Genomic DNA, 133,989 nt, shown 5'->3' with positions numbered 1-133,989 from the left:
AATGTCACATTTCTGACAAATGTGTCCAGTGGTATTAACCACTGAATCTCAGAATGTCCATGTGTATACTGTTGCAAGTGGATATTTTCACCATTTATGGAGTTATTATTCTGAGATGTTTTCAGCAAAGCCACTATTGATAAAGCCAGAAGGCCAATAAAGTCTATGCATGGTCACAAATAAGAGTAGCATGTTGGGGTATGGGACTATTGCTTATCATCAATTTGTATGGCATGTTCAATATCCAATCTCCACTGCAACACACCTAGTGTAAGGTTGTGGTGTGTTATCTCAAGTTTACATGTGTGAAGTGTACTACATATATGGCATTCACATTCTTGTAAGACACACAGGTAAAACTTATTTACAATATTTTCTGAGCCTTGCATACATAAAGCATTGTGTGCACTGAATGCTCCAACCCCAAGATGACTACTTGTTCAGGAGGAAATTCTTGCAGGGGCTACTACACTCAATAATTAAGAGTATCTTTGATGCTTGCAGAATATCAGCTGAGCACTCAAAAATCAAGGAGATTCTTGAAGAGGTATGCTGCATGGAAATGATGCAGAAGACCATAAGCATGCATATGAGAATGAGCCATGTGGGTTTGGGGGGAAATCTCCCAGGGATGAAGTGGTTCACACCCACACAGCAAGAGGAGTGATCAACACTCTTCATCTAATGAAAACTTTAAATACATAAAGAAAGGGGATACCATTTATTGAGGAAAGTTAAATCTTTCAATGAGGAGCAACAGATTCCTGAGGAAGGATGGTGTGGACCATCAATCTTGTCAATGAGAACAGGATCACTTGGATGGTAAGTGGAAACAACCCCAGAGGTTCCTAGCAGGTATCATTTGCTTCAATTGCAACAGGGAGGGCCACATGGCTCCTGATTGCCCCCTTCCTCAAAAGGATAAATTCAAAAGTGCAGCAAAGATGTGACTATTCACAGTCAATGTCCAAGAGGACACACAGTCTGAGCATACTTGCAAGGAGGATAAGCTGGATGTAAAGATTTGAGATTATTTTCTTCTCAAGCTCACACACATGAAGTGAACCATCTGGTATTTGCATAGTAAGACATAGAAAAGAAAAGTTATTTACATGAGATTCCAAGACATATTTTATATATGAGCAGAGCATGTGATACTAAGGTATCACATACTGGTAATAACAGACACTGTTTTTTAGGGTGGACCCCTAACACCCTCCCCAGTAGAGCAGAAGTAAGCTTGGAAAGAAAAGAAAAAAGGAAAAAAATGGGAACAAAAGAGAAAGAGAAAACAAGAAAACATACATGAGGCTTGGGCCTTGCAATTCTCAACAATTGAGGGTGAAACCTCAGAATTTTATATGGAAGAAGAGGTGTTGAACCTCATACTTCCAAACTTAAGGGAGAGTTGAATCTCAAGAGGGAACATTCTGCTTTGGTCACCCCCCCAGGGGACCTATTAGGTTCATATATTCTTATAGATGTATCCACCTAATAGGTGTTGACCACCTGGGTTTTCCCAGCCACTGTGGGAGATTCCCCAGAGCAAGGTTTCAGAAATGGGGTCTCCCCAGGATTATCACATCTATAACAGAGTGCCTAGGGTCCAAATGAGGCTTTCCCCAGTGGGTTAATAGACCTATTTTTGGGGGTGTCCCCAGTGTAAATGGACCTGTTCTCTGGGCATCATGGGGGACTCTCCAACCTAAATGGACCTGTTCCCAGGTCATCATGGAGGTTTCCCCAGTGTAAATGGACCTGTTCTCCAGCCATCATGGGGGTTTCTCCAGCCCAAATGGACCTGTTCCCTGGGCATCCTGGGGGTTTCCCCAGCCCAAATGTACCTGCTCCCTGGGCATCCTGGGATTTCCCCAGCCCAAATGTACCTGCCCCCTGGGCATCCTGGGATTTCCCCAGCCAAAATGGGCCTGTTCCCAGGTCATCATGGGGGTTTCTCCTACTTCAGTCACCCCCCCAGGGGACCTATAAGGTTCATATATTCTTATAAATGTATCCACCTAATAGGTGTTGACCACCTGGGTATTCCCAGCAACTGCTGGAGATTTTCCAGGCACTGGAGATTCTCCAGAGCAAGGTGTCAGACTTGGACTTTCTCCAGGATTATTGCATCTATAACAGAGTGCCTGGGGTCCAAATGGGGCTTTCTCCAGTGGATTAATTGACCTATTTCCTGGCCATCCTGGGGGCTTCCCCAGCCTAAATGGACCTGTTCCCAGTGCATCCTGGGGATTTCCCCAGCCAAAATGGACCTGTGCCCAGGGCATCCTGACTCATCCTGTCCACTGTTGGATGTACTATATTGGCATCAGATCAGCACTGCCTCTCTGTCATCCCACCTTGGCCTAGGAGCATTCTCTTTGAGATGTGACATGCACAGCCTCCCCCTAATGTGATTCCAGTGTGCTTACCCAATTTCTGACCTTGCTTGACTCATATTTTGAAATTCTGACTGTCCTTAACTCACCTACTGCCAATACTTACCAATTTTTTGCCTTTGCTTACTAATTCTTCACTTTCTGGCTTACTTATCCTTACCAATGCTCACAAATGCTTTCTAAGTCAATTACCCACTGCTTACATTCCTTACTTATCAGTTACCAGTCACTTACCAAGTGTTTACACCTTGTTTTCCATAGGCAACACCCCTGTACTGTATATAAATCACTGTACTTAGATAGCTGAAAAAAGAAGACATCAGAGAGCCCCTCTTGCTTGCAATTCATTGTCCCTCAGTAATTCATTCATCAGCTTTGATAGTTGAGATGTTATTAAGGGTCTAGCTATTGTCTACTTCACCTATTGACATCTATCATCAAGTATCTTCACATCTAGACCTTCCTGGGCTCTAGTCATCCTCCATCCTTCTGTAGGCTGACAGCAGTCTACCCCATCACAATCTCTTGCATTCCTGCTCCCCCTTCATCAGGAGCACCCCCAACCCTCAGCACTCATCTTTGAGTGTTGTAGCTTTCAAAAACCCACCCAAATAAAAGGTTCCACCATCTAGGTACCATGTAGGCACACCACCACTCACTTTCATTGTCTTTTGCATTGGTTTTGGTTGGTTTACACCACTGAACCACACTTTGACTCTCACCACTTCCTCTTACCAATTGCCATACACCTCCACAGCATGGCTTAGTGTAACACCATAGCATATTGAGCTCCTTGGGCTCCCCTACACTCTTGTACCACATTTCAGTAGTGTGCTGCACTTTCCCCACTTTCCCCACATAGTACCAAACCCTCAGCTGCCCAATTCCCATCAGGTGCCATGCAATGCCAGGGCACTCCACTGTGTAACAACAGTGGCTGCCACATGATGCTGGAAAATGGCCCCCAAATGCTGTTCACTTCTACTCCAATTCAGAGATTTGCCACTTCCTGCTGGTGACTTCACTCCATGCCAGTGAATGCTCCCCTACAGTGACTCCAAAATCCCTTTCAATGTTTGCTCTAAATAGAGTGTGTGAAGTGTGGTGTGAAAAGGGGTGGGAATTTTGCTTCACATCTCTAGGACCAAATTTAGTACTTGCTCTTGGCTACAGAATGGTACCTTTGTCATGTGATTCAGGTGACAGGCAGTGGAGATATAATTGATTTAAAACTGCAATACCATTGAAAGGGTATTTGGAGAACCAGAAGCTGAGATCTCAGGAGGGATGGGAAAATATGATTACATAATAGACCACATGATCTTCCAGATGATTTGTCATTGTGTAAACAATGATAAACATTGCATTTATACTGATAAGCCTTCCTCATTTACCACAACTCAAGAAATCATCTCTCTGGCTCACATGGTCATTCTCTTGGGGAAATCTTATCAAATACTGGTTGCCACTACAGTACCATCTGTATAATATGCTCTTAGAACCATCAGTCCCATAAAACACCTGCTGACAGTCATTCACTGTACTGTTTCCCCACCCATGCCTGATGTATTCTGGGACTAATCAATGCTTGGAAGGCTGAAAATGTTATGGAGGTCAATCTGGCACTTCAGAACATGATGGTCAAACCAATGCCTTCTCAACCAATGCATTTCTGGTCCAGGGACACTGGTATGGAGGTTAAGGCAAGACAAAACCTCATTGTGCTCCAAGCACCCTAAGAGGGTTCACTAGATCTTGCTCTGATTGTTACACTGCACTCACATTGTCCCTTTTTTATGCTGTACCTTACTGCTTGTGCCTGTCACTGCCTTTATGCCCATGAGCTGCTGTCTATGCAGTTAGGCTTGCATCCTGTATGTTTCCTTTTATGGCCTGCCCCTGTTTACCCTGTGTTGTACTATAGCTGGACTGTGTCCACCCTTCCTTCTGTGATCTGCTGGTGGCTCTGATCCATGCAGTCATGTGACATGTGTACCCCCAGTACCTGTTTAACCCTGTACATCACATATGCAGCTGTTCCCCCTTTGTCATATGTCTACCCCTGAGTCTCTCCACTGTGGAGACCTGGTTGTACATGTAGTCCTGCTGCACAGTGACTCACTGTGGCTAGTGGAGCCATAGTGGGGCCTCAGGTGTATGTTTGGACATTTTTGAATGTTTGTTATGCAGTACTCTACATAGGTATATAAACACATCTTCATCCACCAACATATATCTTCCAACTTCTACCAACCTGATGGCAGAAGAACTCACCCACCAGGCCTCTGGACTCAATATCCAGGACCCCTTCACCAGACAGAGTAAGGTAACCCCTGAAATGGCCACTGAATTTCACAAGTCTCTTTTTGGAAAAGATGTGGTCAGGCCTAAAGGCCCCTCATGAGGTTCCAAGGAGAAAGGAAAGGAACATGACTCTAAGGGAGGAGGACTGAAAGAAATCTGCCTTAACAAACCCTTCCCATATACCAGAGTTCACCAAGATTTTTCCACTTGGCTGAGCAGTGTCAAACTCTACCTCACCACCAATGAGCACATTTACTATGAGGATCAGTCCAAGATTGTGTTTGCCCTCTCTTACATGGGGAGTGGCTTGGCCCATGCCTTTGCTGAGGACTACATCAATGAGAACACTACTGCACTTGGAGACCTCAAAATCTTTGATGGGTGGGATGAGTTCATCACCAAGCTAAAGGAAACTTCCAAGTAGGAGATGCCAGGTCCACAGCACTTATCTACCTCTCCACTATCCATCAAGGAGACTGCTCACTTGACAAATACATTGCCAACTTCCATAACTGCCTTAACAAGGCCCAGATATCCACTGAAGATTTGACCACAGCAGTCTTCTTTGGCAAAGGCCTCAATGAAGAAATAAACAAATGGATCCTTATGGCTGGCCCTAAACCAGACACTGTCAAAGACTGGATCCACCAAGCAATGGCAGCTCATGTGGCAATGGCTACTTTCAAGGTCTTCTCCAGAAAAGTGACTTACCAGGACCACTCCTATCTTTGGAAACAGGAACAAGCCTCCCACAGATCTCAATCCAGTCCATCTCTGAAAGTTCTGTACTGAGACCCTTATGCCATGGATGTTGATCAGAAGTCCAAGGTCCAATTGCAGAGTGAAGCTCCTACCTGTTATGGATGTGGTAAGACAGGGCACATGAAGTCTAAATGCCACTTGTCTGTGACAAACAGTAAGTCTTCCTTGGCCCAGAAGTTCCACACTCACATCCTGGCCATGCTTGAGGAACTTGACCAAGTCTCCAGAGACAAAGAAGACTGAGAACCTGAAGACAAGTATAGTGGGGAGAATGACAAACCCACAGATGACAGGGGACCAAAAGGAAACCCAGATTTTTGAAAGGCTCCCCTGGTGTAGCATCAGGAGGAGAGCCCATTGTGTCCCAAAAGATAGAGGTTAAGATAGGAACCAAAAAAGTGTGTGATTATGAACAGGATATGTCAATCACTTCTATTGCTGGTTTTGCTTGTTGATTGAGAAAACACTACTGTCCAAACTATCCTCACCTTGGGCACTGAAAGAAATATCATTGACCCAGCAGTAGTCCAGAAATATGACATCCCATTGTGCAAGATTGCAAGACCCTGGGAGTTGAGAAGCTACAAAGGCAGGACTGGAGATTGGGTAACCCACATCACTTCCTTCAGAGCCAAGATCTGGGGAAAAACTATGCACATCCATGCATATGTCCTTAAGCTCAGAAACTGGGAATCCCTCCTCCTTGGTATGCTGTGGCTCAAAGAGCATAACCCAATAATCAGCTGGAGCTCTCAAAAGCTGATTGGCTGGGGAGAGCTCAATCATGGTCTTGACAGGAAAAACTGTGTTTGTGGGACCTACTTCACCTGGACCATCAAGATAAATTGCACATACAGGCTGAGGTTGAGTTACCACCAGAGTATTGGGAGTTCTCGGTAGTCTTCTTTGAAGAAGAAAACCCTCTTCCACCCCACTGGGGGTTCCTCAACCATGAGATATAGTTGAAGCCAGGCTTCCAGCCAGAGAAAGGAGCTATCTATCCTCTCTCTCTCTTGATGAACTCAAAGCTCTTGATGAGTTCATTGATGAAAACCTCAAATGCAGGAAGATTCACCCCTCAAAGTCTTCACAAGTGGCCCCAGTGTTTTTTGTAGGAAAAAAGGACAGTAAAAGAAGACTCATCCAAGACTACTGGTACCTGAACTTGCACATGATCATTGATTCCTACCCCCTTCCCAATGTAAAGACACTTCTTGATGAACTTGCCAACTCAAAGTATTTCACTAAGTTCAATGTTCAGTGGGGTTTCACCAACATTAGGGTAAAGGAGGGCGATGAGTGGAAGGGGCATTCATAACCCCTAGAGGTCTTTTTGAACTGATGGTAATGTTCTTTGGACAGTGCAACTCACCACCTACCTTCCAAAGGTACACGGACCACACATTTGGAGAACTCAAGAGCAAGAGGAAGGCAGTCATCTTTGTGGATGATGTCACCATCCACTCAAAAACCAAAGAAGGCCTGTGCACTGGTGTTCAACAGTTCCTTCACATCACCACAAAGGAACACTTTCACTTGAAGCTCAAGAAGTGTACCTTCAAAGCTGAAGAAATAGAGTTCTTGGGATTTGTGATCCATCAGGGTCAGTATGAACCATTGGAAGTCAAGATCAAAGCCATCAAAACCTGGCCTGTGCTGATGACCCTGAAAGAACTCTGTTCCTTCCTTGGCTTCTGTAACTTCTACTGACAGTTCATTTCTGGCTTCTCACAAACCACATGCCCCCTTCATGACCTCTCAAAGAAGAATGCAAAATGGACTGGGGGCCCAAACAGACTTCCACCTTTGAGGCCCTGAAGAAGGCCTTGTCATCCAAGCCAGTTCTCCATCTGCCCAACCTCCAAAAACCATTTGTACTCCACACTGACACCTCAAAACTTGGCACTGGTGCAGTCCTGTCACAAGCCAACAACTTGGGGATGCTTCACCTGTGTGCTTATATGTTGCAGTCACTCACCAGAGCAGAGCAGAATTACCAAGTCTACAATTTGGAAATGCTAGCAGTAGTGCATGCCCTCAAGCAATGGTGCCCCTATCTGCTGTCTCCTCCAGAACTGACCCATGTCTATACTGACCATCAGAACATTACTTACTATGCACAACCACAGAAGCTGACTGCTCACCAAGCTTGCTGGCAGGCTACCCTGCAGGAATACCCATTTTGGTTTGTCCATATCAGAGGAGTAAAGAATGACACCCTCTCCTGCCACTCAGACTTCAATCCCAAGCCTGCTACTGTCTCTACCCTACTTCCAAAGGCCATCTGGTTTGAGGGGGGGGGTGAGACCCCCTGTTGTTTCCCTTTTTCAGGTTGATTGGACCACCTCCAGGGCCCCCAAGGCCCCTGTCCAGGTCCAGACAGTCTCCCTCAGAGAACCCAAAGCCCTTGAACACCTGCCTGAGGATAAGCCAAAGGTTCAGAAGGGAAAAAGATGTGTTTTCCAGCTAAATGCCAATCTATACCAGGAGGTGAAAAAGGCTTCCATGTCCCTCTTGGTCCCAGAAACAACAGAAGGGTCCGATGGAGTCAGAAGGAAAGGAAGAAGGATCTTCATCCTGGAACCTGTCCACCAAGACATCCTTTGGCAGTACCATGACACACCAGTGTTTGGACATCCAGGAGTAAAGGCAATGACAAAAAAAATGAATAGATACATCTGGTGGCCTGGAACGTACCAGTCCATCCACAGTTACCACAAGGGATGCCCCTCATGCCAGGCCAATAAGGTCAATACACCTCCAACAACACCACCAATCACCCCACATGATGTAGCCAAGAACCCTTTGCCTTTTAAGCAAGTCTTGATGGACCTTGTTACTGATCTACCTCTGTCCAGAGGAAGATATGACTCCATCCTTACCATTGTTGACCAGGGACTTACTAATGGCATGTTCTTCCTACTGACTGCCAAAACCATGGATAGCATAGGAGTGGCAGATCTCTACCATGCCTATGTCTACCCTCATTGGGGGGTGCTGGAAGCTGGTATATCAGACTGAGGACCTCAGTTCATCTCTGCTTTCACCCAGGATCTCTACTGCTGCCTTGGAATTGAGTTGAAGGCCTCCACCATGTATCACCCTCAGACCAATGGCAAGGCAGAACATGTCAACCAAGAGGTTGGCACCTACCTTCATATGTATGCTGATACAGACCCCCACAACTGGCACACAAGCTCCTGGATGCCCAAATGGCACACAACTCACATGTACACTCATCCCATGGCCAAACACCATATTTGCTCATGTATGGCTTTGACCCCACCCCCTATCCTACTGGGCAGGCCCCACAGGAGTCATTGGCAGGTGATCAACTCAAGCAGTTGGCCACCAGTTGGGACACCATGATTATTGCTCACAAAAAAGCACAGGAGTTGATGAAACAGCAGTCAGAAGGGACCTATACAGAGTTCTCCATAGGAGATGAAGTTTGGTTGGACACTTCTGACCTGAAAAGGGATGTTCTGTCAAAGAAGCTAGTGCCCTGATGTCATGGCCCATTTGTAATTTCCAAACAGATCAGCCTGGTGGCCTACAAGCTGCAGCTCCCCCCCAACTGGTGGATACACCCTGTTTTCCACATGTCCAAACTCACCCCTTTCATTGAAACAAAAGAGTATGGCCTGGCACAACCCTTGCCTCCACCAGAATTGGTAGGAGATGAGAACAAATGGGAGGTTGAAGCTATACTTAAACACAAATGTGTGCACAAGGTCAGGCCATCATCTAGAAAGCCTGGTGTAACCCCACAGCAAAAATACCTCTACCTCATCAAGTGGCTTGGGTGGGTACCTGCACTCCCAGAACAGTTGGGAGAGTGAGGATAACCTTATACATGCCCCAGAGGTTCTTGTGGAGTATAAGTGGGTCCACAACCTCTAAGTTTCCATGTCTTACACCCCCAACACTGAAAACCTGAGCTCTGATTACTTTGATAATGGTTTCCATGCTGATATTGGCAAGCCCTACAACCTGTCTTTCCCCTACTTCAATCACTATGCCAGCACCCCTCCTTGCCTCTCAGAACCACCAGTACACTCCCCCAGAGCACTATGCTCCTTATCCCCCCTGGTATCCCCCAACTCCTCACACAGCAGTGCCTATGAATGCCTTCACAACTCTGTCACCTCTGCCACATGCCCATACCCATACCCAGTCATCCACTCAGTTCCCTCCTCCCAGAGAGCTTGCAAGGATGCCTGTAAGGAGAGGTCCAGAGCTCATGGGGGGTCATCTGGACCTTGTCATGATGCCTCTTTCTGATCCTGTAATATGCCCCCTCTCTCCCAAGCCACCTACAGATCACCAACCCTGGCCTCTTGTCCTGGCTCATCCACTCCAGAGCCTTGTGTTGCACCAACCACACTCCAGGCCCCTGCAGTTTCCCCCTCCACTCCTGCCACCACAACAGACAGGTTGGCTCCCAAGGCAAGCCTCTTCCTTAGTTACATGTGGTTGCTTAACAACTTTGAGCACTGGGAATCACATGGCTGGAGAGCAGGAGAACACCACAAGCATTTATGGATGCTGTCTACAGTCTTCTGAAGCTCAGAAGTGATCAGGAAGCATGTCTATGACCAGGCTGGGACTGCTGACAGAAGCTTTTGAGGCACACACATATGAAAAACTTGATCACAGTAACAGTAACTTGTCTATCCTCCAGGAGGCCTTGAAAACTCAAGAGGCTGTCATCAAGATTGTTCACAAAGACTTTGGCCCCTCCCTCATGTCCTCCTTCCATTCCTTTCTCAACCAACTCCCCCTCAACATCATGGTCCATGGGCTCTTCTCTCCAGTGAGTCAAGCAGCACCTGGAGGACCAGGCCTTCCTTTGGGCCCTGACCAAAAAGAAGCATGGATGATTGTGGGAGAAGAAACCAGTCACCAAGGGGGTGTGGAATGTCAACCCAGAGGAGTATCAAAGGCTAGAGGAGATGTTGAACAGAGGTGTTGCAATTGCTGGGAGAAGGTTGTACTGGGCCAAGGCTGAAAACACTTCCAGGCCATTGCAGATGCCCTCATGGATGTCCCCTTCAACAGGACCCCCTGGGACTGGCTTGACTTTTTCACTCAGGCCCAAGGAGACTCTGCAGGAAAGGCCCTCTTCTATGCTCATAAGGCAACAAGGCCTCTTCCAGCTTCTCCCTTCATTCCAGTCCCTGTCAACTCCCTCAGCAAACACAAACTTGGTGAGCTCATACCCATCAATTGGCAGCATCCTCTCCACCCCTTCACCTGCTACCAATGCTCATGCCTTGGACATTGGTCAGCTGACTGCCCAACTTGCAGTGGCAACTAACTGTGAGATTTGCTCCTGGGTACTCAAAGGCCTTTACCCACCTTCAGAGGACTTCAGGCCTTTGGGGGGGGATGTTATGCTGCACTCACATTGTCCCTTTTTTATGCTGTACCTTACTGCTCATGCCTGTCACTGCCCTTATGCCCACAAGCTGCTGTCTATGCAGTTAGGCTTGCATCCCATATGTTTCCATTTATGGCCTGCCCCTGTTCACCCCACATTGTACTATAGCTGGACTGTGTCTGCTGTAGGGAATGTGAACCTTTTCCCTACAAGAAGTCATGCCTCTGTTGTGTCAAAGGGAAGGTTTGAGGGTGGAGAGTGCAGGTGAGGGTCAAAGAGGATTTGGACTTAGGAGTTGTGGCCAATAGAAATTGGTGTTGAAAGATGGAGAGCTGACTAAGCATGCAGGTAGTTATGGTGCATGCCATGTCACTTGGAGACTATGGTACAGCAGGGACAAGAATACTGTACAAGGCATCACTGTCTTCTCAGTGTCTTTGGAGAGAGAAAATCACCATTTCAGCTCTTTTTTTTCATCAAGTTCTTCTTTACAGTCTAGAATATTTTCCTCTCAGGCAAGTTCCCTTTTGTTCATCTAAAGTACTTATCCTGTCTCCAGACCAAAGCCCCTTTGGGGTCAACCCAACTCAAACAGAACCTACCTCTTCTGGAGTTGGAGTTCTTGGCTGTCAGAAAACAGTTACTTACACTGCCCACCCTTCCTTCCATGATCCACTGGTGTCTCTGATCCACACAGCCACATGACACATGTACCCCCAGTACCTGTTTACCCCTGAACACACATATGTGGCTGTTCCCCCTTCATCATATGTCTACCCCCAAGTCTCTGTGCTGTGGAGACCTGGTTGTGTGTGTAGTCCTGCTGTGCAGTGACTCGCTGCAACTAGCAGAGCCATAGTGGGGCCTCAGGTGTATGTTTGGGCATTTTCAAATGTTTGTTACACAGTACTCTACATAGGTATATAAACCCATGTGTATCATATTGTTACCTCATTTGAAAATCTACTTTGCAGCCACCCTTAGCTCTGCCCACTGTACCCATGAGGATTTGACACAGTGAAGTTAAATTATGCATCATTTCTCGCACAGTCATGTGCTTGTGCTACTTCACACTCAATTCATGACATGATATGAGTCATCAGCATAACACTAATCTGAACTTTGGATGACTGGGTAAGGGTTATTTGGGTGCATGTGACATGTCATCAGAAGGATATGCTACTGAGCAGCCATGGAGCAGAATCCCACACTTCCATCTGGCCTTGATTATTGCCATTGGTCACATGCACCCAAATAACCCTTACCCAGTCATCCAAAGTTCAGATCAGAGCAAGATCTAGTGAACCCTCTTAGGGTGCTTGGAGCACAATGAGGTTTTGTCTTGCCTTAACCTCCATACCAGTGTCCCTGGACCAGAAATGCATTGGTTGAGAAGGCATTGGTTTGACCATCATGTTCTGAAGTGCCAGATTGACCTCCATAACATTTTCAGCCTTCCAAGCATTGATTAGTCCCAGAATACATCAGGCATGGGTGGGGAAACAGTACAGTGAATGACTGTCAGCAGGTGTTTTATGGGACTGATGGTTCTAAGAGCATATTATACAGATGGTACTGTAGTGGCAACCAGTATTTGATAAGATTTCCCCAAGAGAATGACCATGTGAGCCAGAGAGATGATTTCTTGAGTTGTGGTAAATGAGGAAGGCTTACCAGTATAAATGCAATGTTTATCATTGTTTACACAATGACAAATCATCTGGAAGATCATGTGGTCTATTATGTAATCATATTTTCCCATCCCTCCTGAGATCTCAGCTTCTGGTTCTCCAAATACCCTTTCAATGGTATTGCAGTTTTAAATCAATTATATCTCCACTGCCTGTCACCTGAATCACATGACAAAGGTACCATTCTGTAGCCAAGAGCAAGTACTAAATTTGGTCCTAGAGATGTGAAGCAAAATTCCCACCCCTTTTCACACCACACTTCACACACTCTATTTAGAGCAAACATTGCAAGCCTAACTAGGTACATGGGCTCCAAAATTGACATTGCCAAAGATGCTTGGTCAGTTGCATCATTTGGTGCTGTGGAGATGGCCAAAGTCCTTGTCAAATGTGTACTGGCTTCTCTCACACTTGGTTGCTATTGCAGCAGATACTCTTGTCTTCTGCATCTTCTGTTTGCCCACTGTGATTCTGGCTCCACCACTGATCTATCCTAACAACCTTGCAAGAATTGTCAATGACCACATCTCACTTCCACACATCAGCAATGTTGATCTTGGTGGTGTATATGCACCTGCACATGCCATGGTTGTGACTTCATGGCCCTGGTTTGAGAAAGGAGTGGGCATGGATGCTTGGATGGAATGCCTTGCAGCCATATTTGGCATTTCTGTCCCTTGGAACATGAGTGTGAAACCAACTGTATTTGAGGATGCACTCTCTCACACAGGGTATTCAAGATGATTTGGTGTAGCCATGACATGTATCACGGTAGTCACATCATACAGGGAGGCACTTGGGAACTTTGGGCACAAGAAGAGGGTGATCTTCCTACATTCTACCTTCTGTTTGTTTTCCATGCCAATCTACACACACACTACCTATACACTTTCTTTCTTTTGACACACATGCTCCATTGGATTCATACCCTTTTGCCCTTTATAGCTTCTCAGTCACTGAATGCACAACAAGCCAAGAAAACCTGTCATTGAAAACCCTGAAACAACTTCATGACACTCATTACCATGCAGGTATTGAGACACTATTCTCCATTGAAGGTCCCAAGTAAGCCCTCAACACATTGGATGCACTTTCACATGTGTGCATGACCATGGTTGCCAGCTATGTTGGAAGAACTTAGGTGTGTGCAGAAAGTATACACTGCTGAAAGGGGTCAACATCAATGCAGCAGTAAGTGACAAAAAACTGATGAAGGGGAATAGATACCAGTAGCAGGATGTGCTAATGATGATGGTATGCTGCAGTCGAAGTGTCACTCACTAGCAGTTACTCATGTTTCCCATGTGTCCCCAACCTTCTCTATAGCCTCTCCCCCAATGCATATGTCCCTGACACTTAGAATCCAGGAGTCATATGGGTCAAGGTTGGGAAGCTGGGGTGGGATATTGCCTGGGAGTGCATGTGACACAGCCAAGGTGAGTGGCAAGGAGTAGCTCCCCAACACAAAGATGAAAGCAAGAGAAAGAAGTGCAAGAAGCAGCAATGGGAAAGGGAACAACAGGATCATTATATGCTAGGTTTGGATGACATCATCACTTCTGCTGTGTTGTGATGCCTATGTGATGTCCACACTCAATTGATACAAGTTGCAAGTGTGTCAATGCCTGTGAGGATGCTAGGCCAAAGTGACATATTAGGAAGCAATGATATTGAGGAGTTGCTGTGTGTCTTCAGGGACAAAGGTACATCTGCAGAATCAGTACTAGATATCATGCTTGAGGTCAACATCACTATCCCTTTGTCTATGCTAACTGATCCACACCTATATAGGTCAGGACACTCTTTGCACGACTTCCAACATGCTTGGGCTGGTGGCATTATCAAGACAAGCATTGATATTTTAATTGGCCACTTCTCCCCTCAAAGTTGATGGTGTGGCTCTTCAGCAGCACTTAAGTGGGAAAACTTAGGTGATGCCCTACTTTATGGCCTAGTTGATCAGTGGATAAGTGTCATCAACTGCATTCCTTTGATTGCTCCAGAACATGTCAAATCTGAAATGTTGCCCTGCTGTAATGTTCACTGCTGCCACTCCAGAAGAGGTGCCCCAGAGGCTCAACTGCCTTCTCTTGACCATTAATTAGAACTTTCATTTGGAACTACTAATGAACCAGACAGATGACTGCATTCATACCACAACATCTCACCCCACAACATTTTTTCCCTTGTTCTGACAAGTGCACATTCTTGGGAACTGCCAACCAATGACAATGTTGGCATTTGGTTTAAGGCAGAAGAACACCAAGTAATGAATATGTAGTCAGTCATGTAGATTTTGTTCATCTGTACCTGTGTGTTGAGTTTGCATGATACTTGCTCTCAGAATGAGCTAAGCACTTTAATAAGGGAAACACAATGATTCAAATTGGATGCAATGTTGAGATATCACTTCTAATGAATGTCAGATGTGTAAGAAGTGCATGGCCATGTCAGGTCAGAATGGTCCACCTCTGTGGGCTACCCAAATGCTATCATTATCTTCATCGCAATGTTCATCAGCATATTTTTGTCTCAAACAACACAGGTTAGAAAAATCTCTCACATGGAGATTTTCCAACTCCAAGCTGAAGAAATGACATGAAATGGTCTTTGCATGCAACTTGACTGACTGCTGAAACATCTGTAACTGTACACATCCAAAACAAGTTTCCCTCTCTTCAAAAAAAAACTGACTTAGAACCTGGGTCTTTGTTGAGGATCATCTCAATTGATCACTCCAAGGACACTTGGTTGGCTAGCACTGGAAGAAGTGTTGAGAGGTTGATAAAATGTCACATGTTTCCAATGCAACACTTTTTAGATCCCAAATTGACAGTAATTAATTCTGGAGTTGCAGAACCAGTTCAGAGAGCTCATGAACTGAAGGAGCATCCATGCGATGTCACAGAGACACAGAAGAGAATGAGAACTTGCAGCTGGCAAGCATCTTCCTCAAATAATGATAATGTGAAGCTGTCATATAAGGGAGAAACCTTGCATATGAAAAACTGGTTGTCTATTGGCCTGAGTCTGTTCTCAATATTGCAATGTGCCTGACAATGCCAATTAGTGATAGGGCAGAAGCATCATCAAGCAAGCCCTGGAATCTGTTGGTCCCAGGCACTGTGTTGTCAGTGACTTCAATGTATCCTGCCAAAGTAAAAGGTAGGTGATTTGGGGCATGTCATTTAAATGCTTGGTGGTACATAGTTCTGGTGCCAGTTGTTGTGGCAGTGGGATGTCAACATTAGGGGTTGGCTAGCTGGTGAGCTGACCATCATGTCTGAGTCTAACAGCAAGTTCACCCAAAATTCATCTGTACAAGTTTCCCTGCATTATCACCACAACTCTGCATCAAGTACAGTCATCCACTGCCACTTGCACCACTGAATTTGTACTGTCTGCCAAATTATAACAATGGCCTTTTTGTTCAATCAAATGTGAGGATCCATTAGTACTATAATCAACCCATGTAGTACACCAATGTATATTGTATTATAATCCATGGATATCTGTTATGTGCCATGGAGTACTTTCACACCTTATCATGTATGCACCAGCACTTGCACCAGCACCAAAAAAGGTATATCACAGGATCTTGATTATCTGATGTCATTGATAATATTCACTCCTCACTCCCACCATTGCTGTCCACTGCCTCATCATTGCTGTTGTTGCGATTTTTCTTGCCACTTGCAATGACTGGTCATGGGGCTGGTAACTCCAGCTTTCCTAGTTTAGGCTTTTGCCATCTAACCTGCTGCCCCTCCTGCTCCACGAGTGCATGCTCATCCTCCCATTGGTGCAGCTGATCATGGTAAGTATCTCTTCACACCTTATTTCATTGTTTCTGCTGATCCTCCACTTCTTTCCAAGCTGCCATAACACCTGCCTGTTTGTCCTTCTCCTTTCAGCGGTTTTCCCACACTGTCTTTTCTTCTTTGACTGCCTGATGATGCTCCACAACACACTCATAGAATTCACTGCCAGTAAGCAGCTTTGGGAGGCCATCACTATTGAGCTTTCCTTTTTTTTTTGCCTCTGGCTTTCTTCTTGACTTGCCAACTGCTGTGAGAGCCAGTTGCAAAACATTGATTGCAGGATTACTGTGGACTGCATGCTGACAAGTGCACTCTGGTAGGCTTTCTCTCTGTCATTTATTGGTTCTTCATACAATACGGGTGCTTCTGTTTGCATGTTGGTGTCAACACAAGAGGTTGATACTCCAAAAGCTGGTGAGAAGAGGCAAGTGGTGAACTGTCAACAAGGAATGATGCTGATGTTGATGCCAGTGCTACTATGGCATCTTTAGCTGCAGTATTCCACTGTGGTTGATCTTGGGGACCTTGTGTTGTTGTGGTACTTGAGTCATTGCTGGTCATGGACCAGGTATTGTTGCTCTGGTATTGACACATCAGAGATGATACCACACACACAGGACTGGGTTGTGGGAGAGGTAGACAACCTGCAGATGATGTCTTGAGGCTGGGAGCCATCATCTCTCTGGTTACTGTATTCCAATTGATAGGCCAGACTCCTGTCTTTTGGAATGCTGTGCAAATGGTTTCTGGGGTGAGTGCTTTATGGTGTGCCTTCTCATAGACTGACACAAAATTTTGCTTTGTTATCTTCTGCCAGTTTGTGCTTTCAAAGTGATCATGTTCTTCAGTCCAGTATCGTTTCAGTGGCCCAAAGATGATGACATCCAATCCTTGGTAGACATGTGTAGCACATGCTGGATAACACAACACATGAATGTTGTGTTCTTGTGCATAGTCGAGAAACTCCTTGGCATAATGGGAGTTATGGCCATCAACAAGAAGAAGTTGAGGTTGCCCATCTGCTTTGGTACATGTCTTCTTGTCAAAATCTTCAATCCAATGACATTCAATTATTCCATCAGTCCACCCTTTTGGAGAATGAGCAATGCTGGCAAGATATGTGTAAGTTTAGATGTTTCACCCAAGCTGTGTTGTAGGCTTATGAAGCATTCATTGTGCTATTCTGATGCCAGTTAGTTGAGGATGACTGGCCCTTGTAGATGATAGTTGGTGGGATCAAATCACCATCTGCACAGATAGTAACCATCACAGTTATATTTTCATGATTCCCATCTCACTGCTGATACTGCAGTTTCTGTTTTGTGGAACCAATGACACACTGTCTCTGTCCATTGCCAGGTTGGAAACCAGTTTCATTGGCAGCCCATATGCAACCCTCAGCAATGTTGTGTTCATCAATGGTGTTCTCCAGTAAGTCAAACCATGCCTTGTGAGTGTTCTCATTTACTGCTCATCCTCATGCAGTGTCCAGTGATGAACTCCAGAACCTCTTCAAATGATCTGCATGCTGGTTGATGAACCGATCTGTCCAATTTTGGCCAACACCAGACTCTGGGAAGGTGCTTCCAAGTCATGTGCACAAGAGACTGTCAACATGGAACTTTAGAGTCTTGTGTGTGAGGGGGAATCCTCATGCTGCAAGGTTGAGGCAATACATCATGACACAGTCTTCTTCTTCTGTGGTGAGCCATCCAAAGTTCTCCTTGTTTGCTTGCTGACAACTTCTTCCACCTTTGAGCCACCTCATGAGAGTTGTATGGACTATGGTGACATCCCTACCCTTCTTCTTCAGTTTGTCTTCTGCCTGCCTGCAAATGGTGTGCAAATCTCTCTGCCCCTCCTTTGGCTTCTCCTGATCTGCCCTGTAGAGATTTATGGCATATTCCAATGCTTCTTCCTGATCTTGGATTGCCTCTTGTTGTCTCTGAGCCTTGGACTTTGCATGGTCAGCCATACTATGGCAAGTTTAGACAATGAAATCAGTCCCTCCTCCACAGGAAAATTTCTATGACATAACGACACTCTCCATTTTGACCTTCCTTCTTTTGGTATATCTCTGCATGTAGATTGTAGATTATTAGTATCCTGGACATACACAACCGGCATTGTCCTGGCTTTTCCAGGACATCTCATCTTACTCTTGTAAGCTACAGAAATGAAGCCAGGACCTTTCTATATGTTTTGTACTAAGTAGCAGTTTCAGATGCAGTCAATTAAGTCCCTGAGATGCCAGACTCTAGAATTCCCAAGATATAATACAGTTATACTACTGATCATGCCTTCTGGAACAGCTTAGAAATGTGGCACAAGATGAGTACATGCAGTATGCTACTTCCTACACAGTTGTTTCGACTGACAAGGCCAGAGTTGTTGTGTTACCAATGTTTGGTGCAAGTGGCAGTTCTGGTGCAAGTGGTGGTGGATGACTGTACAGGTGTGCTTCTCACTCAGTGAGTGGAGGAGTGATGTGTACTTGTTGTAACAAGGTGTGCCCCTCCCTTTCATCAGGAATTAACACTTTATTATTTTTGACCTTTTTGTGACTTTTTTGGACTTTTTTGTGACTATTGTGACTATTTGTGACTTTTTGGGAAGGAACCTACTATCTGTACTTTTTTTTTTGACCATATACAGCATTTTGAAGAATGAAAAGAGAACAGAATGTATTGAGACAACTAAGTGATGATATATCAGAACAGTGCAGCCATGCCTGCAGGACATGGGTAATGATAGTAGATTCCTTCCCAAAAAGTCACATTAGTCACAAAAAGTCAAAAATAGTAAAGTGTTATTTCCTGATGTTCAATGTCTGCCTGTGTGTACACTGCATCTGTAGCCAATGCATGAAGTCATGATGGATGATGTTGTCAAGGTATGTCTGAGATTTTTTCCTGGCATGGTGCAAAAATCCTTGACCTTCCCCTAGATTTGGCCAGATACTGCCCAATACTGAAACACAGGCTTCAAATACTTTGATCGTATGCAAGACCTTGCCCTTCCTGAAAAGGCGAGGGGCACCAATGCACACCATGCTGCTGGTGCCCAACCCCCTACCCAAAGGTCCCAGGCTTCTACTTCCATGTCATCCAATTTTCCCAGCTCCATCATGCACCCTGTCATATTGCCTCAGCTTGCATCTATGCAGCTCCCCACACCACCATCATTCCTGCAACCTGCTGTGCAGCATCAGCTACTGTTCACACATCCTCATACACAGTATCAGCTACCACCTGTGCAACCTGCCACACAGTTTACCTTTGTGCAGGATCAATCTGGGTTTCCTAATCAACATCAAATCACAACATAAAGACAGGCCCATCAGTAATATCATTTATAGTGTCACAACACATGGATGGGCCCTTCCATAATATCATTTATACCATCACAACACATGGGCAGGCCCATCCATAGTAAGATGTACCTTTCACAACATAAAGATGGGCCCATCTAGTAAGATGCACCCATGTCACAACATAAAGACAGGCCAGTCAGTATTATCAATTACATTGTCACAACAGATGGATGGGCCTGTCCAGTAAGATATGCCCCTGTCACAACATAAGGATGGGCCCATCAGTAATATCAATTACATGGTCACAACATAAAGATAGGCCCCTCAGTAATATCATTTACAGTGTCACAACACATAGACGGGCCCATCTAGTAAGATGCACCCCTGTCACAACATAAAGATGGGCCCATTAGTAATATCATTTACAGCACTACAACAAATGGAAGGGCCCTTCAGCAGTATCATTTATGCAGTCACAACATAAGGACAGGCCCTTCAGCAGTATTATTTATATGGTCATAGCATATGGACAGGCCCTTCAGTAATATCTTTTATATTGCCATAAAACAAGGATGGGTCCATCTAGTAAGATCCACCCCTGTCACAACATAAGACAGGCCCAACACCAATAGCACATGTAGTGTTACAACATATTGATTGGATCACAGTAAAATGTTGAGGCAAGTGTCCTGACATGCCATAATTTTCCAACAAGCTGCAAGCAGCTCACACACTATACAACTCCAACCTCATCCACCCCAAGCATGAATACTACACAAGACATGTCTAAAACCCCCCATGGATGGCAAATGGAACTAACAGACTGCATTGTGTCATACATGAAAGCCAGATTTCAAGAGGAGGTATTCAGCAGACCTCATGCCCTTCCAGATATATTGATTCCATTTCTGGTGTTATGTGAAGCAGATCATATATCATCAGTAATGTCACAGGCCTATCATCACCCAAGTAAGTCCATCATAATGGTGTGATGGAAGTTTTCATCTTTCCACAGTCAACATCAGGAAAAATTGGGGTGGAAAAACCTGCAATGCAGAAGCTGCTGAGAGATACACAGAAGTGACTGAGCCATCCATTCTGGTGACCAACTCAAACACCATCTGCATATGGTATTTGCTGGATGCTCTCAGCCCAAAAAGAAGGGTAAGGAAATGCAGAATCTCATATTCTACTGACTTAAAGGAATGGCAGGCTGATGTATGGAACTGCCTTCATCTTCTGAGGGAACCACTGTGGGAGAGCATAAAGGCTTCCCCACAGTCATGGCAGACAGACAAGTCATATTTCCATGATAATGCTGAGTTGAAAGGCACCATCAACCTGTCACCTGCATGGTTTCAACAGGGTCATGGGGTGGGTGATCATTTCTTGCCTTGTGAATAAAGCAGTCATCCATCTTGAAGCCCCAAAATGGCTTCCCAGAAGCCTCACAGCTGCTCAAATCCAGGATGGAAAACACTTCTACAAGGGAATGGGTCAACCAAATGTCCAACACCAATGCCCTGTTATCTGTGATCCTGCATGTCATCCATCCATGAATTTATGCAGATGGCAGGGAAGCATTGATCTGCCTTGGCAAACAGGTGGAACAGCAGGCAGATTCAGATATGAGCTCCATACTGCCAATATGGAGCTCCACATATAGCAGCATGTCTGTAATGGTGAATTGGGCAACTTGTTACCACAGGGATATCAATGGATGGGATCCATGGTATGACATGCTGGTAACCATGGGTGACTACCTGCCCTTGGACTTTGTCATTCCAACATTGAATCTGCAGCTGTGCCACAACCCAGGGATGATCATTGCATTTTCAGGTTCAGCATTGGAGCATGGGGTGGGAGCTGTAGATGCTGACAAAGCATGCCTGGCATACTACATGCATGCCAATGTACATCAGTCAGTGCATGTTCCCATGTGTCAATCACTGCAGATGGACAACCTATTACCTAGACCAGTTGCAACTGGAGAACTGTTGATTTGAAGCTGCAAAATTTAATGTAAGATTTAGTAGCCGATGCAGATCTTGTATTTTATTAGGATATGCTGACTCTCAAACTTTGGACAGGTGGTGTTGCCAAGATTTTGCAAATGGGCAGTGCTTCAACATCATAGATTGGGCAGGTACTCAGAGCTAAAGGGTGTGCATCATAAACTGCAACAAAAGTAAACCTACTCAGGCCATCATGTAGATGGGTGGATTGTCAGACATTGTGCAGATGGGCAGGGGTTCAGACATCATGCAAATGGGCAGTATCTCATAAATGATTGACATTCACAGCAATGTATATACAACCAACTCCACAGTCAAAAACATGTAAACTATTGAAGTGGCATGCCCAACAACCCATGCAATGCCCACCACCTAGTGTAGAAATGGTCAATTTGTTGACCCCAACCATTGACAACATTGGCATATTTCCAAATATTTTTGATGCAGTAGTTTACCTGCTCCTTGATATGGCCATTGAGACAGTCTGTGATTGGTGCCTCAGGCAATGGCCATAAGCCCTGGGCCATCATAAACTATTTGCAGTGATGAGAATAAGTGGCATACCTTAAAAAAATCCCAGGCTGCAGAAAACAATCCCTTGCCTTGCAATCTTCAGAAATCTGCTGTGGATTCCTTGGAACAATATAGCCACCAAGGGAATGCAAAGCTGGAATTGGAATCAGCTGTGTGTGGGGTCCAATGTAGGACAATGGTGCTGATATTGTTGATTATGCAAAATGTGCTAAGTGGAATTAGCTGCATTTGATCATGGAAGCTAACCTCATCATCTTGGTGTCTGAGGTATGCATGGTAGCATGCTGGGAGGGGAGGAGTATAACTGGCATGCAACACCATCACCAGAATCAAGCTATTAAGCTGATTCTGAAGGAATTATGTATCAGTCCCACATTGTGAAAAATTGATGTAAAACCTACCAAGTCCATTGCTAGGTTTGCAAACCAATGCACAGGCCATCCCATGATATTGGCAGTCTGCTTCAGATGTACAGAGGCCACCTTGATCTGGCATGCCAAGTGGAGGATACCCATCTCTACCACAGATTGGTGAGATGGGTGTGATTGGCTGGTGATGAATGGCTTGAACCAATTTTCAAAGGCAGAATGCAGATAATGAACAACTTCCATCAAATCAAGCATATTGACAAGTCAAAGGCCCTGAGAGGCTGCACCATACTGGTCCCTTGCAGCTGTGCCCAATTCTCTTGCAATGGCATTCACAGCCCATACAAGGTGCCTATCAAGGGTGGGATCAAACAGCATGTTGCTGGGAGTGGTGTTTCCATGGCAGCAAGATACCACAGCATGTGAGGCATGCAGGACTAAAATTATCAATGTCAATGGTGTATCAGATTAAGCTCATGCCCATACCTTGATTGCAATGCAGAACAGGTGCCAATCCCCATTGTTCCATTTGAAGAGATTGCTGTACAGATGGAAGCTCACCTACATAATCAATGGATATCACCAATCACATGAATAGAACCAAATAAATGCTCACCATTGCATATTTCTTTGAAAAGATCCCTCATCTCTGATTGTTTGGGCATGCCAAAAGTCAAATGGTTTGTGCCATTGTCCTCATCTGCTGCCAAGTCAAAAGATTTGATGGGTACATTTGAAATGAGTGGGGGAGGTGTTGGTTCCCTCATGTCCTGCAATTGAGCAAGCAGGTTAGTTGGAGAATCGGGTCAAGGAGATCAGTCCCTCAGATTTGATGATTCACAGGTGATGGGCAGAGGAGATGGTTCCTGCACATTCTGCAAGTCTGCCAGAAAATCAACCTGCATAGTAACATCTTGTGCAAGTGTTGAAGACCCATCCATCCTGTTTAATTTCTCATGCATGACTGGCAGTGCCAATGGTTCCCACACATTCAGCAATTGCTCAAGTAGATCTGCATTCATGCCATCTGCTGGGGGAGCAGTTGGTTCCTGTTCATTCAGGAACTGATTCATCAAGTTGTCATGTGGATCTATTACTAGAAAATTAGTTTGTTTGTTAGCTTGAAGGGCAATCATGCCAACTCACCAGCTGTGATTCTGCCCTCTGCCAGAGCAGTTGGCTCCTTTTCCTGCAGGAACTGATCCAGAAAGCTTTCACATGAATCTATAGCAAAAGAATGTTTGTTGTCGAGCTTGGAGAGAAATCATGTTCACTCACTGGCCACAATATCCATGTTTGACCCCACCATATCTGCCCTTCCACTTGAGACAATTGGTGGAGGGGTTGGCTCTTGCAGCTCACACAGTTGTACTAGCATCTCCTCTAGATTTTTGGACTGCTTCATGCAGGAGCTAGATTGCCTTGGCTCAATTGGTCTTACATTAGCTGTGGATGGCTTAGGTCACTGGATCCAACAATGAAGACAACCTCACCTTGATGACAGAAATGAACTTGGTGGGACTGTTCAGTGGCTATATTTGACAATGATGGGCTCACTGATAGGTCAATGATCAATCAAGATTTAAACTTGTAGGAACAATGGTGAGAATATCATTCACACCATGGGAAGCAAGGTTGGACAATGGCAGATGGAGCCAAATTTTGGGTAACAGCAATACATGGGGGATGAGCAGCAATATCTCCCTACATATATAGCTACCAGTCACTTCCACATGGCCAATATGTAGACCTGTCCCACTCAGCTCTCCACTCAATTGTCCTGCTCAACTGTCCCACTTAACTATCCCTCTCTCTGATATCAAAGACACCTCTCACAACCACCATGGTGTCATGAGCTACCATACATGCCATACACTTGTATTCTAATGTGTCACACTAGGCTAAGCCATCTATAGACTGTACATGAGTTCCAAAAAAGGTTTCTGCTCTGACTGTTTGAGGGATTCAACAACTACTTCTGCTTCTGATTGCTGCCCATTTGCTTGTGTGATCTCTTTGCATCAGGAGATGGAACATCTGAATCTGGTCTTGCAGGGGCCTTTCTGACATGAGGTGACTTCCAGGTGCTCCCAGGGATGCCCTGTTTCACATTCACAGATGCTGCATTGGCAGTCACAGACCCATTATTGTTGGACTTGGACAAGTATTTGGCCCCAGGTCAATGTCAATTCATGTCTGGCTCACTCAATTCTGACAGAGCCTGCTTAGTATACAGTGCAAACTTGTTAGCCATAACAGCTGGTTCAACATGACTGAACTTGCCTTGTGTGTGCACTTCAGGGTGGATTTCAGCTTTCCACCTTTTTTTCTGCTCATTGACCCCTCCTCAGTTGGGTGGTCAGTGAAAGGAATGCTCTCCAATCCATCTTCATCTGTGTATTCTGAGTGGTCCTGTAGTTCAGTTATGTACTTGCTCCCTGAGTGCAGATCAGGGTCTGCTGCAAATACAAGTTGCAGTGGGAAGCTCACTATTCAGGGATGTTGCTGATTTCTTTGAATTGGATAGGGTGGGCAAATAAGTGTCTTCATCAGCTTCATCATCAGAATCATGGCCATTGCTTTCCCTCCCATTATTGTCAGTTAGCACTTTATTTCATGGATGATGCACTGGGGTCTTTGCATGGGCTGGAGGTGCAGAGAGCCACTCACTATGGGAACCATCAGCTGGTGGGGGATTTGAGTGGGAACAAGAAGGGAATGGTGTCTTGGCATGGTTTTGCCTGCCACCAGATACCTGAAGACCAGAATCGCATTAGTGCTGATCTGTCATGCATGAAAATCACACATGGCACACCTTTTTAGTGGAGGGACCATCTGTTCCAACATTGCTCACCTTGGCCTCACCATGATCATCCAAACTGTCATCTGTGCTGTCATCTGTGCTATCATCCACCACTCCCTCTTCTTGCACTTTACCCTTGCCCTTGACATTTTTCCTTCCAGGATTCTTTTTGCATTGGGGGCAGGTGTCTTTTGGTATTTCCACTGCCTCACAACCTGGAGGGGTACCAAAGTTCTATCCACTGGTGGCTGCAGCTTTCCAGATTGATTGATCCATTTCTGAAATCCAAACACATCATTTGGATGGGATTCCTGTCGCTTGCACCAAAAGGACAGCAGCTGGGTAGCTGTTGTTGTCCACATGTGACTTGGGTCATGGTCAAAGGTAAATCCTTCAGGAAGATGGCAGGCTGCTATCATTTCTGCTTGATGATGACCAAAATTCTTGAATGGCACTGCTGATGAGGGATTTCTGCATGCCAATCCTGATAGCACTCATCAGAGATTGAGGACACTAAATACTCTGGCCACTCATGGTAGTGAGCAGTCACAAATCTGTGAACCATTTTTTGTAGTTGGTCCCAGCTAAGGCCCACAATTTCTCCTATCCAAATCTCTCCATTGGCATATTTCACCAATTTCATGGAGTCAACCTTGCCTGTCCTCATTGCTTTGGCCACTGTCTTTTTCCAAGTATGTTCAGGACTTGACTCACCATCATGCTTGGGCAGTGTTCCTGGTTCCTCAAATGTTTCCCCAAGGTACTCTCACCAGCTTCCTTCCAGTGTGTGGACATCATTGAAGGGGATCCCATCCACAATTTCATTATTGAAGTCCATACTGTCATTGCATGAGTCTTACCTAGGCCCAGAGGAGAATATGGTGGACTCACATGCATGCCTGTATAGTTCCCTCCTCATTTTTCCACCCAGCCATACACACTATGTGCATTCTGCAATACCTCCACATCTCCATTGCAAAGTTTTGGACATACTTGTACCTATACTTGGCTGCAGTCCTGGGAACCAGGATAAATTGAAGACTGGGAAGTTGACCTCATACAATTGCACCTTGCTTTTGTCTCTGGCATGGGGCCTTCCCACCCATTCCACCTTTCCACTATATCTTCAACTGCAGCCAATTGTTCCTCTGTCAGGTTTTCCTGAATAAAAGCTGTCAATGCATTCTGATACTGTTGGATCTGCTTTCTTCCATGGGTATTGCCTTCTTCTACTTTCATTTTTGCAAGCTTCTCCTGTATTTGCTCTTGGTACAATTCATGGACCACTGCCCACACAAAGTATTTGTAACTGGATCTAAGGGTAATGCAGGGCTTCTTTGAATGGAGGGGCTTGTTCAACCAATCTTGTATTAGCTATAAGGGTGCTTTGAATTGTGAGCATCTGAATCAGAACTTTTAGAGCATACCTTGCACTTAGTCTGGACTTTGCTCCCTCTCAACTCCTTGCTCCTGTCCAATCACTGCATCTCCTCCCATATGGATAACAGAACTGGAGGCTTCTTCTTCTTCCCTTCTTGCCTCCATTCCTGGCATTGGCACCCAAGGATCTCCAACTCTTCCACTTCAAACATTTCTTCCTCCCTTTCCCCCACATCTGATTGTTCTATATCTCACTCACCATCAGCATCATCTCTTTCTGTCTGATCCCAGGCATCTGATTTGTACTGGGACTCCATGGAGTATGATGTGGTATGATGTATAATGGTGTATAATAGATGGTTGGCTACTAAGTTTTTTTGCACCCTTGTTTGGTCTCAATGCATTTCAGTACTAGTGTGGTCATGCCAAGGAATTTGTTCAGACCTCTGTGAAGTGACCAAAATATCCAATCAGGCTGATATCTTTGACAGGAGCTCTGTGATGTGACTGAAATATCCAATCAGGCTGATCTCTTTGACAGGATCCCACCCAAAGGTGGATTAGCTCCCAGTTTGCATCTGGGCTGTCAGTTGGCTTGCCCAATCGTATCCATACTTATATTGATACCAAACATCTTGTTTCACCTTCATCAGCTAATATAGCATCCAAATTCACCATCATAATCCAGGAAAAGCACCCAGGTAATGTTGCAGCAGGAAGGGAATGTGTGGGCAGGGATTGAGCAGTAATAAGAAGGCAGCACCATGCACTATGCAAGGCCAGTGTAGTTGCATTTGTATTATGCCCTGACATGTGTCAAGGTACTGACATCAATAGAGCTAAATGATAAAGTGACTTGCACTAGCAGTAGCATTTCTAACAACTGTCCTCATACTGTGAAATCAGCAACCTCCAGATGGCCAAGGGAAGCGCTCAAAAGGGTATGAGAATAATTGGTCCTACCCTGGGCCATTGGGTGAAGCAGCTGGAAGTCAAGACTCAGAGAACTGGAGGTAGATATAGATTGTGATTGGTAGAAGTCACAATCAAACAGCCAGATCCAACAACCCCTGTCCATTCTCCCTGATCCTCACCATCCAAGCATTCAAGGTCTCACTCCCACAAGTACTTTGATGCATGGGCAGATTCAGCCTTTGGTGGACATGAAAGCATGAGCCCACCAATCCAGCAACTGATGTTACTGCAGAAAAAGGTATGCAGCAATTTGCCAACCTGAAAGCAGACTTCACATGGTGTGTCAGATGCAGAATGATTACATCTGCAAATGGGTTCCATGGAAGGGGGAGTTCTTGAAGATACTCCTGGAGCTGGAAGCCTCCCCAGAGCCAAGGAACTGCACCTGGTGTGGCAATGATGGGGTATACAGATGTCCAGATTGCTTGCATCAGCCCCTATTCTGCACAGAATATTGCTGGAAGAGTCATGAGAGCCTGCCTTTCCACAGGATCCAACAGTGGACAGGGGACTTCTACAAGGAATCCACCCTCCACATGGTGAGAGATCAGTTGGTTGCCCAGAATTACATTCACATCAAGACCCACAGACTGGCATTCAGCTGCACCTTGGACATGGCAGAGCACCCTGTCCCCATGTGATCACACAAGCCCAGAAAGCAGCAGGTGAACCTCTGCCCATGGATGATCAAGAGTGGGAAGATGTGGAAGATATCAAAGAAAACCCAAAGCACCTCTGTCCTCCAGCAGGATCAAGATATCTCACCATTGTGGATGTCACAGGTGTTCATTTCATTGTAGTGAATTGGTGTGAATGCAAGACTGCAGAAACCTGATACATACAGTTACTCAGAGCCAAACTATTTCCCTCAATGTTTGAGAAGCCAAGCACTGCATTCACATTCACGGCTCTAGATGACTTCCTGTGGGACAACCTGGAATGTGGAATGTCCAGTATGAACTATTACAGCAAGTTGCATCAGATCACATCCAGTGTGTTTCCACACCTCATTCCAGTAAGATTTGGTATTTTGGTTCCAAGTGTTGGAATGTCTGAAGGGTCAATCAGGATAGATACTGTGAGCTTCTACAGGTTGCACAGAAATGGCAATACCTCAAGCTACTTAAATGGAATGGATTCCACAGGACAACCAGGTCAGCAGAGAAAGGCAGACTAGCATTATTTTGCATAGCATGCCCCAGCCTAGAATAAATGTTGATACCAATGAGGATTTGGACCAGTAAGTGGCTCCAATAATGCAATCCTCATATGCTGACCTTCTCCAGCTGGCAGTTCACCTGCACAGTAGTAATGGATGGAAACTTTAAAGTAGAACACATGCATGAGCAGAAATCTGAAGATCAAGTGTGGTTGATGGACAGACTAGGTTATATGGTGACCAATCTGCACTACATGGACTATTTGAAGGCCACTCTACATATTATGGAGGTATGGATTCATTCAACCCATGCAAAACACAATCTGAGCTCAGGCACAGAAATCCACCTGCAACAACCACAGAGCTATCAGTCAGGCAAATGCAGCCTGGGGAAAGCTTCATGCAACCAGAATTGGGGCAACTACATGTGCACAGCATGGATGCTTTTATCTGCATTGTGTTGTTGACTTCCAAAAAGGAGAAAGGTATGAGGTTGAATTGTCAATTTTAACACCCACTGATGGCACTGCAGACAGTTGAACATGGACTACTCTTTGGCAAATGTGTTGGGATACAATATGGAAGGGTTCAAACAAGTGGTTTGCTTCTACAATATTAACTGCTCCTACATGATGAATCTGTGGAAGTGTGTGGGTCAAAGTGAGATGATTGATATCCCATCATCACTTTGGATTATCCCTGGAATCAGCATATGGCATGTGCATGGGCACAAAAAGGAATGTTATGCATGGTATGCCCTGCTGTTCATCAAGGGGGCCAGATGGGTAGATGGAGAAATCATTGAAACATTGTGGTCCATCCTTAACATGGCATCCACATCTGCATGCAGGATGACCTCACCACACTGCCAAGAACTGCTGGATTTCCAGATGAATGATTCCAACTTCATGAAGATGATTTGGATTGGTTAGTCTGAGGATCCACTTGCAGCACACTCTCTGACATCCAAGATTAAGCAGATAGCCTATTGCAGAAGCTCAAGTGGCTCAAGCAGCAGTGCAATTGGTGAGGCAGGGATATATAAAGCTAGATGGAGCCTTGACTGCAGAGCAGTGAAACAGCTGGAGAACACAAGAGATTCATGCACTGCACAATTGTGTCAATGACCCATCTGTCATGGACATCTTTGAAGTTCAATTAAGGGTGGGTATGGCATCTGCCTTTTTGGATAAATGCAAAATACTGACATATCACAAGAAGCACCAACAGTGCATGCCATTGAACTAGTGTTATTGGAGGAACCAAGACCCAGCAGAAGCCTACATGGAGCAGCTAGTTGGCTAGTGTGCAGTTTACACTTAGAAGAGGCCATAACCTCACTTCACATGGACAGAAAGGACATCAGGGAATGGGGATTGGAATTGAAAAAATTGGCTATGCCATGCCATACTGATTGCATTGCATCTGAACAATTTGGTTTTATCACAGATGCCATGATTTACTTGAAGCTGCACCTTGAAGTGGGCTCCAACACTTCCACCAGCAAATCTGTACAGCAGACTGTGTTTTTTGATGCAAATTCAGAGCAGGATTATGCTTCAGATGATGGTTGGCTGCACAATGTGGGGGATGAGTTGCTTGCTTCAGATGGAACCCTGGCAGGACTGCAGGACAAATTGCCACTTCCATCTGCTCTTGGCATTGACACATGTCAAGCTCAAGGGCTTCAAAATCTTGCAGAAATGGAGCTGAAGCTTCACACAGGTCAAGCTAATGATGCACTACATGGCCTCCATCTTATGTTGGCAGACAAGGTGGCTGTCTTTCAGGGGGTGGTGCACACAGCTAAGAGCTATTCTATGAAAACTCAGGCCTGGGATATGATCCACACTATCAATGTCTCAGTAAAAAAAACAGGCCACAATTTATAATCAATGCAGAGATGCCATGGTTGTACTTGACATGGGAGCAGATATCTTAGGATGTTATCAAGAGCTTCATAAAGAAGACCTGGCTGTGCAGACAGTGGCCTTCTCCCAAAATGCACAGGAGCACTGCAGAACCCATCTTCCATGGTTTTGGTCAATTGACATCCCACAGGACACAGAATCAAAGAGTTGGATGCCTGAATGTATGTTGACCTTACTGTTCAACAGTGCTTTAAGGTTGATGAACTTTCTTCAATTAGTTTATCACATTCATTGGCTGCAAGCAAAATCTGTCAAAGATTGTTGGGAAGAAGAGGAAGAGCTCATAATATCAGAATTTCAATGGGCTATAAGTTTCTTCAGATTTTGAGCAAAAGAATGGCATAAGATACAGATGGGAAGCAGCACTATTGGAGCTCCTGGGGTGCGGTGTTATGCAGCAAGGCAGAGGATGACATATTCGAGGTTGGCTGAGCATGCCAAATGCAAATGGCAGGCCATGAATGTGACTGATATTCAGTTTGTTCTGGAGAAAGATTTGTAGTTAAATGTTAGCTTAATGTGAACCTGCAGTTTCCATTCCCCACCCTTGCATTCCACCCTGTAGCTGATGGGCAGGTCAGCAGCCACTTTGCAGGAGACATCCAGTGGCAAGCTAGCCCATTCATTCACCTTTCGCATGTTTTATTTCCATAGTGGATATGTCTGGTATGACATGAGTATGTATATCATTTGTCTTGAAAGGCTCATGTGTCTGCAGGCTGAGATGAACAGCAACAAACCATTGTTGGGAAACAGAATATTTATTGCTCACTGCAGAGGGTGAATTGGTCACTAGTGACTGGCTGAATGCCCTTGGTTGTATTTCCATTGCTGAGAAATATTTATCTGCTCATTTGCCAAGCTTCTGCCTATCAAAATACATTGGCTCTTGCAATAGCAGAATGCAACATTGTCCCTGAATTGAACCTTGCAAATCTCACAATCTGCTCATTTGCACATGTCCCACCTGTGGGCATACCTTGGATCCTACATTAGCACAATGAGAATATTGCTTTGCATTTGCATCTGATGACCAATTGCTCTCAGCCTTGCATCTTGCACAGTCTGCTCATTTTGAAGGGTTCTGTCTATCAGGATCCATCAAATGCCATGTTAGCAAGTCAAGGCAGTCCATATCAACCTTGCATATTGTGCAGGCCACTCATTTGGAAGGGTTCCATCTATCAGGATCCATGGAATGCCGTTTTCACAGGCTGACATCTTTCTTTGCATCATTATCCTATTATTAGCCATTATCTTGTTTTGTAACTCCCAAGTGAATGCTGTAAATAGCATAGCCTGCTCATTCACCAGGTGTCTGTCTATTGGGATTCATCAACAGCCATATTAGCAGACTTAGATGTGTTGGCCAAATCAGACTATTAATTGCATTTGCATCAGATGGCAGGTTGCTATCACATATCGCACAGTCCATTCATTTGCAAAGGTTCCATCTATCAGGTTCCATCAGCTCCAGTTTTAGCAGAATGGGACCATCCCACTATCTCATTTTTTAAGTTTCAAGTTAACTATTCTACATCACAAAGCCATGCATTTGCTAAGCTTCCACCTATTGGGATACATCAGCAGTTGTTTTAGTAGAATGAGATTATCCTTCACAATTCTGTTGGCTGTCTAGCCATTATTGCCTTTTTCTCACTCTTATGTAAAGGTTGAATATACAATGCAGCAGGAGTGGTCAATTAAAATGGAAATACAAAATGACATCATATGTACTGTGGAGGAGTAAAATGATAGATAGCCTTGTTCACCTTGCTGTCCTATCTGCCCTTGTCTCATCTTCCAGAAGCCCTAAGAGATTGATGAGATCATCACCCAATGCTCATCCATATACCTGAATATGCAGAGCCTCCAGCTCATGAGCCATCCTGTCCAGTGTCTGCATAGTTTCATCCTGTTGTAATTGGAAATCATACATTCAATTTTCATAGTATTGGCAGTGGGCCTCAGCATTGTGGAGTTGATGTTCCAATTCTTTGATTCACTCTTCAATTGTGTTGGACATTTGCAACACCTCAGCAATTGGGGCACAGACAGGTGACAGTGCACTAGGAGTTGCAGCAGTTGTGAGTTGGATGGGTGCTGCTGTTGTTGATGGGCAGGTGTCTGCTTTGAATACAAGGGTTAACCACAATAATTAGCATAAATGTAGAGTGATTAAATGTACCTGCTGCTGTAGATTCCTCTACCTCCTGCACAACAGATGGGCCAGCCTCAACAATTGAATCCACTCATACAGTGGCTGGGATTGGGCAGGAATCCCTGCATTTGAATGCAGGAATATGAATCTCTGAGTAAAATTTGAGTCTGCATAAATACATGAAATTGTGAACATACTGAGTGAAGATCCCTCAGGGATCATCTCCCTGGTTGGAGGGCCCAACCCCAGTGTTGATGGCTTTGGAAGCCATCAAAATGTGTCGCTTTGGGGGATGTTCCTTTGGGCTTTTGGATTCTTGGGCCTCCATCATCAGGGACAGACTTTGAGCTCACTTTTTTCCCCTGGCTTGTGATGGATTCTGTCAAGTTGGAGCAGCAATCCCACCTTTGGCATGGCTACATTGAATCTTGTGACCATCACATAGGAGGCAGGACTTCCTGGGGTTCTTGTAGCATCAGACCTTGTGTCTGTGGCACAACTTGCAGGAATGGGGGTCAGGGGAAGGCATCCTTCTGGTAGCTATGGCAGCACAACCATATAGTCCATCCAATGGTGGATGAGGCTTGTGTTTTGATTGGCCTTGAGCAGGAATATCATTGTCATTGTCAGTTTCTGCTGTTACCTTCCTAGAGCAGGATCAATGTCTGGATCAATGGGACATCATTTTTGTAGCAGCTTTGTGCTTCTGCCTGCCTCATGCTGGTTCTCCCTCATCATCCTCCTTCTCTGGCACCTCATCTTCACCCTCATCATCCACCTCCATCCTGTGTGAGCTCTCTGCTATCATTTGCTCCACCTCTGCCTCAGTCACTTTCCATTTTCCTTTGTCACTCATAGGCATTTCAGTCTCTTGAGTGGGTGGTGTTGGTGTTGGCACCACATGGGGCATAGGGAGGCCCAACCAGTGGTAGTTGTATCAATGCTTGATGATGTTGAGCCACTTGTGGTTGGCAACATCAGTTTTGGAAGGGGATAGGGTGGTCTTCCACTCAGGCCATGGGTACTTGATTGAGCTGAGGTCTTCATGCCACTTGAAGAATGTGTTGATGCCAATGAGGGTCATCAGAATCTCATCTGTCCTAATGATGAGGTCACTTACAGTGTCCTGAATGCATCAGTTAGTGAAAAAATGTGATGACACTATGATGCACTAGTTCATTGTTTATTGCCTTGATGGCACCTCTCCACTTCACAATCTTGTCTGCCTTTCCCAGCTTGCTGCTTTCCACAATATCCTTGAAGTAAATTTGAAGGATGTGGTTGGCTGCAGCATTGAGCTCAGGCAATTTCTTGAAGAGCTTGCAAGATGACAACAACAACATGTTTCTAATGATGAGATGATGGAGTAGTTTGACAGTGAGAGTGGTGATGGTGATTGGAGAGTGGAAGAGTCGGGGGTTAAAGATGGACAATGAGATACACAGATGTCACATTTTTTATCCTGCCTATGAATGATTCCCACAGCATGACAGCAATACTGGTACAAGTCAATAATCCTGAATGCATATATGAAGCAGAGGCTCAGATAAAAATATGATGCATTGTTCTGGAATAGCATTGCCATTTGTTTTGTGTGTTTCCTGTCTGCTCCAATGGCAGAGCCTGGCTTGCAGCCACATAGACCAGCACCTGAGATTCCAACTGAATAGGCACATCATCCAACATGAAACACAATTTACAGTGGGAAATTCAGATACTCTATAGTGCAAGAGGTTCCACTTTCTTCATTTCTTGTCTTCCTGGGCCCATCTTATATTGTGACAGGGGGATAACCCAATTATGGATAGGCCCATCCATTTGTGGTGAGCTATCTATGATATGACAGATTGGCCTGTCTTATGTGGTGCCAAGGGTTTGTAATCTTGCAATGGATGGATCAGCCCATCTTATGTTGTAACACTGGTTTTTGTTTTCCCTTATCTGCTGCCTGAGAATACCATGGATGGGCCCATCCTTATGTAGATCCCTTTGATCTCCCTTTCTGCTGCCTGAGAATGCCTTACATGGACTGTCCTTATGTAGATAGCTTGGATCTCCCTTTCTGCTGCTAAGAATACCATACACAGACTCATCCTTATGTTGCAACAGGGGTGCATCTTGCTAGATGGGCCCATCCATTTGTTGTGATGATATACATGATACTACTGAAGGGCCTGTCCTTATGTTGTGACACTGTTGGATGATATTACTGATGGGCCCATCCATATGTTGTGACAATATAAACAATACTACTGAAGGGTCCATCCTTATGTTGTGATGCTATTAAACAACATTACTGATGGGCCCATCTTTATGTTTCAACAGGGTACATCTTACTGGGGCTGGGCATGCCCATATGTTGTGACAATATAAATAATACTACTGAAGGGCCCATCCATATGTTGTGATGCTATATATGAGATTACTGACAGGCCTGTCTTTATGTCTCATCAGAGGTACATCTTACTGTGGATGGGCCTGTCCATATGTTGCATAATACTACTGATGGGCCCAGCTTTTGTGACTCTATTAAATGATACTAGTGATGGGCCCATCTTTATGTTTCAACAGCAGTACATCTTACTGTTGACAGGCCCATCCATATGTTGTGACATTATGAAACAACATTACTGACAGGCCCATCTTTATGTTGCAACAGGGGTACAGCTTATTATGAATGGGCCTGTCTAGATGTTGCAACACCATAAATGATATTACTCCCAGGCCCATCCATATGTTGCCAACTTTGTATTCTAATCATAGACAGGCCCATCCATGTCTTACAGCAACTCAGTATACTTAATTGGTCATGGGCCTGTCTAAATGTTTCAACATCCTTACCCACCACAGGCCCTCCCATATGTTGTTGTAATGCACTTACAGGCCCATACATATGTTGCTCTCACTTTAGTCCCTCAGGCCTGTCCATGTGTACTGGCTAATCTATTTAGGCAGGCCCATCTTGGGGTCTATATAAGTGTTGGTGTTTTGGCACACAGGCTGCCCATGTGTTGTGACTAAATGTGACTACACTATGTGCACCTGGACCCTCAGCTAACAGCAAATATAAAAATCCTGTTGGCTGACTACACATAGTGCTTTATGGATCAAAGCAAGGAGCATTGAAGTGGTATGAGCAGCTGTGCACTGCACTCACTACACTCAGTATGCATCATGCTGAAGCCAACTGGGGCATTTTCTTCATGCACACAGGCTGGGACATCCTACTCCTCACACTGCACATCAACAACTGCACCATTACTGGAAATAACCCTAGCTTAATCAAAAGGTTCAAATCCAAAGTGGCTGCAAACTTCAAATTAACAGATTTAGGCCCCATCTCATCCCTACTCAGAATAAAAGTCATGCATAATCACTTGGCACACATGCTCTCACTCTTGCAGGAGGCCTACATCAATTCTATGCTGTTAAAATATAATTTTATAGATCTATGGCCTGTCACAACACCTATGAACCCCTCAGTCCAGTTCCTGGCTTCCCAGTGCCCAAAAACACATGCTGAGGTTGCATGTGTGAAAAATGTGCCATGTCACAAAGCCATTGGCTCGCTGATGCACCTAGCAGTTGCCACATGCCCTGATGTGGCTTTTGCTGTTGTGACATTGTTGCAATTCTGCAATGATCCCAGGTTAGCACACTGGGAGGGCATAAAAAGGATATTTAGATACCTTTTAGGTATGAAAGGGCTCACATTGACATTCAGAGGTGATCGGTATGACCTTGAGGGCTATATGGACACAGACAGCACCTTGCAGGAGCACCAGCACACCATTTCCAGCTATGCCTTCCTGCTCAATGGCAGAGCAATCTCCTGGGCCTCAAAGAAACAAGAACTCATTACTTTATCTACTACAGAAGCCAAGTATGTTGCTGCCACTCATGCAGCAAAAGAAGCCATCTGGCTTCATCACCTCATCCAAGATTTGTTCTGCCCACTCTCACTCCCAACCATAATCCATTGTGACAACCAGTCTGCAATCATGCTCACTCACCATGGAAATTACCATGCCCATACAAAACACATAGATGTTCATTATCATTTTATATGCTATGCTATTGATAATGGCTTGCTTCACCTCATCTACTGTCCTACTGGCAGTATGGTTGCAGATACCCTTACCAAGGCTCTTCCAAACATCAAAGCCAAGCACTTTGCTTATGAGCTTGGACTCCATGATGTTTGAGGAGGAGTGTTGTACATTCTGTCTTTCACATTATACTTTCATCTGCATTTCACTTAGTATTATGGTATGCATTTAGCCATATTACATAATCACATTCATTTTTGTACTCAAGTAGCATACTCACACCTCAGTTGGCTACTTAACCCAACTGAGGTGGGCACTTTCCATGTCCTGTCTTTACACTCTGCTAATAGTCCTGTAGTATATATTCTACACTATGCTGGGAAATACTGTCAGCTCCTCATTTGCCTGCATTGTCATCAACTGCAGTTCAAACCTAATTGAAAACCCCACTGTCAATTCATGTATTTTCCTCTTGTCCCACAACTGCAAGGGCTCTTCCAGAGCCCTCAAATGATCCACTTGATGGACTATCAAGTGAGCTACAAGTCAACCCCCAGCAGTATATCAGACATTTTCAATGGCACTCATTACAGGAAATTGGTAGGGGAATATGTTGAAGTGGATGGTAAAAGGTTTTCACATCGTTACTTTTGTGATCACCATGACATTGCACTTGCTCTCTGCACTGATAGCTATCTGTTGTACAAGAGTAATCAAGGTGGACTGATGGCAACACCAGTTATACTGCAAAACTATAATATTCCACTGACTCAACACACTTGTCACAAACATCTAATCTGTGTTGGGATCATTCCTGGTCCAAGGCAGCCAAAGGAGCTTTCATCTTTCCTCTCACCTCTTGATGACAAGCTGGCCAAACTCATGCACAGAGTTCTGACATTTGATGCTGACAAGAGGGTCTTGTTCAACCTACATGTGTACATCATCTTCAAACTGGGAGACATCCTCACAATCCAGAAATTCCTGGAGATCAAAGGCCATAATTCAATCTTTCCATCCCAATCATGCAAGATAAAAGCAGTGTGCAGTTTAGGGAAGACTCACTATGCTGCACTGCAACCCCCAAGGAACACCCTAAACCCCTTATCTGGGATCCAGAACATCTCCCAATATGCACCCACCTCAATTTTATCTCTACTTTCAAGAACATCAGTGAGGCACCATCAAAGGCTGCAAAGGGAAGGATTGCAAAGAAGACAGGTACTTGTGGTTTACCTGGACTGCAGAGAGTTGGTTCACTGGATTATGCACACTCAGTGCCCTGGGAATGGTTTCACCTCCTTTTGGACAACATCATCCCAAACCTTGTTAATCTATGGACTGGACAGTTCAAAGGTCTTGAATCCAGCACTGATGAATTTATGATCACAGAGAAGGTGTGGGAAGAGATCACACAAGAAATGATGGCTGCTGTGCAACATATACCTGCAGCATTCATATGACTTCTAGAGAACATTGCCACAAATCACTCACAATTCACAGCTGATTCATGGTGCTTCTGGTTCTTGTACATCACACTGATCTTACTTGAAAACCAGTTTCTGAAGCAGAAGTACTATGTGCATGCATGTGAACTCAGTGTGTTGATGAAGTTCATGTTACAGTTTCACTTGATGGAGGAAGAAGTGGATGACATCAAAGTGTAGTTACAAAAATGGGTACAAAAATATGAGAAGTTAGTGTTTTGTTTTTTCCCTCCAATCCCAGGTGTTTCAGCAATACTCATCAAAGCTCCTTTTTGTTTGCCAGGTATTATTATCAGTACTGCATTGAACATCTGCCAGCATGCACACTCACTGTCCATGGTTTACTTCATGTCACTGAGGGAATCCATTACTGTGGTCCAGCTTGGACAACATAGAGTTTCTTCATGGAGAGGTACTGTGGGACATTGCAGCAATCAATGTGATCCCAATGCCAGCCATGGAGCAACCTGAACAACACTCTGCTGCACTCCATCATACTCAAGCAGCTGTTGGTGTGCTATGACATTTCAGCCAAACTTGCTTTGTGGGATGACCATGCAGATGATGGACCAACTGCATTCAAATGTGTGTTTGAGGGATGTAAGTGCCTGTCATTTCTGGTTTCATGACACACAACTGAGTACCATCAATGTCAGACTCTAACCATATCATTTGCCCTCCATTCAAGAGGGTCACTCAGCAGGATCCTTCACTTCAGCAAAAGATTGCTCAATATGTGGCTCAGGTATTAGGAAAGCAAGAGAGCAAGGTGAAAATCCATTTGCCACTCCCAACCCTATTTTCTGGAAAGCTTTGGATATGTGGAGGTGGTGATTTCTTCCAGACAGCAGCTGTCTCACATTGACCAGCAGCTCCAGTGAGGAGGAACTGCTATGTCAAGGTGCATTCAATATCACTAATTCTACACAGTCAGTTTAATGACATCATATGTGACCAGTATGAAGTAATTCTCAAGGCACATAATCATCATTTGGTTCAAGTTATCAGGTATGGTAATCTGGAGAAGATATTCATGCTCACCCTGCCACCAAACAAATTTTTTGCCTCCCTGAGTGGCAAGACACTCATCCTTTCTCTTATCACACTATGGAATACCAAAGGAAAGGACACCACAAGCGAGAATACTTACTTGTTGTCCTGCTGTGCAACAATTGTCACTGATGTGTGAAGCTTAAAGGCTGTGGTGGGCCTGGTCCCTGTAGGTAAACAGTGGGGTATCATTGATTGAATGTCAGCAGCATCCACATGAGGTTTTGCAGATATGGGGACATGGGAGGGCACCCTGCCAGGAGAACGAGAGTGAGATGGAAGATGTAGACAAGCTTTTTTACACTTGATGCTGTTTTTCAATGCTATGGCACTGATTTTCCTGACTGATGTTGAAAATCACATATGCAATTTACACTGACACTTAAAATCAATGACAGACCAATGACACTGAAAAGATGCATCCATGACTTCAGTGTCACAGACACTGATTTTTAGTGATTTTACTTTTTACAGTGTCATAGACATGATGGAGCATGAATACAACAATGTTTAGCCAGCTCTCAGAGGAACCAACGAAGCACGAGGGGAAAACGGATAGTGCAGGACATGGCCATGAATCCCAGGCAGAAAGATGGGAAGTGTCTTGTGAGCACTGAACCGATCTATCAATCCGCCCAACTATTATGCATTAATATCCGACAGAAGATCGGGCAGCGCATGACGCCGGAAGACACGTTTAGATCGTTCTCATCCCACACGTCTTATTCAACACCGCAAGTGGCTCTACTGCTAGTATAGATTGGTTCACTTCTTCAAGTCAAACCAAACTTGAAAGCACTGACGGACAACATTCATGTTTGGGGTTGTGAGTGACGCTGGCTGGTTTACTTGTCAACTCTATCCTGGCTCGTACCAGAAAGAAGCAAGGTGCGCTCGGTCGTTGACATTTTATATGTCGAGTCTGTTGAGGCTACCTCAGATGACGCAGCGACCGTAACGACATCGTGTCCGAAATCACGTGATCGGTAAGGTCCCCTTTGTCCATCCTACTATGGATAAGTACGATAAGTACGATGATATGCAATGCGAACTCTTGAAGGTGTAAGTCAGCCAGTCAGGGTACCGGTGAGCCGTCTCAATCGCAGGTGCACGTATGCTGTCTCATTTTCATTTGGCACTGACCCACTGTGGCTTGCTTTCAATGTAGGTGAACCAAATTTTTTCTTCATGATTGTGGTGCGCAGGTATGTAGTATTGGCAAGCAGTTACAACTCCAAGTTTTGGTAAGCGATATTGAGCGCGCGTCCGCTTGAGGCATAGGTGCCATTGATTCATTCGAGTCCGCTCCGGATACTGGTGAGCTACCCCGATCTCAAGAGATCTATACGAGAGCCAGTGAGCAATTGGCCTGCAGGTCACCTCGTGCACAGGGGGTCCACCCGAGATGTTGGAGAGTTGTTTCGTGCACCAGCGATCTGCTCGATGTGCAGGTGAGTTTTTTGATGAGCTGCTCGGGCACGGGTGGACGTTTAGAGGCACAAGTGAGTCATTTGGGGTGCGGGTGAGCTACCTCGAGAGTGCTGCTCGAGCCACAGTCAGAGGTGCGAACGAGTGCTTGGAATTATAGTTGAAAGTACTAGCGATCTGTTTGAAGGGCAAGCAAGCAAGGTACATACTACTCGAGACCTATTTTTCTCAAACCCACAATCGGACCATTCCCTAAAGCGCCCTTAGCAACTTCGTGCATTGGTTTCAGACGCAGTGTACACACAGGCAGACATCGAAAGGGAGGGATACGCCTCGTTACAACAAGTACACATCGTCCCTCCACTCACCGAGCGAGAAGCACACCTGTACTTGATGCAGAGCTGTGGCGAGAATGCAGGGAGACTCGTACGGATGCATTTTGGGTGAACTCGCCATTAGACTCAGACATGATGGTTAGCTCACCAGCTGGTCTACCCCTATTGTTGACATCCCGCCGCTACAACAACTCGCACCAGAACTACGTACCACCAAGCGTTTAAACGACATGCTCCAAATCGCCTACCTTTTACTTCAGGAGGATACATTCGAAACGTACGAGATCTATTGCGTTGAAGTCACTGACGACACAGTGCCCGAGACCAACAGATTCCGGGGGTTGCTTGATGACGCCAGCCAGCCAGGTGTCTTCGGAGTGATCTATTGAGATGATCCTCGACAAAGACCCAGGTTCTAATTCGGTTTTTTTGGGGAGGGTACAGTTGCAGATGTTTCAGCAGTCGATCAAGTTGCATGCAAAGATCGTTTCGTTTCTTCGGCTTGGAGTTGGAAAATCTCCACGTGAGAGATTTTTCTAACCTGTGTTGTTTGAGTCAAAAATATGCTGACGAACATTGCGATGAAGGTAATGATAACATTCGCGTGGCCCGCAGAGGTGGACCATTCCGACCCGACACGATCACGCGCTATGCCTTTACCAGTTCTTTACGCATCTGGCATTCGTTTGAAGTGATAAGCTCAACGTTGCGCCCGATTCGAATCATTGTGCTTCCCTTATTCAAGTGCTTAACTCATTCTGAGAGCAAGTACTATGCAAACTCAGCACACAGGTACAGATGAGCGAAAACTACATGACCGACTACATATTCATCACTTGGTGTTCTTCTGCCTTAAATCAAATGCCAACGTTGTCATCGGTTTGATAGGTTGAACAGGACCCCAGTCGAACGACGGTGCTCCTGCCGTCGCACCCGCTGGCGACGAACCAGGAATCTTTTTCAGTGCGATAGGCTTTTGATGGTGCTTCGTACCTCCGCGATTTCTCGACGGCAAAATATTCTGTGAAGGCGACTCTCCGATGCCCGGATGTGGAGCTGGAGACCAGGTCGGGAACGTAGACGGGAGCGTCATCATTGGCGTTGCAGGTAACGAGAACAGACCACCGGCGGGAGCTGGCGTCTCTGGTTCGGGTTTGGCTGCGCCAGGTCTTTGAGGAGTCTGGAACGACGTGAACTTTGATGTCGTTACCTTTGCTCTGGAATTGAGGAGCGGTGAGTCTCTGCTGGCCAATAACGCGCGCTTCAGTTTTTGAGCAGCACGTTCTGCATTCAATGCGGCTGCAGTGGACGCTGCCACGTTGGGCGTCACGTTCCACGGTCGTTTCGACTGTGACGCAGCTAGGCTTTTCTCACGCGATGAGGATGGTACGCCATTCGAAGCCGAGTTAATGTTGAGTTTGTTAACTCGCCGGCGTAACTCGTCGACCTCGCCTTCCTGTTGGCCGATTGCGAGATCGATGTTGCGTAGCGTGCGGTTAATGGTATCGATTGAAGGTGGCCTGTCACGGGAGAGTTGTTAGGAACTAAAGTGCCGAAGTTTATTTCATATATTACACGTACTTGAATCTAGGCTTCCCCGTCTTAAATTCCTGCAGTCTCCTCTTCGAGGCTTGCAAATGATCCTCCAATTTTTGCACCCGATCCCTTACCGCCTGCGAGAAATAAATCAAGTACTCGTGTCAACCGTCCGTGAACAGCAGTACAAAACCTACCCTTATATCCCTCCTCAGCTGTGTCTGAATCTCGAGATACTCAGGTCCCAACGTCCGCACTTTCAGCATCTTGGCAAACTCGACGTCCGTTCTGGCCTTATCAAACCGTACGATCTCCTCTTGCTTAGTCATTGCTGTATGAATTCCATTTTCATCAGTACAGCATTCCTAAACATTAAGGTTACGCACCTTTAAGCATGCATGCATCCAGCTCCTGCAACATCTTTCGTAGCACGACACGCTGCTCTTTTAGCGCCTTAATATCCTCCTGAACGGTTAGCAAAACACGCCCATGCTCTTTCATATCGCCAAACACCCATCGATGGGAGTTGATTAGGTCAGATCGGGAATGTACTATGCCAGAAGATTTCTTTAAATCGGCGGCTCGGTAGGATGCTGTTGCCGCAAGCGCTTGGAGCTACAAAACGTCCATTGAGTACCATAACACACGGAGCAACCCAAGAGGGGAAACGTACATTCTCGAGTTCCTTAGTCAACGCAGAAAGGAGATTCAAACACTCCGCCTGCATACCCTGCTCCGGTGTCGGGATTGGCGGCGTTGGTACGGGAGTAACAGGTGGAGGGAACATGGACACTGAGTGCGAAAAACCTGCCCCAGTTGCGGGAGGTATCCCAGTTGACAGAGGTGTAATCCCGACAGACTGCAGAGGTGGCGTACTGAGAGGACTCGGAGGTAACGTAAACGATGGTGTAGGTTTCGGCAGAGGTGGTGCCAGCTTGGCTGGCGTTGCAAACAAAGTTGACGAGGGAGGACTTGGGGCGAAGGGGGACGATGTCGTCGGGAAACTGAATGGAGCGAGAGATGGTGGCCCAGGTGTCGTAGGAGCAGGCGCAGGTAACGGAGTCACACCGAATGCAGGTTTAGGCCCACCAACCATGGGGAAAAGAGGGGGCATCTTAGATTCCGTCTCTTCTTCTTTGACAGACGTACTCCATTGGTCTACAGGTGCTTTGGGAACCAAGGGTGCAACTGTTGCTGGCGGTGCGGATTTGGGTGGTAGAGGTGGGGTTGGCGATGCAAATGATTCAAATTCTCCAACCAGAGGTGTACTCGCGAGAGGAGAACTACGTATTGGACGAGTGTTGGCCCCAATTCGCGGGGGTAGATTGAATGGTGAGCCAGCTGGAAGAGACGGTTTCGACACAGGCGCCGGGAAAGCGATACGTTCCGCCTCCTTGACAGGCGAACCAGGCGGAGTTGTCGGGCCAAGTTCTCGAGCGGGCGAAACGGAGGTAATTGGCGGCGGCGGAGGCGACGGCGAAGCAGACACTGGTAGCTTGGGAAGCTCTGCTTTTGGTGTCGTTGAACGGGATCTCGCAGATAGGGTTGGAGTCGAAGGTAGCGGAACATCTGCTGGATTAATTTCCTCGTGATCATCGTGGTCTTCCTGGTCCTCCTCCCCTTCAGATCTCTTCTCAGATTCTTCCTCTTCCTCTTCTGTCTCCAGCTCTGATTCTTCTTCCTCAGACTCAGAAGGTACGTCGGATGAGAGCGATCGTGACTCGTCCTCTCCTTCGCCTTCCGCCTCCACGGTTTCTTCAGTAACCTCACCCTCACCTTCGTCTTCCCGCCCTTCTCCCTCAAAGGACACTTCGACGAAAGAAGAAGCAGTTGACGAGGATATGGTCTCGAACGACGGCTCTAGCGTTATAGATGGCTTCCCTTGCTCAACCTTATCTTTACCCTTACTCTCAACTACCCCCGTCGAAATTTCAGGAAGGGCTTTCGATACCTCCGGCGTACTCGGAGGTTCTTTAGCCGGCTTCGAGACAGGTGTGGGAATAGATGGTGTCGACGGGGCGGAGGCCCCTTCTTTTGCAGGTGTCGAAACACGAGTAGAAACAGGTGTTGTCGATGTAAGGGAGACCTCTTCCCCGGCGTCCTTTGTCGGAGTCGTACTAAACACAGATCGCTCCTTCACGGGTTCCTGGCCACCACTCTTCAGAAGATCGCTAAACGATTTTGTGCCTGACCCCGCGAAGGCGCCAAATCCCCCACTACTGGCAAACGCGCTGAATGCGCCCGTGGCTGGGGCCGGCGCCAGTGGCGTTGTCGTTGTCGCTGTCGCAGTTGTCGTGGTGGGGGAAGAAAACGCTGCAGCCCCAAAAACACTCTTTGGAGTCGTACCAGGCATCGAGGATGCACCAAACGTCGGAGCAGTCGCACTCGGCTTTGTCGGCGTCGTCAAGGCAGCTGGGGTACCGCTCAAAGCAAAAGCACTAACAGGCTTGGATTCCGTTTGTTTGGGCGAGAAGAACGGCGAGTCTTTGGGCACATCGCCGAAGAACCCTGTCGCTGGTTTTAGGGCAGAGGTGGGGGTGGTGGTGGTGGCTTTCTGGGAATCACCAAAACCGAACGATGCATCGGGAGTCACAGCCCTCGGTGTCGTCGGTGGTGGTGACGATGGCAGACCACCAACAGGAGATGGAGACCTACTCTCAGGCTGTTGCATCACGCTCTCTCGCAAAGCGAAAGGTGATGATGACGGTGTAGCAGCAGGTTTCGTCTGTTCTCTAGCAACACGTGCCGGTTCCGCCTTGGCCAATGCCGGTTCAAGTGCCTTAGCAGCTGGGCTTGTCGCGGACGAACCAAATACCGGCCTCGGTCGCTCCGGTAGGGTCTTCTGTTCTTCCGGAACTACCCACGCAGGTCTTGCATCCTTGTTAGCGAACGCAGCTAACCCGGTCGTGCCACCCGTTGCAAATGCACCAAACGCACCCCCGCCCGTCGAGATAGCTGGAGCTCCTATGGGAGGGCTACTAGTAGTAGAAGGCGACGCGAACGACGGCTTCCCCAGCATCGATCCACCCGAGACCACGGCTTGACTCTGTCCAAAGCTGGTCTGACCGAATGCCGGTTGTCCAAATGTGGGCTGTCCAAATCCAGACTGCCCGAACGCAGGCGCATGTCCAAATCCAGTCTGGCCAAAAGCGGGTTTGGGTGTCGCGAGGGGGCTAGTAGTGGTTTGGCTGAAAGCGGATTGTCCAAAGCCGGACCCTGATGACAAAGGTTGAGTACCGAATACAAGAAGTCAAGTCACAAGCAAACAGCGTACCTGATGCGAACGAGGATGACTTGGCGAAAGGACTGTTCTGGTCGAAAGCTGCACCAAAACAGACTCCTGATTTGATTAAACCCTCACCACTATTACCACTGGACGTTTGTTGAAAAGATGTCGTTGCCGTCGCCGTATTCCCGAATATGGAAGGTTTGGAATCAGCATCTCGCGGACCCGACAAACCGCCCAATCCTAGACCGTCCAGAGAGGGACCATCCTCGGCCATACCATCTTCCTGTGTGGTCTCTGGGAGCTGACCGGACGCTGGTGGGGCAGCGGCCGTGCTAAGAGGTTGGGGGGATGTGCCGAATCCAAATCCAAACCCGGTTTGTCCGAATTTGGTTGGAGCGGCTGAACTGAAAGCACTGAACCCAGTCGAGGCGGCTGCGGCGGGAGCGAAAGTTGGTGGGGATGCTTGCGAGAATGCGGATAGCGCAGAAGTAGTGGGTTGACCGAACGATGACTGACCAAATGTGGGCGTTTGTGCGAACGGTGAGGTTGACGGCACGCTAAATGGAGAAGTTTGAGAAGCAAATCCACTTGGCGGCGGAGGTGCAGGAAGGGCGGGTTGAGGCGGGGTAGGTGTTGGTTGTCCGAAAGGCGCCGTCTCACTTACAGGCCCGGATGGAGAGACTGAAGGTGTGGTTTGCATATCGGTCGATGATGTTCGTGCTATACTGGTTGCGACAGGCGGTGGTTCCAGAGACATCGTGGTTTCCTTTGCTGCCGTTTCCTTGACCATTCCGTGGTAAATGGTACCGCTAGTATTAAGAAGATACCACCCTAGAACCGTCCCATCCGAAGCGTAAGCATACATGATGGGAGGTGGGGGTAAATCCAGGGGTTCGCCCGATGCAGTCATATGCCGATACGATTCAGTATTCGTTAAATCCAAATCTTGTCCTATGAGGATAGTGTCATTCTGATCCTTGTCTAACGGCAGGTTTGGCGTGGAAGTTTCCTCCAAGGAAAGATTGTGCCAGTGTTCGTTAGGACCATCACTTACAGCACCAATGGCGCCAATATCAGACGATGTGCTGTCCCCAAGGAAAAGTATCGCCTTGTATGGGTCCCAATTCTTCAATATGACTGCGAATGAGCCGGGAGGGCGTAAGGCGGGAAATGGGAAATAAGGAGTGTTGAACTTGAGGTCCTGTGCAGAGTGTACTTTTGAATCCAATGACACATGAAAATGCAACTGATCTGCATCAAGAGCTAGTTTGCCGGCTGGTGCATATATCGCATGAAATGAACACGTCGACAACCAATGAATGGAGATGACGCTCATTCCACTCGCAGATGGTGGGTGAGGTATGCTGCATTTGGGAGTGGCTGTATTGGTTGGGTTATACGTGACGATGTCGCCGCCTTGCATGGCGAGGGCGAGTTGTTTACCCTTTGGTGACCACGAGACTGGAAGAAGTGGTAAGGACGATGCAATGCGTAGGTGTTAGTCGCTACGTACTTGCAGTGGGGACCGTGCTGGGAGAATTCCCTGCTATCCAACCCCCTGCAGAAACTAACTTCTGGACGTCCTAATAATTCGACAGCCAATGAGCCTGGACTATTACTACAGTCTCTCAAGACGGCGACTAGTTCTGGTAAGCCGTCTGGATTCGGATGTATGGATAAAAGGGTCACAGAGGATGGCGCAGGGAAAGTGTGGACAGGAGCCAGCTGTCCATCGCCGCTGGAAAAGAGATGGTCCGTTTCGTACACTGCTATTGAGTTATCAGATTGACCGACGAGAAGTTTGCTTTCGTTGAATGCAAAAGTGACTATGATTGGCATAAGCCCGTACAGTGGGATTCTTCTTTGTGGTTGGAACGGTTTCTCATCCTCAGCAGTATCGGACGCGAATGCAGAATGCAAAGAAGACAGGGGAGATAGTATCAACGCTACAGGGGAGAAAGACGACGGTGAGCATTCCGAATGTCCCAGACCGAATCTCGTTAAAGGAATTTCCAGACCTGATTGACCGCTTGCATCACGAGTAGCCGCGACGAACCAACCCCTCGCATTCGCCACCGCAAAGAGAGAAACCTTTCCTGGTGCTGCAGATAGATCGATTGGATCTGGGGAGAGCCTGACTCGAGTGCGCTTGTTGAGAAGGCGTAGAGCAAGAGACTAGACATATGCGCAGTTATGGATTGTGTCAGTGGCCCAGGGCTTGTGTAGTGTCAGGCCACACTACCTGTGCATCCTTCTCTTCCGGTTGGCTTGACGTGGACTGAACTCGTGGGACGACAGACGCTTGCAGGGTGCTGACGTTCTCGTTCTCCATCGGTGCTGCACACTGTGGAATGTGTGGACTCGACTCTTGGACGTGATGACCCCCGGTTTCTGGATTAGGTAAGCATTTCTCACACAGCTCACCACTTGGACCTCTTCGAGTTTAAAGAAAATGCTGGAGTTGTTCACTCTTCCCGCCTGCTGCACCACTTCCACTTCCTTCGACTACTCCAAACTGCACACCCTGCCCAATCGAAGTCTGCCTATCACCAAGCCAGAGTTTCAAGTACCTGCTGGGCACAGTGAAATTTATGCACTCACCACGAGTACCCACGACTGGTGAAATAAATCTTGAACAAGTTACATGACAAAGAGAACGTCTCACTCACCCAGTCTCCTCTGTCCATGATAGAGTGATGATCAGCCAAATCAAGCCTAGGTATCAGAGGAGTCACCATGTGGGAGTCAGCGTACTATACGCTCACCGCAACTTCTACCCATGTCTGTACTCTTCCCGTCTTTATTTGATTGATTGTGACTCGTGACCTGAAGGAAAAGTTGTCCACTGAAGCTCACCTCTTCACTCTTCTTAGGCAGAGGTGACGCCGTCGTGACAGCGTTCAGCGTTGAGCCGCAGACCATCCCATTACCCTGGCCGCGGGCTCGCAACCTGAACCTCCAAGCTCAGACGGCGATCTACGTGTAGTTTTCCCTTGACATATCCCCTCAGCCTATGCGCCTTCGTCATTTCCGTGCTCCAGCCTTCTCAGGGATCTTGTCACATACCACCGGGGAACTTCAGGGCCTCGTGGGGGCACTCATACTCAGCTTGAGCGCCGAAGCGAGGAAACGCCTTGTCACTGCTGTCGAACTTTATGCGTTTCCGTTATTTGCTTCATCGACCAACCATGCTTTCAATCAGACGCTTAATACAGACACCAATATGTTCAAGAGTTTAAACTTTATCAGATGGAACACGAAAACAATCCGGGAATTATCAAGTTCATAAATGTATCAGTGGCGCACTTATGTGCGTACTATTCGCTTCATTGAGTCGAATTCCTTTCCTGTAGGAATTGGTGAGGTTTGCATATTCTCCACTGGCCACCATGGTGGGGCCTGCGAAGTATATAACCCCCCCCCCCAAATTGCCCCACTTCTGTGCAGTGCAATTTCCCCTCAGTTGACGCTACCGCTACATGCGCTGACTGCTCATCCTCCATTGGCAACTACGTGCATAGCAACAAGTGTGCCACAGCCGACAATACTGAATATGTGCCGCATACATACTATTTGTCAGCCCACTTTATTCAACCGTCGTACCCCCGACTGATCACTGGGCTGGACAGCTGCAAGGAAATTACGTGTGATGGACCGATAAACAACCTGTGGAGCAGAAAGGGGGGGTAACTAATTGTCCTGCCTGCTCGTCTACTCCAGGTGTATGGAGGACACAACGACTGCTCTCTCGGTCGAATTGGTGTACCGTCTGTGATTGTGTTCATGTAGTACTGACGTTCTCCATGGACGTTGTATACGCTACGGCTGTGTCACGTGGGCGTGATCACGATCAATGTTGCTCCTACCAGTCATCGTCGCAAGCATCACCGTCTTCCACTTGTTGGTATGACCATGTCATGTAACATTCATGGCATCGTTAACGGTCTTAATGGGCCTGCATACTCCTACGCTCGCTGCCGTGCATCGCCGCTTTGTCGAACTTCAATTCCCCGGCAACACAATACTCACTGCATCGAGTTCACTCACTATGTGTGGACTTGACTCCTCGACGTCTGACCCCAGTTTCTAGGTAAACGTTTCTCATACATGCTCGGTTCATGAACGTCGTCTTGATACCAGGTGAGGGAAGAAAGCAGACCATTATGTAATGCCGAGTCTTACACAACTTGGCCGATGTTGCATGAAACAACCCTTCAGTCGGAAGGTGAGACATGACGACATGCGGTGATGTGGACCCGGTTTTCGTCAACGGTGCAAGCAGGTTTCTCTGCTACTACATCTCAACACAACAAGGGAATATATAAAATCCGCCGGGTAACCACAACATACACATCAGGTGACCGCAGAAGGGCGCAAATGCCGCATGCACCTACATTGAACATATTTGCTGGGGTCCATTCCTGCCATATAAATGGCTTTTTTTACGCCCACAGCGTCGATGGAGAACCGAATAGAAGTGCGTCTCCACCGGGTACTTAAACTTCTCTACCCCTCGCACCCAGCCGTTCTCCTCGTCCACTGACCCATGCAGTTTTTGCGGACCTTCCTTACCTACCTCTGGTGGGATTCCCACTCATATTATGGCTATCCTCCCTCGCGACTTCAAACGGCGGGGAGGCTGACCGATGATGTCACATGCGCTACCTGTCCACCTGTCATTGGCACCTATCTGTATGAGAGCAAATGCTTCTTGGAGAGTGCCATGGGGAACCTGCCAGAGAACCTTACGATCTGTTGGTATGTTGATTTCATTCGTTGTTGCCCACCATGATATCATGATTAATCAAACGGTCTGGCTGGTCAGGTACACAAACCTGTACCCTTCCTCGGTGAAAGAAATAGAAATACCCCTGGATACCCCCTACTGTGCCTACGATGTACGTTTATTTGTGGCCCCTTCTTTTGTCCTAAGGTGGTTATGAATGAGTCACAGGCTACAGGAGATTTCTACGCTAACCTCACAATCGAGAATTGTCCCAACAGAGCTTATATGGACAGCGACACTTGTACCCTGTGCTCGTTCGATTGAGTGGATATGACAGATGACCTGTAAGACATGTTTTGAGATAAGAAGCTGAGATGTATGTATTACGAATGATTTCATGCGGTACAGCTGGTCACAAGAGCAGGTCATTGACCTACAAAAGTACTTGGGAAAGAGGGGAATTGAGGAAGACCATACCCGGATGAGGGGTCTACCCTCACCTTCGGTGTTGCATCTAGTCCAGCAGATGGCCAAGGCTAGCCAAGTGGTGAAGATTGATGAAAGAGGCGCACGTGTAGGTTCACACGGTCTAGTGTAGTGGGCAGAACTAATTTGGGTATATTTTGCCAATAGTACCGGCAAAACCCAGGGTTCTGCCAGTTGTGCCAACATGGCAAAACCTGTGGTTCACCGGAACGTACACTGTGTACTATGGACAATCTAAGCCATTCGATAACATCAGCAATGATACATCCCATCCTTTGTCATCCCGCCGGTCGTGGTCGACCACCTCAATGACTTCATCAATGCCTCGGAGAGGCATCAGGACAACCATCAGCAATGTGTTTTGGGAGGTTGTTGTCTCGTCCTTGGATAGGAGCACCTTTTGAGCTGTGGCTGTCACCACTGATGTTGCATTTCCAGTAATACTGATTGGATTTATTGCAACTTTCTCAATGCGGGTGAAATTTGCAGTAACAAAATCAGGGACAGGTCACCCACCAGCGCTGGATGACATGATGGGCTGGGGATGCACTGATGTCTGCCTTCCCATAGCTCGATGTTCGGACAACCTGACTGTCTACTAAGCTACATTTGGTATGAGGTTCTGCCGGGTTCTGCCATACATAACCCCAGAGGTTCTGCAATCTGCCTGGCAGTGCCAGTTTTGCCCTGCCACCTGGCAAATTGGCAGGCCTCTGCCAACAACACTATTCATACCTGCATTCACACGTATCGTAAGCAACCCAGGATAAAAAACAAAGAAACGGGCACAAACAACCATACTTGACTTATGAATTAGTATGTCCTATCAATGCGCATTTTATGTCGTTGCTATGGGACGAAAACAGAATTAATCCACTGGAGTTTCTTGAGTTCCCGGCGTTCAGCGCTCGCATCGCACGTGCGCAGACCAACGCCAAGGATCCGGGTACGTTCAGTTCAGTATCTAATGCGACTGATATCGACCGGCGAAATGATGCAGCAGGGGAAAGTTACATCCATGGCACGAACACCAAGATCTAAACATGGCTGGAGGCTGGAGCAGATCGCAGGGACCGCGAGCACACCGTCGAAAGTTATGGGTCGTACATCAGCAGCTGTGCGCTCCAATCCAGTCGGGACGATGCAGCTAGCGCTGTGCTCCTAACTTGTTAGATGACGTCCTTGACCTTGAGTCACCAGCGCCACACTACCAGATGTGATTTCCCATCTAGCCATTTTTCTTCTTCTTGATTACTCTGAACACGAGAATGTCCGTGAGTATAAACAAATTGGTCGCCGTATTCCGAGTCCAAAACCAATGTAACTCACATATCTCGAGTTCTTTCAAGTCGAAATGTCCGATGATAATGCACAAGCCTCGACATACATCAAATCGGCTATCTTGGGGCATTCAGGTCTGTCATTACCTCAAGGTTCCAAATCCCTGAAAAAGTCGGAGGTGGGTCGGCGATCTCATACCTCATGTATCGTCCTGCGAAACCAACGATCCGCATTCTGGGCTATGGAAATATTTTGGGTGGTTTTATCGCCGTCGGCCCCATCGTACTCTCCCTCCTTCCCAACCTTACCAACCAAAGCCTCGTTAGTGCACCTCGTTCGAAGTGATTCCGAGTATAAATTTCTCACTTGCCATCATTCAGACGGACGTTATTAACCTCGTCGAGTAAGGAAGTTGGGGCCGATGACCATACGGGGATGTACCAAGAGTCCATTTTACAAGTCGGATGGTTCAAGCAGCTCGATTCAGCAAGTTCACAGCCGGTAGTAGCAAGGGGTTCTATCGTGGTAACGTGGCGTCGTATGTCCTTTTCACTCCATTCTCTTTTCTTTCGAATTCGATTCTTTGAAAGGGTTGACAACAACACTAACATTATGTGACATCGAAGCTGATGCCAGAAAAGGTATGTCAATACGCGTGCCATATTTCCCAACTCATTTTTTACGTCGAGGCAACGCGGACCTTGTTGCGAACCGGAGGGTCATCGACGCGATGAGAAAGCAGGCCGAAGAGGAATCGAACAAGGTAGCTCGGGAACTCAACGATAAGGTGGGTATTTGAACGGTTATGTCTTGGAGATTTGTACTAGTGCCTGGATTGTACTTGTGAAAGCGTGCTGACACGAAATGACGGTTGCCCTGGTCCCCTTTATTGCCGCCATCTGTTTTCCGGGTGCATAAGGGGGCAAAATAGCGCCTGCTAGCGTAGCCCTTTCGGTAAGTAAACCCTTCCTGAAGGATTCAGCTAGGTCGTCTGCAGGGAGATGGACTTCAGGGAACATCGAGCCGGAACCTTTTCATAGCAAGTGGATTGTTTTCTGGTCGAGAATCCGACCTGACGATAACGGCCGTTGAAATACCTGAGCAACAGTTCAGAGGTGCCTTACGCTCATGCGGGCTGTCGAGAACAAGTGTATGAAGAAATCCTTGTTAAGGTACCTGGAAAACATCCAGCAAGCTCCCCATGATTATTACGCTTGTCCCACACCAAATCCTACATCTGCCATGATCAGTAAAATAAGTTAGCCTTTTTTTTTTCTGTTTCGTATGATTGCGTCGCAAGCGGAAAGAATCAGTAGGTAATAGCGAACTCCGCGAGCGAACAAGCTATTGTTGATTTCCAGTTCGGCAGCTTCAGCTTGATGTCTGGATCATACCTATCTAAGTAAGTCGTACAGTTCTGATCGTCTGTCTGATATCATAAACGGTAAGTACATTCGTCCCACCCACTGCAGAAAGTACATAGTAATACCCGCGTCATTGACCTCAAATACCTTCTAGAATCCATGTTACTCGGATGGTCTCGGCAGCCATCCGAAGAAGCCCCGTGCGCGCTGGGTATATAAGCATCCTGTCCCGGACCTCCACTCCAGTCTTAGTTCTGTGCTCTCAGTCAGCCATGCAGTCAGTCTGGACTTTCCTCGCCTACCTCTGGTTGGCGCAGTACAGCTTCCCCTCTCAGTTCCAAGCACAAGGAGCAGTCGAGACATGCGCCGACTGCCCACTTTCCTTCGGCGACTTCGTGTATGACAGCAAGTGCTTTGAGCCTGGTAATGGAGGATACGGGTCACATACTCTGTGCTTGTTAGTGGACTTTATTGATTATAGCTCGTCATGGAACCCGGGCTGATCATTTGGCTGGACAGTTACAAGGAAGAAGACCAGTCACCTATTGGAGGGTATTGCACATACGATGTACGTTTGTCATTCGACGCTCTCTTTTTGTGTAGATAGCTTACCTGTCATAGCAAAATGGAGCCCTCACAGGCAGTGACGGAATCAGTGATTGTCCCTCGACAGCTGCTTCTGACAGTACCGACTGCCCTTCCTGTTCGTCCTACTCAAGTGCATGATGTGTGGCGGAGTTGTTTCGAGACTAGATACCCACGTGCACGCATGTAATCAGTGTATTTGCAAGGGATAGTGGCTACTTATAGCAGATGTGGGAGGTCGTTCAAAAACTGGTATTGTTGAAAATTACTTCTTACCGGTTGTATGACACTCTTCCTACTGGTTGTGCAATATGATGGGTAACATTATTGGGACCTAGAAAGCGAGGTCGATCATCAGGGGTTCCACAAAACATTGGAAACTGGTACGATCATGCAGTAGATCATTTTAAGAAAGAGAGGCTCGGTAAATAGGGGGCATCTGTCAGGTGCCAACTTGCAAAAAGCTTGGGCAGTGGGTACTGCGCAATTGCGTGGCCCAACATTGTCAACGGGACTGCCTCACAATTAGACTCACTTAAGCCGTGCCACGTCATTACAAGTGTTTAGACTAAGCAACCCCTTATTTTCCCGGTCTCTGGTTAGCAACCGTGCTTCTTCAACCTTCTCAACCGTTCGAACCCTTACTCATCTATCAACCATTACAAGAGATCACTAATCCAGATAGGAATAGATGACTCTTGATCTTATTCAGCAATCGCCATCCAAAACGCTCTTAAGGCGACCGAACATTTATTGTTTCGTTCCCCATCAACCTCACAATCACCATCATGACTCTCACCATCCACGGCGCCCCCTACTCCACCTGCACCCGCCTTGTTGCCTTGATCTGCAAAGAGAAGCAGATCCCCTTCAACATCCATGCCGTCGACCTCAGAAAGGGCGAACATAAGGACCCCGGCTTCGTCGCTATTCAACCTTTTGGTCAGATTCCGTATATCGTGGTACGTCGACCCCTCAGTAATCATAATAGACTTTCATTGGACGTTATCATATAGGACGATGACGGCTTCGTCCTCTACGAGTCTCGCGCCATTGCGCGTTACCTGATTAGGAAGTACCCAAACCAGGGAACTCCAGGTCTCATCCCTACGGATCGCAAGGAGGAGGCGTTGTTTGAGCAGGCTGCGTCAATCGAGTCGTTCAACTTCAATCCCTTCGCAGCCGGTATTGCATATGAGAAGATCTTCAAGGTGTACGTCGTTCGCTGTTCTCGTGACGTAATGTGCTTGGATTGCTCACACCATCCGTTAGACACCGTGGTCTGCAGACCGACGAGAAGGTCGTCCAGGAGCGCGTTGCTATGCTGAGTGCGAAGCTTGACGCCTATGACGTTATCCTTGGCAAGCAGAAGTATCTAGCTGGAAATGTGAGTATCTTAATGTACAGTGGCTTCCACGGAAGATGTTGACAGATCGTGCAGACAGTCACCCTGGCTGATCTTCAGCACCTCCCTTACGGCACACTGCTTGCCAACTCTGGCTTTAGTGAGCTCTTTTCCAGCCGCCCCAACGTTGCGAGGTAGGTTTATCACTGCATGCGCCGGAAGTATGTTCATGGTATCTGACTTGATTTAGATGGTGGAACGACCTCACCAACAGGCCAACCTGGAAGGACGTCCTCGAGAACGTCAAGTAAATACAACATGTATCCATTAGCACGATGTGTAGTTGCATCGAATGTACATTGTACGAGGAAGTAGACTTGTCTCATTAGATAACCAATGTTTCGAAAGCTGTGTGGGACTGGCCGGCTTCTTTCTTCATTACACAAAAGGATTAAATGCCGTGCTTACTGCGCACAACGACACCGGAGCATACACGTGCCCCTCGTACGAAATGGCCAGATCAATGTATAGCACCAAGCTAAGCATGCACCGCTGCCAACTTCGAAATGAACTATCAAAAGTAAGGCCGTTTACTACACAAGCCTCGATTTACATATCTTCAAGTTTGCTCCGCAAAAGCGGGGAAAACATAAAGCTCTGCCTTCAGATTATATTTCGGTAATTAAGCCTCGCATTGAGGTCGGTCCTAACATCAATCATGCCGTTGTGGAACTTGTGAAGTGTGAAGTTAGCAAGGGCTATATCTCTGCCGTAAGCTCGAATCTCAAACATTACCTACAATCCAGAAAACGCCCCATCCATCACAGCCTTCTGTTGGGACCGATATGTCTCTCCAACGCCCGGTGCAGGCACAGCATCTTCACGCCTCCCAACGTATACCACATTCCCATCTCCCCCCAATGCTCTCAACACCACTTCCAATCGATCTTTGACGTGTCCCCACGCCCCCTGGTTCTTCGGCTCCTCCTGCACCCACATCCACTCGACGCGCGTTGTCCCATTGCTTGTGTATAGTTTCAATACGTCCGTGAGTTCGGAGAATGGGAAGGGTGCAAGTTCCTCGATCCGAATGATCGCGACATGTTCATCGAGGTTGCGTGCAGTACGTTCTTTAACAAGATCATAGTACAGCTTACCGCTCATCAAGATGACACGTTTGGCCGTGTTCGTAGGTGTGTTATCGGGTATCACAGGGTGAAATTTCGTACCGGGGAGCATGTCAACCAGTCTCGACGAAGCGGCCTAGGTCAGAGTTAGGGTTAAGTTGCTCAGCCACTGTCGAGATGTTAGAAGTGCAACGCACCGCGAGGCGCAGAAGTCCCTTGGGAGCGGCGACCACTAAAGGCTTACGATAATTACGCTTCAGTTGGCGACGGAGGAGATGGAAGTACTGGGCTGGAGTCGTGGGATAGACGACATGCATGTTGACGTTTGTGTTCGGCTGAGGAGAGTATGCATCATTTGTGAGCTGCAAAAGAATGCACGTTAACACGGACACAACTTAAGGGTCGGAAATGGTGCCACCTGCAGCATCCGCTCGATCCGAGAAGACGAATGTTCAGGACCTGCACCGTCAAGACCATGCGGGAGGAGCAAAACAATTCCACTCTGCTTTGCCCACTTGGCTAGGTGAATACCGGTACGAGTTGAAGAACATCATTCCGTAACATGGTGTATGACTCACTTTCCGCGCTAGAAATAAACGTGTCGATGATCACTTGTGCACCATTGAAGAAGTCTCCGAACTTGTAGATAATAATGAGAATATGTTAAGAACGACCGGATAGATGACGGTGCGGTGTTGACTTACCTGCGCCTCCCAAATCGGCAGAAAATCAGGTCTCTCCCATGATGCTCCGTATTCGAACTAGCAAACAGGTCAACCGGTCCAGCACATACTGCCCACCAGCCTTACCCCTAAAACAGCTTCCTCACTCAACGAGCCTGTGCCACACAACATGCGATGAGGGAATACACTTATTGGTCGGGAAATGACTTACTGTTCGCCAGCTCCAGCTTGCCCGTTGCCCTACTCATGGCATGGTTCAAAGGAACGATTACTCCCTCCGTCTTCTGATCGACGAGCATTGCATGCCTACATCCGCGATCGAAAGATCCGTTGAAACCGCGAAGGGATGTTACTTACCGATGACTGAACGTCCCTCTCCCGACGTCTTGTCCAGCGATGCGAACATCACACCCCCCAAGCATGAGCGAGCCGAAAGCCATCGCCTGTCCTTGATTTAGTAGGCTCCGGTACCTATTTGGTTTGACTTGCCTCCGCAGTTGCCCAATCTATCCCTTCTCCTTTCTCCAACGCCGCTAGCCGACTCTTGACGTGTCGCTGCAAACGCGGATGAATTTCCTACTCAGCAACTCAGTACCTCCGCTCAGAAAGTCTTGGCATGACACTCACGAATCCGTCTGGGACAGACACACTGGCGCTGCCGACCTCCCTGAGTACTTCGGCGTCAACGCCCGTATCGAATGTCTGGGCTTCAGGCGAGCCAGGCCATACCATCTTCACGTCGTTATCGTCTATTTGGGTAGCATTCCATTGCCCTTCCATCTTAACCAATGGCGGGCTATATGATGCGGAGGCGGCAAGGGCATCCGTGAGTGTTGCCCTGCAAGAAGCGCATACTGAAGCAGCAGTATCTTCCTCCAGCGTACCCTCCTTCTAACGCGCATTTGTTAGGACGAGGAATGCATACTACTGCGTTACAGAGAAAAGACGTACTACGAGTTTGTCTTCGTACAGTGCTGGAACACTACGTCTTGCCCGGATCTTCTGGTACATCAGTGGTTGCGTAAACGATGGTTCATCGAGTTCGTTATGCCCCCTGAAAGATGAATGCGTGCACGCGTAATGCGGATCATATGTCAGGTGTCGTGTCTGAAATCGGGTAACATACCAACGCCGGTATACAAGCAGATCAATGACGACGTCTTTCCTAAAGTAATTCCTGTACTTGAAAGCGATTTCCACTGCACGAACGACGTCTAGGTGGATACGACTGCACGTCTGACGATGGTCTGAGTAAGCGGTATGGTACTACGAACCTTCGGGATAATCGCCATTGACGTGCAACACAGGGCAGTTGATCATCTTTGCGACGTCGGAACAGTAAAGGGAGGAGCGAGCTGACGATGCAGGTGTGGTATAACCGATGCTGAAGGGAAAGGCGTCAGCGGTGTTGAATGGCGAACAGCAGACAAGACAGCACGACACAGCATGAGACGTACTTGTTGCTATCGAAATAAAGCAGCCCTGATGTAAGGACCCGTGCACACATACTCGTGACAGAACCTACTTCACAACTATATGCACACTTCCTCCGCTCGTGTAGTGCGGGAGGTTACCTGGACCAAATCGTCAGAACTTGCCATTAGCACAGCAGAAGCAATCGAGCAAAACAACATATCATCCATGGAGAAAGGGAGCACGTACTCAACCCAAGCGTCTCCATCACGATACCTTGGCCAGTGAAGCTCGCGTCGCCATGAAGTTGGATGCACATGACCTATCCTTTGTAGAAGGATCGGGAATAAAGGGGGGGGAAACGAACACGTACTTTGTCCCCAAGCATGCATCCTTCCGCACCCTTACCGCCTTTCTCCAATGCTTTCAAGAGAGTGTACTGTTTGGCACGTGCTTTTCCGAGTGCAACGGGGTTAACGGCCTCTGCACGGAGCAAGGATCTCGGTGATAAGAGTTGACGTACGGGGTAGTACATACCAAGGTGAGAGGGATTAGGGAGGAGAGAAACTTTGATCTCCTTCCCGTCGTAGTTTAGGGTTGGGGATGCCACTATTCGGAAACCACAATTGAAGACCGCTGGCCCTCGGGCAGTAGACAACCCTTACCTAAGTGACTAAGGACGTCTCCGGCAAATTGCCCGCCCTGCACACTCCATTCTGCACCACCCTTAATCTTGTGGAAGAGGGCTGCAGGATCGTACCCAAGCAAACCAGTAAGTAGGTTCAGGCGTCCGCGGTGTGGCATGGCAAGCACGACGCGTGTTATACCCGCTGGTAGTCAGGGATGAAACTCCATTTAGCAATCTCAAAGACTCATTCACGCACCACGAGCAGCTTCGCCAATCAATGCGTCCAATGCAGGCAGCATAGATTCGCCACCCTCAAGGCCATACCGCTTCAAATTAGGAAACTTGGCCTGCAAGAAAGTGTCAAGGACTTCTGAGCAAGCGATTAACTGATGGATCCTCTGTTTGCGTTGCGCATTGCAGTGAAGCATAGACGTGGATGATTGCGACTCGAGCAAGTGTGCGAACCAGAGACGTTCTGTCCTGCTAGGAAGATCCATGTATTCATAGGCGATACGACCGACGTAAACAACGTTTAAGAACTCGGTTATGTCACGCAGAGCCCACTGGGTGTTTGACTCTGATTCGCGACCGGTCCAAAGGATACCACTGGTATCATACACTGCGTTGGGGTCGGGCAGCCCGTAGCGCTCTGGTTCGAGAGCAGGCACACGTTCACGACGAAGAAGGTCTAAAGGATCGATTGAGGCAGCCCGGTGACCATGAGTCCGAAGGGCATCCGCATAGCGCAGAAGTGGTGCATTCACTGCGCGGTTTCTTAGTTCCGCAGGTGTATCTGAAGACCAAGAAGCATTGTCGGGGGTCAGTGGATAAAGGGACGTAGACGTACAATCTGGCATAGTAAACTGCCTCGGCCTCCTGAACCCAAATGATTCATCGTGGTAAGCACGTCTGAGCGCTATCACTCTACCCTCCGACGTTGCGGTGGGTTGACTTCGCTTGGCCAGGTAGAGCCAAGTGGGGGTGTTGCGAGCCAGAATCATCTACACGCACTGGAAGAAGTTTCAAGTTAAGCTGTCTCGTCGTCAGGACACTTTGAGGCGAGTCACAGCAAAGCCTGGCTTAACAAGTGCGGGGACAGTTTACGTGGGACTCCCGGATGGATCATCAGTGCAACGGTCCAGGTGACCACATCGCGTAACTGAAATCAGACCAGCGTTCGACCGTCAACGAGGACTTTAGCACCCTGCTCCGCAAATCCCGACGTATGTTGCACATTTGAGTCCCAAGACTACAGTCCCCTACCACTAACCTAGAGAACCAGATGTCTTAAAGCAAGTGTCCTACCAAACCCTGATGTTCCACCCAACGCTTGGCAAGCAGTGACATGGAATCGACCAAGTCCATTGCATGTTAATGAGCATAAATGGCAGCCCTCACTTTAAGCCTTGCCGAGAGTCTCCACCAGACACCACCAGCAGCTGGTGTCTTGGTATCCTCTTTGCAGTACTTGCAAACCAAATTTTCAACGTCTTCATCTGATCCCTCTCTCCGTCTTGTCAACTTCTTATTGTCGTCAATCGCCACCTCCGGTAGCGTCGTTACGCAAACGTGGTCCTGAAAGGTCATCTCGAACTCCATTTCCAACATCCTCCCGTTCGCGGGTTTATCTTTCTCGGAGGGCGTGGACCACCACTGCTCCATTGTCTCGCCGTAATATTCCAACCCTGTTACAACTGCAACAAAGGGCACTCTGTGCAGGCTCTCCCGCAACAGCTTGAAAGTCTGCGGCATAAAGGTGTCCCTCATCGGCCGCATGCAGTAGAGTACGAGATCAATTCCACGATGAGCATGCAGGGATCGGACGTAGTTGATGAGGGTACCATCTTTGATATCCCCGCCGAAACCCGGTATCTCGTACACAGAAACATATCTCTCCGAGTCGCCGATTTGTATGAGATGTTTCTTGTCCCATCGTGTGTGTGGCTTGGCATCTGGACTATTTCGCGACACAGGACAACCGGCCAGGAGGTTCACGAGGGAGCTTACGCCCACTCCTGTGTGCCCGACGACCACGACAACATGCTTAGTAGTTTGTAGCGTGTAAGTGTTATGTTACATTATATCTGCACAGCACTCACTCGTTTATCATTATGCCTCCAGAGCATCCCGTGAAAGTATGATACAACACGAAGACGGACTTGAAACCAGCCTACAGTACAGAGAGTGTGAAAGCGAGGGCCGACAGCTCAGGGATGAGCTCCCCACACACTAATAGCTAGGTGAGGCGTGACTATATATTCGCACCGTAAACGGAAGCCTCGTGTGATCCTCATTCCCCGTAACGTGCCAGTCTTCTCCTGAGCGCTACCGTTTACCGGCTGAGACGGCCACAGCCGCCAATGTCGACATTGTTATCATGCGCACATCACAGTAGTGTGTATGTCTCCATTGCTTTCTTACCTCGGTTAGCAAACGGCCAGCATTCTGGCCTCATACCTTCATTCATAAGCGTGCGCAGTGAATTCCCGACCTCCGCAGGCCATCCAGACTGTCATTCTCTAGTCCGAAGGTAACGAACATCCCGCAAGATATGGAAAACAGAAGAGTTCATCCCGCGCTCATCGGAGTGACGACTCCGGTTTTCTCTTCATTCCCCTGCATCTCTCCAGCAAGATGTTGTGTATCACCTCCTGCGACTGCTTGCGCCGTTCGCTGAACGTATTGTGATGGGCCGCATCTTCGGGAGGTAGGGTCGTTACGCATGCGTGTTGGTCAAATGACATTCCCATATTCTCTAGCGCTTGACCATTAGCGAGTTTGCCGGCTTCCGAGGGTGTGGTCCACCAGCTCTCCATACTTCCCTCAACCCTCTCCAGCTCTGTCACTGCGGCCACAATTGGGACCCCCAAAGGAACAACGCGGCGGATTTCGTGTAAAATGTCTGGCATCATGGTTTGCCTCGCCTTGCGCATGCAATACACCAGGACGTCGATTCCCTGTTCTCGTTCCAGCGACTGGATATTTTCGATGGTTTCGCTTTCCGACGAGACACCTCCAAATCCAGGGATGTCATAAATGCAAAAGCGTTTGCCGGCAAAGGAGGCATGATGACCCATCATTTTCTGTGTACATGGCCTGGTGTCTGCGTGGCACTGAGCCACAGTCGAGCCTGCAATTAGGTTGACTAGAGAGCTGATGCCTGCGCCCGTCCTGCCAAACACCACCACTATATATGGTTCTTGACCACCGCGTTCTCTATTCGGTGGCTCGGCTTGATGAACCTGCTTCATGGGACCGTGAGTGTCACGACAGGTAATTTAAGAACATCCTTGGACTAACCACAAGCGCTCTTGCGGGTGCGCTATTTGACTTGGAACGAAAGCAAAGGAAACCCATTATAACAAGAAGGGAGAGTAAGCTGAACGCGTGGGCTAAAACTGAACACTTTTGTATGGTGGATGTACGTTGTTTCAGCCTACAACTGTGCCCCCTACGCCTGGCGTGGCACATGCAGATTTGCTTAATGCCCGTCGACATCGTATGCCTCGTGGAAACTGTGAGGGATGAGGCCTTGAGGGTGCCACGTGTTTCAGGCCCTTGCCATCTTATCTTGGCGTGCAGCAATTGCTTAGGGTTCAATATTGGGCTGCATGTGCGCAATGAGGTACACTTAAACGGGTGAATGCATGGTTATACCTGTTCAGTTTCCGCTTCTTCTGGCTTCGGGAAGCAACTAAACCATCCACACCTGTTTTGGTGTGAATGGCCAACATCCTACGCCCGCGGTCATGAGTCCGTCAAATACCATACAGATAATTCTGTGGAGAGTGGCTATGCACATGAAAAGTACAAGGTAGCGCCGAAACCTGGAGCATACGGAGGGTATCACTTACAACTAGTACGCGAAATGTAGTACACGAAAGAGGGGCATCGAAAAGAAAAAGACGCACGAGTACAACCTAAAAATACCACAACGAACCCTTGTCAATTACAACATCTTATAATCAGGTCTCTTACTGCTCTCGTAGATTCGATTCGCCTCCCATACAGGTCCAGGTTGTAGGACACGTCTTCAGGCGAGAGTGTCGTTACGCATGCATGGTCGACGAATTTGAGACCTTTTCCCAGTAGGTCCCCTCCGTTCCTCAACCACCAGTTTTCCATATCACCTCCATGTCTTTCCAAGCCCGTCACAACCGCTACTATAGGCACTCTGTCGGGTACGGCTGATCGGACGGCGTTGTAGTACCCCTTCACAGTACCGTCCTTTGGTCGGATGCAGTTGATGACCAGGTCAATCCCACGCTCGCGATGCAGTCTCCCGATAAGTTTTGCTGGGGAAAACCCCTTTCTGAACCCAGGAAAGTCATACACTTCGAATTCCTGCCCGTCAATTTCCGTTCTGTAAAAAGTCGGCTCGAGCGTGCACGGATGAATGTCGCTATGATAGGGTGCTTCTTCTCGCCCGAGAATGAGGTTTACAAGAGAGCTGACGCCCATCCCCGTGCGTCCAAACACGACGATGACTTGTACTGCCTGCACAGTGAGCTGTAAGCCCGCTCGTGCATTCAGACCCAAAAGATACCGACACTGACCTTGTCGTACGGCGCCGGTCCATCAGACATGTTTTGCTTCAATGGGCTGAAACCCCGCAACATAGAAAGCATCCTTGAGTTTTGGATGTAGAGGGCGCGAAGATTCGTTGGAACCGCGTGTGTGCAGGGTGACCGGGTATTTAAATGTCTGGTTGAGACATGGTTGGTGCAGGCATATCATGCAGCCTCGTGGAAGATGCGTAGCCCATATGAAGCGGAATACACAACGTGGTCAACCTTCGTCACAGCATCCCTCTCACGGTTACCTGCTGGGGGAGCCCATGTCCCCAGAGCGATTTATAGTACAGACTCCGCCTTACAAGCTGAGCTTGGAGAATGTTACCTGGAGGGTGCGTTGCAGTGGTAGCTCCGCAACCCCGGATCTCGATACTCGGGGAAACTCAACGACTTGATCTGGACTTCCAACGGCGTATACCTCTTATGTAATCACGTGCTTCAGCCACGAGCAGGGTAGTGATGGCACCAGGGGACTCAAGGGCTTCCGCCGACATCGACCAATTCGAGCTTATTCGATAGGTTTGGTTTAGCGCAAACAGATAACCGACCAATAAGATGTCGGTAGGTGCCTGATCACGTTCATGTAAGGATGTCGTGCGTTTCGGAGGCCATATATGGCTAGGTTTCCGTTCGAGACCGGAACCCCAGCATACCAACCATGTGGCCCGTTCAGCTAACCAACAAGTTCAAAGCCAAGCGTACAACCATTCTCGGCCATTGCGATGCAGAGCACCAGCGGCGATACCTTCAAGCTGCGAGAGCCTCATAGACGCACGAGGTAACGATCTAGTCTGCCATGTACAGCACCAGCCTGAAAAACGTGTACCATCCATATGGCAGTGAGAACAGCAGTTCGAATCGAAGACATGACGATTCCAGGCGCTGGTTGAGGTATTTGGCGAGGGAAGCAACGTGCATTAGCTTATCGAATAGACGGAGTCATACCTCGCTACGGGCAGCCCGCGAAGCATGTTAATTTCCGTCTATCGCCAATTCGTGTTGGCGGAACAACACCTCAATTTTCCGAAGAATGGGGAGCTTTAAAATCCGCGACACGGAACGCTAGGAAGTGCAACCTGGAGGCCGGATGGTACAGCCAGTATTAGTCTGGGAATCACTATCCAAGAAGCGCAAGAGTCACCTTCAGTTATCCGCCCCTTCCCGCTCATCGTGGGCTGTGCAAACCACAACGCCGGTGAGCGCTACGAAAGTCTTTGGCAGATTGCGTCATGGTGTGCGTCTGTTTGTTTGGCTAATACTAATGCTGACCTACTACTAGTCCACTTGCGCGCTAGATGGTCCTGGCGAGACTAACCAACGGATCTTGTCACTTTTTACGGTTGACATGGAAGGTGTTTCCGAAAACATGGAACAAGCAGCGACCCTTGCGCTTCGGATCCTTGCGTATCCGAGGTGCTGGATTCTGGTAGATGCTATTTTCATAGCTCCCTTCAGACCCTCGAGAGCGTGGAACGATATTCACGTAGCGCAGTGCACAAATGCACGACCTCTTGAGGCTGTTTGTTGTGCAAAATCTACCCCCTTCGTTGATTACCTGCTTGCTTGTCATTGTCAGTGAAATTTTACCAATGGCTGTCCAATGACATCTGAATCCCCTTCTGCTGCGAACGCCAACTTTCTGTTACCTATCTCTCCCAAAGCTAGGTGGTAGAGGAAGCCCTTGAAAACCTCCCAACGTTCTCACCGTTCTCGGTGTTACACCCGGCTTTCTTGGCGAGTTCCCCTACACACGAAGCTGTTTCCAACGTGCCCAGCGCCGTTGTCATCGTATCAACTTCCTCCACGTAACGCGTAGCAGGCTTGAGTAAGTAACGGTGTCGATTTGCACATAGACTTACACGCTGTCAGGTCTGCAAATTCCAGTTATATTTGAAGTAGTGAACTAGCTCAGCTTTCAATAAGGATATCTCACTTACCTGCACAGCATCCCCATCAGACATTATCATATACTCGTGCTCACATGGTCGCGTGCGCCGTGTAGGTACGCTTTGACAGCCAGAATTCGTGCTAGGTTTCAATCAGCCCTAGATGAAAAGCATCGCTGGTTTCAGGTTAGTCAATTCCCTGAATTTTAGTGCTGACTGTGTGACTGGGAAGTGGCACGTGTCGTCAACGAATTGTGTATCAGCGGGCCGGTCGGGCCGCCGGCGTCATCAGCCCTCCGCACCTTATATTCGAGTCCAGCAGCCATCTACATCACGTTATCTCCACGTTCTAAAGCCACTCAAAGAGCCTACTTATCGCGATGTCCTCCCATCTCATCGAGCTCAACAGCGGCGAGTCCATCCCCGCCATCGGCCTCGGTGAGTAATTTTTACCAAGTGGAGTAACATGCCCCGCGTGAGCCTGCGTGGCGGGTGTCAGTGAGGGTCAGCAAAAAGGGCGAGGAACTAGCAACGTAACCATTATTATCTCCATGAGTTGAGCTAACAACGGCGATGCCCTGTTTCGCACAGGAACATGGCAATCCAAACCCCACGAAGTCGCACGTGCTGTGGCAATAGCGCTTGGGAAAGGATACAGGCACATCGATTGTGCTTGGTGTGTCATGTCTAGCTAACTATCGGTCTCGTGCGTCGTGACTAACACAGCATATCTCGCGTGTCAGGGCGTACGGAAATGAGAAGGAAGTTGGTGAAGGTCTCCGCGCCTCTGGGGTCTCCAGATCTGAGGTTTTCGTACGTGCTTCTTTGCTTATTCTACCCCTCGTAGAACGGGTCACGGACATGTCTTCTAGATTACGAGCAAATTGTGGGGAACATACCATCGTCGAGTCGAAGAATGTCTCAACGAGACGCTTGCTAACCTCGGAACCGACTATCTAGATCGTATGTCTTCGTGGGTCCTGGCCGGTTCCCGCGCGGTATTTCTAACAAACTTGTCGTTATGATCCCCAAAAGTATACCTGATTCATTGGCCCGTCCCTATGAATCCAAATGGGAATGACCCCATGATCCCAAAGCGGCCCGACGGGAGCCGTGACCTTGACGAGTCATGGGACATTCGAGACACCTGGAAAGGCATGGAAGAGGTGCTGAAGAAAGGTGACTCTAACGGCCATTGTGGTATCCTTCAGACTGAAGATAGATTTACTGTAACAATTCAGGCAAAGTTAAATCCATCGGGCTATCCAACTGTTCAGAGATGATGGTGGAAAAGATCCTGGCCACCGCAAACGTTATACCCGCGGCTAACCAGGTCTGTTCTCGCCCTCGGCAACTTGGCGGACATGACTAATCTTGATCAGTTGGAGCTGCACCTGTACAACCCACAGCACAGGCTCGTAGCCTACCTTAAGTCCAAGGGAATCGTACCACAAGCATACTCTCCACTTGGCTCCACGAACTCTCCACTCCTCCAGGATGAAGTGGCTACGGAGATCGCGAAAAGGCATGAACTAAAGACTTCCGATGTACTTTTGGGATACCTCCGTACGTGCACAACTTAAGTGAAGCTCCTCAGATGACAGAAGGAGAATATGCAGTCAGGAAAGACATTGTCATCTTGCCAAAGTCAACCAACCCCGCGCGGATCGAAGCGAATTTGATAGGAGCGCTAGAGGCCTATAAGAGGCTTACTGCGGAGGATATGGCCGTACTTGACAATGTTGCAGCAAATGGAAAGCAGAAACGGTTCATCATGCCTCCTTGGGGTAAGTCTCGTATACGATGACCTCGTGACCTTGCTTATCATGTGCAGGCATCGACCTCGGCTTCGAGAATTGGGGGTGAGGGGCCGGGCAGGGATCCCCATGATATCATGTATGACACTTGGCGTTTTTTTGTAAAGTAGGGACGCGAACAAATATTTATCATAAGTGGAGGGTCAATGATCACGAAGGACGTCGGGCTCGCGTAGCATCATACTCCCTGGGGCGCAAAGTTGAGAAGCGATCGGCCGAATCAGGGTTATGGTTGGGCGGCAGCGACAAGGCCGGCGTCACGCTGTACAGTGGCACATTGTATTATGGTTTGCCACCACGCTATCGGAAGTACATTGCACCGAGATGTAGTAAGTAAGTACCGTCCGTCGATGAGTCAAGGTTGTTATGCTAGACCGGTCACTCGGGAAAACCCGATGGCGACCTACTACCAAATGGTTTTCCGACCGTCGCACATTGGATGCACTGCAGCTGTTGGTTGACAGAATGAATTTGATAAATAAGCCGGTAAGCAGCCAACAAATGGCATTGTGATATCCACTCACCTAGCTTGCATCCACAGAAAGGCGGGCAACAAAAGGGTTACGTAACCTAGGAATTGTCTGGGAAAGGGTCGGACAGGCGGTGTCATCCGCTATGTGACAAAGGTGTGATACGTGTTGGTCCGAACGTGAATATGTAGGCAAGGTACAGCGCCCGAATGTAACTCTTGGTTCGAGCCTAACAGGGCCACGGCAGTCGGGGAAAACGCTACAGTTTTTGTCACGTCGCCAACAGTGACTCGGGTAGGTAGCGCTCGCTACCGGATCCTGCGGACAAGCCTTTTTTTTTTTTTACTGTAATGCACAGTCGAAAGATGGACGCTAGCAACGTCAGGATCGCCTTCGGTGCACGAGTACTAGCAAGATATTGCCGTTTCATTTCGACAAGCGATAATGACAATGATAATTTCATGTAAAATGGACCTTGCCTTGTCACAAAGGGCGAAAGTTGCCTCCAACGATTCGACAAAGGTGAATGTTACGAGACTGTGGCGGCCTTGCATCTCCTTGGATCTTTAGCCGGGGACATTTCAATATCTCGTGATGCCAGACCCGTGGTTCTCACGTGGCAGTGTTACGCCATCACAGTCCAAATTTGGAAAATTGCCAGCCAAGATATCGTGTCCGTTTTCTCGCAGTGTGAAATTCATTTCGCGGGCTCACGCATGGCCCTTGTGGATACAAGACTCCTTAGCGCTCCAGTGCCCCTTGAGATGGATATATAAACGGGTCCTGGCTCAGACGGACCATATCCTCATCCTTCCCCACTTACATCTTCCGAGTCTTCCTTCGACATGCCGGGCATGGTTATTGACGGTCGCGCACTAGATGCTGTCTCGGATGCCGTCGACGAAGGTATGCTCGCAGTCTGTCTGTTCCGCGAGCTTTGCCGTTGAGCGCTCCGACTCTGCAGTGAATGTGTTGAAAGGCAAATCGTGGGACGCTGAGTGTCAGCTCGAAACCACCAAAGATAAAACTAGCTTCCGGCAGTACGAGACCGCCTGCGAACGCGTCAAAGCCTTCTACAGAGAACAACATGGTATTGCAGCCTCTCTCCGTCTACGACTGTGCTCGAGGATCTAATGCGCTCCGTCATGTTTTACAGAAAAGCAGACGGTGGCCTTTAATATTAAAGCCCGGGTTGATTTCAAGAGCCGAAAACGCGCTCGTATGGGTGTATGGCAGGCCATCGAGATGCTTAACACTCTTGTCGACGATTCTGATCCTGATGTGCGTGGATCCCCTGTCATGTTGCTTTGATGTTGCTAAATTGCCACTCCAGACGGAGGTGTCCCAAATTGAGCACCTTCTACAGACTGCAGAGGCCATCCGACGTGATGGTAAGCCGGAATGGATGCAAGTTACCGGGCTTATCCATGATCTTGGCAAGCTCCTTCTCTTCTTCGACAGTCAAGGTCAATGGGATGTCGTCGGGGTTGGTGTTGCCAAATTCATGCTAGTTCTTTCGGAGGCTCACGGTTATTAAAGGATACCTTCGTCGTTGGCTGTGCCTTCTCTGACAAAAATATCTACCCTGAAACATTCCAGAAGAACCCGGACTATCATGACGCTGTGTACTCCACCAAATATGGCATCTACGAGCCCAACTGCGGGCTAGAGAATGTGATGATATCATGGGGTCATGATGAGGTGCGCAATCCAGTTCGAGTCCGCACTGCTTTCTGACTAACGTCGCTTGAAATAGTATCTGTATCATGTTGTCAAAGACCAAAGCACGCTGCCTTATGAGGCACTGGCGATGATCCGGTACCACAGTTTCTACCCGTGAGTTTAGTCTACTTTTGGCGTCTTCCATCTCATCGACATCCGTTCTTAGATGGCACCGCGAGGGCGCGTACATGCACCTTACTAATGCCAAGGACATGATCGCACTGGAGGCAGCGCGAGCATTCAACCCTTACGATCTTTACTCCAAGAGCAACGAGCAATGTGATGTCGAGAAGCTCCGCCCTTATTATGAGGGTCTTATTGCCAAGTTCTTCCCCCCTGAAATCGACTGGTAATCAGTTGCTGCCCGAGGACGATGACTGGTAACATTATGGAGTTTTGTTTATATATCACTAACACCATAGATTTACATCTTATAGAAGTACTCCTACGCATCCACGTCTTATTCCCTCCTATTCCCTGCTGTGCTGTTGACAGATAGTATATACGTCGATACATTGTCACTTTACCTTACTGTTAGACTGTTTATAGTTTAGTACGTGTTGTGATAATAGTACTGCGTCCTTATTTTGAACGACGGTGACCTGTCGCGCTGATCCTGCGGAGATAAGATTAGATCAACGCGAGAACTGCTCCACCTGCTTTCCCAAGCTAACACGAACGAAAACTCTTGCCATCAACACCCCACGTTCGAGCATACCCGGCTACTGCCAATTATCCTTTTCACGAGCGTACTGCATAGAACGAATATGACCGAGACGGCTCCAAAAAGCACTCTGCCGTACCCACCCGTCCACTATGGCAAGCAGTTCGTCGTTCTGAGCGATTGGTACGACTATTTTATTATCTGCTTTGTAAGACTTCTCATCTAATTTCCACAGGGATGGTACGATCACTAACTGCGATTCCAATGACTGTGCGTTCAGTGTCCACGCATGCCTACGCTTTGCCGTTATCTAACACTGCCGTGCACAGACATGACCGACAACCTCGGATACGGAAAAGAGAAACGCCGAGATGGAAATTTGGATATCCTGTCTGGAAAAACTACTTTCCGGTAAGTTTCCGGAAAATCGGAGAATGTGGTAGAGGTCGTCATTCTTTCTCTTTTTTTTTGGCGTTGTTTGTGCTCCGGAGCTTGTATGGAGTCTTCCGCTGATCGGTCATTCCGTTATCTGGGATTGGTAAACAGGGACGAGTTTCGTCGTATGCTCGACAGCGTTTCCGCGAACGGGCACACGTTGGACGAATGTAAGGAAGTCCTGAAACAGAGTGCGTCATTTTCTAGCTATCCCCTGTCTTCGCTCGGTTGGGAAAGGAACGAGGATTTACCGTGAAAACCCGTTGCTAACCACGCACGATCTGTCAGACATCAAACTCGACCCTGGATTTAGGGACTTCTACAGATACTGCAAGTCTAAAGACATCCCTGTCGTGATCGTCTCCAGGTGAGTGTGAATGAATTGAGAGAAGCTCACGGTGCGCTTGGTGTCGTTTTCCCTGGCACTACGCCTGCAACCTTAATTCTATTCGTGCCTTACTCTATTCAATGCTTTCCCGATGCGGATGATGGGATTGCGCTCATACGATCATGCCGTATACTCCTATCAGCGGAATGGAACCTATCATACGCTCCGTGCTCTCAGCGCTGGTTACGCCTGAAGAAGCGGCCGAAATTGACATCATATCCAACGACGTAGATGTCCATTTGGATGGTACGTGGAGCATCAAGTATCGTCATCCCACCAGGTACGCTTGCTTCGTCAGCCTTTGAGAACCGAGCAGCTCACTGCGCACGTTCGACCTCGTTTGCGTCCTCCTGCCTGCGATTGCCGGTATCATTGGCTCTCGGGACTTTCCCGCGCCAATAAATGTACAAATACGCGAAATATCGATGATATGGCATGTATATGATATATCACGGTCCACCCTTTGTGTCGTTCCTTTCACATAATACGTGTAGCGGATATGGCCACGACAAATCACAGGCGATTCTGCCATACCGTGCGCTCCCGAAGCCGCCCACGCTCTTTTTCTTTGGGGATGGCGTCTCAGGTGCGTATATCCGCATTCTACGAACGTCCTTTTTGGCTGAACACTTCACGCGCCCGCCTATTAAACACCCACTCTCTTATCTACGCAATCTATAACAGACATGTCAGCAGCACGGCATGCCGATGTATTGTTCGTCAAGCAGAAGAATGATGGAGAGAATGATCTTGCAGCGTATTGCAAACGGGAAGGCATTCCACACATTCTCTTCTCGGACTTCGGAGCTGCGCTGAACACTGTCAAGGCGATCGTAGAAGGCAGCAAGACTGCTGACGCAGCGTTGGCCGAAGGCAGGGCCGAATGAACCCGGTTGGACCAGGGTAGATTAGTAGATCATAGTAGATCAAAGCAATAGAGAACCGAATTCATAGTTCATACGTGGTAGTAAACCTGTATGGAGTGATGTGAACTTTGTACCCGTTCCGTGGTTTCTTCCAATTCTGTTCCTTGGAGTTGTGAGATCAAGGCACACTATGTCATTGAAATGTTCCCAGAAGTCTATGTGAATATGTACCCTCGAACTTACAACTTATAAATAAGGACCCAAGACCAAAATTGGTTTCTGTCGAGACGTCCTCATCAGGCATGCTCGCGAGGGCGTGTCCAGTCGTCAGTAGCAGACGTGTGGCGGAGTGGCGTTGCAAGGAACAGATGTGAGATCAGAGGCACAGCACCTACGTCTAGCCTGTTCAGTCACCCTTAGACGGTCTTAGGCAGGCTTGGGGCATATTGAACGTTCAGGAAAGGGAAGTTACCCTTGCGGGTCCCTATGGCAAGATGTTGCCGACGCATTGGTGGTTTCCATCAGTCAGGATTGCGTTGGGGACTCGGCTGACAGGCCACCCTAACAGAGCAGGACAGTTGGACGTCAGCGCAACATTCCTATGTAGCGTTCCCGAGGACACCGTTCATTCCACTGCTTACCGCCGACTCTCCGCAAAGGGACTAGAATCGGGGGGTTAGCAACTGAGTGGTATGTGATAGTACAGTATATTGTGAACATGCGACCTACACGTGGTTTATAATTATAAGGTGAAAGTTAGTAGTAAGAACAAACTCCGCATGCCTGCGACGGCAGCACCTTTGCTTCGACAAACATTGAGAGGTGGGGTGGCGTAGAGTTGATGCAGGTACGGCCATTGCAAGACTCGAACTTCCGCAAAATTGATGATCCGCCATAGCTAGTTATGGCTCAAAAACAACCTATACTTGAGCAGGACGAATCAAGGCCTTGCAAACCATTTCCAAGTATCCTGAAGCGGCCTAGGCTATACGTTGACGATCTTCTTCCTGAAGTCTTTTGCCGGATACTGGAGCTTAGCTTGCGTGGCTTGGGCGCAGCTGGTCATGAAAGGAAGAGAGAATTGGCCAGTGCGCCTTCGCAAGTGAAGAAAGGTAATTCTCGATGCTCCAGCGTTTTAGAGTCTGGACTAGCATCGTCATACTTTCGCGGTGCAACTTCTCGATGTTGGCCACTCACGTGAAGAGAAGTCGCAAATGTCTTCTGGACGTTAAGAGTGTAATCGATGATGGTACGGTACTTGCCGCATCCCTCTGTGTAGTCGTCTCGTCCGACTGTCCACCGATGGCGTCGTCTCCGAATTGATATCCAGAGAGGAGCAACGGACAAAACCTCTTTGACCAGCTCAGTTCCTTATTTTTCCTTTCTCTTTGCAATGTTTCTATCAGTGCTTATGGTGACTTTTACTCCGGAATTCCCAAGTTCGTTGTCTGGATTTCCTTCTCCCCCAACGCTCCCCCGCTCTGCAACACCTATTTATATATACTGGGTGGCACGTCACCCTTGGTGACTTCCCTGCGTTCCTCAAAGCTCATGCACCTCACCATATGGTATAACAAATTTTTGGGACCTTCATCGTTCTTCTCATTGTTCACATCTCAAAAGTTGACTTGCATCGAGCTATGTCTGCACGATTCTTTCCCTCTGCAACATCGGATAGTATTTATTTGCCATCCCTGACATCCGTCAGTGCTCCGTATGGCGATCCGTGGAAACTGTTCGAAGCGATCGTCGCTCCACAGCTCACCCAGTTCATTTTTGGGGAGGTGGTGACTGTGACCCGTCAGCAAAAGCTTTCGATGGCCTTGAATACAAGCTTATCAACGTCCTACACCTGGTCCTATTGTGGTTATCTCCGAGAGACTGCCAAGGATTTGTGTTCGCTATCTCCAAATCTTCACGAGGTGGAGATAAACCCGTATGCTGTGGCCCATTTCTTCGACGGCGGTGGATGCCGCTGGGATGGTTTGAACCAGTTACGTTGCTTGATCATCGACTGTGACTGTTACATATCCGAGTCGTTCACGGTGTCTAGGTTTGGACTATGGTTATAACAACGAAAGCTTGATGGACGACCACCGATACACGTCAAGTTCTTCGACGACGATCGTCTAACCAGGTCGAAAAGACTACAAGGGTTCGAATCTACCTACGATAAAATGCATCAGAACTGTATCTTGCAATCAATATAGAAATGGGTCCCTTCAAACAGAGAAAGGCTCTACTCATACGATTCTAACCACGGCCGGTGTGTACCTCCTACTCCGTGCGATGGATGCATGGCTGATCGTTTACTAATCATCACTACCTACAGGCGTTGCAGTTTGTGTTTTGTGTAGGCTACATGTCTATGGTTCGTTGCTAGCCTGCTGGTCGGACCACGTTATCTAGTGGATAAAAGCGGAACGTGTGGACCCATGCAGTTCAACGTGTAAACCCCATGGCACAATTGAATTCCTTTCATGCCCCATCTAGAGTGCGTCCTCCTGCTGGGCAGGAAAAGCATGCTTATAATAGTCTGCGCAGTGATCACTACACGGTAACTCTGCACTGACGCTATTCCCACTGCCACAATTCCAGCTGAAAGGTCCAAGTTACGTATCCTTGCCGCCTTGGGCTATCCTAACGAACATTTACATTTCAGTCACCTCATGCTGCAGGGAATGCCCTCCGGACCGAGGAAGCACCGCATTCAAAGCGTGTCGTTGCGCGCGAGACGGTTCGGTGTGTACAGACGTTCCGGCGTGCATTAATAGCTTCCGCTGTGAAATCTTGATAACCGGCTTTAGGAAACAGGACCACCAGCGGCGACTTTCTTTCGTTCTAAAACAAGTAGAAGAAATGATTGGCTTCCATCGAGTTTGTGGTTTGCTTTTACCTAGGGAGGCCGAAGACGACGGAGTGCCCGGAGACTGCTACATTTCAAAATTTTGTCTAGTGGCAGCGACCAGACGCAATAAGCGGTTTTGCATCCAGTTGCAACCCTTTAACACATGGAGTCCGTCATCCCTTGAAAGTAGATGTTACTAATCCCCCAACACATTCATTGCAGCGGGCAGACAGACAGATCTTGAACAGTGTTTCCCGCATTGAAATGCTCGCCATACCTCATACACGGGCTGTTGTAAAGTTGCGGAAGAACTAAAGAACCTAACTTTTAGGGTGCTCGAGGCAAGTGCAATGTTTTTGAAAGTAGGCACCTTCGTCCCTGGTCCAGACAGAATCTCTGCTAATTAGTGTTCCGTGCCGCGGTACGCGAAAATTGGTCGAAGCAATCGCCGCTCCACATCTCACCCATTTCACTTTTGGGAAAGTTCGTCACTGTAACCCCACGAAAGTTTTCGATGGCCTTGAATACAAGCTTATCAACGTTCAACGTTCAACGTTCACCACTTGATTCCGCGTGATCTCCCTGCTTTTCTTGCGAGGGAACTTTCCAATGACTTGTGTTCACTTTTTCCAAACATATATACGGTGGAAACGAACATGAGTGCTGTAGATCACCTCTACAATGATGATGGATGCTTTTGGGACGACTGGGAGAAGCTGCGTTACTTGGACATCGACCGCGTCACCGTGACGTATACCCGGAGGAGTTTACGGAAGTCCAGGCTCAGACTATGGGTGCAACGAGGGAAGTTTGACGAACGACCACTAATGTATCAAGCTCTTCAATTCTGGACGTCTCCAAAATCTAAAAGGGTTCGAGGCCACTTATAATACAATGCTGTCAGCACTACCATATACAGGCTTCGTAGTTTATGCTTTGTGTAGTACATTTTCATGGCGCATTGTCTAGCCTGCTAGCAGCAGGGCTAGGCAAAAAACCATAGGCCAGTGATCGCGGGGACCAAACTTCAGCTAGAACGAGGAATTTTTCGTTCGACATTGGAGCCACGTTATCTAGTGGATTGAAGCGGAACGTATGAAGTCATGCGCCGTGTGAGGTGCAGACCCCATAATACAACTGTGATCATTTCTTCCTCCATCCGCCGTGGCATGACAATCGCGTGATACCTCAATCATCTCATTTTGAAAACGATACTCTCCAGAGTGAGGAAGTTCCGCATACAAGGCATGTCGCCGCGCGCAGAGCGGTTCACCGGCCTTAAGGATTGCATACAATACCAGCAACGCACCTCAATGGCTTCTACTGTGCGTAGCTAGGTTTCGAAAAACCTCTGTGGCGACGACCTTCTGACCTTCTAACAGCGATCTGGTGTCCGGAGACTGACGGATCTATCAGCCTAGATTTTTGGTCCACGTCAACCTCACCGAAGCCAGGTTGTGATTTTCCGTGTAATAACCTGTGCGGTGGAGTTGAAACAACCAGCAACAAACATTTACCATCCAACTGCTCTTTATCCCAGCGCCATCGAGCCTTGAAAGTAATGCCCGTCAGTGTATCGCGCGACCTACCTCTCAACACTCTTCTACTCTCTCTGCGGACAATGAACCCGACAGTTGTAGTGGCGAAGGATTAGATACCATACTTGGCAGATTTTCTCCAACGAGCCAACCCACCTACTCTGAAACGACTGGTCCCGAGTCACCTTTGCTCATGGTTATTGCATCTGTTTCAGGGATTACCTTTGATCTTTGCTGCTGTCACCTTTTCGGGCCCACATACCTTTTCACCTATCCCTCCACCAAGCCCTCGTTAATCCAACACCCCAAACCCCTTTCAGACGGTCCAACCGAACTTCCAAATATTCTTGCTTAAGCGATCATTTCCGTTCAGCAACATCCTACGTTCTTACCTACCCTGGGTTGGGCTAGAAGATATACAAAGAAAACTCGAGTGCGGAATTCCGCACAGTGGCGATGAGTACGGGGCGCATTCCAGGGCTCTTTGAGCTTGAAGACCGTTTGGGTGTTGCGGTCTGTATTTTTTGTTTTCTTCGCTTGAAGACCACGAACATTGAGTGCTTTCCGGCATGAAGCCAAGTATTGCAATCGCAACTACAATGCCTTCGGAAGCAAATGAGATTTCACGCTCGGTACGGATTCGCAGTTGTAAAACTAAGCTCGGGGCAGCGTGAGTGTTTATCGTGCACGCCTCATGAAGGAAACATTGTTTATGTGTGTCCTCATATCTGCCCACCCTTCGCGAACCGCGTGATCGTTGAGCTCGTGAATTGGCGCTTAAACCTGTTCGATGTGACCTATTAAACATGCCAAGTATCATGATGGGTAAGGATTGCGTGGGAGGTATACATATCGTTTATTAGTACTCATTGAGAAGAATGAGGTCAAACTGCTTTGCATGGTGACGTCCGCGAAGAGAACTGAAACATATTCCGGGCAGCGAATAGAAATGCGTACGTACCATAAAAATTCGTGTGTCATGTATGAGCCCGTAAACATGGCTTGTTGATGTACCGAATATTCGGATGTAGCCAGGTCCTCGTTACCGTGGTGAACGAATATTAGGCAACCTTGGAAACATTTCGGTGGACCCATTTGACAGTTTGATTTCCTAGCCTCCTTGAGTCAGGCTATTCCAGAGTGACCCTTTATGATCGGAATGCAAAAAAAAGACTTCAGCTGTCCACGGAGCGCCTTTCTGGTGGGGGAAATATAACGTACTCCACCTCCGGCATAGAAGCCACGCTGGTAACAATTCTAGAATGAGTCAAGCGGTAGAGTGTTGCTGAACGAGCTGGGCTGCCAGATTTGCGTGGGAGAGTGCTTTGCCAACGTGTCTGGACTCTGCGACGACATACCACGTCTCTCCCCGAGTCCAGACTAAATACTTAAACGTTTTCTGGGCAGTGGTACGGTGAACTCGCTACGCACCAGATTCGTGGGTCTCCAGACATTCACCTGAACCGCCGACTGAGAGAGCGAGCAGCATGCCCTTGTTCGACCTCCTGCTGTCTTCGTTGCTAGTCAAGGCCCTAGTCACTGTGGTCTTCCTGTCGCTCTCTTCGCAAATGTTCTTCGCAAAGAAAAAGTGGGATCCAAAGGGGAAGGTAAATGCATCGCAGTTGAACTCTATACCGAGACTGACGTGTCCAGCATGTATATGTCACTGGTGGTAGCCAAGGTCTCGGTCTTGCACTCGCAAAAGACCTGGCCAGGAAAGGAGCCAGTGTATCTATCGTTGCACGCACGCAGAGCAAACTTGATGCAGCGTTGAAGGAGCTTCGAGGTGCGTTGGTCACCCGCTGAAGAGCACCATTACCTCAGTAACCTTTGAATCATGCCATGTGTATACATATGATCAGTCTCTTCGCCAATCTCCAGCCCAGGCTTTCCGCGCCTTTTCCTTCTCCCTTAACACCGCAGATGCTTCGGCTGAAGCTCTCGAAAGCTGTATGCGCTGCAAACGGTGGCCAAGTCCCCGATGCCGTGTTTGCGTGTGCTGGCGCCTCTAGGCCAATGTACCTCATCGACATGACTCCCGGGGACTTTGAACGAGGCATGACAGATGGTTTCTGGGTGCAGGCTTGGACCGCTTTTGTGCGTGTGCTCAGCATTGATTTTTCATATCACTCCTCATCGGAGCTGGTCTCGTGTTTGATGTCCCTAGGCTGCAGCCAAGGAGATGGCGAGACAGAACAAGAAAGGAAAGATTATATTGGTGTCATCGACACTGGGATACATGTCCTTTCGTTGGCTACTCTTCTTACGCGCCTGCGAAACATGCCCTCCGCGGTACATCCTGTATCCTGCCCCTCATTAGTCCCGTTCCTTACGTCAACCTACTCACACAGGTCTTGCGGAATCTCTCCGGTCAGAGTTGCTCTTGTACGGCATCGATGTCCACATCTTCTTCCCTCCCACAATGTATACCCCTGGATTCGACGAAGAGAATAAGACTAAGCCAAGTATCACCCGCAAGATCGAGTCTACGGATGAGGGATTGACCGCAGAACAAGCCGCAGCTGGACTCCTTACCGGTAAGTGGATGTACAGAGGAAAGGCAATTGTGCGATTTATCTTTGAAATAGGTGTTCAACGCGGAGACCATCATATCACTGCTGACCTTATAACGAGCTTGTTCCGCGCTTCGACAAGAGGGTCTGCCCCAAGAAGCAATGCATTTGTTGACACGGTACTCGACTTGGTCGCACTGGTAAGTATCTCTTCATATGGTCATGACTTGCAAGACATCGTTGACGGGGGAAAAAGATCGGCGTACCGATCTGGAGAGGCTCCGTCGATAAACAAGTTATCGCACATCGCGATGAGCACAAGGTGTACTTGGAAAGCAAAGGATTTTTCTCTGCATCACGGTAATCGCGCTATATGAACTCGTGAATACCTAATCGTGTTTGACTGGTTTGTACGACTTTGGATAGGTGCTCAGTTACTATGTGGTAGTGCTATCTGTTTGTTTAGTCGACCGCTGCCGAAAGACATTTGCTTGTTTTCGGATTTGCGGGTGCCGGTAAGATTGCACGCGAATCGTTCAGATAGGTAGGTATAGATGGTGCATGGTCTCACTTCTATTCCACAGCGTGCTTTTCTCATCGAGCCAGATCGCACTGGCGCTTGGCTCTGAACGCTCTTCCATTCGAACGGCGACGAGCAGATTTTCGTGGCACATCTCTACAAGCAATTCATAGTGTTCACGAGGTCGAGACAAGTTTGATGCATAATCAATGTCTTCCATGGAAATCTGCTTCCTTCGCTAACTCCTTTACTATGGTAAATGATCAGCGATGGGGTCGCCCGTGTAGGTGTGGACCGCATTCGTGAGCATGTCCAACGGCGATGTTTTCCTATCTTTTCCCTCACCAAAGCTGCCCTTAGGTGTGCTGTGGGAGCAGCGTTTGGAAGGGGAATATGGAATGGCCAAGGAAAGGAATGATGGGACGGCATCTAAGTTTTGCTGGCAAGTACTATACCTTCGCCACAGGGTGTTAAATTTGACCGTGTTTGGTACGTATTCATTCTTTCGCATCACATCATGTCTGTCCTGTGAAATCGAAGTCACATCATTAAACTAAGTCCGAGGATGTCGCAGGGGATACGGGGTGTACTCAGAAAACGGCGTTTCCTCTGATGTCAACTATCACCAGCCTGATCTTGAAAGTTCCTCGCTATACGACGAAGCTACCGTTTGCTCCTTCCATACATCTGGTATTCCTTCGCGTTGGGCAGTAGGTATCTGCAAGGCTGCATGCAGATCATTGAGATAAATAAATGCCAGGTATGTTTGGGCGTTTGATCTTTCGCTTTCCCTGAAATGAACATTCTTATCCATCTTGACCGTCTTGTCTCTGTTCTTGATTCCCTCCAATGCGAGCGGTGATGTCGTGGCACGTCTTTACAAGAACTTTCGGCGGCCATCATTTCAGGAATGGGTTGATTAGCCTCATGGTAGCCAGATCCGAATTGCACCGGGCACCATCACAGCCAACCTTGCAGGACCTTCCACAGTCCCAGGGTAGAAGGAAATGAAAAAGCAACCTGCGCCCACTTTTTTCAATTCTAGAATTCCATGCGCTTACGTCGCACCTGTTGTATCAAGTTCGGTGCTTGGTTTGGAACACTGTCCGGTAACCATCCGAAGGCCGAAAGGGTCGGCCGGTTTGCCGATTCTACAGCATGTCGGAGGAAAGGGGAGGATAAGGAAGCGAAGGTATGTAGTTGTTTCCTTCCAAGTTGTGTCTACTTCCCCTTATAAGGGATCCATCCAGTGGAGGGGAGGTTGGCGCTCCTCTACGGAAAAGCGGGTCTGCGTTCGCGTTCTGTTAGATAGTCTCCACAAACTTACGTCCACACGTGCGTGGACACTCGGAACGCGACAAGGAAGTAAGCGGAGGCTGGTCTGAAACCAAAGGCTTCCAAGTGCTGGAGACAACTCGCAAGTTTCGCGCCTGAATATGTCAGATCATAAGAGCGCAAGTATCACCCGTTTGACTTAGACTTATGTGATATATCATCAAACATGCAAGAACTCGTGCACTTCTCGGGGGCCAGTGCCAGATGCCTCCGCCTTCAAGCTTCATTGCTCAAACCACAAACAGATCTATTAGAGAGAACGACGGCCTTCTCCCATACGCATTCTATGTTTATTATCTCAGATCGTAACACATACAAAAGCAATCTTCTGGGTTGGCCCAAACATATCCTCTTCACAAGCATGCGACAACATTTCGAACTCTCACACATTGCGATCGCGGATGCTCCGGCCCTTACAGTTACCACATATGGGCGAACATTGCGCTTCTCCTGTTGGTATTTCCATCGTTTCATCTGCTACCAGGGTGGGTTGCCAGATGAAAAACATGACGCGTTGAATAATGCAGCGGGTTGGGCCTGCCATTCTGGTAATGACTTCATCCTGGTCAATGGGTGAGTATGAGAGGCTCAGTTGCTCGATCACCGCCGGCAGTATCTGGTAGTGAAGAGATTTGGACTTAGCAACTGAGAAACATAAGCCTCAGTATTCTGTTTTGCATCCCTTGGTGATATCCTCTTCACGCCGAGACATCCTTCTGGCAAGTAGACTTCCTTGGGTCCACATGTCGAAGCCCAAAGTAGTCTCGATTGGTGCCAGACGTTTTATGTAAAACGTTGGTGGGGAACCTGCATCAGGAAATTAACACTTTACTATTTTTGACCTTTTTGTGACTTTTTTTGACTTTTTTGTGACTATTGTGACTATTTGTGACATTTTGGGAAGGAACCTACTATCTGTACTTTTCTTTTGACCATATACAGCATTTTGAAGAATGAAAAGAGAACAGAATCTATTGAGACAACTAAGTAATGATATATCTAAGCCAAGAAGACTAGAAAATGTCTGAAAATTCAGAGATGTTGAGCCATTGGTGTGATGCACACTGTCTGAGAGAAAAATCACAATATCTCTTTGGAACCTCCATCAATTTGAATGTATGTGGTATTTACTGAAAGCTATGAATTAGGTGGTTTGAACAAGACCAAAATCAGCAAGAAAAGTGCAGCTATGCCTGCAGGACATGGGTAATGATAGTAGATTCCTTCCCAAAAAGTCAAAAATAGTAAAGTGTTATTTTCCTGCAGGCTGAGTACACTCCACAAAACACATTCTACACCCAGCTCGACCTCGTTCCCAAAGCATGTTCACTCGACCTCCTTCCCAAAACGTTTGGTCGAGACTAACTACTTCAAGGTCTGAGATACAGCAGGTAGTCTTTCCAGGGATGGTTGTCATCTTTGCGTTGCTGTAACGTCGGACGGTACCAGAATGAGAAGTACACCGCATTAAGAAATTGACCTGCCAGTAAGGCGAGGAAAAACTAGTGACCTCGTCTCTATCCAATCAGATCGATCAGTTGAGAAACTCAGCAAGCGCTTATCATAAGCGTAATTCGATGCCTTTGCAGCAGACAGTACGAGCCTCTGCGAACTCTACCCTACCCGAGGAGCTTAAGAAGGAGAGATGAGGAACTGGATAATACTACCAACCCATGGAACCCATTCGTCAGTTCATCTTGCAACTGCCTACCTTTTTGCCTACCATACATGCAACTGATGATTTCGCAACTGTCCTGGCCCATCTGATAGAACGTTGGGACTGGGCTATCGCTGCAGTACGTGTTTGCAACTTCTCGTTCACGAGTATGGGGCCCACTCATTTCTGCTTAGTACCGTAGCTACCTCAGGCATGCCACTACTCCTACCAAGCTACTATTGACCGAGGCATCATCTCCACAGTCTGCCTGGAGATAACCGTTACATCATCATCTCTACGCTTGTATTCCTCGCAATCGCACAAGGAATGCGTTTGATCTATAGCCGGATGACTGCCGAACAATTGCGAGTAAGTATGCACTGTTGTCGCTCGTTCCGGTCTTCATTTCGACGTAATAGACCCTGGTAGATACAGTTGGCCCTCGCGTTTTCACTGTCGTGACTGCTATACCTTCCTTCGGAGTAATCATCATCCCACTCATGCAGATCCTTTACATTTCCGGGTCTCCGTTCACCGCAGTCGGTCTCGTGTTAGCAATCACAGTGCCTGTTGTGATCCTTCCCTTGGCAGTGTTGTGCTTCCAAATAGTTCGAATGCAGGGATTGAATGATGCTCAGGCTTAGCAGTGAGGGTTTCTATACAATATTTGACTGTAACAAAGACCCCCCTTTTTGTTCTTGATGGTATGCTTTCTACCTATCATGATTACGACTCCCCTGGCACTGTATGAATATACGAGGCATACCAAGTACCTATGTAACAACTTGTTCACATAAGCATCTTTTCGAATCCTGTCCAGTTTCTGTGTGATAACAATCCTGGACATTTAATATTTATTCCACATCTGAGCCTTTGGTTCCTTCTCCTGGCGGAGCGGAATGGATCGTCAAATTGTACTACAGCTTCCAAGACCGTGACAACTTGTATCTGCACCGTAGTTCTATCACCATGCAACCTTCCAAACAGGAGCTCATCACGAACCACTAATCTTATTTTGATTTCATCACGGTTATAGATACTCTAGTACATGGGAGGTGGAGATCTCCTCAATCTTCTGATAGAGCGGGATGTCTTCCGGCGAGGACTTCACCTGTTTCTATGTGGCCGAGGTTTGTCCTTCCTCTTTTGCACCCTGCTTCCTGTGTAGCACATTATGTCCAGATGATCATAGCTATCGAGTCATGCCACAGACATGGCTTCATTCATCGTGACATTAAACCTGATGAGAGGTCTGTTAGATAGACAAATGGAAGAAAACTGAATGACACATCGCACCCAGTTCCTCGTATGGCTACTCGTCCATGTAGGGTGATCTGTAGCATATGGTTCTGGGCGGTGATGCACTGTGTCCATGAAGGTTAGACGTCAAGGTGGTTGTTTACGTGATTTCCATCAAGATCATGATATTGCTGTACGTCAGGCTGGTCCAAAGTAGAGTTTCGTGAACCGATGTTGGCTAATGACCAGCATCAATACTCCATCCGCGTCGAACAGTACTGTGGGTTCACACTACCAACCTTTATCTGACCTGTATCGTCGAAGGACTTCGTGACAAAACCTAGACAGCCCAACTGGCATCTCAGAAATTCCCGCGATCGTGTGTATATCCTTGGCTTTATCTTGAGGTCGTGGACCTTCTTCAGTGTCAAGGAGGGGTATTGGAAGTCGGACGCGTTCATGGGTACTAAGGCCTGTTTCCAGAAGGTATGAAGGCTTTCAGTCCAGGCAATTGGAGAAGGTTGTGGTCACGACCCGTGGCTTTGGGGTAGACAGAGGAGGAAGCTGGATTTGAAAATAACATAGCAGTCTAGAAAAGTAACCTGAAGGCACTTGTGAACGTGACTGGATCCCCGTTCAGTCAGTACCATGTCCTTGCGCCGCTGAAGAGTGGTATCCGTTCGCGACTGGACACTTGGAAGTAGGAAAGGAGTGCAGAATGCTACTCACCAGCATATTTCCAGCTCCGAAAGAGTAGAAAGGCTGGAATGCCGACTGCCACTCATGGTTACATTCGTTGATAGCATACATAGTATCGCCAGCATGATGTTTGCTGCTGTCGGAGGTGTGATTGAGCTCTGCATATGTACCCCTTGGAAATCATCCCTGTGTTTCTGAGGACGTCGGGCAAGAAACCTGCAAAGAAGAGATATAATTTTACCGACGCGCATCTGAATCCATGAAGCGATCATACCTAAGGTATGGGTATGAACACGTGTATATGAAACAATATTTAACAGCTTGGATGGTCGTCCGCCTCAGCATGTGTGCCCCCAGATCGATGGCTCACTCGCCGCTGCTCGAGGAGAGCAACCGACTGGAGAGAGAATGCGCCCACTTCCACTATAGCGAGAGGGGCGGGCGAGCACATTGGGAGACTCGAGCTTTGTTATGGACTCCGGCCTATCGACTCCATGTCAGCTATGTTCCAGGCATCATGGGGAGCGCGACGTCGCTTCTTCCACAGCTATGCGAGTTCGTGTGCTGAATGGAAAGTGGGACTGAAACCATAGGTGGCGGACTTATTGCATCAAACACAGGCCTTTCACCCCAGTACTTGCACTGTATCCTCCACATTCAAGACCATGCATCAATGCTCAGAACTCCAGCACTGGTAAGCAACTTGTCATACTGAGAGGAGTTTTGGGTCAGCATTACAAGGCACAACTGGGTTGTAAAGCAAGACAGTAGCACCCTTGCACGTCAAAATGGTCATATCATATTTTCTATCACAGGCAAAGCCTTTGGCCTATTACCTGGACCCAGGAAATGCAACGTTAACACTGCTGATTCGAGTGAGTGGACATCACGGATATCTCCCAAGTGAACTGTGGTGAGAGGGACATGTGGAATGGCAGAGGGAAGTCAGATGCCATCCAACTCCATTTGCTTGAATCTGCTGTACTCACCTATACATGTTTGTAGGGACGTCGAGAGGCAGCAGTGTTGGAGAGGTTGTCATCTTTGCCGCGACACGGAACAGGGAATATCGCTCGAATTTCAAAATTGTGCCACCCAAGGCAAAGAGACGAACATGGCACGACGGGCTGCATAAGAACTGCAGTGGAAAACCTGGATTTCACTCTTGAACTTTCGCAGATAACATGCTGGACCAACTTCTTGAGCGGGTGTTGGGGATTAGGGTCTGGGAATTTTGCATTTGAAATGTGCAAGTAGTCTCAGTACTAAACAGATGGCCGTGGCGCCAGCTTCCCTGTTGCGCGAACCATGAAACGCGTTGATCAGGGAAGACTTGCTGCGCCTGGAGATCGAAATACCAGCAACGGAGAAATGAATGGTCCCTCTTTGTGCCGGACTCGCCTTTTCGCACCCTCCAGCTCTTCCACAGTCGGTGTGACAATGGGTTGTAGACCTTTTCTTCTCCATTTCTCTATCTCCCTCTTTGCAAATATGGCCCGCTTCACCTCCTTGGCTGCTTTGGCTCGAGCAGCATTAGCTTTTTGATGCTCTTCTTTTTCTAACTTATTTCGCTCTCTTCGCTTCTTCTTCCACAACCGCTCCTGCTTTTCTTGCCTGCTCTTACATTTCTTTACCTCGGTCCCGTTCCTGTGTGGTCTGTTTCGTGAGCCTCGTACCATCCACTCATATCGCTTGCGCAGCTGCCTCGGCCTCCACTCTTGCCCGCATCACTGCTCGTCCTGCCTACACGATCTCCACCATCGTTCTGTGCACCTCTTCACGCGCCCTCCATGAAGCATCCTTGCATGTTAGCGCTCTTTCTGTGCTTCCTGGGGATGCACTTCACTGCTTCCGACTCTTCGCCGTGCTTGCCGTATGGTGACTTCATCTTGCGCACGGTTCATAATTGCTTGCGCGGTCGGGTTGGTGCTTGTGGACGGACAGGACAGGACCCATTACTCTAGCTTTGCCGCTCGAGATGTGAAGGAGTACGCTTAGTGAGAAGTATTTGGTCGTGCGCCAACTCACGGGCTCAATATGCAGTGTTTAAGTGGACGTGTGAAGTGGCTTAGGACGAGTGGGAAGACGACCTTCATTCTTGTATCGGGCTTTTTAGGATAAGGGTTGTACAGCCCTCCCTACGGGCGACACATGTAACGGCAAGTGCTTATTTGATTGAAACGTGAGGTCGTCTCATAACATCCCACGTTCCTATCAAGTACTGTCCTGCAGCCACTCGTGGATAAGTCGTCGATGATCGCAAAGTCTTCGAATGATGATGTCAGCCTGGAATAGAATCGGGCCATCGTCTCTGACCGTCAAACCAAAGCTTTAAACCTTCGAGTGTTATGCATTCCTTCCAGATGACCCTCCAAGATGGAATTTAGATCGGAAGATTGAACGATTATGTAGCGACATCCTTCGGTCAGTCCGAGTCTCCAAACCACTTCAATGTATACTGTGGCTACTAACTAAATTTCATACAGTAAGTAGGTGCACAAAACAGCTGGTGGTACAACGTAATCACGCCAGTCCTTTCAGCAGGGACCAAATTCATAGCTGAGAAGCGCTCTCGGGAACCCAAGAAATGATGCTTCAACTTGTCACATTCAGGCAGCCAAGTTTACATCATCTTCATTCCGAGGTTCACGTGGACAGCCTTGACCTCGGTGTAGCTGCGGAAAATCATTAGTAAATCCATAGGTGAGACTACAAGGAGAGGAGATCGTACTTATTCAAGGCATATTCTCCCATCTCCCGCCCGATCCCACTCTGCTTAAAACCGCCAAACGGCACGTTGGGGCCCGACACGCTGTAGCAATTCACCCAGAGCGACCCTGCCTTGAGCTTATGTGCTGTCGTGATCGCCCGAGTCACGTCCTTAGTGAAGACTGCCGCGGCGAGACCATACACTGTATCGTTTGCTTGACGCACAACGTCTTCTTCATCCTTGAACTTGATCACAACACTGACGGGTCCGAAGATTTCCTTCCCGCACGATACGCATATCTGGCTTGGCGTCGAGGAATATAGTCGGCTGGATGAAGTACCCTTCGTTACCATGGCGTTCTCCGCCGGTGTGGATTTTGGCGCCGTCCTTCTTTCCAGAGTCGATGTAATTCATAATGCGCTACGTAACGCGCATCGTCTCAGTACACAGAAAATCCCTAAAAAGTAGTCGAAGAATCTCACGTCGTACTGAATCTTGGAAATTTGCGGTCCCTGGAAGGTATCAGGAGCAAAGGGGTTCCCCAACCTTAATTGAACGCGTTTTTTCCGTAAAGCGTTTCAAGAATTCGTCGTAGATTCCTTCTTGCACAAATATACGCGAGCCCGCAACGCAGGACTGACCCTGGTTGTAACTGTTGGAAATCAATACCCATCAAGTGAACCGAAGAAATCAAGGAGACCTACAAAGCACCAAATCTAGCCCAGTTGACGGCCTGTTCAAGGTCTGCGTCGTTGAAGATGATATTCGGACTCTTCCCACCAAGTTCGAGGGTAACATTCTTCAAATTACTCTTGGCAGCAGCTTCCATGATTTTGCGCCCGGCGAGGGTACTTCCTGTGAATGCGACCTTATGGATTCGCATATGGGACGAGATGGCACTGCCAACAGTGTTGCCGTATCCAGTGACGACGTTCAAAACGCCGGGCGGAAAGCCCGCCTCGTTGACAAGGTGACACATACGTATCGCCGTGAGTGGTGTAAATTCAGATGGCTTCAGGAACGACCGAATTGCCTGTCGCAAGAGCAGGTGCAATCTTCCAAGCAAACATGATAACTGAGCTAGAAGTAAATTCTGGAGAAATACAGCCATAAATGCTTCAACGCACGAGGGGAGTTCCAAGGAATAATTTGGCCCTATACAGAAGCTTAGACCGGAACAGGAATGATATACGCAGCGCTTACAACGACTCCAATAGGCTCATGACGAGTGTAGGTGAATCTTTCCTCTGTTGTCTGCAAGATGTTTCAGAGATGGTGCGTCGTGTGTCGAATGATGAAGATCGTACCTCGATTACTCGGCCAGATATCTTATCAGTCCAGCCCGCAAAGTAGCGGATGCAATCGATGGCGGTAGTGACGTCTCCACTACGCGCAAGGTTGAAAGCCTTGCCTATGTTAGAAGGTAAATGTCACCATTGGGGGCCATGGATCGGCTGCATAGCATGATCTACACACCATTGTCCAAAGCTTCAAGGGCAGCGAGCTCATCAGTGTGTTCCTCCATCAGCGAAGCAAGCTTGTTAAGGAGAAGTCCCCTCTTGTTACCGGGGCAATTGAGACCCCACGTAGTCTCGAAGGCTTTCTCGGCGGCGTCGACTGCGAGGTCGACGTCTTTCGAGGTTCCTTCCGAAACAGAGGTAATCACTTTGTCATTGGCTGATCACATAACAAACCCGAGTCGCAGGGGGCAGCGATCACGCCAACGAAGACAGAACCGAGTGAGTATATTGAATTGCCACGGCATGAGGACGAGACGCACCCGGGTTCACCACGCTGTTGAACCACACATGGCGGAGAGGGATCAGAAACGACGAAGACAACCTGACAAATGCGTTACATACTCGATGGTAGTTCCGTCCTGACCCATCGACAAACTGGCCGTTGATGAAAAGGCCGGTGTTGAAGGATACCTTGCCCTTGTAGACGGGGGTGTTAAACTCGTGAGTGAAGATGGAAGGCATGTGTCTGTTGGGGACTGAGACTCGAAAGAAGGTAGCATATATAGGGATTTAGCTTGGCTGCTGTGCTAACCGGGGAGTTGATAGTTCTCCTGTGCGTAACGCTGAGGTAGTCAATGCATGGAGATTACGTCGACTTCAATGCCGCAGTGGACGGGGAAATAATAGTCATCGGTCGCTGACGACGTTGATGTCGAGTGTGTACAAAGCCATTTTTACGTTGCTCGTGCTGTGTTGAGTAAGAAATGCTGTAGATACCCCCGCCTACGTCACGACATCGTCCCCGGCCGGCCAGCCACGCAACCACACCGAGAAATACTACCAAAATGGATGACCCCCAATACTTCCCAACATAGCTTTAAGACCCCCCGCGACGTGTGTGTGTCGTCTCGCTTGATTCACCACCGACTTACTCATCGATCGACCACGTCTTTCCGACTAACCACCGCACTCTGATTGCCGGGTAGTGGAACAGTGGACTCGTAACGCACTAAAATTTTGGGCTCCCGAACAGCCGTCTGGACCGCTGCTGACTGAGAGAGCAAGAGCATGTCCTTGTTCGGCGTTTTGCCCTCTTCGTTGTTCGCCAAGGTCCTGGATGGCGGGCACGTCTTTCCGAGGAACTATAGGGCGTTCGCAAGGTCAGGATGAGGTTGAAAGACGGGTACTGGCCTTGACCAACTTGCCATGCCAGCAGCCTCGTCGTGTGATCAATGTCTTCCATGAAGGCAGAATACGTTCGGTATGCTTGTTCTGCGCTTCGACAAGAGATGCATCACAGGGTGCTGTCTTCGTGTTTATTATTAACCCATAATCATCTCTCCGGCGAAAGTCGACTTGCGCACCAACGTGGAGAAGGGCTATCGATAAAAAGACCACGCACGCTTCTAGGGACACGAAGACGCTTCAGTGTCCCTGGAAACTGGTGATTTTTCTGGGCGTCACGAACATATGAACACCGAAAGTGCAGTCTCTTCCGACCGTAGATTTCCAATTTAGATCCTGCTTCAGTAAGCATTCATGGGGTCGACCGTGTTTAATCCCTCACTACCATGGCGCATCCACAGTTGCAGTCAGAATATTGGGCGGTTGACCACTATTTTGGCAAAATGAATCAACTTTCCAGATATGTGTGTCAAAGCAATGTTCAGCGATGTTAACACAGAAAGAAAGGGAAATACTTCCTAAGTGCATTCGTCCCTAGATTGAGAACGAAATGAACTTAGTTGTATCGTAGCGTTTGCACTCTACGGTTTCTCGAACGAAACATTTCCCATTCTAGCTGAACTTTGGTCCCAGCGACCATGTAGACTACACAAAACACGTAACTGCAAAGCCTGTATGTAGTGGTAGTGAACGATCAGTTATGCATCCTTCGAGCAGAGTAGGGGTTACGTGCCGGCCATGCTCAGACTTGTACAAGTAGAGCCTTTCTCTGTATGAAGGAAGCAGTTCTCGTGTTAATCCCAAGATACAGTTCCGACATATTGAATCGTAGGCAGCCTTGAACCATTGTCGTCTTTTCAGACGTTCCAGATGTTCTTCGTCGAAGCAGATTGACATGTGTTGGTGGTCGATGGTCAAGCTTTCGCCGTTGTAACCATAGTCATAGTCCGAGCCTGGACACCAGGAACGACTTGGGTACGTAGCAGCCACAATCGATGATCAGGAAACGCGACTGGTACGGAGATCACGCAGAATGAAGGTGTTGGATGTCGATAAGCTTGTGTTCAAGGCCATCGAAGACTTTCGTTTGAGGGTCACAGTTACCATATCCCCAAAAAGTGAAATGGGCGAGCTGTGGAGCGACGATCGCTTCTAACAGCTTCTGCATGTTGCAATACGGAAAAGTGATGGACGTCAGGGATGGCAGATAAATACAGTCTGGAGCAGGGGATCATGCGGGTGTAGCTCGAGGTACGTTAACTTTTGAGATGCAAGTGATGAGGAGAGCGAGGAGGGTCCAGGAACTCAGTGGTACTGTACAGAGAGATGGGTGAACGTTGAGTATGCGGGGAAGTCGTCAAGGATACCGAGTCGCTCGGTGTATATCTCCAGGCGTTCCAGGGCAGGCGAGCATTGAGGGAAAAGGAAATCCGGATAATGAACTTTGTGATCCAGAAGGTCTATAAACGTTTCGTAGGCATCGATACAAACATGGCAGAGAGAAGGGAAATTTAAGGAATTGAGGTGGCCAAAGAGGACTTGCAACTGTTCGCCCGTTCCCCCCAGATAGGTACGGATACTACGCCATCGGTGCACGGAGGAAATGGCTGCACTGAGGGACGGACGAAGTGCTGCCGCACCAAGGTACACAATGATCCCGACGTCCAAAAGACATTTGCGACTCCTGTTCAGGTGAGCAGTCAGTGTTGAGACCTCCAACAAGGGAGGGATGGCGATCCTAGTCCAATACGTCGGAGTGCTGAGGATTATTACGCCTTTCCACCGGCGGGACACACTGGCCAATTCTCTCTTCCATTCAACTTTGGTCGCCTTGCAGAGAGTCGGAGGCAGGAACCGGAAGCAAGCAGTGGACACTATTTTCGGGAGTACAGCTTAGAACTTAGCGTTGGCGTTGGCTTTTTCATGTGGTCCTACTGCGAGTTGCTCTCACTGATTGTTCGCAGTGTTCACGTCACAGAGTGGTGACCTCGTTGCAGGATTCCGCGACTTGTACCCCACATTAAGATCCTAAAGCACGCCCTTCTTCAAGAGATGAACCCTGCCTCCAAAGCTATGACGAATCCTTTTTATCGTTCGCCGATGCTGTACTCGAGATGGGAGACTTACACGATCTCCGTTCAATCATCTCAGATCACGCGCCGGGACAGGTGCATCCCACAGTCGAGAGGGAATCATTGTCTTTCGTCGTGTCTTTGGTGTACCTAGGAGAGACTAGGTCTTGGAACCTATGTAGAAAATTTTCAACACGAATACGGTTGCACAAATATTGGTATCGTTTCGCCACATAGCTACATTTCCAAGGAAGGCAGTCGGGACCAACCTCAACGATGAGCCTATTCAATATAGCATGGCCGTGCGGGGACTGCATTGAGCATCACAGTGAGGGGCATCGGAGAACAGAGCCTTTCATCATAATGGCATCAAGATTCGTCTCCGCTCCAAATGGGGAAAACGGAATCACACCGTCTTGACCGCGAGTTCACTTGAGGGCATGCATTCCTCGGGACTGCTTGCCTTGACTGAGCAAGTGATACTGTACAGAGACAAAACAAGGAAAGACTGGTAAACGGATTCACTCACGACTAGAGCCCCTGAACTGGGGAGGTTATACAGAACGCTCGATGGTGTCAGGTTCAATTCATATTGACAAGACCACCGGCCATTCATGACTACATACCCAGCAGAATCAGTATTTTCACCAGCCAAAACGTACCTATATTTGTGCATGCCGAAGTGTGGAAGTGTCCCCACGTATGCCACTCGCACGGAGCAGGAGAAACAACCATACAAATCCAAAGGCCACATCATACCTCTTTCGCGGCGATAGGAAGAATCTGGTGGATATAGCGCAGCAGTCCGAGATACGTACTTGGTCTCCGAGGATATAGGTGCGATTCATCTGCAGATAGTCCCCTGCTTGGTTGCACTGTACTCAATTTGAGCTTGAACGACATCAAGAATCGCGGTGATCGGCGTGTTAGTATTGGGCGTCGTGGTGGGCGCCCCTTCGTGGAACAAGAACCGGAGATTGAAATTACGGAAGCCCCCGTGGATGCATTACATAATTTAGTAGCATCCCCTCAATCTCCGGTGCATGCGGTCCTGTACAAGAGCTGATGGCATAGCACAACCGGCGCGAGCACCCAATGCTTGAAACCAGTCTGTAGATATTGTTTTAGGTTACTACTGATGAACATGATATGTAGATGGATTCTGTCAACATCTCGCCCGCGGCTGTCCACGTGGATCAAGCTCAAGTTACAATTCGGCTTAGACTTGCCACTTCCATCAGATCGAAGAAGCCTCCGCACCCCGCATTTGGGTCGATGAAACAAGTATCCATATCAGGGACAAGCAAAACACTCGAAAAAGTTACTCGTTAGCGCGACAGGACTCGAGACACCCCCGAGCTGTTTGCTGGCCTGTGCCCCTGCCGGGAATTTTCTTAGATGCGTTCCCACCAGCCAAGGAGGGGGGCAGGGGTGACGTTGGTCTTTGCTAGTGTGTGACATGTGTTTTGGCAGATAAAAAGGAAAGGCGAGAACAATAGGACCCACTCCCCCCGCTTTTCTTATTGTCTCCCTCTTTCCGGTAATCCAGACATGCCGCCCACTCGCCTCTCCTCCTATCGTCGCCGCTCTTCTCTCGCCGTCCGTAAGTCATCCGATCTCTCACCCAATTCTCTTCCTCTCACGTCATATCCACAGCGACATCGTCCCACATCAAACCCGGTATCTACGGCGCTCCCTCTCCGTCCCCGAGATCTGTCACCTTCGCACCCAATGTTACCCCTGTAACATTCAGCGACCCATTATCGCTGGACACATCCACCGCAGAATCGTCCTCGCCTACGTCGCACATCTTCCCGCCTTCAGATTCACCAGCGCCGCCTCCGGCAAGGCGACGTGCCCCTCCTGGCAAGCGCCGGTCGCTTGGATACATCCCACGCCCACCCAATGCCTTCATGCTCTTCCGCGCTGACTTCGTCAGACAGAAACATGTTCCTGGGTCGATAGAAACTAACCATGGCTCTCTATCCAAGATCATCGGTAGGGCTGTCCTCCACTGTATCCCATCTGTTCCTTACGCCCTTCGCAGGTAACTGCTGGCGCGCTCTTCCCCTCGAGGAAAAACGCGTGTGGGAAATTAGAGCCAAGAAGGCAAAGGAAGAGCACTCGGCCATGTACCCAGGTTACCGCTTCCGTCCCGTCCACAACAAGGATAAGGCAAAGAAGAAGGCTAAACCACCCGTCAGCGCCTGAGGACGAAGAGCGTTGTGAAGCAGTCGCTCAACTGCTTCTCGAAGGAAAGAAGGGTGACGAACTCGCCGCAGCTATTCGCAAGTTGGGCGACAAGGCGGGTCAGACGGCGCTGCCACCTGCACCCGCATATCCATACCGCCGACCATCTTCAGTCCCTCTCCCAGACGGACCATTCCATCCTATCGCATTGCCTGCGCTGCCATTCCTGCAGCTGGGATCAAGATCGGGGTCGCCTGTAGGAAATATCTCTCGCTCAGCGAGGTTCATCCTTGGCCATCGCAGGTCTTCAAGCGTGCAGCCCATCCCCAGCAAACCATGGGGAATCCTCGATCACATGACACCCCTTCACCACGACATGTCCTCTCTCCCCGATGTCGACAGTACACTTTTCGACCCTGCGTTTTTCGATGCCGGGTTCTCTTTCCAGCCACACACGGAGTCATCTTTCGTGAGTTGTTTCTCCGTTTCAGTTTGTTCCATCAAGTAGATTTACTCCGTAAATGCTCTCAGAACGTGGGCGAGATGTATTCGGTCCCACCGCATGCGCATTCACCGGGTGAATTCCCTCTCAATGGATCGGTCGGAGTGCCTCCCAGGGACGCGGCACCATTTCCAGTGACGTCGTGCGATACATCTTCGCTCCCACAGTATACATCGATGACTATGACCACATCTAGCCCTCTTGCCATGACGCCCAATTCCATCCCCATGTCTATGTCCATGGGAGTCGCCTCAGACATGTCGATGTCCTTGCCCATGGCGAATGCCCGGCGTCGACATGGACCCCCTCACGTGGCTTCGGATCCTCTATGACAGATGTTGTTGATGTCGCCGACTTCTCGCATTCTCAGTCATCCTCGACGTATTCCGGTTCCCCTGCGACTTCAGATGTGTCGCTGCCGACTGTTGTCGCACCAAAACCGCAGCCAGCGTTTCAGCAACAGGTGGACACGGTCATATTCGAAGGTTGGGGGGATGTCGTTGGCAACGGTCCCGTCGAGCTTGCCACTCAGGGCCAGCCGGAGATGGAGCAGTCGCAGCACATCCAGGATGGATTTTCTGGTTTGTTCGCAAATGAATTTGACGGAGGTGCATTCGAATACGTGACAACGCAGGCGTTTTAAGTTGGAAGAAGGTCACTCGACGGGCGCATTGGATGCATTCATACGTTCAAGAATACGGCAAGGCAAGACCGGACGATATCACGACTTAGACGGACGATGACGACACGGCCATCCGCATTCACAACTAGCTTATGCATCGCGCATCTTTTTTTTTTCTCTTTTCTCTCTCTCTCCGAACAAACAGATCACACCTCCATTATAAAATGTATCATAGGTTATTTAGGGATTTGGTGAGTTGCTGTCGCTGATGGACGCTGGGGGGGAGGGACGATCTTCAGATACCCATACCCACATGTGGATACGTACTCTACTCCAGTGGCGACGGCAGGCACACTGGATTCGTTGATTAGATGTAGCATTAGAGATCTCTTTCCGTATCTTGACGGTTCATACGTCTTCGAATGTAGCTTTTAGTTTTATCTGTATTTCTTGGCCTGGAGTTAGAAGTAAATATAAATATTGTGCTCAATCTTCCAAGTTTCCACGTTCTACCAGATCAGATCCGAAGGGATAATAACGAATATCGATCGATCGCAGATCTTCGGAAACAAATATGGATCGATCCGCCGGAGTTATATGTATACTTCCTGAATTCAGCCTCATTCAAGGGAAATCATTTGACTTTCGTAGATCTGGAAGTAGCTATCATGCTAGCGACTCTTCTCATATATAGGGGTCGTTGCAAACAAGAGCGCTGTCCCCCGAACATCTGAGAGGATGGACAGAACTTGTGATGGCCTGACGGGTCCGTTGTAAGTACATACTTTAACAGTACTTGAGTCTGCTATAGGGCCTTGGCCAAGAAAATCAACAGCACAAAAGACGATATAAACGGTGCTATGCGAGAATTTTGAGGAGAATCGTCGGTATCTACGTTTTGCATAAGATCCAAGGTATCGCCATAGTAGGTATACGTAAAAACAAGCAACGTGTTCGTATGGTACGAAGTCCGTTCAAAATATTATCCTTATCCAAAAATCAGCTAGATACTGCACCAACGGACTTCGGCTGAGCCTTGTTCGACACATTGCTACGTGATGCAGTCGTGCTACACCTTCTGGATGGATTGTGCAGCACCGACGGCTCCATCGACGACAACGATATCCGCCCCTCATGAACCACACCCGTCCCCATTTTAACCTTGTTGGTGAACAGCGTCATGACCTCGTTCGCCCAATTACGAGACAACCCCATCTGGAAGTCCGGTGGGATGAGACGATTGCGTACGGACCACCTGGAGGATTCGGATTTTGCACTGGCCGCCCGCTCACGGTGAGATTCAGGAGGATGTTCGCATTCATCCACTCCACGGTTGTCTCTCTTTCCACGGTTCTCACGTCCTCCTTGTTCTCTTTTTTGCTTTGGCGTTGCTCCTGTAGGTTTGTATAGTCCAGGATATATTTTCTCGAGCTCTCTGGACCGTGTAAGTCTCGCGATTGCGGAACGGTCTTCCTCTGGCCAGACACCGACCTCGGAGTCGGTGGCAAAACTATCAGGTGTCCTCTGCCTACTCGGCACATCTGCATTTTCGGTCAAGGAGCCGAGCTCGCCTGCGCCTACCATCATGTTGACACTACTCTCGTTTGGACTATAGGTTTGTCTTTGGCCATATCCACCTCGATCCCTCCAGGTCCAAAACTTATCGTCCTGATTCGCGTCGAGGCTGGCACGGGATTCGGAATGTCGCCTACGTGAACGCAGATGGAAGAGGAGGGCGACGATGGCAATAGAACAAAGGGTAGCCGCTGCTCCGACAGAGCTACCTATAATAAATGTACTATCGCTGGTCGTTGAGGATGACGCGACCATTGAGGTTGGGGAAACAGAAGACAATGTGGAGGAATACACAGGCACCAAAGACGATTGTTCGGGTATATGCGAGGAGCTGGGGAGGGTGCCCGGTAACGTGAGAGGATGAGTGGTAGTTGATGTTATCGGTATCGTAGTATGTGGCGTAGTGGAGGCGGTTTGTGAGGTACTTGAGTATCCAGAGTGCGTGTGACTGCTGGGAACTGACTTCGTGGTGGATGTAACATACTTCGTAGTTGAAATGGAATGGGTGGTGGTTACAACCGTTCCAGAAGGAGCGGAGGATGAAGTTTGATAAGATGAGGTTTGATGGGAGCTTCCTGTTGTAGGCGCAGACTGACTTTGACTTTGGGATTCACGTGAAATTGGAGCAGAGGTCCCAAGCAAGCTCGTTGAAGATCTCGACCATGGCATCTGGCTTAGCGGTGGAATAGTGAATGGATGACTAGTCACCGCGCTAGGCGACGGAATCAATGAAGGCAGACTCGTTGGTAAAATTGGTAAACTTGTTGGCAAAAGATTGCTCTGCTCGGACATTGGAAGGATAGAGTTCAGCTAACATCATCTATATCTCAGTAACTTGTAGCACGTGTGGCGAGGTGATCGACTCACCCAGGTATCCACACCTGTGGTGGGTATTAGATTCGCTACGGCGAGTGCAGAAGAAAACCCTGCCGGAGAGATCGCAGGCATACTGTCAATTAAGAAGGATCGTGAGTGTCTGCGTCAATTCAATGTCCACGATGATAATGTCCGTAAGAAAGGAGCGTGGTTAAGAAGCGAGCGAAACGAAGTAAACGAATGACAGAGACGGAAAGCGTGGGTCCCAATGCAAGTATCCAGAGGAAAAAGATGGCCACGGATAATGGCAGTGGCTATCTTTATCCTAGAGCGAGAGAGGCCACATCATGATGGGCGCCCTGTAAGAGATAGACAAATGGTGAGATATACCTTGCCATCGGAATGTCAAGCAGAGTTAAACCACTTTTAGGGTGTTACAGAACTGAGGCATCACCGCACATGGATGTCTCGATCTGCAGACGTGACTCCGGTTACCTGTACATCTTGCATGGGAGTCTTATTGTCTTCGTGCATCATGTGTTTGACCTGCACCTCTCCAACAAATTTCGTGATTCAGTGATTATTTTGAAACGTTAAAGAGTCCCTTTAAGCGAAACCGTTTCGTAGGTAAGAACTATAAAAAGAAGTCCAGAGCAACAATTAGCATCGTCAAGGGAACCTATACAATGCCGCGCTTGACGGGTAGCTAATCACTCAGTTAAATACAAGTGCATGGTGAAACGAGAGCACAGATCCCACCATCATTGTCGCATCTATGTCACAGTGCAAGGCCAGTCTCAGGACTTGGCGGTGTCTGGCAAAGACGTACACCTAATTGGGAATTCTGCGGGTACATTGATTGGAATGTGTTCGCACCCTGCGCATGTGGTACTTTTGTATACGCAGATACCGAAGAACCACCAGAAGGTCCGGAATCGAAACTCCGCACAGCGGAGGCAACGGTGGCCTCGCTCCCTACCGGTAAAGCCGAATATATTGAAGGTTTCTGAGCTCGGTAGCGACGTATGCGACGCAAGATGAAGTAGACCACTATTACCGCAAGGAGTACACCAAGAAGGCTAAGTCCAACTATCAGGCCAACCGATATCGCGTGGGAACCTTGACTAGAGGACGTCTTTGTCTGTGACTGTGACGGTGACGGTGACTGCACGGAGTTGAAGGTGACAGTCTGTGTCGATACACCGGAGAGGTAGGTTGAGAACAGGGTTGCCGGAATAGAAGGTGAAATGGTAGGGCGCGGATCAAGTGAGGTATAGATTTGGCTCGAAGGGCCGCTGCTGGAAGAGAGCAACGGCGTGCTGGGTTCTACTATGAGCGTAGAAGATGGGTTCTGAGTGTAGGCTTCGGCCATTGAGAGGAGAGCAAGCGGGTTCGCCTCTTGCCACAAACAGGACATCACGGCTGTAGGCAGGGAAGGAATGTTGTCCAAAGCCCCCACATTAGGTATGGGCGACGTGGGCTCCACCGCCGTAGCGGACGCTGCACTCAAAGATCTTAGTCAACTGAGCGAATTCGCATAGGGAAGGGCTCACGCATAGTAATCGGAGGTGTTGTCGGACCCATATCCATAGATGAGGCAAAAGAATCAAACTGGATAAGCAACTGTGAGTAGAGGGGTGAAGTTATACACAAGATATGCAAAATGTGCAAATCATACATCAGCATAGCCCAAGCCATTGAAGTATGTATGTATCGTGTTCCCCGCATCCATCAGTTTGAATGTTGAACTCACTTACCTGTTACAGATCGTGAAAAACTTTCATCTATGATGAGAACCTGTTAGTCTGTGACAGGATATTTGTTGTTGTGAAGGTCACAGAGTGTGCCGTCCTTCCAGCGAGACGGCACAGATATTGATAACCCTTGAGCGCCATACTTATGCTGCTCGAATCGTGCAGAGAGAATACAAGGGATGAGTAGGTAGTCAGTATATGAAGAGTGTGGTACATGCTCGCCTTGTGCTATGTACGAGGAACAGAAAGCAAGAACCGGATTTGGACTTGAAACTGATTACAAAGCAAGTATATAGTCACATATTTGAGGTGATTATGTCAGCACGCTTGTAGCGTGACAAAGCTGGACTCCTGAGTTTCTGCTCCTTTTTCTCGCTCAGCCATCCTCTGCGTCATGCCGTTTGTGCGTAATTTTTTTCATCGTATTGGAATGATACACGCAATTATCAGTCCTGTCTGCCTACTCGGCCGGAGTCTTTCCATGCAAGAAGTAATGCTAACTCAGGCTCCAAGGATGTTTCAATAAGGGAGGATGATAATTTTAGTGTGAATAACGAATAATGACCGAGATTCCACTCCCGAGCCAAAATTTTATTGCGGTGAAGCTCGATAAGCACAAGTTCACGTCATGGTCACTCGACTCGTAAGTATAACAAACCTCCAACTTGCTAGGCTGAAAGAATCATTCACTACCAAGCCAATATGGATGTGATCGTAAGTGTTCTAAAGAAACTATCGTTGGTATCCGTATATTAAAATTTTGCGACAGGATGATGAGGGTATATGCGTGAGATGATGAGGCCAGCATGTGTGTGTACGGGCAAGGAGTGCGTTCACATGGTACTTGGTTATTTTAAAGTATGTTCCTTATCGACGAATCAGCTGCCACACACACCAGCGTCCCCAGAACCGTCATTCGAGATATCGTTGGGCAATGCAGTACCTGTTGGCGATGGCTCATACCGCACTGACAGCCTGGTAACCGACGATGCCTGACCCTTGGCAACCACGCCTGTCCTCATTTTAACCTGAGTTAAGACTTCTTTCCCCCTAGTCCAAGGTCCATCCTCTTGGCAAGTACAGCGTGATAAAGCGGCTAGGGATAGGATGACATTGAATATTCAGATTTTGCCCTGTGCTCACGACGAGGCTTGGGATGAGGTTCGTAATCATCGACTCCTGCGTCATCTGCTCCCCTTCCGCGATTTTCATGCCCCTCCTGGTCCCTTGTTTGTGTTCGCGTTGCTCGCGAGTGTTGCGAAGGGTAAAGCTTCTCGAGTTCTCTCGACCGTTGACATCTCGCAATTGCAGAACGTTCTTCTGGTAGTACGTCAACCGTGGGAGCAGTGGAAGTGGCAGCCGGTGTCCTCTGCCCACTCGGCAAATCAACATTGTCGGAAATGGACCCGGGACCCCCGGTGCCCACCATAGTCACACTGACATCACTCTCGCTCAGAGCGTGATTGTGTACATGACCTTTCCAGATCCCAGCCTTGTCGTTCCGGTTCACCGGGGGATCTGTGGGTTGCAGATGTTCGAAAGGGTACGGGCGGCAATGGGCATCAGAATTTCGTTGACGCGAACGTAGATAGAGGAGAAGAGAAATAGCCATGATGAAACAAAGGAGAGCTGCGGCTCCGACGGAGCAGCCTATAATAACGGCTCTATTGCTGCTCGCCAAAGACGACGTGGTTGTTGGAGTATGGGAGGACGAGGGAGACGAAGACGCATTGTTTTTCAGAGACGTGGTATATGATGCCAAAACAGGGGTCAGCGACGATGAAGCAGTGGTACCGTATCCAGTGGGACTCGGAGCTGACGTCGTAGGCGAGCGTGTCGAACTTTGGGGCGTTGGGATTGCTGAGGTCGTAGCAAGTGAAGAAACGCTACTCGAAAGCAGCATCGTGGGGACCGGGAGAGTGGTCTTCACGGACGACTGAAAAATGGAACCCATTCAATGGTGCCTAAATCTCAGTCTGTCCCAGTGCGCAGTAGGGCGGTTGACTCACAAGAATATCAGTATTTTGGGCGGAAAATATTGACTCTGTGATAAAATATTCCATACTAGTACTGAGAAGTACTGCCTCAAATGATATTTGTATGGCCATGCGGTCGATGAAGAACCGTAAAGTCAACGACCACGGTGATGATCCGTAGGAAAGGAGCGTGATTAAGAAGCAAACGGAAGGAAGTAAAAATGCAAAGACAGACAGTGGAGACTGGTCCAAATGCCAGGAAAGGGCAGTGGCTGCTTTAATATTCTCGGGCGACAGAGATCAGATCATGATGAACACCTTTTGGGAAACAGAAAGATAGTCATGATGTTTTCTTAAAGAATCAGAGACAATGTCCTTGATAATGAAACGAAAGAAAGGATACGTGAATCTGTTCATCTGGGTTTAAGTTACCGACAAGTCTCGCATGAACTTGGCCTTACTTACCGTCTCATGATCATCACGTGTTTGACCTGCGTCTCTCCAACAAAGTTCTTCAACAATTATTCTGAGACGTTACGTAGGTAGCGAGACCATTCAGGTAAGTGTCACATCGGAAAAACTAGAAGAATGTTCAGATGTGCATCAGCGCAAAATACTCGGTTGGACACAATGTATACGAAACGAAAGGTATAGTTTGCGCCACCATTATTGTCACAGCTATTTCACAAGGCAAGCCCGATCTTAGAACTCGGGTAAGTCCAACCGGGACGTGTGTCTGATTGGGAATCCAGTGGGCATGCCGATTCACATCTGTTCGTATCCTGCGCATATGATCCCTCTGCAGAGGCAGAAGCCGAATCATTTCCAGAGTCGCCCGCATCGACGGCCGTGCTCAGTGGAACCGACGGTGATGCCATCCTCGTTGAGCCACCAGCCACGCCAGGCAGCGACAAGGCGGCCTCCTTCACTGATGGAACTGGATGGATCAAAGGCCTCGAAGTTCGATGGTGACGGATACGACGCAGGTATAGTAGAATAAGGCAGACTATCAATGTCACGAGGAGGCCACCAACAAGAGCAAGTGCCACAATCAAGCCAACCAATACGGTATGACCGCTTTGGTTGACAGACGCATTTGCTTGCGACGGTGACTGTGAGGGGCCGGAGGATGCAACAGTCGAAACGTCGTCGGAGCAGCTTTGTGATAGAGACATGGTTGGAGTGGACGAGTTGTTACCGGGTGAAGTACTAACTTGGTTAGTGAAGGCGGTGCCAGACGGGGGAGTTGCAATTGCAGAGGTGGGAAAAGGGGGCCACGGCACGTCCCAGTAGGTGGGGCTTTGAGTAGAAGAGGTGTCTGTTGATGAAACATCACCAGGAGACGTGCTTGAGGTTTGTAGAGTATTCAGAGTATGCCTCGCTGATGTAGTCAATACTCTCAGCCTATCGAGATGACTCACATAAGAGTACTCACGATTCGCGCGAAATATCACCCAAGTACCTGTGACCGAGGGCAAAGGCATCAGGCCTGAGGGGTGTAGCTGGATGTAGCGAAAACGCTGAAAAGACTTTGTAGTGTGAGCTGAGAGAGTGGGCCCACACGAGATACGCAAGACGCACCGACACAACCTGAAAGATTAAGGGTATATATGTATCGCATGTTCCATGCCCACCGATCAAATAGACTGCTGAACTTGCTCATCTAGAGATTGATCTGTCACAGATCACGAGAAAATTGAATCCGTATGATGGGAACCCGTTACAGGACACTCGTTATAGAGCACAAAGGAGGTGCCTCATTTTCCAAACTCAAATGGGGAGAAAGTAAGGGCATTACATAATAACTTTGAACATGATACCTCTACACCACAGGTACAATCTTGACTGTGGAACTCTGTGCGACGGGTCTACGTGGATTGATGGATGACATCAAACGCAGGCTCCCTGGATATCAATGATTAAGTGTCCTAAGCGTTGGCCGGAAGTCTTACATACAAGGCTTTAAACTGGCCTACTTCGCATGGCACCCCACCCGACCTGTAATCTCCTCCCAGTACAGCAAATAATAGAACAGTCATGGAGGGACGTCGAGAATTGATTTGGTTAACAAAGACGTTTGCTATGCGGCCACGATGTTGCGTAAAGCGGAATGTAAATGAAGATCCCCTTCACCCGTGTGCAACGTGCTAACTCGAGGTGAAACGAGACTTGAACAAGTGCCTTTATTTGCTTCTGGCATTCTGTGAACGTAATGGATGTGACGGTAGGGAAAGTTCATTGGCCGCCGGTAACAGTAATATTAGTTGTGTGCAGTCACCATGGGAAACGGTACACCAACTGGTAAGCCTTCTACGCCTGTAGGAGAACGGTGAACCCACAGAAGTATCAGAATGTCGTGTCAACAACTAAGTGTGTCTGCAGTATTCTGCCAGAAATGTTGACTCATACCGATCTGCTCCGCTACAAATCAACCCCATGACACTCCGGTGGTTATCGTCGCAGTACCAAACGATTGTAAAACCTGGGAAGCTGAGGCATGAGGCGTAGTAGTCCGTGTGTGGGAATCCAAGTGTAACAAGTTGGCGCCTCTTGCTTCAGCTGAATTATGTAGTTGACGAACGTGAACTCAGGGGGAACACTGAGGTAGTCAAGAGCCATGCGGTGAAGATTTGAATACTTTTCGTTTCATTTTGGTCCACCACTTAAGGGGGTCAGCGACGGATTCATTTTTTTCTTGCAGGTACTCGTCGAGCTCACCCCTTGGGAGGTTGTTGCAAGTGAGATGTTGCCAAAATCTTCAACAACGCTGCGTTCCTTCCGGGGGCTGGATTAGTCTACTTCTCCCGTTCGTTTCGGGTCGTTACGACTGCAGTGCAGTCCGTGAAGTCAAGATGAATCTGGAGCAGCATAGATGTCCTGCCGCACTACGAAGGAACCCCATGGAACGAGTTAGCAAAGCGTGTATACTCAATCACAATCAGAGATCCCTACACATACCCAAACAAACAAATTTTCAGGGGCTTACCGTACCCGGAACAACCCTATGTAGTCCTTCCATGTGAACGTCGTGATCGAAGGAAAAGCTACCTCGTGCTCACTGATACCCATTTCTCCCTCTCGGCTCAACGTCACAGGTTATAGTGTCTTTTTGGTGTACTTGAAGTACGTCAAGAGGATATCATGATTATTCTCGACCCTCCACGGCCCTACACTGCTAGGAGCTCATTCAGCTGCTCGGCACCCGTGTACCCTCTCCCCCCACCAGTTACGGACGGAGTTCGTCTTTCGCCCAGTCTGCACATCCTGTACATCTTCGTCGCGCAGTAATGTTGATGGAAACCCCACCGAGCCGTGCATCCCACCATTCTATCTCTTCCATAGCTACGGAGCACAATACAGAGTGGTGTCTACGAGTTATGTTGAATAACCCAGTAAATTTATTTCTATCCATCGCATTCCCTTGGTTTCTTCGGAAGGAATACTTTGCAGCGTCGGCGGCAGAAGTTTCTCTATTTCAGGCGTTAACTCGATTGTCATTGAATCCAACCACAATATTTGCCGGTTCCGGTCGACATCGGCGACCGAGCGAACCAATAGTACTTGCGAGCTTGAACCAACAGCATGCAGAGCTACTGTGTAGCGCAATCAAGGAGCAGAATGCAGAAAGAGGGACAGGAACAGGTGTTGTAGGGTATCATTGTAGATGCTAAATAACCTTGACTACGTCCTCTGCCGAACCGATAATAACTGCGTCCACGACAGGTAGTGAGGCAGTGAGCAGTCAAGCAACACGAGTTAACGACATAGTAACAACTCACGCATTGTAGTTCCCTTCCGCTCAAACAGGCACTGTCAGAAAGTATGAATGGAGACGGTTAAACAGACCAATTCACATTCGGGGGGTATGTATACGAAACAAGATTGGATCAACAAAAAACTTACTTCATAATCATCGCCCGTCAAGATGACACTATCTCCGTGCATCAAAACAATCGAAAACGGAGGAACCGAAGGCCCGGCTTTCTTTCCCTTCCTCTGTTTACCTTTGCCCTTGTCCTTGGGTTTGATGGGCGCCGTCGATGCAGATCCGACGGATTCCATTGTTACCACCAGGGACGTGGCAGGGTCCGAGTTGTCTGCAGCGCCCACGGCTACCTGTCTACTAGCTTTGTCCCCGCCGCGGCCCACTACGTCGATAGTGCCTCCTCCAAACGCAGAGGCACTGTGCTTGAAGTTGTCTTGGTCCACTCGCCCTTGTGACGAAGCATTGCTCCCTAGTACCTGGTTTGGCTCGGCTTCATGTCTCGCCTCGGGTCCGGTGTCTCCGGGTGCGTCGGGAACGCTGTTATGATAGCCCCCTCGGGGAGACAAGTGTAGGACGACGTCGGCGCCTAGACACAGGACCGTCACTGGGCCCTCCTTTGCGCCGAGGACATTTGGCCACTGCAGTTAAGAATCGTAGCACAAAGTCAAAAAACCGTCGTACATAAACTGTAACCTTTCTCTTGCAAGACTCACTTTCCTCCTCCCGCTCGTGTACCACCCAACGACGGATAGCCGATCGAACCGCGGACGAATGGCCATGCCATATTTCTCGGTGATCTGCAGGAGATGATTGCGTGCACGGACAATACAATCCGGTACATCCGTCAACATAATTGACCCATGTAGATCCGTACTGCGACCCCAGCTGCTAGTCATGGTGAGATAGGTGAAAAATGGAGCTACAGCGCACGAGGTGAGCACATGAGCTAACAGTTCAAAAGCACAAGGGTGGCTGTAACTCACTCGCAGTGCTCTCGCGGCGCAGTATGACATCCCTCTGAACATCCTCCCAGAACGTTGTCGCCTCTTGCTGCAATTCCTCTCTATTCGCCGTAAACATATATACGGCCTGCACATTTTCCCGCAATACGTATGTGTAAGATAACATCCCGTTTTCCCATGTCTCCTTTTTGACGTCAAGACAGTGTGGAACGTGGTTTAATGGGAGAGGAACTGGCAACCTGGCATGTGGATCTCGGACGGACAGTAAGGGGACCACCTTTCCCAGAGGAAAGGCCTCCTTGCGCCATCATCATCAGCTTCCTCTAAATGAAGACGAGAAAAAAAGACACGGAAAAAGGAAAAACAACAACCGAAAGAAGCAAGATATACGGAAAAAAACAAACCAACAAAGCTCAAAAGCAAATGTACATACCTTTGTCATACAGATCTCACTCTGACATTGCCAATGCCGGAGAAAAAGTGGGGCATTCGCAAGCCCACACCGACGACAGAACCAACCTCTGGAGAACGAACATTCGTTGGGATGAAACGGACCCAGGATATCATATGGGAGGTAACTATAGTACCGAAGCCTGAGGTTTTGGATATGGTATCCAATACTCGGCGATTCTGAGGAGCGCCACCATGGACGCATGATATCAGGAGGTGCTACAGGCGCACTTTCGAATTCATGTGGAGGAGTGGAACGAGGGGAGGTACCCTCGTGAATATGGTTGTCCAAAAGGAACTCTTCTCCTCCAGGCGCCCATCCTAAGTTGAAACGCCACTGAACGGAACCCCAAAGCTTGCTCGTACGGGGATCACGAGTCCATTCGACGACTTCTTCCTAAATAAAAACGGCGCCAAACATGGTTCGATCAGAAAGGGGCACGAAATCACTGTTAGAACTGCGACCGTGCATGCGTACCTGTATAGAGGCAACAAAGAAGTATCCCAGGCATGCATAGACATTCTCTGGGGACGGTGTGGCTGGACAGAGGGGACTCTCCCGATGTGCCCAGATGAGGACAGGTATGTAATGCGATTGCGCACCGAATAGGATATCTATGTCGGACGGACGGGTATGGCGGACTGGAGCGAGTTCTGGGATGCTTTCAAGATCACGTCCAGTTTTGGGTGTGGGCGGAGCACTACTATCGTCAATGTTCATTGCTAAATGGACGGATTGGAGTTGAACACTCGGTTTCCCCGGCTAAACGATAAAAGCTGTGTGGATTCTCACCGGCAGGTGTATCCTCTACATTATTGGATGACTCCTTTGGAAGGATTAAGGTATCTGTATCACTGGTATACTTGGTGGTATCATCTTCATGCTTTAATTCTTTGTCATAAACAGGGGCCTCGGGCACAACTCGAGGACAGGCCTGAGCAGGAATAGAAGTTGGAACTAGAACAGGGGCAGGAGCATGTACGCCGGCCATGTCGACAGGTCCCACCTCGGATTTATGACCATTGCTTTCGACTTCCACTGAAACTTGCATGTTCGATTCCCGAGCTGACGTAAGCTGTGTAACCTCGCAGGCGCGCATATTGTTCACATTATTCCAAGGGTTCGAGCTCCCAACCCAGCTCGGCGCATCAGTAGCGAGATCATCGGAATAATCCAATTGGGTATAATCGGTCGGAAAGTGTTCCCAAGTAGGGAACGGAGATGGAGCACGCGCATTCGCACGCCAGAACCTCGACCCAGCGTTCCATGCTGATGCAGATGGGAGAGCGCAATTCTCCCCATCTAGCCCTGAAACGAACAAACCGAACCAGACGATTCAGCTCCCAGAATGATCGCCATATGAGCCACGCATGCTCACCGTGATACCCCTTCCATTTCCTCCATTGGTAATCCCCATCTGTAAAGCTGTTAACAGATTGAGGTCGATAATGAACATCGTCCCTCGTATGATTCATTGTTCCTACTCGAGGAATGCGAGGTTGCTGCGGGGCTTGGGTTTCGTTGGAGGAGGGTGGTACAGAATGTGGAGCGGGGTCGCCACCCTGTGAATGATCAACACCCTTTTGAATACGCGGAATTCTGCCGAGCTTTTTTAGAGGGTTATCCGCTTTCGAGACAGAGGAGGGGGCGGGAGAGACACGTGAATCGCTGTGCGACGATGACTCGCGTGTGACGTTGGGCGCCTCTTTCCGTGATGATGAAGGCGACGTCCGCTGACGTTTGGCACGCGGTGGATTTGAATCACCGCGACGCCGCTGGGCATCGTCAGTGTGGGGTTGGGTCCCCGAATGAGTAGTTAGGATGCTCGAGGAGATACTGTCCTCAGTGACATCGGGCTGTACAGTGTCGACGGAACTTGGAACAGACAATGGTGGTGGTGGCGAAGAAAAACCTGGTCTGGGCTGGTATACGAATTTCCACGTCCTGTGATACACTTGCGTATGAGTATTACCGAACCAGATGGAAGTATTGCTTCGTTTAGGTGTTTGGCCACGAGGAAGGAAAGAAACGAAATGATAAAGCAAAGGAATGAACAAGACGTACATCGACAGATTCAAACTGAGACGGTCTACCCATGTGTCTCCATGGTTCGCGCCTTTCGCGTCGCCCAGAAGGATTATTGGCGTCGCGCAATCCTCCCACGTCAGTCCCGACTGGGTCTTCCCAAGCCCAGGGAAGAGGGACAGAAGGTGCGTAAGGGTCTGTAGAAGAGATTGGAATGTTAGCGCGAGGGGATGGAATTCGGCATGTAAAGAGAACTGACCTTTGTCCACGCGCGTGGCAAGAGGGCGGGGCTTGTCGAGGGATGAGGGGAATTTGGAGGGACATGAGTCAAGGTAGGGGTCGCGCGGAGTGATTGCGTGACTCCCACGCTCTTGGAGCTATCGCGCGATGGTTTGACGAAAGACCACTCAAGTGTGGGAGCATCAAGCGGAGGCTCAGGCTGGGCTGCAGTAAACTTGGATATGCGTTGTCGTTTGTTACTGGGTTGTTGCGCAGATCTTGTAAGCTTCGATGTGGACGAGGGGTTGGTGACGAGTGGTGCAGGAGTCGGCTCCATTTCGACATCCTCCGTCACCGATGCCGACTCTGGCAATCTCTTGCGTCGTTTGTGCAGCGTCTCCCCATCCTGGTTCGCAAGTAGACGGCGCTTGGTAGTAGCAGAGGTGGTAGGTAGGCTCCTTTCCCCATTTTCGTTGCCTTGCGTGCTAAGACACAAAGGTAAGCAAGGCAAAGCGAGATGGCCGAGAGGGATCGTGAAGGCGTGCGTGACACGTACTCGCTTCCATTCTGCACGTCCGAGCTCTGGCTTTGAGCCTGGACGGGAGGCTGACGGGGCCCTCGAGTCGGGTTATGGTTACTGGGGAGTCGTATATTGTTAATCAGCACCAAAACGCAATCAGTACATACCCAAACCCGGTAGAAGGCGTCAGGGTGGCACCGGTCTTCGGCCCTGGGAGAGTGTCGTACCCGTCCATGACGAGGGGCACGCACTCTCTCCCCGCTTGCGTGCACCGTGCGCAAGATGGAAGACTACGTGAACAGGCTTGGTGGATTGAGCGACAGTAACAACAGCGCGATGGGACGACGAGTATAGAACGTGCATGGGCGCCTGTGTGACGTCTCCGGCCTGGTTTGACCGCGTCTGCGTCTATTTCGAATATGAACCATGGGTCTATGGCTTGGTGGTACGTCGACGGCAAAGGCGGATTCGTCGGTCTCCGCACGGACGGGTGCCATCGTCGAACGCTGTCTGGGATGTCCGAGTCGACGTCCATAGCTCAACGGACTAGCCGGTGTGGTTGTCTATGTAGTAGCTTCCAAGAAACAATTCCAAAGCTACAAGCTGCTAGTCTACTCATCCGAGTCCACAAACAAATCAGCACCAATGACACTCTCAAACTCTGGAACTATCACATGTATTGACGACAATGAAACATACAGAACAAGGGTAATTAGTCTGATTCCCCGAAGGTTCATGAAGCCTCAGGGGCATAATTCTGACTATGGGAAAAGCCCCCTGAGGTGGACGACGTTAGCTGTCGATGCCATATACCTTTTTGTTAACCAAGTACCCCTACAGGTGTCAAGGGAAATTGCGAGAGCAAGCCAAAGCAATAAGTTATTGGTAGATGTTGTTAGCAGAAAGGATGGAAAGTCAACATCTTGTAACAACCCAGAGTTTACGATGACCCGTTTCGACCACCTGAGGGCGCACTGTCATCGATCGACCCATCACGACCATCAAATAATGTCCATCCACCAGATCTGTATGCCTGCACAATCCTTCGCTCGTCGACGCTGTCATTACTCTGTATGAGGCACGCTGGGCACTCAGGAGGGTGAGGTGTTATGTGGTAGACGTGGTTAAACTGAGGCGGTATGTCACGTTACACCTTCTGCACCTGCAGCAAAAAACTCTTGTACCAGTGCTTCCCTTCATAATCTCGGCAACACCTCTTCCGTTTCTGCTCTGGTAGGTGGCGTCGGCAGCGTCCGCGCTTCAGGGGGTGAGGGGCGGAATATACGAAGCTGCGAGTGGAGTACGTGACATTCCATTCGTGTCTTGCGTTCGATTAGATGCATATGTAGGATCAGAATCAATGGAAGCCGTCGAAGGGACCGTTTTGGATCTCTTGGCTTGCGTTCCTTCCGTATCCTTCGTATCTGGGTCACGAGCATTTAGACCCGCATCTGTGTCTGCAATGTCGGACGTACTCCATTTTTCTTGTTAGGGCGAATGGTCTGGGTGGGTTGGCGAGGGTGTTGGTGGCTGGTTTTGCGTCGACTGGCCCGAGGATGATGACCCCGCTGATACAGATACGCCACGCGACACTTCAAAATTGCAGTATTGACTTGCCCAGTGGGAGACCCAAAGTATCTCGTACGCGTTCGCACCTTTCTTTCTATTCTGTGTAACAGACCGTCGTCTATACATCACCACCAGGCAAACGTAGAAACAACATACCCGCCTCCTCGACCATTTGCTCATATACCAGTAAGCCATCAATGCTTTAAGTCGCCATGGTATGCCGGTCCCTGGTTCACAGTATCCCTATAGTAATTGAATGCAACATTATCTTGCCTTGGAGGCGTTCACGTACGGCGGGAAGGCCTTTATTGGCGTGAGTAGCGTCAGCATACTAGCGGAACGTGGTTGTGAACACACTGAGAAAAAGGATATGCACGTACTTGTATCCTTTCGTCCCCAGTACCTTCTTCCCATCGCAACGTTCCTCCCGTTCGCACGCAATAACTTGATTTTTTCGATGCCTCTTCTCACTTAACAGCTTGTTTCGTCGTTCAGATTCCACACTTCGTAATCGGTTAATCCGGCCGTACAGTTCGGTCAGTCGCCCGGATAGATGAGACAGTGACACTCACCACCCACGCACCATTTTGTATTTTGAGACCTTCCAGCTTATCTCTCTCTCAAAATTCTTCCGCGCGTGGCCATCGTTCGTGCACTCGTACAATAATAAGCTGTTGCACGCGCTCGCCATCTTGGGCCGTCGGTCTGCCCGCATGCCGAGGCCGAGTTTGGCAGCTTGCGCTTCGCGGAATCGATAAAATATCGGCATGTTTCACTTGGCAAGGGGGAACTGCAAGTTGTCATTGGGGTATTGAAACGAGCTACGGTAAGTAGCAGGTGTGGATTACAAGGTTGCGTCCGCCCACGTGATACTAGTCATCTTGTAACTTGGGTGGCCATTTTGTGTTGGCTCGGACATCAGAGTTCTCTTTTGAGCTGTTCACGATAGATCCATTCGATTCTTTATAGTACACACAAGGCCTCTGACACATTTTAAGACGACACGTAGGTTACACGTAGTTGCCAAGTATAACGGCGCAACAACAATTCAAGGCTTATGGACCAGTCGCCCCATCCCCCCAGCTTTCGCTCAGGTTCAGTTGCATGACTTTACTAGTCATGTCCTCGAACCTAGTTCTTTTCGATGGCTGACCGTGCAAATCGTGTGCTTCTGTGAGGCGCTTTGAACGCGATGCAACAGGTGGGGTGCATTCTACTGGCTGTACTGGCACAACTAGCATGATTGAAATAAGCAAACGTAGCGGTGAGATTCGTCACAAATACCTGTCAATGCTGATGGGCGGCGACGAATATGCAGACGGCGAGTTTCGTCTGGACACGTAATAGCATCGTAGAGTTTGTTGACATCCACTGCACTCAGGTCATGGATTCCTTTGTTCCCGCATTTACGAACTCCAGCTGGCCAATTGACCAATGCATACCCATTTTTCTCTAGCTCTTGCTCGAGGGTAGACCATGGCAAGCGTTTGCAAGGTAAACTAAGCTCTCCTAGTTATGTCAGATCGCATGAACAAGAGCGGTCCATGGCCGTTGACTTACCGAGCATATCGAGAAGTCTTTGCTTTATTTCCTCCACTTTGTCTGACTTGGGTAGCCCCGAGGAGCTACTGTTTTCCGGTAAATGCATTAATAAAGTGCTTTCCCTTGCATTCCTAGTTAGTCGCGAGGCACTTCGGAATCGAGTGAGCGTGACGGACTCGAGACATGGGCTATTGTCACCACCCGAACGGCGGAAACAGTTGGATGCATTCAAACCACGAAAGTCAAGGTACTTCCTCTGGTAATGAACTTGTTAAGTGAAAGCGCCACGCAAGACACTCAGTAGACAGACCAATTTGAAGAGTTCCGCAACCACTCGCAACTCCACCTCGTCTTTCGAAAGGGTAGGGCTGCGTAGCATGGTCGTGAATGCCTCCATCCCCGCAGGTTCCCGATCGCTGACTTCCAAGGACCCCTGGAGTGATGGAGGCACGCTTCCGCCCTCTGTGTCATTACCAGAATCTATTACTTCGAAGCCCGCGGATGGCGATGAATCGGCCAAGGACTTCATACAGATCGCTCGGCACTTGGGACAGGTAGAGACACCGATTTCGTTGCTGCGAAGGAATATTGCTACAGCAACGAAGACCACAGTACTGTGGCGCAGATGTCGGCCATCTTGGTCAGAGGGGACCCAGTCAAGGTCATCGCCTACGCTGCACATGCTAAACAGACATTCTTCAGAATATCCCTGGTCAAGTTCATGGCAAAGCCTGACGCCCGTAGAAGACAACCAGGGGAGCACGGGCATATCAAAGCATGTAAGGAAGGTGCGCAGGAAGGACGAAAAATCACTGTGCCATTGCTGGTCATGCAGAACCGTGTCCATTTCGTCATCGCCACCGAGAGCGACCATCGCAGTTAGGCCTAGTACTTCCCAAGGGTCATGTGCGCCATCAAGGATGTTATCGGGAACTTCAATGTCTTCCAACCCCCACTCTGAGTTATCAGGTAGTACACAAGACAGCCGAGCAACGTGCTTCCGCAAGGGACGCGGGTATTTGTTGACACATGGAAGATATCGCATGTCCAAAGTGTGTTCCATCATCAGAGGTTCTAGTTTTTCGTCCATCATTTGCTTTGCTGTCGGACTTAGACGATACAAGGCGTGTTCTAGTCCACAGAAATCGGAACAGTAGGAGAAAAAGGCTTCCAGCAGCGAGACATCCAAAATCACCGCGTGTTCAGTAGTTATGTCCTTGTACCGTGACCTGACCCTTGCAAGTAGTCAGTCATACCAAGGCAAAGATGTGATGGGGGGCTAGACTTACAAGGACCGACAGTGCTCGCAGGGTTTGTAACCCACCTCCAAGGTTGGAAGTTTGCCCTCCAACCAAACGATCATATTGAACCACTGCTGCATACCATAACAATCCTCTGGAGAGCATATGCACCCATCCTCCTCGGCCTTCGCGATGGCATTCTCCCAGGCACTGGTTTGAGAAGGAAACCCGTCCCAGTACTTGCTAACGATGCCATTGAGAGTAAATGCTACGCGTGGAGCACTGAGCGTGGGGGGAGTAAGGCCATGAGAGGTAAACAGCTCTGCCACCTCTTTGGAGCTGGCGATTAACCAGGCAATGGCAGAAACGCGCTGTTCCGGTGTAGCACTGAGCACTCTTTGGTTTCTGTCAGTTAGAAGCGGGTATCGCTGCTGGTTGACGCGACGGCGCAGGGCTGACTCAGCGCTGACCCAATCCTCTTCCGTAAGCATCCCATGTGGCGCCCAATCTGGTTCCTCGGATCGAAGCCACTCTGAATCGCCGTCGGCCCAAAGCCACACATCGTCATCCACATCCCCCTCAATCAGTCTGAACCAAAGCACTTTGTGCATACGACAGCGGTCGTGAATCTCGTCCATTAAGTGCTGAATGACACCGAAAACAAATCCCATCCTCCATTCTTTTTCCATTTTGCATCGCCGTCGGACTAAACATTCGTCATCTTTTAAGACACTACCCTCCTGGAACCTGCTGCTAAAAGGTCACCCTCATCATCGATGAAAACCGCGTGTCCGCGTCATACGGCCCACTCACCCAGTGTTAACATCCTGGGACATCTGGACGACCGTGCTGGTACTAATGTCAAGTTTCTCGAAACTGCCACCAGAATGCGAATGTTGGGAGCTTGTATATGTGGCATTCTTGAACGACAACGAATCCCACCCACACTGGGCAACACACGGGTCACCATCATAAGAGTTGGTGGGTATGCTCGGGTATGCATTCTCTGAACACGGCAGAGGGTAACTGAAGGACATGATAAACGAAGAGATTGTTCTGTTGCGATAGCTGGGTGAGGGGGAATTGGCACGATCGTGCTTTTATGCAGAAGGCAAGCCCTTGTTGGTGGGCACACATCATCATCAACAAAACCACTCGCACAATACAAGGTCGCAAAATTCACCGCAATGTCCTAAAATTCAGTACAACTGATACTTGTCTCCGTCATATACAACATTGTATTGCACTACAACAAGTGGCTGAATACAGTGTGGATAGGGGTCGCAACCCATCTATTGGTACATGATGTTTTATAGCCATGTACCTTCGTGCCATTCAATGCATTTTAGTTTGTTGAATTGTATTCCTTGCCATACTTTATCACACATTACACTGGATTTCATATGAATGCAATAACTTCTATTGCATGGTATACATTACATGATGATACAGTCCACTGAGAGCAAGTTGCAAGCTGACAACGCTAGTACAACATCCAATGCATCTGGCAACGAGCAGCCATGCACCAGGCACAGGAATAAATGATGAAAAAGTATAAGAGGGAAGTGTTCGAACAATAAAGTAGAGGAAACGAAGGCAACGTTGGAACAACTTGCACTTGATATACTTATGTGGTGGCTCAGCCTTGTTCTTCGAGCGCTGACCAGCACTGCCACCTCGAGATTTCTTCATGGTCGTAGTGGGCTCTGGAGTGGGATCCTTTCATCTTCAGGATCTATCAGTGGGCTCCTAACAGACTCATATTCATTGCTCAGGTTATGGTGAAGATTTCTGTGACTGGACCAAGGCCCCGGAGGTGATCTGGGATGGGAGCTAGTGCGATGGTCAGGTGAATCGAAATCATCGCATTGCGGCACTGAATGGGCATCATCTCCCATGCTTGGTTGGATCTGCAGACCATGGTAAGCCAGTGGATTGATCCGGAGCAGAACATCACAAGTACTGCTACCTTGGCGCTGCCATTCTTGGGTGGCAGAGTACCTTCATCGTGGCGAGATACATGAACCACGGGTGTGGGAGACACACTAACCCGAGGCCGAGTGCGACTGTCAATTGAGTGTTGTGCATGTTCTTCAATACAATTCTATACCGTCGTCTGCGCATGGGCTCCGGGCTCGCCGAACAACTCGTCGTTGACAATCCACGCGAAACTAAGCAGTATCGTCTGCATAGTAAGTGGACTCACCCTCGCTATAAGCATGCACTCCCCTGAAGAGTCTACGCGATTCTGGGCATTCTGTGCTTTTGAGGCGTATGTGAGCGCGTATTACCCTGTGCAGGGTATACTTCGTGGAACCCTCGTTGCCAACGAGCACCATGCAGCGGTATAGAAAGTCAATCGAGTTCGAAAAGCATCTGCTATGACGGGGCGTGCGATGTCGACAAACAGAAGACCCGATGTGGTTCACCGGACGTGCATTGTACTGGCCTTCAGTTTGATACAGTGAGGGGCAGCCATTCTGACAGCCGACAGATAGATATGTTCGACGAGCGTTGCGAACCATGTATAAGGGTCGTTGGGCAATGTGCACATGGGAGCCGGCTGCCTCCGGACAACCTTGCACCCGAACAGGTGATCTTCCCGCCTAGACATAGGTTTTACTTGCCGGACACCTATGATGGTCTAGATCAAAAGGTCAGGTCATTGAAACAGTTGTGCTGCACCATTCGTCAGAAGGTATGGTGTATATAGGCATTGTGCAGATAGGTATATACTGAACGAAACGAACAGGGAATGCGGGATACAACGCAGCTTATTATGATATGGAAGAATCGTACACCTTGAAACCATATCTTCTCTGCACGGACGAAGCGGCGTGAAGCAGATGGTGCACAAGACAGAACACCTAGGTGACAATGTCAATCGCATTCCTCAATCGCTAGATCGAATCCACTTCGTCCCTCAGGCGAACAGTTGTGACAATCCGATGACTCGACACCATCAGTGATAAGCTCACACTGGCTGTCGCATCAATAAACATCGGGGTGCATAGCCTCGGTCGCACCTGCTGACTCTCACGGTGACCTGTCATCGCCATGGGCGTGTCCTCAGCTCTGTTGTGCTCGGGTGCACGCTGTCTCTTTCTACTGGCAATCCACCCTTATATCTTTTAAACTCCTAACAGTATCAGTGGGAATATCAGTGCGGGGAACATGCTCGCCACTATAAGACCACATGCGAGAGCCGGGGAGTCCGCTATCATGACGATTTTGATGTTGCGGATGATGATAAGGCCCAAGCGGGGGATAGCAGCGAGGATAGCAAAGTACAGTGACCCATGGTACGGATACGTTCCTACCCGAATCGACCAACGTGAATACGTGGGGGAAAGAATGGATCTTTACCTGTAATTCCTCGGAGGTCAACCCACTGTAAAGCAAGTGCATCCATTCTGTCATAGTGAGGAAGGCGAGTGTAGATAGCCCTACAGAAGAGTTGTCGGTGCGAATATTTGGGCTGAATGGATGACGTTGGGATAAAAGCAATGCATGTAGTAACGCTAGCATACCTCAGGTAGCTTCGATACTGTCCGCAAGTGAGAGGACATCGGTAGGGGAAGAGGCAGTGACATACCGGGTTGATATCCCATTCTCAGTACTCGACCAACTGTGCCAGAACCTGACCATAGTCGTCGGTTGCGTGTACGTTGGCAAAGGGGGTGAGTTGTGACATGAATTGGAGGATGATGATGTTGAGAAATTACTGTAAAAAGGAAGCTAGCACCTTCATAGACGGGCGAGCCGTGATGCCACTAGTAAACTTCTCCGTTCCGTCGCCACAGTGACCAGTACTGGTGCTAATGCGAGGATAAGGATGAGGATGCACAGTAAAGGCTTACCATAGGAGGGAACTTACACAAGTTCAATAGTCTTATCGTGTTTGCTTTCGGCCCTGCTATTAATCCATACCTCCCTGCCACATCTGTCTTCTTCCCCTGTCAGACCGACCTTGGGTTATCACGATCATATCATATCAGTCAATTGTAGGTGATACAACATCGACTAGCTGGGTTTTCCCCTCATTTCGTACCTCTCTACTTGTCAGGATCGAGACGTCCTTTCCTGCACAAACCAGAATTCACCCAAGTCGCGTGGGTTCTCCAAGAAGACAAAACGCGCGCCCCTACTTGTAATAATAATCGTAAAGGATGTCCCTATATGGGCAGAGGACAAGGCATGCTTCACTTCGTAGGGGGGAATTGTGAGTTGTCATTGAGGTATTGAAACGAGCTACGGTAAGTAGTAGGTGGATTACAAGGTTGTGTCCGCCCACGTGATACCAGTTATCTTGTAACTTGGGTGGCCCTTTTTGCTGGCTCGGACATCAGAGTTCTCTTTCGAGCTGTTCACGATAGATCTATTCAATTCTTTATAGTACACACAAGGCCTCCGGCACATTTTATGACGACACGTAACTTACATGCAGTTGCCAAGGATAACGGCGCAACAACAATCGCAAGGCCTATGGACCAGTCGCCCCATCCCCCCGGCTTTCGCTCAGGTTCTGTTGCGTGACTTTACTAGTCATGTCCCTGAACCTAATTCTTTTCGATGGGCGACCGTGCAAATGATGTGCTTCTGTGGGGCGCTTTGAAGGCGATGAAACAGGCGGGGTGCATTCTACTGGCTGTACTGGCACAACTAGCATGATTGAAATAAGCAAACGTAGCGGTGAGATTCGCCACAAATACCTGTCAATGCTGATGGGCGGCGACGAATATGCAGACGGCGAGTTTCGTCTGGACACGTAATAGCATCGTAGAGTTTGTTGACATCCACTGCACTCAGGTCATGGATTCCTTTGTTCCCGCGCTTACGGACTCCAGCTGGCCAATTGACCAGTGCATACCCATTCTTCTCTAGCTCCTGCTCAAGAGTAGACCATGGCAGGCGATTGCAAGGTAAACTATGCTCTCCTAGTTATGTCAGATCGCATGGACGAGAGCAGTGCATGGCCGTTGACTTACCGAGCATATCAAGAAGTATTTGCTTTATTTCCTCCACCTTGTCTGACTTGGGTAGCCCCGAGGAGCCACTGTTTGCCGGTAAACGCCTTAGTAAGGTGCTTTCCCTTGCATTCCTAGTTAGTCGCGAGGCACTTCGGAATCGAGTGAGCATGACGGACTCGAGGCATGGGCTATTGTCACCACCCGAACGGCGGAAACAGTTGGATGCATTCAAACCACGAGAGTCAAGGTACTTCCTCTGGTAATGAACTTGTTGAGTGAAAGCGCCACGCAAGACACTCAGTAGACAGACCAATTTGAAGAGTTCCGCAACCACTCGCAACTCCACCTCGTCTTTCGAAAGGGTAGGGCTGCGTAGCATGGTCGTGAATGCCTCCATCCCCGCAGGTTCCCGATCGCTGACTTCCAAGGACCCCTGGAATGATGGGGGCACGCTTCCGCCCTCTGTGTCATTACCAGAATCTATTACTTCGAAGCCCGCGGATGACGATGAATCGGCCAAGGACTTCATACAGATCGCTCGGCACTTGGGACAGGTAGAGACACCGATTTCGTTGCTGCGAAGGAATATTGCTACAGCAACGAAGACCACAGTACTGTGGCGCAGATGTCGGCCATCTTGGTCAGAGGGGACCCAGTCAAGGTCATCGCCTACGCTGCACATGCTAAACAGACATTCTTCAGAATATCCCTGGTCAAGTTCATGGCAAAGCCTGACGCTCGTAGAAGACAATCGGGGGAGCACGGGCATATCAAAGCATGTAAGGAAGGTGCGCAGGAAGGACGAAAAATCGCTGTGCCATTGCCGGTCATGCAGAACCGTGTCCGTTTCGTCATCGCCACCGAGAGCGACCATCGCAGTTAGGCCTAGTACTTCCCAAGGGTCATGTGCGCCATCAAGGATGTTATCGGGAACTTCAATGTCCTCCAACCCCCACTCTGAGTCATCAGGTGGTACACAAGACAGCCGCGCAACGTGCTTCCGCAAGGGATGCGGGTATTTGTTGACACATGGGAGATATCGCATGTCCAAAGTATATTCCTTCATCAAAGGTTCTAGTTTTTCGTCCATCACTTGCTTTGCTGTTGGACTTAGACGATACAGGGCGTATTTTAGTCCGCAGAAATCGGAACAGTAGGAGAAAAAGGATTCCAGCAGCGAGACTTCCAAAATCACCGCGTGTTCAGTAGTTATGTCCTTGTACCGTGACCTGACCCTTGCAAGTAGTCAGTCATACCAAGGCAAAGATGTGATGTGGAGCTAGGCTTACAAGGGCCGACAGTGCTCGCAGGGTTTGTAACCTACCTCCAAGGTTGGAGGTTTGCCCTCCAACCAAACGATCATATCGAACCATTGTTGCATACCAAGAAAATCTGTTGGAGAGCATATGCATCCATCCTCCTTGGCCTTTGCGATGGCATTCTCCCAAGCACCGGTTTGGGAGGGAAACCCGTCCCAGTACTTGCGAATGATGTCCCCGAGAGTAGATGCTATGTGTGGAGAGCTGAGCGTGGGGGGAGTAAGGCCGTGAGAGGCGAACAGATCTGCCACCTCTTTGGAGCTGGCGATTAACCAGGTAATGGCAGAAACGCGCTGTTTGGGTGTGGCACTGCGAATCCTGTCATTTCTGGCAGTTGCGGGTGGATCTCGCTTCTGATCGACGCGACGACGCAGCGCTGACTCAGCGCTGACCCAATCAGCTGTCGTAAGCAACTCTGCATACAGATATGGTTCCTCGGATTGGAGCCACTCTTCATCGCCGTCGACCCAAAGCCACACGTCGTCGACCACATCCCCCTCAATCAGTCTGAGCCAAAGCGCTTTTAGCATCCGGCAACTGTCGTGCATCTCGACCATTAACCACTGAATGACGCGGAAGACAAACATCATCCTCCATTCTTGTGGCAGCGCCCCTCGTCGGACGCAACATTCGACACTACCCTGCTGGGACTTGCTGCTAAAAGCCACCGAAATCAGCGATGAATGGCTCGTTCCAACGAGTCAGAGCCTACTTACCTAGCGGTGACATCTTGGGACATCCGGACGATCGTGCTGGCGCTACCGTCAAGTCCCTCCAAACTGCCCCCAGAACGTGAACGCTGGAAGCTTGCATACGCGGCACCCTTGGACATTTGTGGAGTTTCCAAGTTGGACATGAGCGGCGACGGACCCCACCCACGCTGGGCAACTCGCCACTCACCATCATAAGAGTTGGTGGATATGCTCTGGCGCCCATTCTCTGAACACGACGGACGGTGACTGAAGGACATGAGAAACGAAGGGAATGTTCTGTTGCGATGGCTGGGTGAGGGGGAATCGGCACTGTCGTGCAAAAGAAATCGATGGCATGGCTTTTATATGAAAGGTACTAAGCACTTCTTCTTTGGCACGCATCATACATGAGACCGATATCGGAATGCGGTGCTCAAGGCGGCTTTTATATGAAAGGTAAGTACTTGTTTGGCACGCATCATACATGAGGCCGATGTCGGGATGCGGTTCGCAAGGCGGCTTGTATATGAAAGGTAAGCACTTCTTGTTTGGCACGCATCATACATGAGGCCGATATCGGAATGCGGTACTAAGGCGGTTTCATCATCTACACGCGAGGTTTTGCGCCATCTGATCGATCGATAGAGGTATGTAGATCTGTCACATGCGTTTGCAGTATATTCATAACCAACGAAACAAGACATCCTGGATACGCAGTCCACTCCACGTTCTGCGGAATCACAAAGTAACGCCCCACCCGACGCAGACAACAAGTACGACACAACTCAGGATCGCTACCTCTACTCTGACAACAAAACATAAGACAGACACCTGATCATACCGCCGAAGTAACGAATCCAAGTCTGTTCTTCGGTCGTTGGATTGATACTCTCGTCGGTGCCCGGACGTAGGGAGGTGTCAGCGTCATCGATTATAGTTCGTACCGTCTAAGTCTAATGCGCACCCGCTGATCCTTGATTGACTGGCTACCGGGTATCGCCTAGCCATCACCTAGCCCACTTTGACAAGAATTGAGAGTGGACAACATGGAAGTGTTCTCAGTGCGCAGATTTGGCTTCTGCCTACTATGTGTGATAAGGGCCGTAACATGCGAAAATGGTACATTTGGTAATACGCATACACACGATGTACATGGAGGTCAAAGGCGACAGTGACATGTTCTGTCAGTGGTCAGTGAGGTGGAGAAAGAGGTGATCGAAGTCTACAGTTACATCGAAGCAAGGGTTACTTCCGGACAATAACCGACTAGGATAAAGCTGGACCCATTCTCTCTTCACACTCCTCTCAAACGAGAGCAGGGGGCCGCACGGAACTGTCCAGGCTATTGCCCTAGAATTGGAGGTCTTCTTTTGTTCGTGATAGGAGAAGGTTTCGACTGTGATCACGTCCCAGATATGGTGAGGATATCCGCATATAGAAATTTTCTAAGACAAAAGGTTGCCAGGGTGTTCGGAATCCCCATGTCCACGCCACTCACACATCTCGTCACAGCATTCTTACCTGAATTCTCGCACTGATACCGACAGCAGACCATCCGAAGGTGAGGGGCCCAGGCGGGGAATACAGCGAGGATAGCAAAGGTGCGGTGACCGATGGTACAGATACGTTCCTGCCCGGATCGACCAACGGGAATACGTAGGGGAAAGAATGGGTCTTTACCTGGAACTCCTCGGGGGTCAACCCACTGTAAAGCAAGTGCATCCACTCTGCCATAGTGAGGAAGACGAGTGCAGATAGCACTACAAAAGTGTTGTCGGTGCGAATGTTTGGGCTGTATAGGCGACGTTGGGATAAAAGCAATACATATAGTAACGTTAGTATACCTCAGGTAGCTTCGATACTGTTAGGAAATGAGAGGACATCGGAACGGGAAGAGGGTATGACAAACAGCATCGATATCCCATTCCCAGTACTCGACCAACTGTGCTAGGACCTGAGCATAGTCGTCGAAATTGCATGTATGTTGGCAAAGGGGGTGAGCTGCGACATGAATTGGATAGCAAGACCCATAGCTGACTAGCAGTGGGGGGGAATGGCGGTTTCCATCGCCTTTTAAGCTGTGAGGGGTGTACGACGCGCTAGTGATGAAAGTGGTTGACAGAAACTTACCGGGTGCACGACACATGGTTCCGACGCGCTGTTGTTCCATCCCATTCGCTTACAAGCAAGGAGAAGGATAACTGCATACGGGAATTTCCTTGATAAGGGCCTCCGTAAGTTTGGAGTGTCCATCGCAATATACGGACCCATGGGGGTTAGGCATGGAGAGGAGGATGATGTTGAGAAATTACTGTATGAAGGAAGCTAGCACCACCATAGACAGGCATATTGTGCAGAGGACAGGCTATGGTACAAAGAGCAATAAGACAAGAGCACTTGCCTTTTACTTGAGTTAGCAAGTAGTTTTTGATAAAACTTTGTTGAGGCTCTTGTTCTTGAGAGAACAGTAGAACAAATGTAGAATTCGATGTAGATTAAGGGAGAATATCCCTGAGTTTATATACATGTTTCCATATGCATGAACCAGTAACATATATGGAAACTGTTACTATGTATAGTAAAGAATAGCAGAGAATGCTATGGAATATGATGCAATAAGTGATGTCATCTTGATGTCACTGTGGAGCTGATTGCTAAGGCAAGTCCTGTGATGTGACATGTGTATCAAAATGTGTAAGTCTAGATGTGTCTAGACATCAGACATATTATCATATTTCCAACACTCCCCCTTGCTCTAGAATGGGAGTGTAACAAGTCCCATTGACGAGTGATTCATTTCAAATTTTTGCCACATCAGTGATTTGGTAAGACCATTGGCTTTCTGTTTGTCAGTTTGAATGTATTCAATACTGAACAAACCCTCTTGTACATATTTGCATACAAAATGCCATTGGATGTCAATATGCTTTGAGTGTCCATCTGAGACTGGATTCTCAGCTATAAAGCAAGCACCCATATTGTCACAGTAAAGTATGGCCTTTTCTGTTTTGAGTTTAAGTTCATCAAATAGCATATTGAGCCATTTGATTTGACATGCAGCATTACAAAGAGCCATATACTTGGCTTCTGTGGAAGAGAGTGTGAGTGTCTTCTGTTTTTGAGAATGCCAAGAAATAAGGGATGTTCTGAGGAACATAGCATAACCAGTAGTAGAGTGACAAGTGTCTTTATTGGACACCCAGTCAGAATCAGCAAAGCCAAAAATCTGTGATTTGAGTCTGGAGTAATATAAAGCCATTTTAGGAGTAGATGCAATATAGCAAACTATATGCAAGGCTTTATTGTGGTGATCTTCTGTTGGATTCACCATGTATTGAGACATGTGAATTACCACAAAGGCAATATCAGGACAAGTTCCCAATGCCATATAAAGTAAGGACCCAATTATAGATTGATATTGTGAGTGGATTTGTGAAGTAGCTTGGTAATTGGCAGGTGCTTTTTCCAGTTGATATCCCGAAGGAAGTGGAGTGTGAACATTTCGAGCAGTCTCCATTCCGAAATGTTTAATGACCTTTTTGATATAAGGAATCTGATCAAGATAAAGTTCTTTCTTTGATTGATTCTGGTGAATTTGAATGCCAAGGTATTCCTTGACTTCACCAAGGTCTCAGGATTCCCATTTCTTCATGAATTCTTCTTTGTTGGCTTTTAGAAGACATTTGTCTGATCCTAAAAATAATCCATCATCTACATAGACAAGGAAAATGATGATGCCAGCTTTTGATGAATGGATGTAAATCCCAGCATCCACTTTTGAGCATATATAGCCCATTTGAAGTAAAGAAGTGTGAAGGGCTTTATTCCATGCAAGCACTGCTTGTTTAAGGCCATAGAGGGCCTGAAGCAGCCAATAGACCTTGTGCTCTTGACCCAGAACTTTGAAACCTTCTGGTTGCTCCATATAGATTTCTTCATCAAGATTGCCATATAAAAAGGCAGTTTTAACATCCAGGGCTTCCATTTCCCAATTTCTTTGGGCAGCAAATGCAAGTAAGATTCACACAGTTTTGAATCTAGCCACTGGGGAGAAGGTATCTTCAAAGTCAGTGCTGAATTCTTGTGTAAAGCCTTTAGCCGCAAGATGAGCTTTATAATGACCATCACTTTTTATAGTGAAAACCCATCAACACTTTACAGGTTTCTGATCTCTGGGAGGATCCACCAAAGTCCAAACTTGTCTTTCTTCAATAGATTTTAATTTGTCCTTCATAGCATTGAACCACTTCTTTTGCAAATCAGAAGATAACTTCAGCACATCTTTGTAGTGTTGCAGAGACTCTTTGATCTGGGCAGTGAGAGCAAATTCAAAAGAATGCATGTCCAACTGCTGATCCAGCATTCCTTTTGGAGAGTCCGGAAGTGGAGTAAGAGGAGATCCAGGAGAAGGTGGAGTAGTTCCTTGTGGATGTTCAGTCCACTGATGAGGAACTGGAGGAGGAACCAAAGTTGGAGGTAAGACTGGAGAAGGTGGTCTTCTTTCCTCTTGATATCTCTGAATATCTTCTCTGGATTGTTTGGCATGTCTTTCAGCATTGCAAATCCACTCTTGTGCTTGATCTCAATTTTGTTGTATATCCCTTTCAATTTGAACTGGAGGTCTATCTCCATAAATGTTTCCAGGACAGGAAACAGGGATAAAACAGCACTTGGGATGTGGTTCTCGGTCCTCAGTTTGTGACTGAGCTCCCCAAACATTTTGGGAGTCATTTGGAACAGGGTAAGGAGTATGAGGATGACAAAGAACTCAAGGATTGACTGATGGTGCAGCAGCAGGTGCTCTTCTGGGTTGTTGATTAGAACCTGAAGCTCTAGGCTGGTCTGCAGCTTTTCCCTGCTGTGGGTTTGGTGGTTGTGATTGTGGATGAGGTGGTTGCAGTTGATGAGTCCACAGTGGGATCTGATCAGGATCTGGAAGAGAATATAGGCTTTCAGAGTCAGAAGAGTCAGATGACTCTGAGGAATGGTCATTGTTGGAACCAGAGTCAAAGGTATTGGTCTTTTTAGAATCCAAGCAAAAAGGAAAAGAGTCTTCTATGAATTTTGCAGTACGAGAAAGAATGATCTTTTGACCATTAAGGAATCTATAACCTTTGGTATTAGGCTTGTAGCCTAAAAATACCATCTTGATTGCATGAGGTTCCAACTTGTCTTTTCTTTGTTCCCTTGGAACCCATACAAAGGCTTTGCAGCCAAAGGTGTGGAAATAGGATATATCAGGAACTTTTCCTAAGAAGAGTTCCATGGGAGTCTTGAATAAGATCTGTTTGAGAGGTGTTCGATTATACACATGAAGTGCACAATTGAAAGCAAAGTTCCAGAAGCATTTTGGAACACATGCATGATGCTGAATAGTTCTGGCTTTCTCAGAAATGGTTCAATTAAAATGTTCAGCTCAACCATTTTGTTGTGGCTGGTCAGCAATTGATAATTGATGAGTAATACTGCGTGTAGAAAGGAGTGCTTTGAAAGTAGAACTCATAAACTCTCCCCCTCAATCTGAACAGAGTGCAAGAAGATGGTGACCAGTTTGGTTTTGAGCAGACACCATCCAGTTGGCAAAAGCAGTGTAAGTGTTGGATTTGTTGTGAAGGTAGAGACAGAAGCTGAAGGATGAATAATCATCAAGAAGGGTAAGAATATACTTGGAGTGCAAGTAAGATTCCACTGGTAGTTCCAATAAGTCAGCATGAACCAATTCAAGAGGTTTAGTTGCATGTTTCCAAGAAGGTTTGAAGGCTTCAGAAGATAGTTTTCCTTGAGCACAACCTTTACAAGAGGTAGTCTCCCCCTGTATTTGTATTTCAGGAAGACCCAATCATTGGAGATGACAAAGTATAATTTGAGCAGGGTGGCAAAGTCTATTGTGCCATAACAACTCTGGCAATGTCCTAACCAGAGGGCAAAGGACCACATATGCATTGGTAGGTGGAAGTGGTACACCCACAAACCAGTGTAACAGTGAAGTTGGAGAGGCTAAGCATGCCTCTAAGACAATCTGGCCATCTGGTGCTTGGATCACCTTGTTTGTCAATGTTGCTGTGCTGTGATACCCATTTTTCAACAGTGCATTTCTTGAGCAAAGTTGCTTTGAGAACAAAGGACTGTAAACAACATTATGGAGCAGTAAATTCTGCCCATTTTCAAGACAAATAACCACTGTTCCTTCACCTAGTAACTGTACTTGACTTAACCCAGCAGTAGATGCAATGGAAGGAGTTTTAAATTCTCAAAAGGTGAGGAAATCAGTTTTAAATGGTGTCACATGATGTGATGCACCAGAATCTAACATCCATATTGACTCACCCTTTGGTAGGTTCTTGAATGATGCATGCACACCCAAAGGGTAGCAGTCAAAAGCATTGTATGCATTCCTATTGAATTCACCAGGGAAATATCCTGCAGCTGATTTGTTAGGATCATACTCGATATCTGGATTATGTCTGATATGGAAAGGTTTCACAGGCACAGGTATAGGCACAGATTTGTGAAATTCTTTTAAAGTAAATGTGTGGGAATGTGTTGATTGTGCTCATCTGGATCTTCTGTGGCCATGATCATGTCCTCAAACATTACTGGTAAGGTGACCAGAATTCTGGTCTGCCTCCAGAGATGTCCTGCCATTTCTCTCAACATCCCTAACCTCCACCATGTTCTTGCAAGCCAAAAGGGAATCTGTCACTTGGTCTGAGGGCAAGCTGGGATCACAAGGACATATCCTGTCCTTCCCAATAGTGGGAAGGGGAATCTGCTTCGAAAGAGAGTTCAAAGTCTCCCATTCCCAGGGTTCCTATAGGGGTGAGACCACTCGCTGTAGAGTGAGGGCTGCTTGGTGACAAATGGAACATGTGCAAGGTGAATCAGTTTGAGGGATGGATACACAAATCTTGACTGACTCAACTAGATCTGGTTGATGGTTCTGGATTTCATCCAGATACCAGGAAGCTAGTTGGCCTGTGGAGGCATCTACTGGGAGATTGGGAGTAAGCTCAACCAATTCCATAGCAGTAGTGATATCTTGTCTAGTAAGGTCTGGATCATATGTCATGGTTTCACCAATGACATGAGAGCTGATATAAGTATTGAGGTCATTAGAATAAACATTCTCAACCAGAGCAGGTTGCTCGGGAAAAAGTTCAGGAGTGGGGGTCCAGCAAGGTATTTTGATAGCAGTAATATCAAATTTGTCAGCAGCATATTCATACTGTTGATAGTTGGGAATTTCTTCAATATATGTGGATTCAACATTTTCTGCTCCTTCAACTTCAACATTGTTGGCTCAGGCTTTGCCCTTGCCACATCTACAGTTCTGTCCTTGGCCATGGCCAGAGGAACCAGACTGTTGTTGTTGTTGCTGCTGTTGTGGGTAAGGTGTATAACTGCCATGTCCACCACCTCAACAATTTCCACCACAACCTCCATGGCCTCCACAACCTCTGCAGAAATTTGATCCAGAACCACCTCCACGATGGTCTTGAGTATTGTGCCCACCACAGCATATTTGGAAAAGCAGTGGCTTATTCATACGAGCAAGCAAAGAGTTAGACTCCTGCTTAATAGAAGTGCCTGATGTAGATGGTTTCTCCTGCTGTGGGAGCAGGGACTTTCCAGATTTATGAGACCAGACTTCTTTCATACGAGGTATGACAGTATCAGGAGAGAGTTGATCAGCAGGAATAGAAGACAGAATATTGACAGGAGCCTGTTCCCAGGCTTGGGACATGGAGTGAACCAGGATGAGGGCTTTCATCTTGTCATTAAGACTGATGCCCTGGCCTTGAATAGTGGCCATAATCATGGAGATCTCAGAGATCTTCACCATGATATCATCCTTGGGTTTTATTTGAATGTGGATTAACTGCTGGAACTCCATAAAGGTAGTCATGGTGGAAGGCTTGCCATATTTGGACTTAAGTTTGTCCCACTTCTTCTTGGAAGTATCTTGTCCATCAATAGACATAGCAATCATAGGATTGCAATAGAGAGTGATTATTCCTTGTGCACAAGTATCAGAGATGCGCCAAGGTTCCTGCTGAGTGACATCTGCAGGCATAGGGATGCCCGCATATAGAAAAATTCTAAGACAAAAGGTTGCCAGGGTGTTCGGAATCCCCATGTCCACACCACTCACACATCTCGTCACAGCATTCTTACCTGAATTCTCGCACTGATACCGACAGCAGACCATCCGAAGGTGAGGAGGATGTCCGCATGCAGAAACCTACCCAATTTAGAAGGTACTCGGATGCTGGAATTTGAAAATATGGTTAGTGTATGCTCGAAGCTTACGGTAAGTCGCCATAAGGACTTCAGCTGGAAGGTCATCGAAGTGAGGCCTTGCTTAGCAGCGCGAGTTCGACCACTGGAGGCCAGCAGGTATACGCCGGCGGAGTGGTTCCTCGTGAAATGCGACATTGGTCTACGGTAACCACAGCTGCGTTGAGGAGTGAGAAGTTAGGTATCACGATGCTTGATTGAAGGGTCAAAGGCTATTCACGAGTTGTTACCGTGATGTGCGTGGGGTTCGCAGAAGACACTGACAGACTCTTCCGTAAGCCACCCGATCCGATATTCGAAGGCATTCCAACCCCACGATATGATGGTTCGCTCACATAGGAGTTGAATCCGCCCGTGGAATATATCAGAATTACAGACATGATCGGCGATCGACCTACATACACTCAAAATCAAACATCGTCGCCTTTAGGATCCCTGATGACGATGACTGACGACGTCTGCTTCATAAGGTACGCAAAACGAGACCAATCTCATGCAGCACTAAGTCATTGAATGCAACCGTGCATTGCAAGAAGCTCGTTTGTGGGCGGTTTGATCCACCCGGAGTTAACATGGACTCCGTTGCCAGAATTTACGAGTGATGTCCTGACACTTCTCATTTATGCGTCGCAGGCCCGATCGAAATCGTTTTGAGTTTATGACATTTGCTCGTTGCAATGGCGACTAGCATGATGAGTGAGTGGACAGCACAGAGCGGGGACATACACCTGATACATTCAGAAGCACCACCGAACCCTGACATGGTCACTGCACAAGAAGTGGACCAGGTACTTATTACGCTTGGGCAGATGGTGCGTAAATGCTGGTGGCATGTGCAACCCATGGCTCAGCGGCGCGCCAGAGAATTCGCAGATTGTGCGTGTGGTAGACTGGAGAACGAAGTTACGCTGGTTGTTTAAATTCTACAAACTGGCATACGTACCATACTCCCGGCTGGAAATTCTACGGTCTCCTCGGGACGGCTGTAGGTAGCATAGCCCAGCACGACTCAGCACAACTCAAGGTGTTCGGAGTTCAACGTATCCACATGCAGAAAGTCAATCGAGCTTGAAAGCACCCGCTACGACGGGAACGTGCGATGTCGACATACGGAAGACCCGATGCGGTTCACCGGACGTGCATTGTACTGGCCTTCAGTTTGATCCAATGAGGGGCAGCCATTCTGACAGTTGACGGATCGACGAGTGTTGGGAACCATGTACAAGGGTCGTTGGGCATTGCGTGCATGGGTCCCGGCCAAGTCCCGGCTGCAACTCGACACCTTACATGTCACAACCAAGTGATCTTCCTGCCCTGCCAGCTATTAGACATAGGCAAATCTACAGGTTTTACTTGCCGAACACTATGATAGTCTAGATCTAAAGGCTCGCTCATTGAAAGAACTGTGCCGCACGATCCGTCAGAAGGTATGATGTATATAGGTATTGTGCAGACAGGTATACACTGAAGGAAATGAACAGAGAATGTGGGATACAACGCAGCATATTATAATATGGAAGGATCGTATACATTGAAATCATATCTTCTCTGCCCCGAACAAAGTGACGTGAAACAGATGTTGTGCGAGACAGATCACCGATATGACAACGTTAGTCACGTTCCTCAATCGCTAGATCGAATCCACCTCGTCCCTCAGACGAACAGTTGTGACAAACCAATGACTCGACACCATCAGTGATAAGCTCACTCTAGCTGTCATGTCAATAAACATCGAGGTGCATAAGCCTCGGTCGCACCTGCTGGCTCTCAGAGTGACCTGTCACCGCCACGAGTGTGTCCTCAGCTCTGTTGTGCTCGGGTGCACGCTGTCCCCTTCAATTGACAATCCACCCTCGTATTGTTTGAACGCCTAACAGTATCAGTGGGAATATCAGTGCAGGGAACATGCTCGCCACTATAAGGCCACATGCGAGAGCCAGGGAGTCTGCTATCACGACAATTTCGACGTTGCGAATGATGACGAGGCCCAGGCGGGGAATAGCAGCGAGGATAGCAAAGGTGCGGTGACCGATGGTACAGATACGTTCCTGCCCGGATCGACCAACGGGAATACGTAGGGGAAAGAATGGGTCTTTACCTGGAACTCCTCGGGGGTCAACCCACTGTAAAGCAAGTGCATCCACTCTGCCATAGTGAGGAAGACGAGTGCAGATAGCACTACAAAAGTGTTGTCGGTGCGAATGTTTGGGCTGTATAGGCGACGTTGGGATAAAAGCAATACATATAGTAATGTTAGCATACCTCAGGTAGCTTCGATACTGTCAGGAAGTGAGAGGACATCGGAACGGGAAGAGGGTATGACATACAGCATCGATATCCCATTCCCAGTACTCGACCAACTGTGCTAGGACCTGAGCATAGTCATCAATTGCATGTATGTTGGCAAAGGGGGTGAGCTGCAACATGAATTGGATAGCAAGATCCATAGCTGACTAGCAGTGGGGGGGAATGGCAGTTCCCATCACCTTTTAAGCTGTGAGGGGTGTACAATGTGCTAGTGATGGAAGAGGTTGACAGAAACTTACTGGGTGCATGATACATGGTTCTGACATGCTGTTGTTCCATCCCATTTGCTTACAAGCAAGGAGAAGGATAACTGCATACAGGAATTTCCTATTGCACAGAGGACAGGAAGAATGAAGAGCAAAAGACAAGAGTACTTGCCTTTAGTTAGAATGGTTGTAGACTTGAGAGTAAAAGCTTGTTGGTGTTATGCCCGAGCGTGGTGACTTCTTCAAATGGAATAGGCACGAAGCGCGCGAGGTGGGAGTCCACGGGCCAAACTTGTCGTAACCCCTATGGCTGAGTTATTGCGATAATCCAACAGAGGTCTTGTCTACTGGCAAGTCCCTAAGGTTGTTCACACAGAGAGAAGACGAGGATTGAAGCAAAGTAATTAGCTCAGTTGCAGGCTATTGAAAAACTGAGGATACAAGGTATAGTATGTGGGTTTATATACCCCTAAGTATGAGTACTGTACCAGTCGCGACGGACGCGTCGCGACGCGTATCTGCAGTAATCAACGAACTAATCTTTGAAATAAATAAGAGTCATTCGGTGTCAAACACGGGGTAAAAGTGGAAGCGAAGGCTATACCGGCTGCGCGATCAAAGCGCAGCGAGGAGCCAGACACCGGAACTATAGTACAACATAAAGGCAATAAAAGTGAGTCAGAAAGGAGTCATCGGAGCAAGAAGTGAACATCTCTTCAATCAGAAGAGCGGTGAACGTCATGGATCATAAGGGATGAGTCTCGACAGGTATTGGAAATACCTGGACAGCGGGTGATCCGAACTCTCTGCGCAGCATGCTCACTCCTAACATGATGACAAGTATTAGCGATGCGACAAGGCACATGATGCACGTGACCGCAAGAAGTCAAAAAAGGTAAGACCCCTGACGGAAGCGTAACATCACCCCCCCTCTAAGGTCCTCAGACCCTTGAGGACGGGCCAGAAGTCGCATTGGCAGGGCGAACAGATAGGGGTCGGCAAGTAGTGTAAACGCGGGAGCGCGTTCGACTAGCGACGGGCGATGATGGCGATGGAGATGACGGCTCTTCGAGGGCCAGAGTATAGCGGGAGCCGCGTCCATTGTGGCATGACCAATGTCCCAAGTAACGACACTGGTAGCAGGCGTGCTGGTATAAGGGGTGTTCAGGGGGTACGGGTGACTGTCCACCGAGGTAGAACCGAAGTTGATCCATAGGGACGGGGACAAAGGGAGTCGCAGGGAGTGGGTCGGAGGCGTGGACGGCATTGAAGTAGTTTTTGTGAATACCGGCCCACGATGCATTCTGCAGAAGTACCTCCCAGGAGGAGTTATGAGTCCCCATTCCCAGCCTGGCACCAACCTCTTTAAAGAGCTCCCCCGAATCCACATACCCTAGCTTGATGGCGCACCACTCCTTCTCCTTCTCCTGATCCGTTACGTCCTTCTTTAATTTGATGTCGGGAGTTTGCACTTCCTTCGGACGAATCTGATCGAGAACCTGCGAAGCCGGCAGTGCAAGAAACTCGTTGATTTGTTGCTGCCGTAAATGGTGATAGGCTCCGCCAGTGATGGCTTCGGTAATTTCGGAGGAAGCCTTCTCAAGCATCTCGATCATTATTACCTCCAATAGGGGCGCTACTCCGGTAAGTTTTCAGGTATGGATTTTGGACACCAGTCTGTTGATTATGTCTGATGCTCGGTAGACTTCAGACAACATCCCAAAATACTTAACTTGTTCTGGTGTGCACCTGTCAATGTTGTCCCCGTCGTGGAAGACGTCAAGCGCCCTAACAATGTCCAGGTATTCAGCCGCTGGGACTGGTAGTCTTTGCTCATCAACCCTGGAAGCGGCGGCGGTGGCGAGGAGATCGAGGGCCGGACGATTGCTTCGGTTTGAGTAAGTGGTGAAGGCGCTGCATACATTGGTAGATTCGGCAGCATTGGTGCGGGTGGACGTGGTTGCTCCACTACCGGGGTCATTGTCAACCCGCACCTTATCCTTTCCCTTTCGGCTACTGTCCTCACTGAGGGGGACTCTGACCTTTGGGGCGGGGACGCGTTTGACGGTGATCCCCTCGCATGGACGTGGTCGGAGAGGGCGGGCGAGAGCGGGCGATGTC

At 48.2% G+C, this 133,989-nt stretch overlaps 28 protein-coding genes across 28 annotated transcripts; 12 read left to right on the top strand and 16 right to left on the bottom strand.

Annotated features, from left to right (window-relative positions):
* Positions 1-42,618: 42,618 nt before the first annotated feature.
* On the bottom strand, positions 42,619-43,608 carry F5J12DRAFT_681876 (uncharacterized protein; the record flags this gene model as incomplete). The annotated part of the gene is made up of 5 exons (XM_051740259.1): positions 42,619-42,865; positions 42,927-43,018; positions 43,079-43,212; positions 43,268-43,496; positions 43,555-43,608. Coding segments are annotated over 5 exons (756 nt in total), but the record flags the coding sequence as incomplete, so codon positions are not given.
* A 3,943-nt stretch (positions 43,609-47,551) lies between these two features.
* F5J12DRAFT_845835 (uncharacterized protein) lies at positions 47,552-48,454 on the bottom strand (the record flags this gene model as incomplete). Its single annotated transcript, XM_051746331.1, has 3 exons — positions 48,353-48,454; positions 48,129-48,285; positions 47,552-48,056 (listed from the first exon to the last, which is right to left on the bottom strand). Coding segments are annotated over exons 1-3 (688 nt in total), but the record flags the coding sequence as incomplete, so codon positions are not given.
* Positions 48,455-50,189: 1,735 nt separating this feature from the next.
* On the top strand, positions 50,190-52,019 carry F5J12DRAFT_928562 (uncharacterized protein). Its single transcript, XM_051749446.1, has 6 exons — positions 50,190-50,200; positions 50,261-50,868; positions 50,936-51,008; positions 51,065-51,144; positions 51,245-51,414; positions 51,470-52,019. Exons 2-6 carry the CDS (start codon positions 50,657-50,659, stop codon positions 51,724-51,726), a joined length of 792 nt encoding a protein of 263 aa, XP_051597989.1. The 5' UTR covers positions 50,190-50,200; positions 50,261-50,656; the 3' UTR covers positions 51,727-52,019.
* Positions 52,020-52,527: 508 nt separating this feature from the next.
* F5J12DRAFT_258786 (uncharacterized protein) lies at positions 52,528-53,866 on the top strand. Its single transcript, XM_051738629.1, has 6 exons — positions 52,528-52,596; positions 52,662-52,924; positions 52,984-53,141; positions 53,194-53,244; positions 53,293-53,390; positions 53,523-53,866. Exons 1-6 carry the CDS (start codon positions 52,591-52,593, stop codon positions 53,532-53,534), a joined length of 588 nt encoding a protein of 195 aa, XP_051597988.1. The 5' UTR covers positions 52,528-52,590; the 3' UTR covers positions 53,535-53,866.
* A 1,387-nt stretch (positions 53,867-55,253) lies between these two features.
* Positions 55,254-56,423, top strand: F5J12DRAFT_845819 (glutathione S-transferase). The gene is made up of 5 exons (XM_051746330.1): positions 55,254-55,514; positions 55,569-55,765; positions 55,825-55,939; positions 55,994-56,091; positions 56,148-56,423. The coding sequence occupies exons 1-5, from the start codon at positions 55,341-55,343 to the stop codon at positions 56,206-56,208; spliced, it is 645 nt and encodes a 214-aa protein (XP_051597987.1). The 5' UTR covers positions 55,254-55,340; the 3' UTR covers positions 56,209-56,423.
* A 20-nt stretch (positions 56,424-56,443) lies between these two features.
* On the bottom strand, positions 56,444-60,819 carry F5J12DRAFT_745162 (dehydrogenase E1 and transketolase domain-containing protein 1). Its single transcript, XM_051742071.1, has 20 exons — positions 60,005-60,819; positions 59,786-59,950; positions 59,658-59,729; positions 59,494-59,603; positions 59,370-59,442; positions 59,233-59,281; positions 59,165-59,170; positions 58,982-59,091; positions 58,659-58,921; positions 58,335-58,598; positions 58,197-58,283; positions 58,065-58,150; positions 57,919-58,013; positions 57,834-57,862; positions 57,729-57,785; positions 57,603-57,663; positions 57,443-57,543; positions 57,222-57,386; positions 56,697-57,160; positions 56,444-56,629 (listed from the first exon to the last, which is right to left on the bottom strand). The coding sequence occupies exons 1-20, from the start codon at positions 60,747-60,749 to the stop codon at positions 56,614-56,616; spliced, it is 3,018 nt and encodes a 1,005-aa protein (XP_051597986.1). The 5' UTR covers positions 60,750-60,819; the 3' UTR covers positions 56,444-56,613.
* A 139-nt stretch (positions 60,820-60,958) lies between these two features.
* F5J12DRAFT_258639 (uncharacterized protein) lies at positions 60,959-61,991 on the bottom strand. The gene is made up of 2 exons (XM_051738628.1): positions 61,848-61,991; positions 60,959-61,791 (listed from the first exon to the last, which is right to left on the bottom strand). Exons 1-2 carry the CDS (start codon positions 61,872-61,874, stop codon positions 61,120-61,122), a joined length of 699 nt encoding a protein of 232 aa, XP_051597985.1. The 5' UTR covers positions 61,875-61,991; the 3' UTR covers positions 60,959-61,119.
* Positions 61,992-62,079: 88 nt separating this feature from the next.
* Positions 62,080-63,135, bottom strand: F5J12DRAFT_845796 (uncharacterized protein). The gene has a single exon (XM_051746329.1). It carries the CDS (start codon positions 62,997-62,999, stop codon positions 62,328-62,330), a length of 672 nt encoding a protein of 223 aa, XP_051597984.1. The 5' UTR covers positions 63,000-63,135; the 3' UTR covers positions 62,080-62,327.
* Positions 63,136-63,385: 250 nt separating this feature from the next.
* Positions 63,386-64,326, bottom strand: F5J12DRAFT_845793 (uncharacterized protein). The gene has a single exon (XM_051746328.1). It carries the CDS (start codon positions 64,207-64,209, stop codon positions 63,694-63,696), a length of 516 nt encoding a protein of 171 aa, XP_051597983.1. The 5' UTR covers positions 64,210-64,326; the 3' UTR covers positions 63,386-63,693.
* A 2,262-nt stretch (positions 64,327-66,588) lies between these two features.
* Positions 66,589-68,125, top strand: F5J12DRAFT_950840 (NADP-dependent oxidoreductase domain-containing protein; the record flags this gene model as incomplete). Its single annotated transcript, XM_051749800.1, has 9 exons — positions 66,589-66,646; positions 66,800-66,884; positions 66,952-67,021; positions 67,081-67,171; positions 67,244-67,387; positions 67,450-67,541; positions 67,591-67,774; positions 67,828-67,995; positions 68,043-68,125. The coding sequence occupies 9 exons, from the start codon at positions 66,589-66,591 to the stop codon at positions 68,072-68,074; spliced, it is 924 nt and encodes a 307-aa protein (XP_051597982.1). The 3' UTR covers positions 68,075-68,125.
* Positions 68,126-69,066: 941 nt separating this feature from the next.
* On the top strand, positions 69,067-70,819 carry F5J12DRAFT_845763 (DUF706-domain-containing protein). Its single transcript, XM_051746327.1, has 7 exons — positions 69,067-69,401; positions 69,460-69,585; positions 69,652-69,776; positions 69,829-69,981; positions 70,035-70,196; positions 70,252-70,331; positions 70,384-70,819. The coding sequence occupies exons 1-7, from the start codon at positions 69,341-69,343 to the stop codon at positions 70,568-70,570; spliced, it is 894 nt and encodes a 297-aa protein (XP_051597981.1). The 5' UTR covers positions 69,067-69,340; the 3' UTR covers positions 70,571-70,819.
* Positions 70,799-72,836, top strand: F5J12DRAFT_845759 (HAD-like domain-containing protein). Its single transcript, XM_051746326.1, has 7 exons — positions 70,799-71,089; positions 71,162-71,292; positions 71,428-71,507; positions 71,605-71,683; positions 71,847-71,984; positions 72,199-72,758; positions 72,814-72,836. Exons 1-6 carry the CDS (start codon positions 70,985-70,987, stop codon positions 72,383-72,385), a joined length of 720 nt encoding a protein of 239 aa, XP_051597980.1. The 5' UTR covers positions 70,799-70,984; the 3' UTR covers positions 72,386-72,758; positions 72,814-72,836.
* Positions 72,837-78,275: 5,439 nt separating this feature from the next.
* On the top strand, positions 78,276-79,917 carry F5J12DRAFT_845722 (uncharacterized protein). The gene is made up of 7 exons (XM_051746325.1): positions 78,276-78,563; positions 78,610-78,742; positions 78,838-78,906; positions 78,932-79,053; positions 79,124-79,205; positions 79,308-79,493; positions 79,545-79,917. Exons 1-7 carry the CDS (start codon positions 78,444-78,446, stop codon positions 79,844-79,846), a joined length of 1,014 nt encoding a protein of 337 aa, XP_051597979.1. The 5' UTR covers positions 78,276-78,443; the 3' UTR covers positions 79,847-79,917.
* Positions 79,918-82,834: 2,917 nt separating this feature from the next.
* On the top strand, positions 82,835-83,844 carry F5J12DRAFT_845711 (uncharacterized protein). Its single transcript, XM_051746324.1, has 4 exons — positions 82,835-83,120; positions 83,176-83,192; positions 83,245-83,350; positions 83,401-83,844. Exons 1-4 carry the CDS (start codon positions 82,998-83,000, stop codon positions 83,623-83,625), a joined length of 471 nt encoding a protein of 156 aa, XP_051597978.1. The 5' UTR covers positions 82,835-82,997; the 3' UTR covers positions 83,626-83,844.
* Positions 83,845-84,069: 225 nt separating this feature from the next.
* On the top strand, positions 84,070-86,088 carry F5J12DRAFT_784391 (uncharacterized protein; the record flags this gene model as incomplete). The annotated part of the gene is made up of 11 exons (XM_051743012.1): positions 84,070-84,111; positions 84,164-84,231; positions 84,360-84,413; positions 84,470-84,500; positions 84,545-84,706; positions 84,829-84,920; positions 85,024-85,064; positions 85,240-85,474; positions 85,540-85,613; positions 85,735-85,794; positions 85,925-86,088. The coding sequence occupies 11 exons, from the start codon at positions 84,070-84,072 to the stop codon at positions 86,086-86,088; spliced, it is 1,023 nt and encodes a 340-aa protein (XP_051597977.1).
* Positions 86,089-87,542: 1,454 nt separating this feature from the next.
* Positions 87,543-89,611, bottom strand: F5J12DRAFT_922007 (aldehyde dehydrogenase; the record flags this gene model as incomplete). Its single annotated transcript, XM_051749304.1, has 11 exons — positions 87,543-87,594; positions 87,651-87,874; positions 87,918-88,049; positions 88,112-88,141; positions 88,176-88,281; positions 88,334-88,709; positions 88,757-88,784; positions 88,833-88,883; positions 88,937-89,040; positions 89,106-89,306; positions 89,488-89,611. The coding sequence occupies 11 exons, from the start codon at positions 89,609-89,611 to the stop codon at positions 87,543-87,545; spliced, it is 1,428 nt and encodes a 475-aa protein (XP_051597976.1).
* Positions 89,612-93,853: 4,242 nt separating this feature from the next.
* On the top strand, positions 93,854-96,148 carry F5J12DRAFT_845684 (uncharacterized protein). The gene is made up of 6 exons (XM_051746323.1): positions 93,854-93,949; positions 94,003-94,344; positions 94,394-94,498; positions 94,551-95,005; positions 95,068-95,329; positions 95,374-96,148. Exons 1-6 carry the CDS (start codon positions 93,898-93,900, stop codon positions 95,679-95,681), a joined length of 1,524 nt encoding a protein of 507 aa, XP_051597975.1. The 5' UTR covers positions 93,854-93,897; the 3' UTR covers positions 95,682-96,148.
* A 347-nt stretch (positions 96,149-96,495) lies between these two features.
* On the bottom strand, positions 96,496-98,571 carry F5J12DRAFT_845682 (uncharacterized protein). Its single transcript, XM_051746322.1, has 3 exons — positions 98,442-98,571; positions 98,103-98,184; positions 96,496-98,045 (listed from the first exon to the last, which is right to left on the bottom strand). Exons 1-3 carry the CDS (start codon positions 98,447-98,449, stop codon positions 96,660-96,662), a joined length of 1,476 nt encoding a protein of 491 aa, XP_051597974.1. The 5' UTR covers positions 98,450-98,571; the 3' UTR covers positions 96,496-96,659.
* A 29-nt stretch (positions 98,572-98,600) lies between these two features.
* Positions 98,601-100,055, bottom strand: F5J12DRAFT_257672 (uncharacterized protein). Its single transcript, XM_051738627.1, has 2 exons — positions 99,605-100,055; positions 98,601-99,551 (listed from the first exon to the last, which is right to left on the bottom strand). Exons 1-2 carry the CDS (start codon positions 99,777-99,779, stop codon positions 98,830-98,832), a joined length of 897 nt encoding a protein of 298 aa, XP_051597973.1. The 5' UTR covers positions 99,780-100,055; the 3' UTR covers positions 98,601-98,829.
* Positions 100,056-100,851: 796 nt separating this feature from the next.
* On the bottom strand, positions 100,852-102,074 carry F5J12DRAFT_257628 (uncharacterized protein). Its single transcript, XM_051738626.1, has 2 exons — positions 101,815-102,074; positions 100,852-101,769 (listed from the first exon to the last, which is right to left on the bottom strand). Exon 2 carries the CDS (start codon positions 101,757-101,759, stop codon positions 100,902-100,904), a length of 858 nt encoding a protein of 285 aa, XP_051597972.1. The 5' UTR covers positions 101,760-101,769; positions 101,815-102,074; the 3' UTR covers positions 100,852-100,901.
* An 86-nt stretch (positions 102,075-102,160) lies between these two features.
* On the bottom strand, positions 102,161-103,641 carry F5J12DRAFT_257553 (uncharacterized protein). The gene is made up of 4 exons (XM_051738625.1): positions 103,363-103,641; positions 103,217-103,310; positions 102,247-103,162; positions 102,161-102,190 (listed from the first exon to the last, which is right to left on the bottom strand). The coding sequence occupies exons 2-3, from the start codon at positions 103,263-103,265 to the stop codon at positions 102,465-102,467; spliced, it is 747 nt and encodes a 248-aa protein (XP_051597971.1). The 5' UTR covers positions 103,266-103,310; positions 103,363-103,641; the 3' UTR covers positions 102,161-102,190; positions 102,247-102,464.
* A 2,455-nt stretch (positions 103,642-106,096) lies between these two features.
* F5J12DRAFT_257521 (uncharacterized protein) lies at positions 106,097-108,315 on the bottom strand. Its single transcript, XM_051738624.1, has 5 exons — positions 107,753-108,315; positions 107,438-107,682; positions 106,943-107,356; positions 106,531-106,807; positions 106,097-106,466 (listed from the first exon to the last, which is right to left on the bottom strand). Exons 1-5 carry the CDS (start codon positions 108,057-108,059, stop codon positions 106,192-106,194), a joined length of 1,518 nt encoding a protein of 505 aa, XP_051597970.1. The 5' UTR covers positions 108,060-108,315; the 3' UTR covers positions 106,097-106,191.
* Positions 108,316-109,666: 1,351 nt separating this feature from the next.
* Positions 109,667-110,431, bottom strand: F5J12DRAFT_257512 (uncharacterized protein). The gene is made up of 2 exons (XM_051738623.1): positions 109,761-110,431; positions 109,667-109,689 (listed from the first exon to the last, which is right to left on the bottom strand). Exon 1 carries the CDS (start codon positions 110,257-110,259, stop codon positions 109,864-109,866), a length of 396 nt encoding a protein of 131 aa, XP_051597969.1. The 5' UTR covers positions 110,260-110,431; the 3' UTR covers positions 109,667-109,689; positions 109,761-109,863.
* A 642-nt stretch (positions 110,432-111,073) lies between these two features.
* On the bottom strand, positions 111,074-112,223 carry F5J12DRAFT_845629 (uncharacterized protein). Its single transcript, XM_051746321.1, is given in 7 exon segments — positions 111,074-111,392; positions 111,450-111,536; positions 111,637-111,639; positions 111,652-111,661; positions 111,673-111,829; positions 111,902-112,119; positions 112,170-112,223. The coding sequence occupies 5 exon segments, from the start codon at positions 112,060-112,062 to the stop codon at positions 111,526-111,528; spliced, it is 342 nt and encodes a 113-aa protein (XP_051597968.1). The 5' UTR covers positions 112,063-112,119; positions 112,170-112,223; the 3' UTR covers positions 111,074-111,392; positions 111,450-111,525.
* Positions 112,224-113,041: 818 nt separating this feature from the next.
* F5J12DRAFT_845624 (uncharacterized protein) lies at positions 113,042-114,070 on the top strand (the record flags this gene model as incomplete). The annotated part of the gene is made up of 2 exons (XM_051746320.1): positions 113,042-113,091; positions 113,146-114,070. A coding segment is annotated over exon 2 (768 nt), but the record flags the coding sequence as incomplete, so codon positions are not given.
* Positions 114,071-117,156: 3,086 nt separating this feature from the next.
* On the bottom strand, positions 117,157-117,542 carry F5J12DRAFT_845615 (uncharacterized protein). The gene is made up of 2 exons (XM_051746319.1): positions 117,443-117,542; positions 117,157-117,392 (listed from the first exon to the last, which is right to left on the bottom strand). Exons 1-2 carry the CDS (start codon positions 117,486-117,488, stop codon positions 117,208-117,210), a joined length of 231 nt encoding a protein of 76 aa, XP_051597966.1. The 5' UTR covers positions 117,489-117,542; the 3' UTR covers positions 117,157-117,207.
* A 1,710-nt stretch (positions 117,543-119,252) lies between these two features.
* On the top strand, positions 119,253-120,281 carry F5J12DRAFT_845607 (uncharacterized protein; the record flags this gene model as incomplete). Its single annotated transcript, XM_051746318.1, has 2 exons — positions 119,253-119,302; positions 119,357-120,281. A coding segment is annotated over exon 2 (768 nt), but the record flags the coding sequence as incomplete, so codon positions are not given.
* A 10,863-nt stretch (positions 120,282-131,144) lies between these two features.
* Positions 131,145-131,652, bottom strand: F5J12DRAFT_257296 (uncharacterized protein). Its single transcript, XM_051738621.1, has 2 exons — positions 131,454-131,652; positions 131,145-131,403 (listed from the first exon to the last, which is right to left on the bottom strand). Exons 1-2 carry the CDS (start codon positions 131,613-131,615, stop codon positions 131,191-131,193), a joined length of 375 nt encoding a protein of 124 aa, XP_051597964.1. The 5' UTR covers positions 131,616-131,652; the 3' UTR covers positions 131,145-131,190.
* Between the last annotated feature and the right edge of the window lie 2,337 nt (positions 131,653-133,989).

The sequence above is a fragment of the Pisolithus orientalis genome (genome assembly GCF_024613125.1).
Source record: "Pisolithus orientalis strain OTSU chromosome Unknown F5J12scaffold_25, whole genome shotgun sequence".
Lineage (NCBI taxonomy): Eukaryota > Fungi > Basidiomycota > Agaricomycetes > Boletales > Pisolithaceae > Pisolithus > Pisolithus orientalis.
This window is presented reverse-complemented; position numbering and strand designations above follow the sequence as displayed.

Bases quoted from the DNA above. Each gene is read 5' to 3' on its own strand.
- F5J12DRAFT_928562 (XM_051749446.1), top strand. From the start codon at position 50,657: ATGCAGTTTTTGCGGACCTTCCTTACCTACCTCTGGTGGGATTCCCAC. The intron at 50,869-50,935 runs GTATGTTGATTT...CTGGCTGGTCAG, and splicing joins GAGAACCTTACGATCTGTTG to GTACACAAACCTGTACCCTT. The intron at 51,145-51,244 runs GTGCTCGTTCGA...CATGCGGTACAG, and splicing joins GACAGCGACACTTGTACCCT to CTGGTCACAAGAGCAGGTCA.
- F5J12DRAFT_258786 (XM_051738629.1), top strand. The intron at 52,925-52,983 runs GTTAGTGCACCT...GCCATCATTCAG, and splicing joins ACCTTACCAACCAAAGCCTC to ACGGACGTTATTAACCTCGT. The intron at 53,245-53,292 runs GTATGTCAATAC...TTTTACGTCGAG, and splicing joins CGAAGCTGATGCCAGAAAAG to GCAACGCGGACCTTGTTGCG.
- F5J12DRAFT_845819 (XM_051746330.1), top strand. From the start codon at position 55,341: ATGACTCTCACCATCCACGGCGCCCCCTACTCCACCTGCACCCGCCTT. The intron at 55,515-55,568 runs GTACGTCGACCC...GTTATCATATAG, and splicing joins GTCAGATTCCGTATATCGTG to GACGATGACGGCTTCGTCCT. The intron at 55,766-55,824 runs GTACGTCGTTCG...ACCATCCGTTAG, and splicing joins TATGAGAAGATCTTCAAGGT to ACACCGTGGTCTGCAGACCG.
- F5J12DRAFT_745162 (XM_051742071.1), bottom strand. From the start codon at position 60,749: ATGATTCTGGCTCGCAACACCCCCACTTGGCTCTACCTGGCCAAGCGA. The intron at 57,786-57,833 runs GTAAGGCTGGTG...CCTGTTTGCTAG, and splicing joins GTGAGGAAGCTGTTTTAGGG to TTCGAATACGGAGCATCATG. The intron at 57,664-57,728 runs GTAAGTCAACAC...ATTATCTACAAG, and splicing joins TGCCGATTTGGGAGGCGCAG to TTCGGAGACTTCTTCAATGG.
- F5J12DRAFT_258639 (XM_051738628.1), bottom strand. From the start codon at position 61,874: ATGCTCTGGAGGCATAATGATAAACGA. The intron at 61,792-61,847 runs GTGAGTGCTGTG...CAAACTACTAAG, and splicing joins GGAGGCATAATGATAAACGA to CATGTTGTCGTGGTCGTCGG.
- F5J12DRAFT_845796 (XM_051746329.1), bottom strand. From the start codon at position 62,999: ATGAAGCAGGTTCATCAAGCCGAGCCACCGAATAGAGAACGCGGTGGT.
- F5J12DRAFT_845793 (XM_051746328.1), bottom strand. From the start codon at position 64,209: ATGGGCGTCAGCTCTCTTGTAAACCTCATTCTCGGGCGAGAAGAAGCA.
- F5J12DRAFT_845763 (XM_051746327.1), top strand. From the start codon at position 69,341: ATGCCGGGCATGGTTATTGACGGTCGCGCACTAGATGCTGTCTCGGAT. The intron at 69,982-70,034 runs GTTGGTGTTGCC...CGGTTATTAAAG, and splicing joins GTCAATGGGATGTCGTCGGG to GATACCTTCGTCGTTGGCTG. The intron at 70,197-70,251 runs GTGCGCAATCCA...CGCTTGAAATAG, and splicing joins TATCATGGGGTCATGATGAG to TATCTGTATCATGTTGTCAA.
- F5J12DRAFT_845759 (XM_051746326.1), top strand. From the start codon at position 70,985: ATGACCGAGACGGCTCCAAAAAGCACTCTGCCGTACCCACCCGTCCAC. The intron at 71,090-71,161 runs GTAAGACTTCTC...CTGTGCGTTCAG, and splicing joins ACTATTTTATTATCTGCTTT to TGTCCACGCATGCCTACGCT. The intron at 71,985-72,198 runs GTACGCTTGCTT...TAATACGTGTAG, and splicing joins AAGTATCGTCATCCCACCAG to CGGATATGGCCACGACAAAT.
- F5J12DRAFT_845722 (XM_051746325.1), top strand. From the start codon at position 78,444: ATGCCCTTGTTCGACCTCCTGCTGTCTTCGTTGCTAGTCAAGGCCCTA. The intron at 78,907-78,931 runs GTATGCGCTGCA...ACGGTGGCCAAG, and splicing joins GGCTGAAGCTCTCGAAAGCT to TCCCCGATGCCGTGTTTGCG. The intron at 79,054-79,123 runs GTGCGTGTGCTC...TGATGTCCCTAG, and splicing joins TGCAGGCTTGGACCGCTTTT to GCTGCAGCCAAGGAGATGGC.
- F5J12DRAFT_845711 (XM_051746324.1), top strand. From the start codon at position 82,998: ATGGAACCCATTCGTCAGTTCATCTTGCAACTGCCTACCTTTTTGCCT. The intron at 83,351-83,400 runs GTAAGTATGCAC...TCGACGTAATAG, and splicing joins TGACTGCCGAACAATTGCGA to ACCCTGGTAGATACAGTTGG.
- F5J12DRAFT_845684 (XM_051746323.1), top strand. From the start codon at position 93,898: ATGCCGCCCACTCGCCTCTCCTCCTATCGTCGCCGCTCTTCTCTCGCC. The intron at 93,950-94,002 runs GTAAGTCATCCG...TCATATCCACAG, and splicing joins CCGCTCTTCTCTCGCCGTCC to CGACATCGTCCCACATCAAA. The intron at 95,330-95,373 runs GTCGACATGGAC...CCTCTATGACAG, and splicing joins GCCCATGGCGAATGCCCGGC to ATGTTGTTGATGTCGCCGAC.
- F5J12DRAFT_845682 (XM_051746322.1), bottom strand. The intron at 98,046-98,102 runs GTGAGTCGATCA...AGATGATGTTAG, and splicing joins CCACAGGTGTGGATACCTGG to CTGAACTCTATCCTTCCAAT.
- F5J12DRAFT_257672 (XM_051738627.1), bottom strand. From the start codon at position 99,779: ATGCGGGGAACACGATACATACATACTTCAATGGCTTGGGCTATGCTG. The intron at 99,552-99,604 runs GTGAGCCCTTCC...CTTTGAGTGCAG, and splicing joins AACACCTCCGATTACTATGC to CGTCCGCTACGGCGGTGGAG.
- F5J12DRAFT_257628 (XM_051738626.1), bottom strand. From the start codon at position 101,759: ATGGGTTCCATTTTTCAGTCGTCCGTGAAGACCACTCTCCCGGTCCCC.
- F5J12DRAFT_257553 (XM_051738625.1), bottom strand. From the start codon at position 103,265: ATGCCTTTGCCCTCGGTCACAGGTACTTGGGTGATATTTCGCGCGAAT. The intron at 103,163-103,216 runs GTGAGTACTCTT...TGACTACATCAG, and splicing joins GGTGATATTTCGCGCGAATC to CGAGGCATACTCTGAATACT.
- F5J12DRAFT_257521 (XM_051738624.1), bottom strand. From the start codon at position 108,059: ATGCGCGCCTGCGAGGTTACACAGCTTACGTCAGCTCGGGAATCGAAC. The intron at 106,808-106,942 runs GTATGTACATTT...TGATGGCGCAAG, and splicing joins GTGAGATCTGTATGACAAAG to GAGGCCTTTCCTCTGGGAAA. The intron at 106,467-106,530 runs GTGAGTTACAGC...CGTGCGCTGTAG, and splicing joins GCGCCGCGAGAGCACTGCGA to CTCCATTTTTCACCTATCTC.
- F5J12DRAFT_257512 (XM_051738623.1), bottom strand. From the start codon at position 110,259: ATGGACGTCGACTCGGACATCCCAGACAGCGTTCGACGATGGCACCCG.
- F5J12DRAFT_845629 (XM_051746321.1), bottom strand. From the start codon at position 112,062: ATGCCGATATTTTATCGATTCCGCGAAGCGCAAGCTGCCAAACTCGGC. The intron at 111,830-111,901 runs CTGGAAGGTCTC...CGGGCGACTGAC, and splicing joins AATTTTGAGAGAGAGATAAG to CGAACTGTACGGCCGGATTA.
- F5J12DRAFT_845615 (XM_051746319.1), bottom strand. From the start codon at position 117,488: ATGGATGCACTTGCTTTACAGTGGGTTGACCTCCGAGGAATTACAG. The intron at 117,393-117,442 runs GTAAAGATCCAT...CGATTCGGGTAG, and splicing joins TGACCTCCGAGGAATTACAG to GAACGTATCCGTACCATGGG.
- F5J12DRAFT_257296 (XM_051738621.1), bottom strand. From the start codon at position 131,615: ATGCTAACATTACTATATGTATTGCTTTTATCCCAACGTCGCCTATAC. The intron at 131,404-131,453 runs GTAAAGACCCAT...CGATCCGGGCAG, and splicing joins TGACCCCCGAGGAGTTCCAG to GAACGTATCTGTACCATCGG.